The 144,179-nt window shown below is 44.4% G+C and overlaps 10 protein-coding genes and 2 pseudogenes across 11 annotated transcripts in view; 2 read left to right on the top strand and 10 right to left on the bottom strand.

Moving 5' to 3' along the window:
- Positions 1-3,020: 3,020 nt before the first annotated feature.
- On the bottom strand, positions 3,021-28,697 carry LOC115534281 (E3 ubiquitin-protein ligase TRIM39-like; annotated as a pseudogene).
- LOC115534832 (uncharacterized) lies at positions 3,572-14,598 on the bottom strand. The gene is made up of 4 exons (XM_030346114.1): positions 14,468-14,598; positions 12,729-14,359; positions 5,313-5,430; positions 3,572-5,205 (listed from the first exon to the last, which is right to left on the bottom strand). Exons 2-4 carry the CDS (start codon positions 14,355-14,357, stop codon positions 3,572-3,574), a joined length of 3,381 nt encoding a protein of 1,126 aa, XP_030201974.1. The 5' UTR covers positions 14,358-14,359; positions 14,468-14,598.
- Positions 28,698-30,512: 1,815 nt separating the features above from the next.
- On the top strand, positions 30,513-43,176 carry LOC115534340 (filamin-A-interacting protein 1-like). Its single transcript, XM_030345254.1, has 2 exons — positions 30,513-30,700; positions 42,413-43,176. Exons 1-2 carry the CDS (start codon positions 30,638-30,640, stop codon positions 42,587-42,589), a joined length of 240 nt encoding a protein of 79 aa, XP_030201114.1. The 5' UTR covers positions 30,513-30,637; the 3' UTR covers positions 42,590-43,176.
- On the bottom strand, positions 32,329-34,564 carry LOC115534282 (E3 ubiquitin-protein ligase TRIM39-like). Its single transcript, XM_030345160.1, has 2 exons — positions 34,434-34,564; positions 32,329-34,325 (listed from the first exon to the last, which is right to left on the bottom strand). The coding sequence occupies exon 2, from the start codon at positions 34,322-34,324 to the stop codon at positions 32,699-32,701; it is 1,626 nt and encodes a 541-aa protein (XP_030201020.1). The 5' UTR covers position 34,325; positions 34,434-34,564; the 3' UTR covers positions 32,329-32,698.
- A 1,275-nt stretch (positions 43,177-44,451) lies between the features above and the next one.
- Positions 44,452-46,869, bottom strand: LOC115534279 (E3 ubiquitin-protein ligase TRIM39-like). Of its 2 annotated transcripts, none has more exons than XM_030345156.1 (2): positions 46,744-46,869; positions 44,452-46,636 (listed from the first exon to the last, which is right to left on the bottom strand). In XM_030345156.1, the coding sequence occupies exon 2, from the start codon at positions 46,632-46,634 to the stop codon at positions 45,003-45,005; it is 1,632 nt and encodes a 543-aa protein (XP_030201016.1). In that variant the 5' UTR covers positions 46,635-46,636; positions 46,744-46,869; the 3' UTR covers positions 44,452-45,002. The 2 variants fall into 2 exon arrangements, with proteins under 2 accessions (XP_030201016.1, XP_030201018.1); XM_030345158.1 differs by having other exon boundaries at positions 44,452-46,420; positions 46,744-46,854.
- Positions 46,870-61,778: 14,909 nt separating this feature from the next.
- Positions 61,779-63,902, bottom strand: LOC115534284 (E3 ubiquitin-protein ligase TRIM39-like; annotated as a pseudogene).
- A 9,813-nt stretch (positions 63,903-73,715) lies between these two features.
- On the bottom strand, positions 73,716-76,127 carry LOC115534286 (E3 ubiquitin-protein ligase TRIM39-like). Its single transcript, XM_030345165.1, has 3 exons — positions 76,064-76,127; positions 75,993-76,022; positions 73,716-75,884 (listed from the first exon to the last, which is right to left on the bottom strand). The coding sequence occupies exon 3, from the start codon at positions 75,880-75,882 to the stop codon at positions 74,260-74,262; it is 1,623 nt and encodes a 540-aa protein (XP_030201025.1). The 5' UTR covers positions 75,883-75,884; positions 75,993-76,022; positions 76,064-76,127; the 3' UTR covers positions 73,716-74,259.
- A 6,019-nt stretch (positions 76,128-82,146) lies between these two features.
- The window catches only part of LOC115534283 (E3 ubiquitin-protein ligase TRIM39-like), an 84,380-nt gene continuing 22,347 nt past the window's right edge, over positions 82,147-144,179 (bottom strand). Inside the window, exons 2-3 of the mRNA XM_030345161.1 lie at positions 84,279-84,512; positions 82,147-84,170 (exon numbers count right to left, since the gene is read on the bottom strand). Of these exons, the coding sequence (XP_030201021.1) occupies positions 82,543-84,168 (1,626 nt within the window). The 5' untranslated portion in view covers positions 84,169-84,170; positions 84,279-84,512 and the 3' untranslated portion in view covers positions 82,147-82,542. The remainder of the gene's footprint in view (positions 84,171-84,278; positions 84,513-144,179) is intronic.
- Positions 88,155-106,325, bottom strand: LOC115534400 (uncharacterized). The gene is made up of 6 exons (XM_030345375.1): positions 106,215-106,325; positions 105,448-105,890; positions 104,484-105,381; positions 97,101-98,764; positions 89,894-90,011; positions 88,155-89,782 (listed from the first exon to the last, which is right to left on the bottom strand). The coding sequence occupies exons 2-6, from the start codon at positions 105,886-105,888 to the stop codon at positions 88,155-88,157; spliced, it is 4,749 nt and encodes a 1,582-aa protein (XP_030201235.1). The 5' UTR covers positions 105,889-105,890; positions 106,215-106,325.
- LOC115534828 (translation initiation factor IF-2-like) lies at positions 125,869-128,094 on the top strand. The gene is made up of 3 exons (XM_030346110.1): positions 125,869-125,960; positions 125,992-126,517; positions 127,682-128,094. Exons 1-3 carry the CDS (start codon positions 125,869-125,871, stop codon positions 127,856-127,858), a joined length of 795 nt encoding a protein of 264 aa, XP_030201970.1. The 3' UTR covers positions 127,859-128,094.
- LOC115534285 (E3 ubiquitin-protein ligase TRIM39-like) lies at positions 129,837-133,535 on the bottom strand. The gene is made up of 2 exons (XM_030345164.1): positions 131,978-133,535; positions 129,837-131,866 (listed from the first exon to the last, which is right to left on the bottom strand). Exon 2 carries the CDS (start codon positions 131,862-131,864, stop codon positions 130,239-130,241), a length of 1,626 nt encoding a protein of 541 aa, XP_030201024.1. The 5' UTR covers positions 131,865-131,866; positions 131,978-133,535; the 3' UTR covers positions 129,837-130,238.
- LOC115534274 (E3 ubiquitin-protein ligase TRIM39-like) lies at positions 138,486-140,733 on the bottom strand. The gene is made up of 2 exons (XM_030345149.1): positions 140,615-140,733; positions 138,486-140,506 (listed from the first exon to the last, which is right to left on the bottom strand). The coding sequence occupies exon 2, from the start codon at positions 140,502-140,504 to the stop codon at positions 138,879-138,881; it is 1,626 nt and encodes a 541-aa protein (XP_030201009.1). The 5' UTR covers positions 140,505-140,506; positions 140,615-140,733; the 3' UTR covers positions 138,486-138,878.

Raw genomic sequence — 144,179 nt, forward strand, 5'->3', positions numbered from 1 at the left:
GTAAAACAATAAATCTCTGTCGGTACAATAAGGGTGCACTCACACTAGGCCATCTGGCCGTGGCCGTTTTAGCACCTAACCGTGCTCAAATCTGCCAGTGTGGCCAATTTGGCCACTTGGGAGAGAGAGGTGTGCTGCTACGGCACGGGCCGCTACGGTACAAATGCTAATGAGCCGACACGCGCACACGCATGGCTACGCAACCTGAGCTGGATGACTTATAGTCGATGCGACGACCACGGACATAATAAAGGCGACGAGCCTTCTTTCCCATTAAACGGTAAACATCGCGTCAAGCGGTTCAACTGTTGGTGTGTTCTCTGTGTTGTTATCCATTGTTGTTAAAACTCTGACTGGCGGCAGACTTTATTATGGTCCATGCAGCGGACGCTTGGTGATGACGTGTTACGACGTGATGACGTATGTACAAGAGCCTTCCGTGACCAGGCCACAGCTGCGACAGCCAACGGCCACGGCCAGATGGCCTAGTGTGAGTGCAGGCCAGAGAACAATGGGGCCATTTGAGCACGGTTAGGTGTGAAAACGGCCACACGGCTGCGGCCAGATGGCCTAGTGTGAGTGCACCCTAAGGATGTTCATAATACCAAGTGCCAATCACCAAAAATCACTAGGTTAACCCGTTCCCTGTATTCAACAGAGATAGCTAGGATAAGCTGCTACATAACTAAGTACTATAGCTCAATACAACACACAATAAGTGTGTACATTAAGTGCCAGGATGTACAACATACAATCAGTCGGAGGGGAGGGGCTTGAGACCTCTCTGCACAGCCAGCCCTGCTGGGCGGAGTCTAGGAGTTCACCTGCAAAGTCCAGGTGACCTCTGACCAGGTGAGTCTTGGGTCTCGTTCAGCCGGCGAGGGACTCTGCGGTCCTCACATCGGACAGTGGTCGTCTGAACGCGGTCCTGAGCGGTGAACAGGCCCCGCCCCCAGGCCCCTCCCCCTGACCACACTGCCTGTCAGTCACCCTCCTGACCGTCCGTCGGTGTCGTGTGTTCGATCCCCAGCCCGGCGCCGCGTCCCGGATCCCGATGTCCAGGGGCCTGAAGACCTCCGCCAAGGTGGGCGCGGCCTTCGCCACGGTAACCAGGATGGAGTCGCGCTCCGAGGGTCAGCTGATGAAGATCGAGCTGAGGAGGTCGGCCGGGTGTGGCCTCGCCTCCTCGTCGGGCGGGAAGAGCTGAGCGTCTCCGTGGCGACGGCGTCTGGTCACGCGAACGACAAGATGGCCGCCGGACCCCTCGGGCTAGTGGGCGGGGCTTAGAGCCAACCGCATTTAGTGGAATAAAAACCTGGTTATTTTATGGATATTATTGTTGAATGATGATTTCTATCGATGTTATTTTATTTAGCAGGCGAAGATGTCGACTCATTTGCATGGTTTAAGAGGACTCAAAGCACTGGTTATTCTGAACTACACGTGCCTTGACTGTAATGCCTTCTCGTTGGGGACGGCCAGCTAGAGTATATTTTAATATAACTCACATTTATACCATGTGTTTATTTATCTGCTGCTTCCCGAGGATTCTAATCACTGAATGATCGTGTGTGGAGAGACTGATGTACACTCTCTCATGTTTCTGTCCATAATAAACAATATTTATCTCTACAGTAACACTTTCTAGACATTACTTGGAATTATTCGATTTTAGAACACCTCAATAAAAGATCAAATATAGTATTCTGTAAGATTAACAATTTCTGCCATTTATTGATATGAGCCAACCGTCACAACAGTCGTGCAATAAGTAATCTCTTTCCGTTTACTAATTTTTGCAAAATATTTAATAATCACAGCTCTGCATGCACATATGCATATCTTTAATTCTACATTTTGGGCTTGCCATGGCAATGAAATGCTTCCCATTCCAAAGCCCCTTTGGAGAGAGAGAGAGCGAGAGAGAGAGAGAGACCTACTCTACCTAACAGGAGGTTCAGAAGGCCGTTATCATCTGCCCTTAAACTGGAAGTCATATATATGTGTGTGTATATATAAGTACGACAATTCAAAACACATATGTAGAAAAATGTAAAGTTATATTTATCTATATTTTTGTTATAAAGACTGAAATCAACCAGTCGAGGGAGACGTGAATGGGAGTACACCTCCGGCTTTTTCAGGGATTTTCTTTTGTAAAGTTTGCATCTTTTGAAGATAACCCCTGGCGGTTAAAGTGGGACACACACCCACACCCACACCCACACCCACACACACACACACACACACACGAGGCTGCTGAGACCAGCCACCAGCAGAACACACTCCCACTATATTATACTGAGAATGTACCTATTCCACTGAGTACATATTGTACTGAGAATGTACCTATTCCACTGAATACATATTATACTGAGATTGTACCTATTCCACTGAATACATACTGAGAACCACTCCACTGAAATACATATTGTACTGAGAATGTACCTATTCCACTGAATACATTTTGTACTGAGAATGTACATATTCCACTGAATACATATTGTACTAAGGATGTCATCATCATCATCATCATAATTTTTTTCCCGCTGGGCGCCTATCTGGCCTTGGGGCGCTACTGCTGGAGAGTTGGAAGTCTCTGTTCCAGCAGCAGCTGTCGAGGACAGACAGGATGTCTGTCTTCGACATCACAACATCAGTCAGGGGTAGGTACCTTGTCAAGGACACCTCGACACTCAGCTAGGAGAAGCCGGGGATCGAACCAGGTTACCAGCCAACCCGCTCTGCCTCCTGAGCTACTGCTGCCTCAAATACTGAAAATGTACCTATTCCACTGAGTACATACTGAGAATGTACCTATTCCAATGAACGCATATTATTCTGATAATGTACATATTCTACTGAATACATTTTGTACTGATAATGTACCTATACCACTGAATATATATTGAACTGAGAATGTACCTATTCCACTGAATATATATTGAACTGAGAATGTACCTATTCCCCTGAATATATATTGTACCGAGAATGTAACTATCACACAGAAAATGTATCCATTCTACTTTTAGTACATTTTTATTCAAATCTCAAAAGTTTACAAACATTGTATTGTGTTGTCAAACATGATACATGAGTTTATTGTTCATCTTATATGGTATATCATTTAATATTGTGTTTCTTTCTGTAAGCTACTGGACAATCAATTTCCTTGAGGGAGTCATCCCAAAAGGATCAATAAAGCCTAATATAATCTAATCTAATGATTCAAAAAATAATAAACAAATATTACTATTTGGTTAAATCAACTTATGATAATGTAATCAAAATCAATGTTTCACCTTATCTGATACATTTCTTTTTTCATTAATTAAAAATATAAAAAAAAATCAGATAAAAGACATTGAACATTATAGTGTAGCCTTATAGGTTATAATGGGTTAGATTTGTTATAGTACAGTGTTCGTGGCTTAATGAATTTCTCCTTAGATGACAGTGAAAAGTAAGATATGAATACAGTTCTCTCAGACCACACATAGTAGAGATTCTAATTCAGGAAACAACATTAGTTGTTTTGGTCGTTTGATTATTTTATTACCAAACAAAGGTCCTAGTCTGTTTGATTGACAGGTGAGAGGATCAGGGGGGCAGTGTTGTCACCTTTATGTTCAAGGGGACCTGGGTTGAGGAGTGGACAGAGAGGCTCACTGAAGGTGCAGCCAGTAGCAGAGTAGAGATGAACCCTGGCCTCCACATCATAGAAGGAGACCAGACCCTCATCATAATCAACAAACACCCCCACCTTCTGGAGCTCAGCTCGCAGAGGGAGAGGGACAGAAGGGTTATCTCTAAATATCAACCAATCCTTGTAGTAGAAAAGAGTCCAGTAACCGTTCTCAGGGATCAACGGTATCTGACCTTTTCTGGCGATGGACTCTCTGGCCACTCCTACAAACCATATAGTCTTGTCTTTAACCTGGACCTCAAAGTAAAATCTCCCTGAGGAGAAGCTCTGCCTCGTGAGAACACATGTCAATTGTGTAAATCTCTTAGGGTTGTCTCGGAGTCTCTTCTTCATCTTTACACCTCCATAATGTACTAGTTTCCCATCCACAGACAGGGTAAGCCAGGGATGAGCTGTATCAGGATCCAGAGTCACATCTACTTCATACTGCTGGACCCTCTTCAGTTCAGCATCAAGCAGCTTCTTCATCTCCATGTTCAGTGTCCCCTCCAGCTGATCCAGGGATCTCCTCAAGGTCCCTGCGTATGACGGAGGACGGACCTCCACCGTGGTCCAGTCCCTGGTGGGTGGAGGATCCTTCAGGGATCTGAAGGCCTGGAGGAAGTGGAGGTGGTCTTTAGTGTGTGAGAGCTGCTTCACCTCTGAGCTTCTATTGGTCAGATCTTTTATTTCCTGCTCCAGCCCTTTTATGAGGTCTTCAGCTTGTTTCTCTGTGGATTTCAGTTTCTCTTTAACCATTTGGTTGAGATCATCCTGGCACTTTTCAATGCGGCGCATCAGAGCAGTGAGGACCTGCACACCATCAGCTATCTCTCTGTCTGCGTCTGCTTTGCTGCGTTTAACTGTGTCTTTAATCTCCTGAATATTTTTTTGTCTCTCCTGGATCAACTGCTTAACTTCAGCCTCTATCTTCCCCAGCTGGGCCGTCTTCTCTTCATATTCCTCCTTCAGAGGTATAACAGGATGTGACTTGTGGTCCGTCTCTGTGCACAACAGACACACACACACCTGTTCAGTCTTGCAGAAGAGCTCCAGAAGTCGGTCGTGTTTCTTACACATCCTGTCGTCCAGACGGTCCATAGGCTCGACCAGCCGATGTTTCTTCAGGCCTGCGACTCTATGGTGTGGCTCCAGGTGGGTTTGGCAGTAAGAGGTAAGACACATTAGGCAGGACTTCACGGCCTTCAGCTGGGTCCCATTACAGACGTCACAGGGAACTTCTGCTGGTTCAACACAAGGCTGCTCTTTTACTCGTAGGGACGTTCCAAACCGATCAACCATCTCTGAAAAGAGGACATTGACCCGTAAATCAGGTCTTGTGTTGAAAAGCTTGTTGCAAACGGGACATTTGTACTTGACTTGTTCATCCCAGAACTTAGTAATACAGGTTCTGCAGAAGTTGTGTCCACATGGTGTGGAAACTGGGCTGCTGAACACATCCAGACAGATGGAACATGAAAAGTTCTCTTCAGACCAGGAAGTGTTAGCAGAGGCCATTCCTAGACACAGATGACAAGGTTTATGTATTGAGCAACCCATTATTATAGTGTTTTTAACACTATAAAAAAGTGTTTTTAACTTCTCAAAATTGTGCTTCTTTACTCACCTTGATGTTGTTTCAGTCCGTCAGCGTATTTCAAAATGCATTTTATTTTTCTCCTGACCGGGAGAACTGCTTTCACGTCGGGTGCTTTGGTTGATCTGAACCTTAAGTTTCGTTTACTCTACCTGACGTCCTCTCCCCTCCTCTCCTAACCCCTGGCTCCTCCCCTAACCCCTGGCTCCGCCCACACGATACATGGCTGCACTGCATTCATGCACTTTGCTAACTTCCTAAACAAGTTCTTCAACCGGTTTGACACCCAGGACTACACCGCCTCCTGTGGAGGCGCTGGTAGAACCCCAGCACCCACCCTTCACTCAGGAGGGTGTACAGCCACAGCTGGCCAGGTGCAAAATTGGCAAGGCCCCGGGGCCGAATGGCATCCCGGCAAGGGTGCTAAAGCTCTGTGCCACGGAGCTCTGCCCAGTCTTCCACTCCGTCTTGTTGGATTCATACAGAACAGCTAAAGGTCCCGACCTATGGAGGACCTCAACCATTGCACCAATACCCCCAAAACCCCGCCAGTCAGAGCCCAACCACCTCCGTCCGGTTACACTCACGCCCATCATAACGAAGTGCATGGAGAAGATAATGCTTCACCTCATCCTGTCAACCGTCGGACCACAGCTGGACCCTCACCAGTTTGCATACAGGCCGAAACGTGGGACGGAGGACGCAGTGGCGTGCCTCCTCCACCCCCTCCTCCACCATCTCCAGACACCAAACCACTTAGCATCAGTCCTGTGGGTCGACACCACCTCTGCATTCAACACAATCCAGCGGCACCAGGTCATCGAGACGCTCAAACATCTGGACATTATTCCACTCCACACTCACTGGATATACAATTTCCTCGGCAACAGACCGCATGCAGTGAAAGTAGGTACAGCAACATCATCAACCCTCATCACCAACACCGGAGCACCTCAGGGCTGCGTCCTCAGTCCATTTCTGTGTACCCTCCACACAAATGACTGCAGCAGCCCAGCCCCCATCACCACGTACTATAAAGATGCAGACGACACAGCCATAATAGGTCTACTCAGTGACAACAATTCCACCACAGCATACCAACAGTCAACCACACAGTTTTCACAGAGGTGCACAGACAACTATCTCCAGTTAAACAATGACAAAACAAAGGAAAAGGTCATACACACAGCCAAGACACCTCCCACATTCAATCACACATTCATCAGAGGACAACCAGTTGAACTAGTCAACAGTTTCAAATACCTAGGGCTCACCATAGATGACAAACTCAACTCCAACCAACATGTCATTAACCCTATCCACGGCTTTATGTCATACGCAAACTGAAATCACTGTCTGTGGCCCCCCACCTCCTCTTACTCCTCTACAAAAGCATCATCCAACCCATCCTAGTGTACTGTTCCCCCTGCTGCTTCACCCTGCTCACTGTCACCAGCAAAAACAGACTCCTCAAAACCCCACACATAGCATCCAAGATAATCACCCCCCCACCCCTAGCCTGTCAGAGGCAAATGAGCTCGCTGTAGCACCCCTGGCTCGTGCAATAGTCAGCGTCCCTGACCATTCCCTTAGCCCATTCTTCAAATTACTCCCATCTGGCCGCAGATATAGGGTAATGAACCGGAGAAAAGCCCAATAAAAAAAAAGTGAACAAAAACATGTAGATTTTTCATCACTGTATATGGTTCATGTCATGATTATTTCTGTCTACTTGTTGTTCTGTGGAATTGTGGGAAGAGGGTTTATCTGTTGTATATGTGGGGAAATAATTTATTTGATATCTGTGTGCTACAGTGTTGCTACACTGTGTTCTGTCTCTTCAAATGTATACTGCCCTGAGACCAACTTGACTTGACTGTGTGAGAACAATTATCCCCTTGGGGACAATAAAGAACCTAACTTACTAAATGACTACCTGTGTTGGCCTCTTCAAATGCGTTGATGCGTGTTCTTCTTTCTGGAGTTAAAAGAGAGCGGGTGCAAAACAAGCCACGTCCTGCTAACCGGTCCAACACCCCCATCTAGCGGCCGCTTGGCGCCACTGGTCCTCACTCTCTCAACACCTGTCTGCATTCTGCAATCGCCGTTCCCTACTTCAGCCAGGGTCTCCAATCAGCCGGCGCCAGTTCTTCTTTTACTATCCCCTACTGTCAGTATCGGTCCTACCAGCGTTAAACTAATTCCAGTCCGTTTTCCCTGTCCTCCAGTAACCCTTTTCCCTCTTCTGTAGTTCTCCGTCCGTCACCCTGTTTACCCGTTGCCGAATCCTCGCCTGCATGACTACACGCCTACCGCCGAGCCCCTGCCTGCCTGACTGGCCGTCTGTTACTGAACTCGCCTGCCTGACCACCGCTTGCCTAGCCCCGGCTCGTTACCCCTTGTTCCAATAAACACCATTTCCTTTCCAACCCGTCAGCCTCCCTGTCAAGCGTTTGGGTCCTCTCGTCCTGTCCCCATAACAACAAAAAGAGACAGCGGGTAAAAGTTAGCAGCAGGTTGGATATTCGCCGGATATTCAGTTTTGCAATCGGATCAATCGGCTTAATCAACAAAATTGCACTATATTACGGGTTTAGTATGTTGAGGACAGTATAGGACAGCGTACTGACAAAAAACCACACCGAAATTAGTTGTTGCTATCGATATCTGTGCAAGAACAGCGCTGTAATTACGGTCCGGCTGCAATCTGTTTTAGGGACCGTCCACAAATTACACCCCACGGACTGGTGACATAGACGTTACCATGGAATTGTTTCAGGAAAGAAATCACCAATAATCAATAAAAACACATATTCTCATTCCGATTGCTGTAGTACTTGCCAGTAGGGGGTCTTTTATTTACTACAGGTCATTATTTGTTGACATTTTGCATTATAGCGAATGAGGATGCAATTAATAGTTTCCAATATTCACCAAAAATCAATAGAAATACATTTTCTCATTCTGTTTGCTGTAGTACTTGCCAATGGTGGGCTTTTACTTACTACGGGTCAGTATTTGTTCATATTTTACATAATAGTGAAACAGGATGCAATTAATAGTTTTAAATATTCACCAAAAATCAATAAAACTACATTTTTTCATTCTGATTGCTGTAGTACTTGCCAATGGTTGGCTTTTACTTACTACGGGTCATTATTTGTTGACATTTTGCATTATAGCGAATGAGGATGGCATTAATAGTTTCAAATATTCACCAAAAATCAATGGAAATACATTTTCGCATTCTGATTGCTGTAGTACTTGCCGATGGTTGGCTTTTACTTACTACGGGTCATTATTTGTTGAAATTTTGCATTATAGCGAATGAGGATGCAATTAATAGTTTCAAATATTCACCAAAAATCAATGGAAATACGTTTTCGCATTCTGATTGCTGTAGTACTTGCCAATGGTTGTCTTTTACTTACTACGGGTCATTATTTGTTGAAATTTTGCATTATAGCGAATGAGGATGTAATTAATAGTTTCAAATATTCACCAAAAATCAATAAAACTACATTTTTTCATTCTGATTGCTGTAGTACTTGCCAATGGTTGGCTTTTACTTTGACTTTATTTGAAACTATTAATTACCTCCTCATTCGCTATAATGCAAAATTTCAACAAATAATGACCCGTAGTAAGTAAAAGCCAACCATTGGCAAGTACTACAGCAATCAGAATGAAAAAAAATAGTTTTATTGATTTTTGGTGAATATTTGAAACTATTAATTGCATCCTCATTCGCTATAATGCAAAATCTCAACAAATAATGACCCGTAGTAAGTAAAAGCCAACCATTGGCAAGTACTACAGCAATCAGAATGAAAAAAATTACTTTTATTGATTTTTGGTGAATATTTTAGCTATTAATTTCATCCTGTTCCACTATTATGCAAAATATCAACAAATAATGACCCGTAGTAAGTAAAAGCCCACCATTGGCAAGTACTAAATAAACTAGGAACTTTGGCTTTGACTCCCTTAAGAACATGAACCACGACATGGAGGAGAAAGGGATTGTTTGCGGCGAATGTCTCCCGCTTGAGCCCCGCTGAGGGACCACCGCCGGAGGCGGAGGTGCCTAAGCGCTGCCCGGCAAAGATCCCTTTCTCCACCTTGTCGTGGTTCATGATCTTGACTTGAGGGAGTCGAAGCCAAAGTTCTTTCCCCCCAATTCATTCTCAACCTTGGCTGAGATAACCCCCAATACGAGTCTCGTTGTAGAAATACCAGAGACGAGAGTCCGACGTGTTATGCGCCATCACACCAACAGCCGAACGGTTATCCAAATAACAAGGAAGTGTACAACACTTGCGTTACAGTCCTGGAGCTCTATATCTAAATAATATCATATAATACATAGATATCTATATCATATAATATATTGTGTGCGCCTCCAGACGATATTATGAATCACAAACGACTTTGTCGGGTTCTGCGACGTCTCTAGTTCTTCCACTTTCACATCAACCTGAAGTCGACTGAACCGCGCGCTGCCTGCTGCCAGCTGCCCGCTGCAGGGCGATGGTGCCTCGCGGCAACCGGCGGCATGTCGCAGTTCATGTACTTCAGCGAGTCAAACCAAAGTTCCTTTCCCCCAATTCCTTCTCAAACATGGCTCAGATAACCCCCACGACAGTCTCGTTGTGGAAATACAAGACACGTCAAAGAACCGACAAGAAACACTTGCGTTACAGTGTGTGTATTCACACACACACATGTGGCGCTCGCACGGTCGAGTCTCATTGGCGGGCCAACGTCTCTGGGCGGGCCAGGCAGAGTAAGGGGAGGAGCCGAGATTCCTCATGACGTCATGAGCACAGACATTCCAAATCAGCGCGCTTGAGCCTCCGTTTTTTCAAAGGCGAGCAGAACAGCTAGTGCTCGTTTTACACCAAACGCAAGTTTTAGCCACTGGGGGACCATAGGCAGGCTAGGGGAACTCATATTTATGTTAGAAAACCTCACAAAGTGAGATTTTCATGTCATGGGACCTTTAATAAATGTTACACACCCTCCACCAGCCCCTTCACCTTCACTCCTGTCTCTTCTTATACCTACATATCCATAAATAACTCAATCTAACACTGGTTTCAAAAACGTTTCTTGAATGCATATTACTTGTGGTTTTCCTTTCATTTCTCTTAAAAAATATTTAACCTCCCGGCCATTTGCCACCCAGCTCCTAGCATTCCACTGTAGGGTTCTCACCATGGTTATGATGTCTTCTCACCGGCTCCTGACTACTCTGTGTATTTATCTCGCCTACCAAAGCCTCCCATTTTAACCCTTCCATCCCCAAATAACCCTTGGCTGCCTTAGCTATCGTCTGTATGCTCGTTGTCTTTGATGTGGAGTCTCTAGTGGAGTTCATCACTGCTGCCACAAACATCCCCACCTGCTTCTTATCTCCCCACACTTTGTTCCATCGTGCTGCTCTCCCATCGACTCCCTCGTCACTTCCCTTCCACCCCCCAGGCTGCTACCATTCCCTGACTCTTAGCACCGTGCCTCTGTTGTTTCACCACCTTCACTGCTTCTGCATAAGTCACTTTGTCCAACACTTTCACCTTCTGAACTGCAACTTCCTCTTTCATTATTTCACAGCCTCCAAAAGTGACGACATGTTCACCCCCACAACTACAACACTTTAACTTTGTCCCCTCACACTTCCCATACTCATGATCCCCTGAGCGTTTCACACACCTCCTCTTTTCCTTACAGATTTTAGCGATGTGCCCAAATCTTTGACACTGAAAGCACCTCATTGTGGTGTGACCACGCCCTAAACGGCTGGTTTAACCTGTGAGCACTGATTACTCAATGAGCAACAGGTGTGTCCCTCACCAAGCCCCAGAGTCCAATCAGACTCAGCAGGTGAGGCTGCTTCAACCAGCCGTCCTCCACACACACTCCCACGCTGACATGTACTGAACAATATTTGACTAAACAAATCTAAATATGCTTACCGTTGCAGTTTGAACACGCATCATTTTAATGCGTAACAATGATAAACACAATCCTGGATGAGCTAGAGAGGAGAGGAGAGATAGGAGAGAGGAGGAAGAGAAGAGAGAGGAAGGAGAGAGGAGAAACTAAGAGGAGAGGATGGAGAGGAGAGCTGACAAGACAAAGTCAAGATACTCACACACATTGGGGGAATCTTTACGTATAGTCACTGTGAGCTTTGTATCGGTGTGTTACACTTGTTGGGTTGTTGTAAGGTGGACATTAAAACTAATTTACTGGCTCATCAGCTACAAACGTGTGCAGTTATTATGGGATTTTAATCTTTCCTTGAATCCCATCATGTGTAAAAGGGTTTTTATGCAACGTAGTTGTTTTTGTTTTATCCCAATGATAAAGTACCTATTCTATTGAATACACTTTTTACTGAGATTGTACCTAATCCTCTGAGAATGTACCTATTCCACTGAATACATATTGTACTGAGAATGTACCTATTCAACTGAATACATATTGTACTGAGAATGTATCTATTCCACTGAATACATATTGTAGCCTACCAAGGATGCACCCATTCTACTGAAAATGTACAGATTCCACTGAGTACATACTGAGAATGTACCTATTTCACTGAGTACATACCGAAAATGTACCTATTCCACTGAATACATATTATACTGAGTTTGTACCTATTCCACTGGATACATACTGAGAATGTAGCTACTCCACTGAATACATATTGTACTGATAGTGTCTCTATTCTACTGAATACATATTGTACTGATAATGTACCTACTCCACTGAATACATATTGTTCTGATAATGTATATATTCTACTGAATACATTTTGTACTGATAATGTGCCTTTTCCACTGAACATATATTGTACTGAGAATGTACCTATTCCACTGAATACATACTGAGAATGTACCTTTTCTACTGAATACATATTGTACTGAAAATGTACCTATTCCACTGAATACATTTTGTACTGAGAATGTACCTATTCCACTGAATACATATTGTACTGAGGATGTAACTATTCCACAGAAGAGGTCCTCATTCTACTTTTAGTAACTTTTTATTCAAATCTCAAAAGTTTACAAACATTGCATTGTGTTGTCAAACATGATTAAAAGAATGAACAAATATTACTATTTGGTGAAATCAACTAATGATAATGTTATTAAAATCAAGTTTTCACCTTATCTAATACATTTATTTTGTCATTAATTAAAAATATAAAAAAAACATAAGATAAAAGACATTGAAAATTAGTCTTATAGGTTATAATGGGTTATTTTTTTTATAGTACAGTGTTAATGGCTTAATGAATTACTTATTGTTAAATGACAGTGAAAAGTAAGATATGAATACAGTTCTCTTAGATCTCATACAATAGAGATTCTAATTCAGGAAACAACATTAGTTGTTTTGGTCGTTTGATTATTTTATTACCAATCAAAGGTCCTAGTCTGTTTGATTGACAGGTGAGATGATGAGGGGGGCAGAGTTTTTACCTCCATAATCACGGGGACCTGGGTAGAGGATTGGATAGAGAGGCTCACTGAAGGTGCAGCCAGTAGCAGAGTAGAGATGAACCCTGGCTTCCACATCATAGAAGGAGACCAGACCCTCATCATAATCAACAAACACCCCCACCTTCTGGAGCCCAGCTCTCCGAGGGAGACCAACAGAAGGTTCATCTTTAAATATCAAAACATCCTTGTAGCAGAGAAGAGTCCAGCAACCGTTCTCAGGGGTCCACCTGTTCAGAACTTTTCTGTTGACGGACTCTCTGACCACTCCTAACCACCAATAAATCTTGTCTTTAACCTGGACCTCAAAGTAAAATCTCCCTGAGGAGAAGCTCTGCCTCGTGAGTACACATGGACGCTTTGTAAATCTCTTAGGGTTGTCTGGGAGTCTCTTCTTAATCTGTACACCTCCATAATGTACTCGTTTCCCATCCACGGACAGGATAAACCAGGGATGAGCTGTATCAGGATCCAGAGTCACATCTACTTCATACTGCTGGACCCTCTTCAGTTCAGCATCACGCAGCTTCTCCATCTCCATGTTCAGTGTCTCCTCCAGCTGATCCAGGGATCTCCTCAAGGTCCCTACGTATGATGGAGGACGGACCTCCACCGTGGTCCAGTCCCTGGTGGGTGGAGGATCCTTCAGGGATCTGAAGGCCTGGAGGAAGTGGAGGTGGTCTTTAGTCTGTGAGAGCTGCTTCACCTCTGAGCTTCTATTGGTCAGATCTTCTATTTCCTGCTCCAGCTCTTTGATGAGGTCTTCAGCTTGTTTCTCTGTGGATTTCAGTTTCTCTTTCACCATTTGGTTGAGATCATCCTGGCACTTTTCAATGCGGCGCATCAGAGCAGTGAGGACCTGCACACCATCAGCTATCTCTCTGTCTGCGTCTGCTTTGCTGCGTTTAACTGTGTCTTTAATCTCCTGAATATTCTTTTGTCTCGCCAGGATCAACTGCTTAACTTCAGCCTCTATCTTCCCCAGCTGGGCCGTCTTCACATCATATTCCTCCTGTAGAGGTATAACAGGATGGGACTTGTGGTCCGTCTCTGTGCACAACAGACACACACAGACCTGTTCAGTCTGGCAGAAGAGCTCCAGAAGTCGGTCGTGTTTCTTACACATCCTGTCGTCCAGACGGTCCATAGGCTTGACCAGCCAATGTTTCTTCAGGCCTGCGACTCTCTGATGTGGCTCCAGGTGGGTTTGGCAGTAAGAGGTAAGACACATTAGGCAGGACTTCACGGCCTTCAGCTGGGTCCCAGTACAGACGTCACAGGGAACTTCTGCTGGTTCAACACAAGGCTGCTCTTTTACTCGTACCAACGTTCCAAACCGATCAACCATCTCTGAAATTAGGATATTGACCCGTAAATCAGGTCTTGTGTTGAAAAGCTCATTGCAAACGGGACATTTGTACCTGACTTGTTCATCCCAGAACTTGGTAATACAGGTTCTGCAGAAGTTGTGTCCACATGGTGTGGAAACTGGGCTGCTGAACACATCCAGACAGATGGAACATGAAAAGTTCTCTTCAGGCCAGGAGGGGTTAGCAGAGGCCATTCCTAGACACAGACGACAAGGTTTATGTATTGAGCAAACCCATTATTATGTTTTTAATTCCATAACGGCAGTGTTTTTAACTTCTCTCAAAGTTGTTCTTCTTTACTCACCTTGATGTTGTTTCTGTCCGTCAGCGTGTTTCAAAATGCGTTTTATTTTTCTCCTGACCGAGAGAACTGCTTCCACGTCGGGTGCTTTGGTTGATCTGAACCTTAAGTTTCGCTTCCTCTACCTGACGTCCTCTCTCCTCCTCTCCTAACCCCTGGCTCCTCCCCTAACCCCTGGCTCCGCCCACACGACACATGGCTGCACTGCGTTCATGCACTGCTAACTCCCTGAACAGGTTCTTCAACCGGTTTGACACCCAGGACTACGCCGCCTCCTGTGAAGGCGCTGGTAGAACCCCAGCACCCACCCTTCACTCAGGAGGGTGTCCAGCCACAGCTGGCCAGGTGCATAATTGGCAAGGCCCCGGGGCCGGATGGCATCCCGGCCAGACTGCTAAAGCTCTGTGCCACGGAGCTCTGCCCAGTCTTCCACTCCGTCTTCTGGGATTCATACAGAACAGCTAAAGTTTCCGACCTATGGAAGACCTCAACCATTGCACCAATACCCCCAAAACCCCGCCAGTCAGAGCCCAACCACCTCCGTCCAGTTGCACTCACGCCCATCATAACGAAGTGCATGGAGAAGATAATGCTTCACCTCATCCTGTCAACCGTCGGACCACAGCTGGACCCTCACCAGTTTGCATACAGGCTGAAACGTGGGACGGAGGACGCAGTGGCGTGCCTCCTCCACTCCCTCCTCCACCCTCTCCAGACACCAAACCACTTTGCATCAGTCCTGTGCCTCGACACCACCTCTGCATTCAACACAATCCAGCGGCACCAGGTCATCGAGACGCTCAAACATCTGGACATTATTCCACTCCACCTCCACTGGATATACAACTTCCTCAGCAACAGACCGCATGCAGTGAAAGTAGGTACAGCAACATCATCAACCCTCATCACCAACACCGGAGCACCTCAGGGCTGCGTCCTCAGTCCATTTCTGTGTACCCTCTACACAAATGACTGCAGCAGCCCAGCCCCCATCACCACGTACTATAAAGATGCAGACGACACGGCCATAATAGGTCTACTCAGTGACAACAATTCCACCACAGCATACCAACAGTCAACCACACAGTTTTCACAGTGGTGCACAGACAACTATCTCCAGTTAAACGATGACAAAACAAAGGAAAAGTTCATACACACAGCCAAGACACCTCCTACATTCAATCGCACATTCATCAGAGGACAACCAGTTGAACTAGTCAACAGTTTCAAATACCTAGGGCTCACCATAGATGACAAACTCGACTCCAACCAACATGTCATTAACCCTATCCACGGCTTTATGTCATACGCAAACTGAGATCGCTGTCTGTGGCCCCCCACCTCCTCTTACTCCTCTACAAAAGCATCATCCAACCCATCCTAGTGTACTGTTCCCCCTGCTGCTTCACCCTGCTCACTGTCACCAGCAAAAACAGACTCCTCAAAACCCCACACATAGCATCCAAGATAATCACCCTCCCCCACCCCCAGGCTTCTCCAATGCCTTCTTCGCCATCTTATCGGCTTTCTCATTTCCCTTCACCCCTACATGAGCTGGAACCCATAAAAAATGTATTTGCCTCCCCTGCTGAACGATTCTCGTAATTGACTGTAGAACTTCATATAACAACCCTTGGCGACTACTTGAGTAAAACGACCTCATACTTGCCAAAACTGATGCTGAATCTGTACAGATCACAATTTTTTCCACTGTACTTGATTCCACCCATTTTAAAGCGACCGGCACTCCCAACATCTCCACTGTATACACGCTTAAATTATCCGATGTTCTTCTATTAAACTCTATTCTTTTTGATGGAACAGCTACTCCAAACCCTGTCTCTCCTGTTTCAGGTTGTTTGGCACCATCTGTAAAAACATGAACATACTCACTGTACTCTATAAGAAGATGAATATTAAAAACACTAGCCAGATGACAAACTCGACTCCAACCAACATGTCATTAACCCTATCCACGGCTTTATGTCATACGCAAACTGAGATCACTGTCTGTGGCCCCCCACCTCCTCTTACTCCTCTACAAAAGCATCATCCCACCCATCCTAGTGTACTGTTCCCCCTGCTGCTTCACCCTGCTCACTGTCACCAGCAAAAACAGACTCCTCAAAACTCCACACATAGCATCCAAGATAACCACCCTCCCCCCCCCAGCCTGTCAGAGGCAAATGAGCTCGCTGTAGCACCCCTGGCACGTGCAATAGTCAGCGTCCCTGACCATTCCCTTAGCCAATTCTTCAAATTACCCCCATCTGGCCGCAGATATAGAGTAATGAACTGGAGAAAAGCCCAAAAAAAAAAAGTTTAGTCCCCTCAGCTATCACAGCAGTGAACAAAAATATGTAGATTTTTCGTCACTGTATATGGTTCATGTCATGTTTATTTCTGTCTACATGTTTTTCTGTGGAATTTGTGGGAAGAGGGTTTATCTGTTGTATATGTGGGGAAATAATTTATTTGATATCTGTGTGCTACAGTGTTGCTACACTGTGTTCTGTCTCTTCAAATGTATGCTGCCCTGAAACCAACTTGACTTGACTGTGTGAGAACAATTATCCCCTTGGGGACAATAAAGAACCGGTCCTACTAAATGACTACCTGAGTTGGCCTCTTCAAATGCGTTGATGTGTGTTGTTCTTCTTCTTCTTCTTGGGGTTTTACGGCGGTTGGTATTGTGGTAGAAATTAACCTTACATTCTATGTTAAACTATGATTATTATTAGGCCTACATATCATATAGATACTTTAATAGTGGAAAAGAGCTGATCACCTTTAGCCTAGATGTTATGTGCCATGTGGTACCAGTGAGTAGGTCCAGTCCATTCCCACCTGATGTGCCATGTGACACCAGTGAGTGGGTCCAGTCTATTCCCATCTGATGTATTCTCTGAAGACAATGCTTACATTCACACGTGTGCATCATCTCTGTTTGTATAAGGATAATATATGTTCTAAGGTGACATTGGGATCCAGAAGACATGAGAATATGCTGACATCCACACAGTATGACCCTGATGGGAAATTCTATATTTGATGAAAGTCCAACTTTGTATTGTGTAAGAATTGGGGATATAAGGAGCTGTCCGGGATTCAATCAGTAGTGTGTATTCGAGGATACCATTCGGCTTTGTAGTCTCTCGTTTGCAGGTGGCAATAAACTCTCCATCTATACTTGACCAGAGGGGTGTTCCACGAACGGAGGTTTAACAAACACTAAGTTAACGCTGAACTCTAGGTTGATTGACCCTGTGCCGACCAACCCAGAGTTTTCGGTTCCACAGCAGCGGTTATGCATTAGTTCAATCAACTCGGGGTTGGTTAACACAGGGTTGTGCGCGTCCACGCCAAACTTAAAAAGACGTGATGTATGGATCATGGAAACCCTGATCGATATGGCGAAACAGGCCGCTTATTTCAATGAAATGGAACTCCGGGTTCTCCTGGAGAGCTATGACGAGGAGAAGGACATTATCACAAGAAAAGGGAACGCTAAAACCTCTGGAACCCGGAGAACCAAAGCCTGGCAGCGGATCGCTGACCGCGTAAATGCGTTAGTTACACGTCAAAAGCATGATCCTTAATATTTGAGCCATGAATATATAAATATCCCAGTTAAGCATTCTTAAAGATCCTACCACATAACCCCTTTCTTCTAAAAAAATATGTACTCCGATGGCTTCCAAGCGGTCAGAGGATCAAGTATAAAAATGAAGTATAAAAAACATAGGCCTACAAACTGGTAAGCTTTTCCCACCATCGTATTGGTATAAATTTAAATAAGCCATTTTTTTAAGCCAATCGTGAAAAGGCCGACAGTCGGCAGACTGGATCTGGCCCTCAAATGGTCTTGACCCCGGTGGAGGAGCTGTTAATAAACATAAATTCAGGGCGCCCTGGCATGGAGGGGGTACCCGGAGGTACCTAGGCCTACCACCTCAGAGAGTCATGGGCCATACCCCACACTGGTTGAATGTAGGTTTTTGTGTTTTCTCGATTTTTTTTGCCTTCGAAGTAACACATGCAAACCGTGTGCTTGCCACAGCGCATACTATTCCAAATGTTTCTTTTTTTGGTAACTGGGTAGACAACCTAAAAGTGACAATTCATCAACTTCACAGATCAAGATGGATCAGTGCTTGTAATGAAGCCGCCGGCTACGATCGAACATTCTCCAGTGGATGCAAGTCCGTTAGGACTATTTTATACTTTATGTTGTAAATGCCTCTCGGCATAGTAGGCTACTCAGACAATAGCCTATTGCTCTTTGTATGATAGGAGGCCGATACAAATCTTGGATGGGTCATCTGAAACGACTGTGATGTGCTCAGCATCTCCAGGATTATAGCCTAGATAAAACTACCATTTGAAAAAAACGGAGGGCTACGCAAATAGTCTGGAGTGAACTGAGGCCAGGTCCTCGATTGGTAGTGTTGGCTATGTAAGGCTATTTAAATATATTAAAGATTTGCGCGAGAATCTATATCTCTCCACTCCAGCAAAAAGTCATCCAATAGCCTATGCCAAGATGTCGAGCCGTGGTCTTATCAATCGCTCCCGGTGGATTGCACGTATAATTTGCGCTCTGATATCAGCAGTTCTCTCATCAAAAGGGCATGCCATTGTGAACCCATGAAATCTGCGGTGAACGCCGGTTGAAATACCCAAAACCGGGTTATGTTTCAAACTTAACCTGCGCAAAACCTGGTCCGACCAGGTTTGATTCAGAGCATATGTTGCTATAGCAACTAACATACCGTGATCCTTTTGGAACGGAAAACCTAGGGTTACCGAAAACCCTGGGTTAACTTACCCGGTTATGTGATAAAACCGGCTTTGTGGAACACCCCACTGGACTCCCCGATTCCTCTTTGCTTATAGCTAGTTGAAGTGAATTAGATAAGTTGTTATTATTAATGCTACAACAGTATCCACAACTTGGTGCATTACCGCCCTCTTCTGGTCCAGTTAATGAATCAAAACAAAAATATCCAAACACTCATTCACACCTTCTTTCTACTCTATATCCTATCATATAACCCTGTTTCTCTCAAAAAGCCAAACAATACTTTTATACAATTCCTCTTCATTAATCTTAAAATATTTTCCAAAGTATACTCCTGCATACCCAATTCTCTCAGTTGATTTTTCATACTTTCCCTCTCCATCCCATAACCACTACAGTTCATTAAAACATGTTCCACTGTCTCCTCTACCTGGCACCCCTCACATAATCCAGTGGGGTGTTTTCCTATCAATTTCATTGTTTTATTTAGTGCACTGTGCCCCAACCTTAACCTTATCAAAATGTGTTCATCCTTCCTCTGACCACTATACCTTATTTTAACATTAACACTTTTTTGAATATTATATAAATATCTCCCTTTCTCCTCACTGTCCCATTTGTCTTGCCACATTTTGTTAACTTTTTCCCATATCAACTTCTGCCTTACTTAAACTGATATTCATTTCTACTTTTTCCTTCTCCAATGCCTTCTTCACCATCTTATCGGCTTTCTCATTTCCCTTCACCCCTACATGAGCTGGAACCCATAAAAAATGTATTTGCCTCCCCTGCTGAACGATTCTCGTAATTGACTGTAGAACTTCATATAACAAACCTTGGCGACTACTTGAGTAAAACGACCTCATACTTGCCAAAACTGATGCTGAATCTGTACAGATCACAATTTTTTCCTCTGTACTTGATTCCACCCATTTTAAAGCGACAGCACCCCCAACATCTCCACTGTGTACACGCTTAAATTATCCGATGTTCTTCTATTAAACTCTATTCTTTCTGATGGAACAGCTGCTCCAAGCCCTGTCACTCCTGTCTCAGGTTGTTTGGCACCATCTGTAAAAACATGAACATACTCACTGTACTCTACAAGAAGATGAATATTAAAAACACTAGCCAGGTCTATCTGTTCTCTCTCTCTCTCTCCTTTATATCCAACACACACCAGTCCACCTCTGGCCACACCATCCTCCATGGCGGCATTATTGGATATACCACTGTTGGACTAAGCTTCAATTCACCCACGCCAAACTCTTTCCCTATATCATTCCCCACCCGACCAAAAGGATTCCTCTCACACTTCCCCTAAAACCCAGCACTCTTTCAACACTCCTTTTGTGGGCTGAGACTCACTGTGCCCCCGCAGATTAGCCCAATAGTTTCCCATCAATTGTTTCCTTCTCAACTCCAGTGGCATGTCCCCCATGTCTACCTGCAGAGCAGGCACTGGTGATGGTTTAAAGCCCCGCTGCATACCCCCAATGCCTTGGCCTGAATCACGTCCACTGGTGATGGTTTAAAGCCCCACTGCATACCCTTATTGCCTTGGCCTGAATCACGTCCAGCTTTCTCAAGAGAGACACTGTGGCTGAGCCATACTCTATACACCCATCATCAAACACAGATCTAATCAAAGCTACATATATGGTCTTTAAAGCTGAACTGCTCGCTCCCCAATCCCTACCAGTCAAACATCTCATCACATTTATTACCTCAATTTCATCCCATCCTCAATTCTTTTCCTGGCGAAAAATACAGTTTGAGTTTCCTCTACTGAAAATCTGCACCCCCAGTCAAATCCCCACTCTGTCACCCCATCAATTGCAGACTGGACTTTACTAATAATATGCATCACATTTCTTCCCCTTTTCCACAAAGCCCATCGTCTGCAAACAGTGAACTTCCTATATCCTCTGGTACCTTTGAAAAAACATAATTTATCATGATTATAAACAATAAAGGACTAATTACACTTCCTTGGGGAGAGCCATTCCCCACCATATACTTATTTGACATTTCAGACCCTATCCGGACTTGTATTTTATCTGTCAAACAAAAAATTCTTTATCCAGTTAAAAACCCTTCCACCTACCCCCATCTTTTACAACTTAATTAACAAACCTTCCTTCCACATCATGTCATATGCTTTTTCGATATCAAAAAACACTACCACCACTGACTCTTTGTTTGCCTGTGCTTTCCGTGTCTCATTTTCAAGCCTTACCACTGCATCCATTGTATGTCTCCCTTTTCTGAAACCACTTTGACAACTTGTCAACAACCCTTTCTTCTCAAGCTCACACGTTAACCTTTCAGTCACCAATCTCTCCATTATTTTACATATGTTAGACGTTAACGCTATTGGCCTATAACTAGAAGGTTTACCTGGATCTTTCCCTGGTTTCCTAATCTGAATCACCACCGCTTCCTTCCATACACTTGGTGACTTTCCCTCCACCCATACTCTATTATATAGTTCTAACAATTTTACCATTCCTCTTTCTCCTAGATGTTTTAACATTACATAGCTCACCTGATCCCCCCCTGGAGCTGAGGGCTTTGCTTTTTTAATTGCTCTCACAAGCTCTGCCATTGTAACTCCATCATCTATTTCCTCCCTAGTATCTACTCTCCTAACTAGCACATCAGGATAATTACTCAAAGTAACTTCTCTTCTCCTTCTCCTTCCACTGTCAACTGATCAACACTATGCACCTCAGCAAAAGATTTGGCCATCAAATCAGTCTTATCTTTATCACATATTGCAGTTTGCTCCTCTAATGTAATCACTGGGTACTCCCACTCTCTTCTATCTCCTCCCATCTTCCTCATCATTCCCCACACTTCTCCTACCGGTGTAGTTCTTCCTATCTTACCACTAAACTGTCTCCAGCTTACCCTCTGTGTTCTCTTTGTAACTCTCTCTACCAGGGCCTGTGCCCTCTGATACTCCAGACTTTGTATTATGCTCTCTCTTAACTTTCTTAAATGCTTTGTTTCGGGCTTTAACTGCCTTGGAACACTCCTCTTTCCACCAAGGAACTAACTTCCTATTCCTTCTATTTTTACTTCTTGGAATGGATTTACTTGCTGCAGCAACAATTGCTGATGTAACACTGTTATTTACTGTATCTATATCTCCACTAGTATCAACTGAAACCATTACTTCTTCACTTACCAACTTAAATGTACCCCATTCTGCTTTACTATACACCCATTTCTGAATTCCACTTCCAACATTCACTTCTCCTCCCAGTTACTGATCCCTGCCAAACTTACTGACACCAACGTCAGATCTAACACTGACTCATTACTTGTTCTTATATCCATCCTTGTCCCCCTCCCATCATTCAAACAAACAAGATTCTTGTCCTCCATTAACTCTTCAATCACTTTTCCATTCGTGTCTGTGTGATTCCCTCCCCACATTGTGTTATGAGCATTGAAGTCTGCACACCATATTATCGTGTGTCTTTCTATACCTTTAATCCTAACTATTTTATCATTCTCTAACCTTTGACATGGATTATAGTAATTAACAACAACAAGCTCCTCCCCCCTCCCATACCTCCACCACTCTACACTCTTGTTCCGTTCCTATTTCTAATACCCTGTATGATATACCTCGCTTAATAAATGTTACACACCCTCCACCAGCCCCTTCACCTTCACTCCTGTCTCTTCTTATACCTACATATCCATAAATAACTAAATCTAACACTGGTTTCAAAAACGTTTCTTGAATGCATATTACTTGTGGTTTTCCTTTCATTTCTCCTAAAACATATTTAACCTCCCATTTGCCACCCAGCTCCTAGCATTCCACTGTAGGGTTCTCACCATGGTTATGATGTCTTCTCACCGGCTCCTGACTACTCTGTGTATTTATCTCGGCTACCAAAGCCTCCCATTTTAACCCTTCCATCCCCAAATAACCTTTGGCTGCCTTAGCCATCGTCTGTATGCTCGTTGTCTTTGATGTGGAGTCTCTAGTGGAGTTTATCACTGCTGCCACAAACATCCCCACCTGCTTCTTATCTCCCCACACTTTGTTCCATCGTGCTGCTCTCCCATCGACTCCCTCGTCACTTCCCTTCCGCCCCCCAGGCTGCTACCATCCCCTGACTCTTAGCACCTTGCCTCTGTTTTACCGCCTTCACTGCTCCTGCATAGGTCCCTTTGTCCAACACTTTCACCTTCTGAACTGCAACTTCCTCTTTCATTATTTCACAGCCTCCAAAAGTGACGACATGTTCACCCCCACAACTACAACACTTTAACTCTGCCCCCTCACACTTCCCATACTCATGATCCCCTGAGCATTTCACACACCTCCTCTTTTCCATACAGATTTTAGCGATGTGCCCAAATCTTTGACACTGAAAGCACCTCATTGTGGTGTGACCACGCCCTAAACGGCTGGTTTAACCTGTGAGCACTGATTACTCAATGAGCAACAGGTGTGTCCCTCACCAAGCCCCAGAGTCCAATCAGACTCAGCAGGTGAGGCTGCTTCAACCAGCCGTCCTCCACACACACTCCCACGCTGACATGTACTGAACAATATTTGACTAAACAAATCTAAGTATGCTTACCGTTGCAGTTTGAACACACATCATTCTGATGCGTAACAATGATAAACACAATCCTGGATGAGCTAGAAAGGAGAGGAGAAATAGGAGAGAGGAGGAAGAGAAGAGAGAGGAAGGAGAGAGGAGAAACTAAGAGGAGAAGATGGAGAGGAGAGCTGACAAGACAAAGTCACGGTGCTCACACACATTGGGGGAATCTTTACGTATAGTCACTGTGAGCTTTGTATCGGTGTGTTACACTTGTTGGGTTGTTGTAAGGTGGACATTAAAAGTCATTTACTGGCTCATCAGCTACAAACGTGTGCAGTTATTATGTAAGGGATAATGTATAGAACGTCGGTCATTATCGAGAAAATAAGCACCGACAGGGAGAACAGGGCACCGACGCGCAGCGGAGGTGTCTTGCTTCGCCATGAAGGGGCTTATTTTACGATAACGACCGGCAAAGTTCTATACATTATCCCGCTTATTACACGGCTACTTCCCAAAACGAAACAATTTATTTACAATGTATTTGTTACCAGCATTCATAGTGTTGATCAGCAGAGAAATAGTCCGCCCAAGACGTTGACGTCGTCGCATAGCAACCGACAGCGCTTGGGTTGATACATATCCCCCTTGTTACATTGACAAGTTACCGGACTACGTGCGGAGTGATACCAAAGGCAAAAAGTCCTTTTGTTTACCTTGACAGCGGTCATTATTCATCCGTTGCCAATGAATTATGTAAGGAATAATCACCGAGAGGCCGGGCAATAAACAGTTTGATATGCCCGGCTCGTGGACGGCTTACCGGTAACCTTCCGCGAGCCGGGCATATCAAACTGTTTATTGCCCTGCCTTGAGGTGATTATTCTGTTTATTCTACTTCGCGCCGACCAACATAATAAAACAATTCAAATACTTTAATAATTACCCTTTTTCTTATTCGTATTGCATGCTTATCAAATGTATACTCTGTTTAAGTTCATCTCCCTCGAAAAGTAGTTCCCTTTAGAACTACGGTGAATAACGTTAGCTCAGCTGTAGGTAACTCGTTTCTATAGCAACCCACACAAGGCTGGATCTGATCACTAGTTTAATAACGTAGTTGCTACATTCGTATCAAGTCATCTTTAATGACGATCGATCAAACAAGCATTCCTTGGTTTATTTTTACTATGGACCTCATGTTGGAAATGTATGTGATAGAAAACGATACAAGCGGCGTATTGATCTACTGTGCTCAGTCAGCAGCAAGTAGAACCGACAAGTCAGCGGGCAATATGCCGGATTAATGCACCCCTCCAGGCCAATCAGAATCGAGCATTCTTAAATGAAGTAGAATAATTAAGCAATAGATCACGCCAGGCTGTGGTATGTGCTCATTATACCACTGTTAAGGGAAGTTGTCCGGCCCCGACGCGCAGCGGAGGGCCGGCGACCCCCTTCACAGTGGTATAATGAGCACATGCCACTGACTGAAGTGATCTATTGCTTTTATACAACGGTTACTGTTATGGCGAAACGAAAGTCATAGACACACTACATTTAAAAAGAAACCAAGAAAGTCAAAGTAGCCGTTTTATTAAAGAATACAAAAAAGTAGTCCCTCCTGGCTGCCGCTATGCATCGACGGTCGCTATGCAACACACTTTAGCGTCCCTCCGAGGGAAGGCTCCGATAGAGCGGTTCACCGGCAATTTATCCTATTGAGCAGTTCACTCGCCGTGTGCCTAAGCTTTCGTTAGTCTCTCCATCGCCTTGCTCACTCCCGGAGTAACAACATTTACACCCTCTCCATCATCCAACATATGTTTTACTTTGTAACTGTTTCTACTTACAGGCGCGGAGTGATATGCAAACGTTCACAAAATGATCGGGCGTCATAGCAGTTATGTATACGCTCATTATACAACAGTTGGGAACCAATCAGATCGCTGGATTTAGGTCCCCCGTTGTATGAGGGATTTTAATCTTTCCTTGAATCCCATCATGTGTAAAAGGGTTTCTTATGCAACGTAGTTGTTTTTGTTTTATCCCAATGATAAAGTACCTATTCTATTGAATACACATTTTACTGAGATTGTACCTAATCCTCTGAGAATGTACCTATTCCACTGAATACATATTGTACGGAGAATGTACCTATTCAACTGAATACATATTGTACCAAGGATGTACCCATTCTACTGAAAATGTACCTATTCCACTGAGTACATACTGAGAATGTACTTATTCCACTGAGCACATACTGAGAATGTACCTAATCCACTGAATACATATTGTACTGAGTTTGTACCTATTCCACTGAATACATACTGAGAATGTACCTACTCCACTGAATACATATTGTAATGATAATGTACCTATTCCAAGGAATACATATTGTTCTGATAATGTATCTATTCTACTGAACACATTTTGTACTGATAATGTACCTATTCCACTGAATATATATTGTACTGAGAATGTACCTATTCCACTGAATACATACTGAGAATATACATTTTCTACTGAATACATATTGTACTGAGAATGTACCTATTCCACTGAATACATACTGAGAATGTACCTTTTCTAATGAATACATATTGTACTGAGAATGTACCTATTCCACTGAATACATATTGTACTGAGAATGTACCTATTCCACTGAATACATATTGTACTGAGAATGTACGTATTCCACTGAATACATATTGTATTGAGAATGTACCTATTCCACTGAATACATATTGCACTGAGAATGAAACTATTCCACAGAAGATGTCCCCATTCTACTTTTAGTACATTTTTATTCAAATCTCAAAAGTTTACAAACATTGTACTGTGTTGTCAAACATGATTCAAATAATAAAGTAATATTACTATTTGCTTAAATCAACTAATGATAATGTTATCAAAATCAATGTTTCATCTTATCTAATACATTTCCTTTTTCATTAATTGAAAATATTAAACATTCAGATAAAAGTCATTGATCATTATAGTGTAGTCTTATAGGTTATAATGGGTTATATATTTTTATAGAACAGTGTTAATGGCTTAATGAATTAGTTATTATAGTTATAGTTATTATTAGTTATATAGTAATTGCTTTGATTATTTTATCACCAAACAGAGGTCCTAGTCTGTTTGATTGACAGGTGAGATGATGAGGGGGGCAGAGTTGTTATTACCATGACCAACAGGGAGACTTGGGCTGAGGAGTGGATAGAGAGGCTCACTGAAGGTGCAGCCAGTAGCAGAGTAGAGATGAACCCTGGCTTCCACATCATAGAAGGAGACCAGACCCTCATCATAATCAACAAACACCCCCACCTTCTGGAGCCCAGCTCTCAGAGGGAGACGGACATCAGGGTTATCACCAAATACCAACATATCATTGATGTAGTGAAGAGTCCAGTAACCCGTCTCAGGGGTCCACCTGGGCCAACGATTTCTGTCGATGGACTCTCTGACCACTCCTAAAGACCATAGAGTCTTGTCTTTAACCTGGACCTCAAAGTAAAATCTCCCTGAGGAGAAGCTCTGTCTCGTGAGAACACCTCCCCACAGTGTAAATCTCTTAGGGTTGTCTGGGAGTCTGTTCCTCACACCTCTATCATGTACTTGTTTCCCATCCTCAGACAGGATGAGCCTTCGATGAGCTGTATCAGGATCCAGAGTCACATCTACTTCATACTGCTGGACCCTCTTCAGTTCATCATCAGGCAGCTTCTTCTTCTCCATGTTCAGTGTCTCCTCCAGCTGATCCAGGGATCTCCTCAAGGTCCCTACGTATGACGGAGGACGGACCTCCACCGTGGTCCAGTCCCTGGTGGGTGGAGGATCCTTCAGGGATCTGAAGGTCTGGAGGAAGTGGAGGTGGTCTTAAGTGTGTGAGAGCTGCTTCACCTCTGAGCTTCTATTGGTCAGATCTTCTATTTCCTGCTCCAGCTCTTTGATGAGGTCTTCAGCTTGTTTCTCTGTGGATTTCAGTTTCTCTTTCACCATTTGGTTGAGATCATCCTGGCACTTTTCAATGCGGCGCATCAGAGCAGTGAGGACCAGCACACCATCAGCTATCTCTCTGTCTGCGTCTGCTTTGCTGCGTTCAACTGTGTCTTTAATCTCCTGAATATTCTTTTGTCTCTCCTGGATCAACTGCTTAACTTCAGCCTCTTTCTTCCCCAGCTGGGCCGTCTTCACTTCATATTCCTCCTTTAGAGGTATAACAGGATGTGACTTGTGGTCCGTCTCTGTGCATAACTGACACACACACACCTGTTCAGTCTTGCAGAAGAGCTCCAGAAGTCGGTCGTGTTTCTTACACATCCTGTCGTCCAGACGGTCCATAGGCTCGACCAGCCGATGTTTCTTCAGGCCTGCGACTCTATGGTGTGGCTCCAGGTGGGTTTGGCAGTAAGAGGTAAAACACATTAGGCAGGACTTCACAGCCTTCTGCTGGGTCCCAGTACAGACGTCACAGGGAACTTCTGCTGGTTCAACACAAGGCTGCTCTTTTACTCGTAGGGACGTTCCAAACCGATCAACCATCTCTGAAATTAGGATATTGACCGGTAAATCAGGTCTTGTGTTGAAAAGCTCGTTGCAAACGGGACATTTGTACTTGACTTGTTCATCCCAGAACTTAGTAATACAGGCTCTGCAGAAGTTGTGTCCACATGGTGTGGAAACTGGGCTGCTGAACACATCCAGACAGATGGAACATGAAAAGTTCACTTCAGGCCAGGAGGTGTTAGCAGAGGCCATTCCTAGAAACAGATGACAAGGTTTATGTATTGAGCAATACCATTATTGTTGTCATTCCATTACGGGAAGAGAGGTTTAAACTTCCCTCAAAGTTGTCCTTCTTTACTGACCTTGATGCTGTTTCTGTCCATCAGCGTGTTTCAAAATGCGTTTTATTTTTCTACTGAACGAGCGCACTGTCCCAGGTCGGTTGCTTCGGTTGATTCTGAACCTTCAGTTTCGTTTCGTCAACATGACGTCCTCTCCCCTCCTCCCCTAACCCCTGGCTCCTCCCCTAACCCCTGGCTCCTCCCCTAACCCTTGGCTCCTCCCCTAACCCTTGGCTCCTCCCCTAACCCTTGGCTCCGCGCCCACGACACTTGGCTGCAATGCATTCATGCGCTGCGTTGGCCTCTTCAAATGTGTTGATGTGTGTTCTCTTCTTTCTCTTCTTTCTGGAGTTAAGTGACCCGGGTTTCCGGGGCTTTCCCGAATACTTTCTATCCAACCCCGATACAATTTTCAAAAAACACAGACAAACCCAGCAAAAAGCTGTTTATTGGCGCTACGCTGCTGTAGGAACTCTCCCCGATGTGCACACGCACAATCACATGAAAGAAGGAGTTAATGAATAACTAATAGTCTCGTCCAAAGTAACATTCTAACAGTTAACGAGGTTTAAACCCCGGATTAAGTTTCTTTTTTCCCGCTAATGATTGATCAGGTGTCGCGTCACTCATCAGTCAGCTGTCAATCACCTTGTCACTCACATGACCACGAGGACACCAGCTCAGCCAATCAGACTCCCTCTCCCGGACACAGAAACAATAACAAAATGTACCAATGGCGTCACCATCAAATAATATAACAACGCCGTATAAAAAGTCATAAATGCAGGCTACCTCATGATATGTATCGCATTATGGGGCATAATTATCTTTGTGTCATGTTGTGTGTCAGTCTGTAACCTGAAGCATATGGGGTTAGAACAGAGAAGGCATACCCATCCTTGTTCTGAATCTTCTTCTGCTGGACCGAATACGTCTTGAAAGGTAACCAGTGAAAGCTGAGGAGGAGTCGGGGTCCAGACCGGGACCGGGACCGGGTCCTGGGAGGGGAGCAGCGCTTATTATTATGGGATGTGAGGAGATGAAAGCCCAGCACATGACAGACTGAAGGCCTGAGACAGAGATGCAGACGGACGAGGAGGAGGAGGAAGAGGAGGAGGGGGAGGGGGAGGAAGAGGAAGAGGAAGAGGAAGAGGAGACGCCCGCCGGCTTCGTCAGGAACTCGGTGCTGGAGGAGAACCACCTCATGAGCAACCTCCGCCAGCAGGGGCTGAAGCAGCCCGCCGTGCCGGAGCGCTAGCCCCCCGCGGCGGCGTCGGAGCCGGGGGCCGCCAGGAGGTCCTGGATCCCCTGGATGAAGAAGAAGGAGGCGGGCGGGCCGCCGGACAAGGCCCCGCCCCGGGTCGACGGGGGGCCGCTGTTCCACGGGGCGGAGCTCACCATGTCCCAGAAGGCGGGCCAGCCGCTGCACATCCGCGTGACGCCGGACCCCCGGAACAGCACGGCCACCCTGGAGATCAGCGGCCCGCGGGCCGAGGACTTCTACTCCACCACCACCGTCATCCCCACGCCGGGCCTGCAGAGACCCCGCATCACCATCGTGCCGCGGCCCCCCTCCGGCCTCCCGGGGCCCGGGGCCGCCGGGGGCCTGAGCGGCAAGTCCCCGGTCACCATAACGACCGTCTCCAGGGCCTCGTCCCCGGACCGGAGCCCCGGGGCCCGCTCCCCGGTCTCCGTCCTCTCCGTCTGCAGGAAGTCCAACATCACCACCACCGAGGACAACCGGATCCACATCCACCTGGGCCCCGCGGGGCCGCGCTCGGGGGAGGGGCCGCGCCCGGGGGAGGGGCCGCGCCCGGGGGAGGGGCCCGGGGGGGCGGGGCTGAGCGTCCGGACGCTGGGCGTGGCCGAGGGGAGGGAGACCTCCACGTGGACGGTCCTCCGGTCCCCTCGCCAGGCCGGCGCCACGGCGACAGGGAAGATGACGAGCAGCATCACCATCACACCCATCACCTCGGCAACCTGCCGGCCCACGCAGCCGCCGGTGAGTACCCCCCGTGACCTGTGACCCCCGCTCGGTGACCTCTGACCCCCACTCGGTGACCTGTGACCTGCCTGGGTCCTTCTGGTCTCCGATTGGACGGTTTCTTCCTCAGTTTGTAGAGAGGCTCTTGTTGAGGAATAAGTTGAGTTTCAAAGAGAACATTCCCCTGAACAGTGTTTAAAGGTGACATGTTACACCACCAGGTGTGAGGGTGATTAGCCGTTACCAGCCGTTGTGAAAAGATGCCTCTTCTAACAGCACAGGTGGGCGCGTCCGCCTAGATGTACGACGGACAGATGAGCAACGTTGGCTACAGTCCACTGGGTGGACTGGTACTGATCTATCCAGCACACATCTAGGTGGACACGCCTACTAGTGATGTCAGAAGAGGCACACTACTCATGTTGACATGCGTTCATGCACGACGTTAAATTCTATTTCGTTTTATTTGTATCCCCCTTCATCCCAGGTACAGCCTCAGAGTGCTGAACAGGCCGTGTGTTTATGAACCGTATTGAACGGCCGTTGAGTCCTCGCTGTAGATCAGATGAATGAGTGACTGCCACTCGCTCCCCTGACAGAGCTTCACTGGGCACGCTGTTACGTCATTTACCTTAAGGGCATTTAGCCGACGCTTTCATCCAGAGCGACTTACAATAAGTGTTATACCAAGTGCCAATCACCAACAATCACTAGGTTAACCCGTTCCGCGTACTCAACAGAGATAGCTAGGATAAGCTGCTACATGACTAAGTACTATAGCTCAATACAACACACAATAAGTGCGTACATTAAGAGCCAGGATGTACAACATACAACCAGTCGGAGGGGAGGGGCTTGAGACCTCTCTGCACAGCCAGCCCTGCTGGGCGGAGTCTAGGAGTTCACCTGCAGAGTCCAGGTGACCTCTGACCAGGTGAGTCTCGGGTCTCGTTCAGCCGGTGAGGGACTCTGCGGTCCTCACATCGGACAGTGGTCGTCTGAACGCGGTCCTGAGTGGTGAACAGGCCCCGCCCCCAGGCCCCGCCCCCAGGCCCCGCCCCCTGACCACACTGCCTGTCACCCTCCTGACCGTCGGCCGGTGTCGTGTGTTCGATCCCCGGCGCAGAGAGAGAGAGAGAGAGAGAGAGAGAGAGAGAGAGAGAGAGAGGGAGAGGGAGAGAGAGAGGGAGAGGGAGAGGGAGAGGGAGAGGGAGAGAGAGAGAGAGAGAGAGAGAGAGAGAGAGAGAGAGGGAGAGAGACCAACTCTCCCTAACAGGAGGTTCAGAAGGCCGTTATCATCTGCCCTTAAACTGGAAGTCATAAATATATGTGTGTATATATAAGTACGACAATTCAAAACACGTATGTCGAAAAATGTAGTTATATATCTCTATATTTTTGTTATAAAGACTGAAATAAACCAGTCGAGGGAAACGTGAATGGGAGTACGCCTCCGGCTTTTTCAGGGATTTTCTTTTGTAAAGTTTGCATCGTTTGAAGAACAAGAGTACCCCTTGGCAGTTAAAGTGGGACACCCACACCCACACACACACACACACACACACACACACTGTACTGAGAATGTAACGATTCCACTGAATACATATTGTACTGAGAATGTAACCATTCCACAGAAGATGTCCTCATTCTACTTTTAGAACATTTTTATTCAAATCTCAAAAGTTTACAAACATTGTATTGTGTTGTCAAACATGATTCAAAAATAATAAAGGAATATAACTATCTGGTTAAAACAACTAATGATAATGTTATCAAAATCAATGTTTCACATTATCTGATTACAATTTTTTCATTAATTAAAAATATAAAAAAACAATCAGATAAAAATCATTGAACATTATAGTGTAGTCTTATATCGGGTTATATCTTTTTATAGTACAGTGAAAAGTAAGATATGAATAAAGTTCTCTCAGACCTCACATAGTAGAGATTCTAATTCAGGAAACAACATTAGTTGTTTTGGTTATTTTATTATTTTATTACCAAACAAAGGTCCTAGTCAATTTGATTGACAGGTGAGATGATGAGGGGGGCAGAGTTGTTACCTTCATAAACACGGGGACCTGGGCTGAGGAGTGGATAGAGAGGCTCACTGAAGCTACAGCCAGTAGCAGAGTAGAGATGAACCCTGGCTTCCACATCATAGAAGGAGACCACACCCTCATCATAATCAACAAAAACCCCCACCTTCTGGAGCTCAGCTCTCAGAGGGAGACGGACACAAGGGTCATCTCTAAATAACAACACATCCTTGTTGTAGTGAAGAGTCCAGTAACCGTTCTCAGGGGTCCGCTCTGTCAGAACTTTTCTGTTGATGGACTCTCTGACCACTCCTAACCACCATAGAGTCTTGTCTTTAACCTGGACCTCAAAGTAAAATCTCCCTGAAGAGAAGCTCTGCCTCAGGAGAACATATATACACCATGTCAATCTCTTAGGGTTGTCTGGGAGTACCTTCCTCAAACCTCCATCATGTACCTGTTTCCCATCCTCAGACAGGATGAGCCAGGGATGAGCTGTATCAGGATCCAGAGTCACATCTACTTCATACTTCTGGACCCTCTTCAGTTCATTATCACGCTGTTTCTTCATCTCCATGTTCAGTGTCTCCTCCAGCTGATCCAGGGATCTCCTCAAGGTCCCTACGTATGACGGAGGACGGACCTCCACCGTGGCCCAGTCCCTGGTGGGTGGAGGATCCTTCAGGGATCTGAAGGCCTGGAGGAAGTGGAGGTGGTCTTTAGTCTGTGAGAGCTGCTTCACCTCTGAGCTTCTATTGGTCAGGTCTTCTATTTCCTGCTCCAGCCCTTTGATGAGGTCTTCAGCTTGTTTCACTGTGGATTTCAGTTTCTCTTTCACCATTTGGTTGAGATCATCCTGGCACTTTTCAATGCGGCGCATCAGAGCATTGAGGACCTGCACACCATCAGCTATCTCTCTGTCTGCGTCTACTTTGATGCGTTTAACTGTGTCTTTAATCTCCAGAATATTTTTTTGTCTCTCCTGGATCAACTGCTTAACTTCAGCCTCTATCTTCCCCAGCTGGGCCGTCTTCATTTCATATTCCTCCTTTAGAGGTATAACAGGATGTGACTTGTGGTCCGTCTCTGTGCAGAACTGACACACACACACCTGTTCAGTCTGGCAGAAGAGCTCCAGAAGTCGGTCGTGTTTCTTACACATCCTGTCGTCCAGACGGTCCATAGGCTCGACCAGCCGATGTTTCTTCAGGCCTGCGACTCTATGGTGTGGCTCCAGGTGGGTTTGGCAGTAAGAGGTAAGACACATTAGGCAGGACTTCACGGCCTTCTGCTGGGTCCCAGTACAGACATCACAGGGAACTTCTCCTGGTTCAACACAAGGCTGCTCTTTTACTCGTAGGGACGTTCCAATCCGATCAACCATCTCTGAAAAGAGGATATTGACCCGTAAATCAGGTCTTGTGTTGAAAAGCTCGTTGCAAACGGGACATTTGTACTTGACTTGTTCATCCCAGAACTTAGTAATACAGGTTCTGCAGAAGTTGTGTCCACATGGTGTGGAAACTGGGCTGCTGAACACATCCAGACAGATGGAACATGAAAAGTTCTCTTCAGACCAGGAGGTGTTAGCAGAGGCCATCCTAGACACAGACGACAAGGTTTATGTATTGAGCAATACCATTATTCTTGTCATTCCATTACGGGAGGAGAGGTTTTAACTTCCCTCAAAGTTGATCTTCTTTACTGACCTTGATGCTGTTTCTGTCCGTCAGCGTGTTTCAAAATGCGTTTTATTTTTCTCCTGAACGAGCATAAAACTTCCAGGTCGGTTGCTTCGTTTGATTTGAACCTTCAGTTTCGTTTCGTCAACATGACTTCCTCTCCCCTCCGCCCCTAACCCCTGGGTCCTCCCCTAACCCCTGGCTCCGCCCCCAAGACACTTGGCTGCAATGCATTCATGCGCTGCATTGGCCGATTCAAATGCGTTGATGTGTGTTCTCTTCTTTCTCTTCTATCTGGAGTTAAAGGGATACTTCACCCATTTAGAACCGGCGTTCTATCATTATAAAATCGCTATTGAGATAAATATATAAATAAATATAAGTCTAAACCAGTGTCCCCTTGGCCCATCTTTTCTCATCTAATTTTTTTCCCGAAATGGCGTCAAATGACGCGTTTGACGTCATTTCGGGAGAAACCTCTTGTCCCGCTAGAAGGGCCGAGGACTGCAACACACTATTGGCGGCAAATTTTTCCACCAATAATGAATGAGAGGGGGCGGGAGCTCGCGTACGGGAGACCGACAGGTGGGCGGGGCAGCGAGCGCAATGCACTGTGGTAGTTGGAGGTTTTCTTACTTTGAGCCAGAGAGACCATGAAAACACTCTTTCTGCCTTTTTTCAGGCTAGGATGAACCGATTTCAATTTTTTTTTCACATTTATAATAAATTGAATTATTTAATTCATAAAACCTTCATATTCCCACCGGTGAAGTATCTCGGGTTTCCGGGGCTTCCCCGAATACTTTCTTCCCGAATACTTTCTATCCAACCCCGATACAATTTTCAACAAACAAAGACAGAGAGCAAAAAGCTGCTTATTGGCGCTACGCTGCTGTAGGAACTCTCCCCGATGTGCACGCGCGCAATCACATGAAAGAAGAAGAAGGGGTTAATGAATAAACTAATTGTCTCGTCCAAAGTAACATTCTAACAGTTGACGAGGTTTAAACCCCGGATTAAGTTTCTTTCTTCCCGCTAATGATTGATCAGGTGTCGCATCACTCATCAGTCAGCTGTCAATCACCTTGTCACTCACATGACCACGAGGACACCAGCTCAGCCAATCAGACTCCCTCTCCCGGACACAGAAACAATAACAAAACGTACCAATGGCGTCACCATCAAATAAAATAACAACGCAGTATAAAAAGTCATAAATGCAGGCTACTTCATGATATGTAGGCCTATAACATTATGGGGCATAATTATCTTTGTGTCATGTTGTCTGTCAGTAGTCTGTAACCTGAAGCATATGTGGTTAGAACAGAGAAGGCATACCCATCCATGTTCTGAATCTTCTTCTGCTGGACCGAATACGTCTTGAAAGGTAACCAGTGAAAGCTGAGGAGGAGTCGGGGTCCAGACCGGGACCGGGACCGGGTCCTGGGAGGGGAGCAGCGCTTATTATTATGGGATGTGAGGAGATGAAAGCCCAGCACATCACAGACTGAAGGCCTGAGACGGAGATGCAGACGGACGCCGTGGCGCTACACGGAGGAAGAGGAGGAAGAGGAAGAGGAAGAGGAAGAGGAGGGGGAGGAGGAGGAGGGGGAGGAGGGGGGGAGGAAGAGGAGGGGGGAGGAGGGGGGGAGGAAGAGGAGGGGGAGGGGGAGGAAGAGGAGGAGGAGAAGAAAGAGGAGGAGGAGGAGGAGGAGGAGACGCCCGCCGGCTTCATCAGGAACTCGGTGCTGGAGGAGAACCACCTCATGAGCAACCTCCGCCAGCAGGGGCTGAAGCAGCCCGCCGTGCCGGAGCGCTACCCCCCCGCGGCGGCGGCCGAGCCGGGGGCCGCCAGGAGGTCCTGGATCCCCTGGATGAAGAAGAAGGAGGCGGGCGGGCCGCCGGACAAGGCCCCGCCCCGGGTCGACGGGGGGCCGCTGTTCCCCGGTCACCATAACGACCGTCTCCAGGGCCTCGTCCCCGGACCGGAGCCCCGGGGCCCGCTCCCCGGTCTCCGTCCTCTCCGTCAGCAGGAAGTCCAACATCACCACCACCGAGGACAACCGGATCCACATCCACCTGGGCCCCGGGGGGCCGCGCCCGGGGGAGGGGCCCTGGGGGGCGGGGCTGAGCGTCCGGACGCTGGGCGTGGCCGAGGGGAGGGAGACCTCGCCAGGCCGGCGCCACGGTGACGGGGAAGATGACGAGCAGCATCAACATCACTCCCATCACCTCGGCAACCTGCCGGCCCACGCAGCCGCCGGTGAGTACCCCCCGTGACCTGTGACCCCCGCTGTGTGACCCGTGACCCCCGCTGGGTGACCCGTGACCCCCGCTGGGTGACCCGTGACCCCTGCTGTGTGACCTGTGACCCCCGCTGGGTGACCTGTGACCAGGGGTGGACTGGCGATCTGGCATACCGGGCATCGTCCCGGTGTGCCGTTGACCAAATGTGGGCCGGTCCGCTGTTTTTTTTTTTTCTCTCTCTCTAAATTCGGCCAATGGGCAACAGAGGGCTAGCAGTGTGTGGCCAGCATCGACACATATTATTGCTCCATGTTTGTCATTGTCAATCAATCATGGGCTGACAGGCTCAGAGAGCCCAGACAGTGCTGTCAATCACAACACAAAACAGGGTGGGCGGGACCTCATGGCGCGGGCCGGAGTCGTGTCGTGGGAGTCGGGACGGAGCTGAAAATGGATAAGCGTAAGAAACGCCCGGGTGGCGCTGAAAAACTGCGACTCTCTGGGGGTGGAAGCTGCTATATGTTCAAAATGTACAGACCTATTTGGTGCCGGGGTCAACACCCCAGCTGGTGCTGCTGCGCCGGTAGACGAGCGAGTGGAGGCATATATGCTAAGTAACGTTTGCCTGTGGCTAGCTTGGCTACATTTTGAGACATGTCCAAAACAAAACGTTTTTACATTGAATGTGATTCAATTCAATTCAATTCAAAGTGTTTATTGTCATATGCACAAAAGAGATGTTCTCAGTTGTACAATGAAATTAGGTGATGTGATGTGACCTCATTAACTGCATACTTGTGACAACATATTAGCCCAGAGTTGAAGGGCTGTGACCGTTGGTAGTTGTGGTGGATTTTGTTTAAATATGCCGAATTGTGATATTATGGGTTATTATTGTTCAGATGATTTAGCTAAGTTCGCTAACAGCTTCTAACGTCAGCAGTCTCTTGTTGCCATAGCATCAGTAAACATTGACATGGACTAATGAGCTGTAAATAGAGATGCAGAATCATGCTGTATTGTAAATACAGATGAGATACTTTCAATTTTAGCACAAAATACAAGTAAACCTATAAGAAATAATTCGTTTAATTTGCAATATTTGCCATTTAATTTATTGTTATCTTTCAATTCATTTATTGTTTACTGAGGTGATGACTTTCATGTGGTGAGAGGAATGCAATATGTGTATGTTTAAAGGTTTATATAAAGAAACATACTATATGTGTGATAAAATGACAATTGGTAATTCATAAATGTCTCATTATATTCTCTGCTACCATCATCTCCTGTCAAACAGGTTTTCCTGACCTCATAGAAGTTCTTCTATGATGAGAGAGAGATTCGTCTTGACTTTGCGAGATTACTATACAACTTGTTTCGTCTCAGATTGAAACACAGGTTTATTTCCTGGTTGAAGATTTTCATATTGATGATTTTAATTTCAAACATCTGCATTTCTTTTAAGTTCAATTAACAGTTATGCAGGTAGGCCTTAGGGCTCTTTTAAGACTTAAGTCATCCTTCATGACAGATAAATTTGTTCACTTATGCCGCTTTTCCACCGCACATGTAGCTCGACTCGACACGACACGACTCGACGCGGTAGCAGCACGGGTCCTTTTCCACCGCAAATAGTACCTCCTGGACGTGGGCGGGGTCGGCTGCGCGAAAGGGCTGTGACGTATTTTTGTACGCGACGCAAACAACACCTACGCAACCCACACATGGACAGAACCCACATAACAACAATGGAGGACATCGATGCGATGGTATTCGTGTTCGTATTATTAGCTGGCATGTTGAAGAAGTTGAAGAAGTGGAATATGTTGGCTGCGGCGCTGCTATTGGCTGTTACCAGCATGGTTGCCATGTCGCTCTCGTGACTTCGTCACACTCTCTGGCCAATCAGTGGCCGGCCGTCTGCCGACGTCACCTTTTAGCATCGGCTCAGCTCGCTTGGAACCTAGAGCGAGGCGGTACTAGAAAAAGCAGCCACTTCAGGTACCAGATACCATGTTTTCGCGGTGGAAACGCAAAAAATGCGAGCTGAGTCGAGTCGTGTCGAGCTGGTACCATGCAGTGGAAAAGCGGCATAAGTGTCACTACGTCACAAAAAGTCTACATGGCTACATATACTTGTCACTCAGTACACAGATACTGAGTACAAGTTCTGTTTGCTGTTTCTTGCAGGTCATGAATTTGGTGAGGAGTGTAGCTGGCTGGCTGGGGACGAGGAAGTAGGGCAATATATATATTGCCCTAATTATAACCATAAATAGAGAATTGATATTTTTTGTTTTTATCTATGGCTGTGTGAAAAAGTCTAATGTCTAATATGAGAATGCATATCTGTTTAGACCTGTAATTCATGTCAGACTTTTTCTCACAGCTACAGATAAAAAAAAATTTGATTCTCTATTTATGTTTTCACAATGACTGAGTCACAGTTTAAACAAATGAGTTTCAGCTCTAATGCTGCTACTCTCTGTAATATGTTTCTATTTAGATTTTTGTCATGATATTTTGTTATTATTGTCTTAGTCTGGTTTTAACTAATGCTGGGCTTACACCAAAAGATTTTCACATTCACAGACTAAAAACTGCAAGAGAGAATTTAGCGTTGGATCAAGTGTGATATATAACAAGGGTTATGTAGACATGTAGGTATGGGGGTTGGAGATGCAGCGACCGCAGGATGTCTGTTAACTTCCTGTTCAGGTTTCACACCTTTCTTGACAGCAGCACAAGAGACACAAACTTGAAATACAAAAACAAAAAAAAGCAACAACTGCTATTTTCAGTGCTGTACTATTATTCGGATGTATGTACTTGATTAAATTGTTTTAATAAAGTACATACAGGGTTCTCCCCGTTCGTCTCGTCCCACCCCTAGTGCTGATAATGTAGTATATTTCTTAATTTCGTCTCAGATTGAAACACAGGTTTATTTCCTGGTTGAAGATTTTCATATTGATTTTTAATTTCAAACATCTGCATTTCTTTTAAGTTCAATTAACAGTTATGCAGGTAGGCCTTAGGGCTCTTTTAAGACTAAAGTCATCCTTCATGACGGATCAATTTGTTCACTAAGTGTCACTACGTCACAAAAGGTCTACATGGCTACATATACTTGTCACTCAGTACACAGATTCTTTCTTTATTCTTTCTTTATTTCAAGGATAGCTGAGTACAAGTTCTGTTTGCTGTTTCTTGCAGTTCATGAATTTGGTGAGGAGTGTAGCTGGCTGGCTGGGGACGAGGAAGTAGGGCAATATATATATTGCCCTAATTATAACCATAAATAGAGAATTTATATTTTTTGTTTTTATCTATGGCTGTGTGAAAAAGTCTAATGTCTAATATGAGAATGCATATCTGTTTAGACCTGTAATTCATGTCATAGACTTTTTCTCGCAGCTACAGATAAAAAAAATTTGATTCTCTATTTATGTTTTCACAATGACTGAGTCACAGTTTAAACAAATGAGTTTCAGCTCTAATGCTGCTACTCTCTGTAATATGTTTCTATTTAGATTTCTGTCATGATATTTTGTTATTATTGTCCGAGTCTGGTTTTAACTAATGCTGGGCTTACACCAAAAGATTTTCACATTCACAGACTAAAAACTGCAAGAGAGAATTTAGCGTTGGATCAAGTGTGATATATAACAAGGGTTTTGTAGATATGTAGGTATGGGGGTTGGAGATGCAGCGACCGCAGGATGTCTGTTAACTTCCTGTTCAGGTTTCACACCTTTCTTGACAGCAGCACAAGAGACACAAACTTGAAATACAAAAACAAAAAAAAACTGCTATTTTCAGTGCTGTACTATTATTCGGATGTATCTACTTGATTAAATTGTTTTAATAAAGTACATACAGGGTGCTGATAATGTAGTGGGCTGGTCTGGACAGAAAATGCCAGAGCTGAATTTTTGTCCCAGTCCACCCCTGCCTGTGACCCACGCTGGGTGACATGTGACCCCCGCTTGGTGACCTCTGACCCCTGCTCGGTGACCTGTGACCCCCGCCTGGGTCCTTCTGGTCTCTGATTGGACGGTTTCTTCCTCAGTTTGTAGAGAGGCTCTTGTTGAGGAATAAGTTGAGTTTCAAAGAGAACATTCCTCTAAACAGTGTTTAAAGGTGACATGTTATACCACCAGGTGTGAGGGTGATTAGCCGTTACAAGCCGTTGTGAAAAGACCCCTCTTCTTACATCACAGGTGGGCGCGTCCGCCTATTCTGTGTGGACACGCTCACTAGTGATGTCAGAAGAGGCATCTTTTTAAAACGGCTTGTAACGGCTAATCACACCCACACCCGGTCGTATAGTTTTTCACCTTTAATGGCAGTTGGGTCTGAAAGGTTTTTAATGATATCAAGGGAGGTGTGTTTCCCCCTAGAGCAGCTGACCACATCACACTATTCATGTTGACATGCGTTCATGCATGACGTTAAATTCTATTTCGTTTTATTTGTATCCCCCTTCATCCCAGGTACAGCCTCAGTGCTGAACAGGCCGTGTGTTTATGAACCGTATTGAACGGCCGTTGAGTGCTCGCTGTAGATCAGATGAATGAGTGACTGCCACTCGCTTCCCTGACAGAGCTTCACTGGGCACACCGTTACGTCTTTTACATTTAGGGCATTTAGCCGACGCTTTCATCCAAAGCAACTTGCAATAAGTGTTTTCGTCTTAAGAAAGTAAAACAATAAATCTCTGTCGGTACAATAAGGGTGCACTCACACTAGGCCATCTGGCCGTGGCCGTTTTAGCACCTAACCGTGCTCAAATCTGCCAGTGTGGCCAATTTGGCCGCTTGGGAGAGGTGTGCTGCTACGGCACGGGCCGCTACGGTACAAATGCTAATGAGCCGACACGCGCACATGCACGGCTACGCAACCTGAGCTGGATGACTTATAGTCGATGCGACGACCACGGACATAATAAAGGCGACGAGCCTTCTTTCCCATTAAACGGTAAACATCGCGTCAAGCGGTTCAACTGTTGGTGTGTTCTCTGTGTTGTTATCCATTGTTGTTAAAACTCTGACTGGCGGCAGACTTTATTATGGTCCATGCAGCGGACGCTTGGTGATGACGTGTTACGACGTGATGACGTATGTACAAGAGCCTTCCGTGGCCAGGCCACAGCTGCGACAGCCAACGGCCACGGCCAGATGGCCTAGTGTGAGTGCAGGCCAGAGAACAATGGGGCCATTTGAGCACGGTTAGGTGTGAAAACGGCCACACGGCTGCGGCCAGATGGCCTAGTGTGAGTGCACCCTAAGGATGTTCATAATACCAAGTGCCAATCACCAAAAATCACTAGGTTAACCCGTTCCCTGTATTCAACAGAGATAGCTAGGATAAGCTGCTACATAACTAAGTACTATAGCTCAATACAACACACAATAAGTGTGTACATTAAGTGCCAGGATGTACAACATACAATCAGTCGGAGGGGAGGGGCTTGAGACCTCTCTGCACAGCCAGCCCTGCTGGGCGGAGTCTAGGAGTTCACCTGCAAAGTCCAGGTGACCTCTGACCAGGTGAGTCTTGGGTCTCGTTCAGCCGGCGAGGGACTCTGCGGTCCTCACATCGGACAGTGGTCGTCTGAACGCGGTCCTGAGCGGTGAACAGGCCCCGCCCCCAGGCCCCGCCCCCAGGCCCCGCCCCCAGGCCCCTCCCCCTGACCACACTGCCTGTCAGTCACCCTCCTGACCGTCCGTCGGTGTCGTGTGTTCGATCCCCAGCCCGGCGCCGCGTCCCGGATCCCGATGTCCAGGGGCCTGAAGACCTCCGCCAAGGTGGGCGCGGCCTTCGCCACGGTAACCAGGATGGAGTCGCGCTCCGAGGGTCAGCTGATGAAGATCGAGCTGAGGAGGTCGGCCGGGTGTGGCCTCGCCTCCTCGTCGGGCGGGAAGAGCTGAGCGTCTCCGTGGCGACGGCGTCTGGTCACGCGAACGACAAGATGACCGCCGGACCCCTCGGGCTAGTGGGCGGGGCTTAGAGCCAACCGCATTTAGTGGAATAAAAACCTGGTTATTTTATGGATATTATTGTTGAATGATGATTTTTATCGATGTTATTTTATTTAGCAGGCGAAGATGTCGACTCATTTGCATGGTTTAAGAGGACTCAAAGCACTGGTTATTCTGAACTACACGAGCCTTGACTGTAATGCCTTCTCGTTGGGGACGGCCAGCTAGAGTATATTTTAATATAACTCACATTTATACCATGTGTTTATTTATCTGCTGCTTCCCGAGGATTCTAATCACTGAATGATCGTGTGTGGAGAGACTGTGATGTACACTCTCTCATGTTTCTGTCCATAATAAACAATATTTATCTCTACAGTAACACTTTCTAGACATTACTTGGAATTATTCGATTTTAGAACACCTCAATAAAAGATCAAATATAGTATTCTGTAAGATTAACAATTTCTGCCATTTATTGATATGAGCCAACCGTCACAACAGTCGTGCAATAAGTAATCTCTTTCCGTTTACTAATTTTTGCAAAATATTTAATAATCACAGCTCTGCATGCACATATGCATATCTTTAATTCTACATTTTGGGCTTGCCATGGCAATGAAATGCTTCCCATTCCAAAGCCCCTTTGGAGAGAGAGAGAGCGAGAGAGAGAGAGACCTACTCTACCTAACAGGAGGTTCAGAAGGCCGTTATCATCTGCCCTTAAACTGGAAGTCATATATATGTGTGTGTATATATAAGTACGACAATTCAAAACACATATGTAGAAAAATGTAAAGTTATATTTATCTATATTTTTGTTATAAAGACTGAAATCAACCAGTCGAGGGAGACGTGAATGGGAGTACACCTCCGGCTTTTTCAGGGATTTTCTTTTGTAAAGTTTGCATCTTTTGAAGATACCCCCTGGCGGTTAAAGTGGGACACACACACACACACACACACACACACACACACACACACACACACACACACACACACACACACACACACACACACACACACACACACACACACACACACACGAGGCTGCTGAGACCAGCCACCAGCAGAACACACTCCCACTATATTATACTGAGAATGTACCTATTCCACTGAGTACATATTGTACTGAGAATGTACCTATTCCACTGAATACATATTATACTGAGATTGTACCTATTCCACTGAATACATACTGAGAACCACTCCACTGAAATACATATTGTACTGAGAATGTACCTATTCCACTGAATACATTTTGTACTGAGAATGTACATATTCCACTGAATACATATTGTACTAAGGATGTCATCATCATCATCATAATTTTTTTCCCGCTGGGCGCATATCTGGCCTTGGGGCGCTACTGCTGGAGAGTTGGAAGTCTCTGTTCCAGCAGCAGCTGTCGAGGACAGACAGGATGTCTGTCTTCGACATCACAACATCAGTCAGGGGTAGGTACCTTGTCAAGGACACCTCGACACTCAGCTAGGAGAAGCCGGGGATCGAACCAGGTTACCAGCCAACCCGCTCTGCCTCCTGAGCTACTGCTGCCTCAAATACTGAAAATGTACCTATTCCACTGAGTACATACTGAGAATGTACCTATTCCAATGAACACATATTATTCTGATAATGTACATATTCTACTGAATACATTTTGTACTGATAATGTACCTATACCACTGAATATATATTGAACTGAGAATGTATCTATTCCACTGAATATATATTGAACTGAGAATGTACCTATTCCCCTGAATATATATTGTACCGAGAATGTAACTATCACACAGAAAATGTATCCATTCTACTTTTAGTACATTGTTATTCAAATCTCAAAAGTTTACAAACATTGTATTGTGTTGTCAAACATGATACATGAGTTTATTGTTTATCTTATATGGTATATCATTTAATATTGTGTTTCTTTCTGTAAGCTACTGGACAATCAATTTCCTTGAGGGAGTCATCCCAAAAGGATCAATAAAGCCTAATATAATATAATCTAATGATTCAAAAAATAATAAACAAATATTACTATTTGGTTAAATCAACTTATGATAATGTAATCAAAATCAATGTTTCACCTTATCTCATACATTTCTTTTTTCATTAATTAAAAATATAAAAAAAATTCAGATAAAAGACATTGAACATTATAGTGTAGTCTTATAGGTTATCATGGGTTAGATTTGTTATAGTACAGTGTTCGTGGCTTAATGAATTACTCCTTAGATGACAGTGAAAAGTAAGATATGAATACAGTTCTCTCAGACCACACATAGTAGAGATTCTAATTCAGGAAACAACATTAGTTGATTTGGTCGTTTGATTATTTTATTACCAAACAAAGGTCCTAGTCTGTTTGATTGACAGGTGAGAGGATCAGGGGGGCAGTGTTGTCACCTTTATGTTCAAGGGGACCTGGGTTGAGGAGTGGACAGAGAGGCTCAGTGAAGGTGCAGCCAGTAGCAGAGTAGAGATGAACCCTGGCTTCCACATCATAGAAGGAGACCAGACCCTCATCATAATCAACAAACACCCCCACCTTCTGGAGCTCAGCTCGCAGAGGGAGAGGGACAGAAGGGTTATCTCTAAATATCAACCAATCCTTGTAGTAGAAAAGAGTCCAGTAACCGTTCTCAGGGATCAACGGTATCTGACCTTTTCTGGCGATGGACTCTCTGGCCACTCCTACAAACCATATAGTCTTGTCTTTAACCTGGACCTCAAAGTAAAATCTCCCTGAGGAGAAGCTCTGCCTCGTGAGAACACATGTCAATTGTGTAAATCTCTTAGGGTTGTCTCGGAGTCTCTTCTTAATCTTTACACCTCCATAATGTACTAGTTTCCCATCCACAGACAGGGTAAGCCAGGGATGAGCTGTATCAGGATCCAGAGTCACATCTACTTCATACTGCTGGACCCTCTTCAGTTCAGCATCAAGCAGCTTCTTCATCTCCATGTTCAGTGTCCCCTCCAGCTGATCCAGGGATCTCCTCAAGGTCCCTGCGTATGACGGAGGACGGACCTCCACCGTGGTCCAGTCCCTGGTGGGTGGAGGATCCTTCAGGGATCTGAAGGCCTGGAGGAAGTGGAGGTGGTCTTTAGTGTGTGAGAGCTGCTTCACCTCTGAGCTTCTATTGGTCAGATCTTCTATTTCCTGCTCCAGCCCTTTTATGAGGTCTTCAGCTTGTTTCTCTGTGGATTTCAGTTTCTCTTTAACCATTTGGTTGAGATCATCCTGGCACTTTTCAATGCGGCGCATCAGAGCAGTGAGGATCTGCACACCATCAGCTATCTCTCTGTCTGCGTCTGCTTTGCTGCGTTTAACTGTGTCTTTAATCTCCTGAATATTTTTTTGTCTCTCCTGGATCAACTGCTTAACTTCAGCCTTTATCTTCCCCAGCTGGGCCGTCTTCTCTTCATATTCCTCCTTCAGAGGTATAACAGGATGTGACTTGTGGTCCGTCTCTGTGCACAACAGACACACACACACCTGTTCAGTCTTGCAGAAGAGCTCCAGAAGTCGGTCGTGTTTCTTACACATCCTGTCGTCCAGACGGTCCATAGGCTCGACCAGCCGATGTTTCTTCAGGCCTGCGACTCTATGGTGTGGCTCCAGGTGGGTTTGGCAGTAAGAGGTAAGACACATTAGGCAGGACTTCACGGCCTTCAGCAGGGTCCCAGTACAGACGTCACAGGGAACTTCTGCTGGTTCAACACAAGGCTGCTCTTTTACTCGTAGGGACGTTCCAAACCGATCAACCATCTCTGAAAAGAGGACATTGACCCGTAAATCAGGTCTTGTGTTGAAAAGCTCGTTGCAAACGGGACATTTGTACTTGACTTGTTCATCCCAGAACTTAGTAATACAGGTTCTGCAGAAGTTGTGTCCACATGGTGTGGAAACTGGGCTGCTGAACACATCCAGACAGATGGAACATGAAAAGTTCTCTTTAGACCAGGAAGTGTTAGCAGAGGCCATTCCTAGACACAGACGACAAGGTTTATGTATTGAGCAACCCATTATTATAGTGTTTTTAACACTATAAAAAAGTGTTTTTAACTTCTCAAAATTGTGCTTCTTTACTCACCTTGATGTTGTTTCAGTCCGTCAGCGTATTTCAAAATGCGTTTTATTTTTCTCCTGACCGAGAGAACTGCTTTCACGTCGGGTGCTTTGGTTGATCTGAACCTTAAGTTTCGTTTACTCTACCTGACGTCCTGTCCCCTCCTCTCCTAACCCCTGGCTCCTCCCCTAACCCCTGGCTCCGCCCACACGACACATGGCTGCACTGCGTTCATGCACTTTGCTAACTCCCTGAACCGGTTCTTTAACCGGTTTGACACCCAGGACTACACCGCCTCCTGTGAAGGCGCTGGTAGAACCCCAGCACCCACCCTTCACTCAGGAGGATGTACAGCCACAGCTGGCCAGGTGCAAAATTGGCAAGGCCCCGGGGCCGGTATGGATTCATACAGAACAGCTAAAGTTCCCGACCTATGGAAGACCTCAACCGTTGCACCAATACCCCCAAAACCCCGCCAGTCAGAGCCCAACCACTTCCGTCCGGTTGCACTCACGCCCATCATAACGAAGTGCATGGAGAAGATAATGCTTCACCTCATCCTGTCAACCGTGGGACCACAGCTGGACCCTCACCAGTTTGCACACAGGCCGAAACGTGGGACGGAGGACGCCCCCCTCTCCAGACACCAAACCACTTAGCATCAGTCCTGTGCGTCGACAACATCTCTGCATTCAACACTATCCAGCGGCACCAGGTCATCGAGACGCTCAAACATCTGGACATTATTCCCCTCCACCTTCACTGGATATACAATATCCTCAGCAACAGACCGCATGCAGTGAAAGTAGGTACAGCAACATCATCAACCCTCATCACCAACACCGGAGCACCTCAGGGCTGCGTCCTCAGTCCATTTCTGTGTACCCTCCACACAAATGACTGCAGCAGCCCAGCCCCCATCACCACGTACCATAAAGATGCAGACGACACGGCCATAATAGGTCTACTCAGTGACAACAATTCCACCACAGCATACCAACAGTCAACCACACAGTTTTCACCGTGGTGCACAGACAACTATCTCCAGTTAAACGATGACAAAACAAAGGAAAAGGTCATGCACACAGCCAAGACACCTCCTACATTCAATCACACATTCATCAGAGGACAACCAGTTGAACTAGTCAACAGTTTCAAATACCTAGGGCTCACCATAGATAACAAACTCAACTCCGACCAACATGTCCTTAACCCTATCCACGGCTTTATGTCATACGCAAACTGAGATCACTGTCTGTGGCCCCCCACCTCCTCTTACTCCTCTACAAAAGCATCATCCAACCCATCCTAGTGTACTGTTCCCCCTGCTGCTTCACCCTGCTCACTGTCACCAGCAAAAACAGACTCCTCAAAACCCCACACATAGCATCCAAGATAACCACCCTCCCACCCCCAGGCTGTCAGAGGCAAATGAGCTCGCTGTAGCACCCCTGGCTCGTGTAAAAGTCAGCGTCCCTGACCATTCCCTTAGCCAATTCTTCCAATTACTCCCATCTGGCCGCAGTTATAGGGTAATGAACCGGAGAAAAGCCCAATAAAAAAAAAAGTTTAGTCCCCTCAGCTATCAAAATATGTAGATTTTTCATCACTGTATATGGTTCATGTCATGATTATTTCTGTGGAATTGTGGGAATAGGGTTTATCTGTTGTATGTGTGGGGAAATAATTTATTTGATATCTGTGTGCTACAGTGTTGCTACACTGTGTTCCGTCTCTTCAAATGTATGCTGCCCTGAAACCAACTTGACTTGACTGTGTGAGAACAATAAAGAGCCTGACTTACTAAATGACTACCTGTGTTGGCCTCTTCAAATGCGTGAGTTCTCTTCTTTCTGGAGTTAAAAGAGAGCAGGTGCAAAACAAGCCACGTCCTGCTACACGGTCCAACACCCCCATCTAGTGGCCGCTTGGCGCCACTGGTCCACACTCTCTCAACACCAGTGTTGTATAGTAGCGAAGTAGAAATACTTCGTTACTGTACTTAAGTAGTTTTTTTGGATATTTGTACTTTACTTTACTACTTATATTTCTCTGTACTTTTACTTCGCTACATTTTGCGAAGAAAACGGATACTTTTACTCCACTACATTTCCCTTGAAACCTTCGTTACTTGTTACAAAATCAACTCATCTTTAGAAAAAAAAGAAAGAATCATGAGAGATATGAGAATAACGTTGGGGACTGTGGTAGAACACAGACTGCGAGCCTGTTTGGCGAATCAGCTGTCCCAGCGCACGTTCGCAAAGCCCCCTTGCTTAGTTACTGTTGCTACGTCGATCAAAACTCCTACGACTGTCAACACACAAATGCATGGCTAGGACGAGGGCAAGGGCTATCAAAATTCTACTATTTGTATCAGGTTGGTTTGTACACGCAGTATTACAACACTATCTTATACACTTCAATACGCTGTATATGTGCCATTTTTGTTACAAAGCTAATTTAAATACCCTTTTTGGGCAGGGACTTAAGTTTTCCGAAAATCCGCGATCCTGGATGACACCAAAATCAATATTAAGTAACGTGTACCAGCGCACACACACACACGTACACGCACGCACACACGCACGCACACACACGCACAGACACACACACACACACACACACACACACACACTTTCGGTGCTGTTTTAATAATGATAAATAATTAATTTAATTTGTATAGCACACTTTAACAATGCAAGGAGGTTTGAGTGTCCTTGATTTAAAATGAGCGGTGAGGAGGTCCTGGAGGTAGGTTGGACCGGAAGTGTTTATGGCCTTGTGGAGTTTTGCCTATTGTGTTTGTGTTAGTTGAAATAAACTCCATTATTCTCAAAATTCTGACCCTTTGCTTTTTTATTAACAGCAGTTACTTGTACTTTTACTTTCAGTACTTAAGTACATTTAATATCAGAAAAGTACTTTTGATACTTAAGTACAGTAAAGATCAGATACTTTAATACTTTTACTTAAAGCTATACTGTACGATGTGAGAGAGCTAGCATGATTTGAAATTAGCTTCTCTTCGGAGTTCCGTTTAACTCCTCCCCCACCCTTCACGACTGCCCCAACCCCTCGACACAGCCGTGCACGAGCGCTAATGCTGCTTACGGCTTACTTCAACGGCAACCATTGCGTCACTTTTCAGGCCATTCAACTCCCTCAGCTGTCGCCATCGCTGAAAAGCGAATCCAATATTTATTCTCGTTTTTCCTCGAGCATTCTCTTACTTTTTTTTTGTTGCTGCCTTTTCATTTGTCTTTCTTTTTCTTGCCTTTTTAAAAGGATGAACCGGGGCAAGTAACGGTGGCAGTGGTAACTTCTGTTTTTTTTCTTCCATCGTGTTAACGTTGTAGGCTCACTAGGTCTAGTCCACTGTCATGAACTACTATGACAACAACGCTTTCTTTGCCCTCCGTGAACGCGCTCAGGCCGGCTCAGGCTCGTACACAGAGGGGAGAGAATGCGCAGGCTTGTGATTGGTTCTTTATATTCGGGTACAATGTCTCCGATTGGTAAGCATTTTAACAGGTTTATAGCAGATACAGAATTCGTTTTTTTTTCGCTTCTTTTTCATTGCCCATAAGTTATTTATTGCTGTCAGGATGTAAAAAACAATTTCAACAACATATTAAAAAGTGCATATCACTGAAAATCGTACAATATGCCTTTAAGTACTATTCTAAAAGGTGACTTTTACTTTTACTTAAGTAATTTTCCAGTAAGGTATCTGTACTTTTACTTAAGTATGGCTTTTGAGTACTTTATACACCACTGCTCAACACACCTGTCTGCAATCTACATTCACCAATCCCTACTTCAGCCGGGGATCTCCATTCAGCCCGCGCCAGTTCGTCGTTTACTACACCTCAGTCAGTATCGGACCAACCAGCGTTAAACTAAATCCAGTCAGTTTTCCCTGTCCTCCAGTAACCCTTTTCCCTCTTCCGTAGTTCTAAGTCCGTCACCCTGTTTACCCGTTGCCGAATCCTCGCCTGTCTGACTACACGCCTACCGCCGAGCCCCTGCCTGCCCGTCTGTTACTGAACCCTCGCCTGCCTGACCACCGCTTGCCTAGCCCCGGCTTGTCGTTACCCCTTGTTCCAATAAACCATTTTCATACTTTCCCTCTCCATCCCATAACCACTACAGTTCATTAAAACCACTGTTCCACTGTCTCCTCTACCTGGCACCCCTCACATAATCCAGTGGGGTGTTTTCCTATCAAATTCATTGTTTTATTTAGTGCACTCCGCCCCAACCTTAACCTTATCAAAATGTGTTCATCCTTCCTCTGACCACTATACCTTATTTGGTAACCCTTCCTTTTACAGTCCCCTATTTACTAGGTATTTACCCGGTACATACATGGTAAATTATAGTGTATTACTGGGTAATTACCACTGGTAATAAGAAGGTAAATACAGAGGTAGTTACCCGGTAAATACATGGTAAATCATAGTGTATTACTGGGTAATTACCACTGGTAATAAGAAGGTAAATACAGAGGAATTATCCGGTAAATTATAGTGTATTACTGTGTAATTACCACTGGTAATTAGAGGGTAAATACAGAGGAATTACAGCTGATGTACCAAGTAAAACCTTCACTATTACCCATCAACTCAACTAAGTAGCGTGTAGATGTAACTGTTTTAGGTTGGTAATAACTCCGATATTGTGTACTTCCTACGAAATTAGGCAACCAATTCTTAGAAACACCTATTATCCAAGGTTTATGTTGGCAACAGCCCAAATGTAATGATGTACAATCTAGAAATTAGCATAGTACTTTACAATAAAATACTTTTTCTTAGTTATTATTCATAGCTACACCCATCTAGAAAGGGTTTATTCGATTTACCACTATGGAATTACTTACCTGGTAACAACCTCTGCAGGAATCTGTTTTCCTCTAGTGTCATGGTACATCTTCTTAAATACTGGGTACGAAGCCGTTTGTTTCCATTGTATTACCAGGTTCTTACCATATAATTCATAATAGATACATTCCATTAGCCATGCAGTCAACACAAACTTGTACCATGTACGTTCTGCGACGTTACCAAGTAAAACATGACAATTTACCCAGTAATTAAGCTGAAACTGTACTGTAAAAGGAAGCCTTGTTTGTTTCCATGGTATTACCAGGTTCTTACCATATAATTTGTAATACATTATTCCCTTTTCCATGCAATCAACACAAACTTGTACCATGTACGTTCTGCGACGTTACCAAGTAAAACACGACAATTTACCCAGTAATTAAGCTGAAACTGTACTGTAAAAGGAAGCCTCGTTTGTTTCCATGGTATTACCAGGTTCTTACCATATAATTTGTGAGACATTATTCCCTTTTCCATGCAGTCAACAAACTTGTACCATGTACGTTCTGCGACGTTACCAAGTAAAACACAACAATTTACCCAGTAATTAAGCTGAAACTGTACTGTAAAAGGAAGCCTCGTTTGTTTCCATGGTATTACCAGGTTCTTACCATATAATTTGTAATACATTATTCTCTTTTCCATGCAATCAACAAACTTGTACCATGTACGTTCTGCGACGTTACCAAGTAAAACACGACAAATTACCCAGTAATTAAGCTGAAACTGTACTGTAAAAGGAAGCCTCGTTTGTTTCCATGGTATTACCAGGTTCTTACCATATAATTTGTAACACATTATTCCCTTTTCCATGCAGTCAACACAAACTTGTACCATGTACGTTCTGCGACGTTACCAAGTAAAACACGACAAATTACCCAGTAATTAAGCTGAAACTGTACTGTAAAAGGAAGCCTCGTTTGTTTCCATGGTATTACCAGGTTCTTACCATATAATTTGTAACACATTATTCCCTTTTCCATGCAGTCAACACAAACTTGTACCATGTACGTTCTGCGACGTTACCAAGTAAAACACGTCAATTTACCCAGTAATTAAGCTGAAACTGTACTGTAAAAGGAAGCCTCGTTTGTTTCCATGGTATTACCAGGTTCTTACCAGATAATTTGTAATACATTATTCCCTTTTCCATGCAGTCAACACAAACTTGTACCATGTACGTTCTGCGACGTTACCAAGTAAAACACGTCAATTTACCCAGTAATTAAGCTGAAACTGTACTGTAAAAGGAAGCCTCGTTTGTTTCCATGGTATTACCAGGTTCTTACCATATAATTTGTAATACATTATTCCCTTTTCTATGCAGTCAACACAAACTTGTACCATGTACGTTCTGCGACGTTACCAAGTAAAACACGACAATTTACCCAGTAATTAAGCTGAAACTGTACTGTAAAAGGAAGCCTCGTTTATTTCCTTGGTATTACCAGGTTCTTACCATATAATTTGTAATACATTATTCCCTTTTACATGCAGTCAACACAGACTTGTACCATGTACGTTCTGCGACGTTACCAAGTAAAACACGACAATTAACCAGTAATTAAGCTGAAGCTGTACTGTAAAAGGAAGCCTAGTTTGTTTCCATGGTATTACCAGGCTCTTACCATATAAGTTGTAACTGGTTATTCCCTTTTCCATGCAATCAACACAAACTATATATGTTCTGCAACATCGTTCACCAGTAGTTAAGCACTTTAATTGTTGTTATAAAACCCCAAACCACTGTTGATGAAAGGCATATTAAAATTAAACAAAATCAAAGGCTTATCTTTCAAACAATGCATATCTCAGAAAAACAGGCACTGAACACTGAAGAAATCGGACAAAAAAAAGAGCCGTCCACATTAACTCAATTTAAATGTTACTGATGGTGTTTTCATAAAACACATGACATTGTTATGGCAAGTGACCACAAGGAAGACTGCTTCAACCTCTTCAATTTGAATAAGCGGTGCATGCCATGCAGCAATCTGCCTATGGGAGCATCTTTGTGGTAATTCGCAAACCAATGAGTCCACTCGATGAATGAGAGATGACTCTTTAGTGTCTTCTCTGTGAGGTATCCCTGCAGTCTCCACATCTGGGATTTGAAGGCTGACCAAGACCTGACCAGGTACCTCCAAATCTCCCCTTCCATACTGCAATAAAGAATCAGAAGACAAGAAAATAAACATTAGGACTGTCAATTAATGAACATTTCTAGAACATGTAGAACTCAAAGATTATTTTGTTTATTAGTTAAAAAAGGACGCTGGTCCTCTGGCCATTGTGTTTGGTCATATTGAAAAGAGAAAAAGGCATAGCCATAAATACAGTTAATAGGACGGGAGGGGACAGGCTGTTAGCTCCGGTTAGCACTTTAGCATCGAGCTAGCGGAGCTTCTGTCATTCAAATAACTCGGACATGTTGTTTAAAACCTATAACACCAAATTTATTAAAATATCCGGATTTAATCGGGCTCTCTCCCATAAGTACAGTTAATAGGACGGGAAGAGACTCTGTTAGCCCCGGTTAGCGCGATGCTAAAGAGCAGCTCTACCGGAGCATGCCACCTCAACAGGTGCAAGTTAGCCTCCGGTTTCATATTCGCCAGATATTCGGTTTACCACCCAATCGGATTCATCAACATAAGTGCAATACATTACGGGCTTAGTATGTTGAGGACGGTGCTTCGCGAAAATCACAAACACATGTTGTCGCCATCGATGTCTGTGCAACAACGTCATTTACGTTCTGGCTGCTACCTGTTTTAGGGACCGTCAACAAGTTACACATACCGACTGGTGGCAGAGACGTTACCATGGAATTGTTTCTGGAAATAAATCATATAAAATAATATAAAAATCACTAAAAAATACATTTTGTCACCTGATTGTAGTAGTAGTTGCCAATGGTGGTCTACTACTTACTGCAGGTAACTTTGCTAATATATTGCATTATTGTTAAACGGAATGCAATTAATAATTTCAAATATAGTTTAGTCGATTTTTTTTCGAATATTAAACTATTAACTGCATTATGATTAATTATATTGCAACATATTTGTGTGATTAATTTCCTGAAACAATTCCATGGTAACGTCTCAAATTACACTCACCTATTGGTGAGTGTAATTTGTTGACGGTCCCTAAAACAGGTAGCAGCCAGAACGTAAATGACGTTGTTGCACAGACATTGATGGCGCCAACATGTGTTTGTGATTTTTCGCGATACGGTGTCCTAAACCGTCCTCAGCATACTAAGCCCGTAATGTATTGCACTTATGTTGATGAATCCGATTGGGTGGTAAACCGAGTATCAAACCGGAGGCTAACTTGCACCTGTTGAGGTGGCATGCTCCTGTAGAGCTGCTCTTTAGCATCGCGCTAACCGGGGCTAACAGAGCCTGTCTCTTCCCGTCCTATTAACTGTACTTATGGGAGAGAGCCCGATTAAATCCGGATATTTTAATAAATTCGATGTTATAGTTTTTAAACAACATGTCCGAGTTATTTGAATGACAGAAGCTCCGCTAGCTCGATGCTAAATGGCTAACCGGAGCTAACAGCCTGTCCCCTCCCGTCCTATTAACTGTATTTATGGCTATACCTTTTTCTCTTTTCAATATGACCAAACACAATGGCCAGAGGACCAGCATCCTTTCTTAACTGATGAACAAAATAATCTTTGAGTATTTTCTTGTCTTCTGATTCTTTATTACAGTATGGAAGGGGAGATTTGGAGGTACCTGGTCAGGTCTTGGTCAGCCTTCAAATCCCAGATGTGGAGACTGCAGGGATACCTCACAGAGAAGACACTAAAGAGTCATCTCTCATTCATCGAGTGGACTCATTGGTTTGCGAATGACCACAAAGATGCTCCCATAGGCAGATTGCTGCATGGCATTCACCACTTATTCAAATTGTAGAGGTTGAAGCAGTCTTCCTTGTGGTCACTTGCCATAACACTGTCATGTGTTTTATGAAAACACCATCAGTAACATTTAAATTGAGTTGATGCAGACGGCTCTTTTTTTTGTCTGATTTCTTCAGTGTTCAGTGCTTGTTTGTGAGATATGCATTGTTTGAAAGATAAGCCTTTGATTTTGTTTAATTTTAATATGCCTTTCATCAACAGTGGATTGGGGTTTTATAACAACAATTAAAGTGCTTAACTACTGGTGAACGATGTTGCAGAACATATATGGTTTGTGTTGATTGCATGGAGAAGGGAATAACCTGTTACAACTTGTATGGTAAGAGCCTGGTAATACAATGGAAACAAACGAGGCTTCCTTTTACAGTACAGTTTCAGCTAACTTACTGGGTAAATTGTCGTGTTTTACTTGGTAACGTCGCAGAACGTACATGGTACAAGTTTGTGTTGACTGCATGGAAAAGGGAATAATGTATTACAAATTATATGGTAAGAACCTGGTAATACCATGGAAACAAACAAGGCTTCCTTTTACAGTACAGTTTCAGCTTAATTACTGGGTAAATTGTCGTGTTTTACTTGGTAACGTCGCAGAACGTACATGGTATGGCAAACCAGGCAAAATTACCATTTAATTCCACAAACAACATATGTGTAATCCAGGGCATATAAAGACTGGGACCAGAAAATAATTATTTTCTCTCCATTGACACCCATTCATATTTTTCGATCTCATAGGTCCCATGAGACCTACCGGAAGGGGCGTGACTTCGCCACTCTATACCGCCCTCGTCTGATCCAATTAATAAATCAAAACAAAAATATCCATACACTCACTCATTCAAGCCTTCTTTCTACTCTATATCGTATCATATAACCCTGTTTCTCTCAAAAAACCAACCAATACTTTTATACAATTCCTCTTCATTAATCTTAAAATATTTTCCAAAGTAGGCCTATACTCCTGCATACCCAATTCTCTCAATTGATTTTTCATACTTTCCCTCTCCATCCCATAACCACTACAGTTCATTAAAACATGTTCCACTGTCTCCTCTACCTGGCACCCCTCACATAATCCAGTGGGGTGTTTTCCTATCAAATTCATTGTTTTATTTAGTGCACTGTGCCCCAACCTTAACCTTATCAAAATGTGTTCATCCTGCCTCTGACCACTATACCTTATTTTAACATTAACACTTTTTTGAATATTATATAAATATCTCCCTTTCTCCTCACTGTCCCATTTGTCTTGCCACATTTTGTTAACTTTTTCCCATATCAGGCTTTTAACATCTGCCTTACTTAAACTGATATTCATTTCTATTTTTTCCTTCTCCAATGCCTTCTTCGCCATCTTATCGGCTTTTTCGTTTCCCTTCACCCCTACATGAGCTGGAACCCATAAACATTGTATTTGCCTCCCCTGCTGAACGATTCTCGTAATAGACTGTAGAACTTCATGTAACAAACCTTGGCGACTACTAGTAAAACGACCTCATACTTGCCAAAACTGATGCTGAATCTGTACAGATCACAGATCACCACCCATTTTAAAGCGACCGGCACCCCCAACATCTCCACTGTATAAACGCTTAAATTATCCGATGATCTTCTATTAACCTCTATTCTTTCTGATGGAACAGCTACTCCAAACCCTGTCACTCCTGTTTCAGGTTGTTTGGCACCATCTGTAAAAACATGAACATACTCTCTGTACTCTATAAGAAGATGTATATTAAAAACACTAGCCAGGTCTATCTGTTCTCTCTCTCTCTTCTTTATATCCAACACAAACCAGTCCACCTCTGGCCACACCATCCTCCATGGCGGCATTATTGGATATACCACTGTTGGACTAAGCTTCAATTCACCCACACCAAACTCTTTCGCTATATCATTCCCCACCCGACCAAAATGATTCCTCTCACACTTCCCATAAACCCAGCACTCTTTCAACACTCCTTTTGTGGGGTGAGACTCACTGTGCACTCGCAGATTAGCCCAATAGTTCCCCATCAATTGTTTCCTTCTCAACTCCAGTGGCACGTCCCCCATGTCTACCTGCAGAGCAGGCACTGGTGATGGTTTAAAGCCCCGCTGCATACCCTTAATGCCTTGGCCTGAATCACGTCCACTGGTGATGGTTAAAGCCCCGCTGCATACCCTTAATGCCTTGGCCTGAATCACGTCCAGCTATCTCAAGAGAGACACTGCGGCTGAACCATACACTATACACCCATCATCAAACACAGATCTAATCATAGCTACATATATGGTCTTTAAAGCTGAACAGCTCGCTCCCCAATCCCTACCAGTCAAACCTCTCATCACATTCATTACCTTTTTGCATTTATCCTCTATCTTCCTAATATGGTCTGCCCATGTTACCCTAGAATTAAAAATAACTCCCAAATACTTAAATGATCCAACTCTTTCCCATACATCCTCAATTTCATCCCATCCTCAATTCTTTTCCTGGTAAAAAAATACAGTTTGAGTTTTCTCTACTGAAAATCTGCACCCCAGTCAAATCCCCACTCTGTCACCCCATCAACTGCAGACTGGACTTTACTAATAATATGCATCACATTTCTTCCCCTTTTCCACAAAGCCCCATCGTCTGCAAACAGTGAACTTCCTATATCCTCTGGTACCTTTGAAAAAACATCATTTATCATGATTATAAACAATAAAGGACTAATTACACTTCCTTGGGGAGTGCCATTCCCCACCATATACTTATTTGACATTTCAGACCCAATCCGGACTTGTATTTTTCTGTCAAACAAAAAAATCTTTATCCAGTTAAAACCCTTCCACCTGCCCCCATCTTGAACAACTTAATTAACAAACCTTCCTTCCACATCATGTCATATGCTTTTTCGATATCAAAAAACACTACCACCACTGTCTCTTTGTTTGCCTGTGCTTTCCGTGTCTCATTTTCCAGCCTTACCACTGCATCCATTGTATGTCTCCCTTTTCTGAAACCACTTTGACAACTTGTCAACAACCCTTTCTTCTCAAGCTCACACGTTAACCTTTCTGTCACCAATCTCTCCATTATTTCACATACATTAGACGTTAACGCTATTGGCCTATAACTAGAAGGTGTACCTGGATCTTTCCCTGGTCTCCTAATCTGAATCACCACCGCTTCCTTCCATACACTTGGTGACTTTCCCTCCATCCATACTCCATTATAAAGTTCTAACAATTTTACCATTCCTCTTTCTCCTAGATGTTTTAACATTACATAGCTCACCTGATCTCCCCCTGGAGCTGAGGGCTTAGCTTTTTTAATTGCTCTCACAAGCTCTGCCATTGTAACTCCATCATCTATTTCCTCCCTTGTATCTACTCTCCTAACGAGCACATCAGGATAATTACTCAAAGTAACTTCTCTTCTCCTTCTTCCTTCCACTGTCAACTGATCAACACTATGCACCTCAGCAAAAGGTTTGGCCATCAAATCAGCCTTATCTTTATCCCATATTGCAGTTTGCTCCTCTAATGTAATCACTGGGTACTCCCACTCTCTTCTATCTCCTCCCATCTTCCTTATCATTCCCCACACTTCTCCTACCGGTGTTGTTCTTCCTATCTTACCACAAAACGGTCTCCAGCTTACCCTCTGTGTTCTCTTTGTAACTCTCTTTACCAGTGCCTGTGCCCTCTGATACTCAACCACACTTTGTGTATTATGCCCTCTTTTAACTTTCTTAAATGCTTTGTTTCGGGCTTTAACTGCCTTGGAACACTCCTCTGTCCACCAAGGAACTAACTTCCTATTCCTTCTATTTTTACTTCTTGGAATGGATTTACTTGCTGCAGCAATAATTGCTGATGTAACACTGTTATTTACTGTATCTATATCTCCACTAGTATCAACCGAAACCATTACTTCTTTACTGACCAACTTAAATGTATCCCAATCTGCTTTACTATACACCCATTTCTGAATTCCACTTCCAACATTCACTTCTCCTCTTCCTCCTACTGAACAAACTAACACATAGTGGTCACTACCTAAAGATTTACCTGTCAAAACCTCCCAGTTACTGATCCCTGCCAAACTTACTGACACCAACGTCAGATCCAACACGGACTCATTACTTGTTCTTATATCCATCCTTGTCCCCCTCCCATCATTCAAACAAACAAGATTCTTGTCCTCCATTAACTCTTCAATCACTTTTCCATTCGTGTCTGTGAGATTCCCTCCCCACATTGTGTTATGAGCATTGAAGTCTGCACACCATATTATCTTGTGTCTTTCTATACCTTTAATCCTAACTAGTTTATCATTCTCTAACCTTTGACATGGATTATAGTAATTAACACCAACAAACTCCTCTCCCCCTCCCATACCTCCACCACTCTGCACTCTTGTTCCGTTCCTATTTCTAATACCCTGTATGATATACCTCGCTTAATAAATGTTACACACCCTCCACCAGCCCCTTCACCTTCACTCCTGTCTCTTCTTATACCTACATATCCATAAATAACTAAATCTAACTCTGGTTTCAAAAACGTTTCTTGAATGCATATTACTTGTGGTTTTCCTTTCATTTCTCTTAAAACATATTTAACCTCCCATTTGCCACCCAGCTCCTAGCATTCCACTGTAGGGTTCTCACCATGGTTATGATGTCTTCTCACCGGCTCCTGACTACTCTGTGTATTTATCTCGGCTACCAAAGCCTCCCATTTGAACCCATCCCCAAATAATCTTTGGCTGCCTTAGCTATCGTCTGTATGCTCGTTGTCTTTGATGTGGAGTCTCTAGTGGAGTTTATCACTGCTGCCACAAACATCCCCACCTGCTTCTTATCTCCCCACACTTTGTTCCATCGTGCTTCTCTCCCATCGACTCCCTCGTCACTTCCCTTCCGCCCCCCAGGCTGCTACCATTCCCTGACTCTTAGCACCGTGCCTCTGTTTTACCACCTTCACTGCTCCTGCATAGGTCCCTTTGTCCAACACTTTCACCTTCTGAACTGCAACTTCCTCTTTCATTATTTCACAGCCTCCAAAAGTGACGACATGTTCACCCCCACAACTACAACACTTTAACTTTGCCCCCTCACACTTCCCATACTCATGATCCCCTGAGCGTTTCACACACCTCCTCTTTTCCTTACAGATTTTAGCGATGTGCCCAAATCTTTGACACTGAAAGCACCTCATTGTGGTGTGACTGCGCCCTAAACGGCTGATTTAACCTGTGAGCACTGATTACTCAATGAGCAACAGGTGTGTCCCTCACCAAGCCCCAGAGTCCAATCAGACTCAGCAGGTGAGGCTGCTTCAACCCGCCGTCCTCCACACACTCCCACGCTGACATGTACTGAACAATATTTGACCAAACAAATCTAAATATGCTTACCGTTGCAGTTTGAACACACATCATTTTGATGCGTAACAATGATAAACACAATCCTGGATGAGCTAGAAAGGAGAGGAGAAATAGGAGAGAGGAGGAAGAGAGGAAGGAGAGAGGAGAAACTAAGAGGAGAGTATGGAGAGGGGAGCTGACAAGACAAAGTCACGGTACTCACACACATTGGGGGAATCTTTACGTATAGTAACTGTGAGCTTTGTATCGGTTTGTTACACTTGTTGGGTTGTTGTAAGCTCAGCTACAAACGTGTGCAGTTATTATGGGATTTTAATCTTTCCTTGAATCCCATCATGTGTAAAAGGGTTTTTATGCAACGTAGTTGTTTTTGTTTTATCCCAATGATAAAGTACCTATTCTATTGAATACACATTTTACTGAGATTGTACCTATTCCACTGAATACATATTGTACTGAGAATGTACCGATTCCACTGAATACATATTGTACTAAGGATGTACCCATTCTACTGAAAATGTACCTATTCCACTGAGTACAAACTGAGAATGTACCTATTCCACTGAATACATATTATACTGAGTTTGTACCTACTCCACTGAATACATATTGTACTGATAATGTACCTATTCCAATGAACACATATTGTGCTGATAATGTATCTATTCTACTGAATACATTTTGTACTGAGAATGTACCTATTCCACTGAATATATATTGTACTGAGAATGAAACTATTCCACAGAAGATGTCCCCATTCTACTATTAGTACATTTTTATTCAATTCTCAAGTTTACAAACATTGTATTGTGTTGGAAAACATGATTAAAAAAATAAACGAATATTACCATTTGGTTAAATAAACTTATGATAAGGTTATCAAAATCAATGTTTCACCTTATCTAATACATTTATTTTTTCATTAATTCAAAATATAAAAAAACGTTCAGATAAAAGACATTGAACTTTATAGTGTAGTCTTATAGGTTATAATGGGTTATATTTGTTATAGTACATTGTTAGTGGCTTAATGATTTATTCCTTAGATGACAGTGAAAAGTAAGATATGAATACAGTTCTCTCAGATCTCACATAGTAGAGATTCTAATTCAGGAAACAACATTAGTTGTTTTGGTTGTTTGATTATTTTATTACCAAACAAAGGTCCTAGTCTGTTTGATTGACAGGTGAGATGATCAGGGGGGCAGAGTTGTTACCTTCATAATCATGGCGACTTGGGCTGAGGAATGGATAGAAAGGCTCACTGAAGGTGCAGCCAGTAGCAGAGTAGAGATGAACCCTGGCTTCCACATCATAGAAGGAGACCACACCCTCATCATAATCAACAAACACCCCCACCTTCTGGAGCTCAGCTCTCAGAGGGAGACGGACAGAAGGGTTATCTCTAAATACCAACACATCCTGGTAGTAGTAAAGAGTCCAGTAACCCGTCTCAGGGGTCCGCTCTGTCTGACCTATTCTGTCGATGGACTCTCTCGCCACTCCTAAACGCCATCCAGACTTGTCTTTAACCTGGACCTCAAAGTAAAATCTCCCTGAGGAGAAGCTCTGCCTCGTGAGAACATATAGAAACCGTGTAAATCTCTTGGGGTTGTCTGGGAGTTTCTTCTCTACACCTCCATGATGTACTCGTTTCCCATCCTCAGACAGGATGAGCTTGGGATGAGCTGTATCAGGATCCAGAGTCACATCTACTTCATACTGCTGGACCCTCTTCAGTTCAGCATCACGCAGCTTCTTCATCTCCATGTTCAGTGTCTCCTCCGGCTGATCCAGGGATCTCCTCAAGGTCCCTGCGTATGACGGAGGACGGACCTCCACCGTGGTCCAGTCCCTGGGGGGTGGAGGATCCTTCAGGGATCTGAAGGCCTGGAGGAAGTGGAGGTGGTCTTTAGTCTGTGAGAGCTGCTTCACCTCTGAGCTTCTATTGGTCAGATCTTCTATTTCCTGCTCCAGCTCTTTGATGAGGTCTTCAGCTTGTTTCTCTGTGGATTTCAGTTTCTCTTTCACCATTTGGTTGAGATCATCCTGGCACTTTTCAATGCGGCGCATCAGAGCAGTGAGGACCTGCACACCGTCAGCTATCTCTCTGTCTGCGTCTGCTTTGATGCGTTTAACTGTGTCTTTAATCTCCTGAATATTTTTTTTTCTCTCCTGGATCAACTGCTTAACTTCAGCCTCTATCTTCCCCAGCTGGGCCGTCTTCTCTTCATATTCCTCCTTTAGAGGTATAACAGGATGTGACTTGTGGTCCGTCTCTGTGCAGAACTGACACACACATCTGTTCAGTCTTGCAGAAGAGCTCCAGAAGTCGGTCGTGTTTCTTACATATCCTGTCGTCCAGACGGTCCATAGGCTCGACCAGCCGATGTTTCTTCAGGCCTGCGACTCTATGGTGTGGCTCCAGGTGGGTTTGGCAGTAAGAGGTAAGACACATTAGGCAGGACTTCACGGCCTTCAGCTGGGTCCCAGTACAGACGTCACAGGGAACTTCTGCTGGTTCAACACAAGGCTGCTCTTTTACTCGTACAGACGTTCCTAACCGATCAACCATCTCTGAAAAGAGGATATTGACCCGTAAATCAGGTCTTGTGTTGAAAAGCTCGTTGCAAACGGGACATTTGTACTTGACTTGTCCATCCCAGAACTTAGTAATACAGGTTCTGCAGAAGTTGTGTCCACATGGTGTGGAAACTGGGCTGCTGAACACATCCAGACAGATGGAACATGGAAAGTTCTCTTCAGGCCAGGAAGTGTTAGCAGAGGCCATTCCTAGACACAGACAACAAGGTTTAAGGATTGAGCATTCCCATTATTCTTGTCATTCCATTACGGGAAGAGAGGTTTAAACTTCCCTCAAAGTTGTTCTTTACTGACCTTGATGCTGTTTCTGTCCGTCAGCGTGTTTCAAAATGCGTTTTATGTTTCTCCTGAACGAGCGCACTGCTTCCAGGTCGGTTGCTTCGGTCGATCTCCACCTTGAGTTTCATTTCGTCAACATGACGTCCACTCCCCTCCTCTTCAACGCCTGGCTCCTCCCCCAACCCCTGGCTCCGCCCACACGACACATGGCTGCACTGCATGCATGCACTTTGCTAACTCCCTGAACAGGTTCTTCAACCGGTTTGACACCCAGGACTACACCGCCTCCTGTGAAGGCGCTGGCAGAACCCCAGCACCCACCCTTCACTCAGGAGGATGTACAGCCACAGCTGGCCAGGTGCAAAATTGGCAAGGCCCCGGGGCCGGATGGCATCCTGGCAAGGGTGCTAAAGCTCTGTGCCACGGAGCTCTGCCCAGTCTTCCACTCCGTCTTGTTGGATTCATACAGAACAGCTAAAGTTCCCGACCTATGGAAGACCTCAACCATTGCACCAACACCCCCTAAACCCCGCCAGTCAGAGCCCAACCACTTCCGTCCGGTTGCACTCACGCCCATCATAACGAAGTGCATGGAGAAGATAATGCTTCACCTCATCCTGTCAACCGTGGGACCACAGCTGGACCCTCACCAGTTTGCATACCGGCCGAAACGTGGGACGGAGGACGCAGTGGCGTGCCTCCTCCACTCCCTCCTCCACCATCTCCAGACGCCAAACAACTTTGCATCAGTCCTGTGCGTCGACACCACCTCTGCATTCAACACAATCCAGCGGCACCAGGTCATCGAGACGCTCAAACATCTGGACATTATTCCACTCCACCTTCACTGGATATACAATATCCTCAGCCACAGACCGCATGCAGTGAAAGTAGGTACAGCAACATCATCAACCCTCATCACCAACACCGGAGCACCTCAGGGCTGCGTCCTCAGTCCATTTCTGTGTACCCTCCACACAAATGACTGCAGCAGCCCAGCCCCCATCACCACGTACTATAAAGATGCAGACGACACGGCCAGAATAGGTCTACTCAGTGACAACAATTCCACCACAGCATACCAACAGTCAACCACACAGTTCTCACAGTGGTGCACAGACAACTATCTCCAGTTAAACAATGACAAAACAAAGGAAAAGGTCACACACACAGCCAAGACGCCTCCTACATTCAATCGCACATTCATCAGAGGACAACCAGTTGAACTAGTCAACAGTTTCAAATACCTAGGGCTCACCATAGATAACAAACTCAACTCCAACCAACATGTCATTAACCCTATCCACGGCTTTATGTCATACGCAAACTGAGATCACTGTCTGTGGCCCCCCCACCTCCTCTTACTCCTCTACAAAAGCATCATCCCACCCATCCTAGTGTACTGTTCCCCCTGCTGCTTCACCCTGCTCACTGTCACCAGCAAAAACAGACTCCTCAAAACCCCACACATAGCATCCAAGATAATCACCCTCCCCCCCCCAGCCTGTCAGAGGCAAATGAGCTCGCTGTAGCACCCCTGGCACGTGTAATAGTCAGCGTCCCTGACCATTCCCTTTTCCAATGTTTCAAATTACTCCCATCTGGCCGCAGATATAGGGTAATGAACCGGAGAAAAGCCCCAAAAAATAAAGTTTAAGTTTAAGTTTATAAAATAATTTATTTGATATCTGTGTGCTACAGTGTTGCTACACTGTGTTCTGTCTCTTCAAATGTATGCTGCCCTGAAACCAACTTGACTTGACTGTGTGAGAACAATTATCCCCTTGGGGACAATAAAGGATCTGACTTACTAAATGACTACCTGTGTTGGCCTCTTCAAATGCGTTGATGTGAGTTCTCTTCTTTCTGGAGTTAAAAGAGAGCAGGTGCAAAACAAGCCACGTCCTGCTACACGGTCGAACACCCCCATCTAGTGGCCGCTTGGCGCCACTGGTCCTCACTCTCTCAACACTACCTGTCTGCATTCTGCAATCGCCGTTCCCTACTTCAGCCGGGGTCTCCATTCAGCCGGCGCCAGTTCTTCGTTTACTACACCTCAGTCAGTATCGGTCCTACCAGCGTTAAACTAAATGTCCCTGTCCTCCAGTAGGCCTAACCCTTTTCCCTCTTCTGTAGTTCTCCGTCCGTCAACCTGTTTACCCGTTGCCGAATCCTCGCCTGCCTGACTACACGCCGACCGCCGAGCCCCTGCCTGTCTCACTGCCCGTCTGTTACTGAACCCTCGCCTGCCTGACCACCGCTTGCCTAGCCCCGGCTTGTCGTTACCCCTTGTTCCAATAAACCCCCTTTCCCATCCTTTTCACCCCGTCTCTGCCTCCCTGTCAAGCGTTTGGGTCCTCTCGTCCTGTCCCCATAACAACAAGAGACATTGTGGTGATTTAGTGGTGACTTGCGACTGGAACTTGGATTCATCGGTGTTGATCGACCCGGGTTTCTGGTGCTTCCCCAAATACTTTCAACCCTGATCCGATTATCAACAAACACAGACAGAGAGCAAAAAGCTGATTACTGGCGCTACGCTGCTGTAGGAACTCTCCCAGATGTGCACGCCCACAATCACATGAAAGAGGAAGAGGGAGTTAATGAATAACTAATTGTCTCGTCCAAAGTAACATTCCAACAGTTGACGAGGTTTAAACCCCGGATTCATTTCTTCTTCTTCTTCTTGGAGTTTTACGGCGGTTGGCATCCACAACTTGGTGCATTACCGCCCTCTTCTGATCCAGTAAATGAATCAAAACAAAAATATCCAAACGCTCACTCATTCACACTGTCTTTCTACTCTATATCCTACCATATAACCCTGTATCTCTCAAAAAGCCAAACAATACTTTTATACAATTCTTCTTCATTAAACTTTAAATATTTTCCAAAGTATACTCCTGCATACCCAATACTCTCAGTTGATTTTTCATACTTTCCCTCTCCATCCCATAACCACTACAGTTCATTAAAACATGTTCCACTGTCTCCTCTACCTGGCACCCCTCACATAATCCAGTGGGGTGTTTTCCTATCAAATTCATTGTTTTATTTAGTGCACTGTGCCCCAACCTTAACCTTATCAAAATGTGTTCATCCTTCCTCTGACCACTATACCTTATTTTAACATTAACACTTTTTTGAATATTATATAAATATCTCCCTTTCTCCTCACTGTCCCATTTGTCTTGCCACATTTTGTTAACTTTTTCCCATATCAACTTCTGCCTTACTTAAACTGATATTCATTTCTACTTTTTCCTTCTCCAATGCCTTCTTCACCATCTTATCGGCTTTCTCATTTCCCTTCACCCGTACATGAGCTGGAACCCATAAAAAATGTATTTGCCTCCCCTGCTGAACGATTCTCGTAATTGACTGTAGAACTTCATATAACAAACCTTGGCGACTACTTGAGTAAAACGACCTCATACTTGCCAAAACTGATGCTGAATCTGTACAGATCACAATTTCTTCCTCTGTACTTGATTCCACCCATTTTAAAGCGACCAGCACCCCCAACATCTCCACTGTATACACGCTTAAATTATCTGATGTTCTTCCATTAACCTCTATTCTTTCTGATGGAACAGCTGCTCCAAACCCTGTCACTCCTGTTTCAGGTTGTTTGGCACCATCTGTAAAAACATGAACATACTCACTGTACTCTATAAGAAGATGTATATTAAAAACACTAGCCAGGTCTATCTGTTCTCTCTCTCTCCTCTTTATATCCAACACAAACCAGTCCACCTCTGGCCACACCATCCTCCATGGCGGCATTATTGGATATACCACTGTTGGACGGCACTGGTGATGGTTTAAAGCCCCGCTGCATACCCTTAATGCCTTGGCCTGAATCACGTCCAGCTTTCTCAAGAGAGACACTGTGGCTGACCCATACACTATACACCCATAATCAAACACAGATCTAATCATAGCTACATATATGGTCTTTAAAGCTGAACAGCTCGCTCCCCAATCCCTACCAGTCAAACATCTCATCACATTCATTACCTTTTTGCATTTATCCTCTATCTTCCTAATATGGTCTGCCCATGTTACCCTAGAATCAAAAATAACTCCCAAATATTTAAATGATCCAACTCTTTCCCATACATCCTCAATTTCATCCCATCCTCAATTCTTTTCCTTGTGAGAAATACAGTTTGAGTTTTCTCTACTGAAAATCTGCACCCCAGTCAAATCCCCACTCTGTCACCCCATTAATTGCAGACTGGACTTTACTAATAAAATGCATCACATTTCATCCCCTTTTCCACAAAGCCCATCGTCTGCAAACAGAGAACTTCCTATATCCTCTGGTACCTTTGAAAAAACATCATTTATCATGATTATAAACAATAAAGGACTAATTACACTTCCTTGTGGAGTGCCATTCCCCACCACATACTTATTTGACATTTCAGACCCAATCCGGACTTGTATTTTTCTGTCAAACAAAATATTCTTTATCCAGTTAAAAACCCTTCCACCTACTCCCATCTTGTACAACTTAATTAACAAACCTTCCTTCCACATCATGTCATATGCTTTTTCGATATCAAAAAACACTATCACTGACTCTTTGTTTGCCTGTGCTTTCCGTGTCTCATTTTCAAGCCTTTCCACTGCATCTGAATTACCTGTCAAAACCTCCCAGTTACTGATCCCTGCCAAACTTACTGACACCAACGTCAGATCCAACACTGACTCATTACTTGTTCTTATATCCATCCTTGTCCCCCTCCCATCATTCAAACAAACAAGATTCTCATTAACTCTTCACTTTTCCATTCGTGTTTGTGTGATTCCCTCCCCACATTGTGTTATGAGCATTGAAGTCTGCACACCATATTATCGTGTGTCTTTCTATACCTTTAATCCTAACTATCTTATCATTCTCTAACCTTTGACATGGATTATAGTAATTAACAACAACAAACTCCTCTCCCCCTACCATACCTCCACCACTCTACTCTCTTGTTCCGATCCTATTTCTAATACCCTGTATGATATACCTCGCTTAATAAATGTTACACACCCTCCACCAGCCCCTTCACCTTCACTCCTGTCTCTTCTTATATATAGGATTGTCACCATGGTTATGATGTTTTCTCACCGGCTCCTGACTACTCTGTGTATTTATCTCGGCTACCAAACCCTCCCATTTTAACCCTTCCATTCCCAAATAATCCTAGGCTGCCTTAGCTATCGTCTGTATGCTCGTTGTCTTTGATGTGGAGTCTCTAGTGGAGTTTATCACTGCTGCCATAAACATCCATCACCATCATCATCACATTTCCCTCTTGGCGCATTTAATGGCCTTGGGCCGCTCATGCTAGCACTCTGTCTAGCACTCGCTGAAGTTCGCTTTTATTCATCATCGTCCTCCTAATCTGTTGGGCGTCTATCCCCAGAGTCCTTTCTGTCTTATTCCAAACTGTCTTGGACGCTCTGCGATCGAGGAGCACCTGTTTTTGCAATGCCGAGTTATCCATGCGGCAGACATGGCCCATATACTTCACTTGTTGGGTGAAACAGAAGTCACGTATTGGACGCGTCTTGGTAATTTGACGCAATCTTTCGTTCGATAACTTGAAGCTCCAGTCCAGAGATGTTTCATCGTGATTTTGGGAGTCTGTTTCTGCTGATCGTCGACTGTGACTAGGTGCATTCTTCCTCTGAAATCCCCCTATCACCATCTTCCTGAGGAAACCATGCCAGATGACTTCAACTTTTTTCAGTTCACCTTCCAAAAGATGCCATGCTTGTATGCTATACAAAAGACGCGATCGTACGCACATTGTTAGAAATCGTATCCGAGTGTCCAGTTGTATTCGCTTGTCCATGAGGATGTGTTTGAGTTCATTCCATTTCTCGAAGGCGGAGCTCATTCTTGCGTGAAGGAAGGAACTGGTGTTATCTGAATTTGTGATAGTATATCCGAGGTATTTAAATTTCCTGACATTCTTCTTGATCTTCTTATCTCCCAAAGACACTATGCTTTCCTTTTCCATCAAAGCTACATCAGCATTAAACACCATTGTTTCGGTCTTGTCATAGAACATCTGTAGCCCAAAGCGCTTGAACGTTTTATCATAGATGGTCAATATCTGCTGCAGTTCATCAACAGAATTTGCAAATATACCCTGGTCATCGGCATACAGTAGCTCAGTGATGTTGCTGTTTCCATGGGCTGGTGCTTTGCTCCGCAGCTCCCTTGGTGATACTTCATTTGGAATTTTATACTCTATATGGAAGCCTGTTTCCGGGATAGTTGTTTGTTCTTCTTTCCGTGCAGCTCTTACCACAAAGTCCATATAGATGTTAAATAATGGCGGGGACTCAAGGGCCCCTTGACGACATCCAACAACAGTTTCAAAGAAATCCTTTCCACCTTTAATACATGCCTTTGTGCCTGTGTAGAGGGCTCGGAGTATAGCTGTTAGTTTAGGACATCTTAAACGGATGTCAAGGCAGCGAAATAAAGCATCTCGCGGAATCCAGTCGTACGCAGCTTTGAGGTCTATAAACGCCACAAACACGGGAGCTTTTGATTTCTTTGAGAGTTCAAGAATACGTCGTAGAATAAATACGGCGTCAGAGGTTGATCTGTTGGCCCGAAATCCATATTGCGTTGGTAGAAGGATTTTCTCGTATGTCTCCCTGATCCTATTAATGACGACACCAGATATCACCTTTGACAGAGTCGCAGTTATGCTTAATCCTCTGTAGTTTTCAGGTAACGATCTCAGCCCTCTCTTGTATAAACAAGTTATGGATGCTTCCAACCATTTCTTAGGGACCATTAAACACGACCAAATCTTACGCAGTAGAAGTGTGATGTACTTAAACAATGATTCTGATGTTGTGTATTTCAGTTGTTCAGAGTGTATATTGTCGGTCCCTTGGCACCTGCCATTCTTCAATTTTGCTATATTAGCCTTGATTTCTGAGCAGTCTGGCGGGCTGTCGTTGATGACAGGAAGGCCATCAGGTGGTAGCAGATGAGGATAATCATCAGGCTGTTCTAGTTCCGGCTGTGGGTTGTAAGAGCGGGCTCCAAAGTGTTCAGAGAAGTGTCCCTCCAATTTTTTGGTCGGTATCATCGGTCTTTTCACTCGTGATAGTGATGTATATCTTTTCATTAGCCTAAACTCCTCCTCTGTGTCACGCTGTTCACTAGCATAATTAAGTTGATTAGCCTTGGATGTAAAATAGTCATTTTTCAGCTTGGTGCGAGCTTTCCTGACATCGTAAGACAATGCCTTCTTCTTCACTGGATCTTTCTCTTTATGGTATTGCTTCAACAGATCCTGGTACTCTTTATTCGCCCATGGTTTTATCAGCTCATTTCTTGCCCTCATTGGAATGGTTTCTGTTGACGCCTGTTGTATTACACTTGTTAGCAGTTCTTCAGCTTCGTCAGGCGTCTGAGGACTTTGATTAGGCAGTAGCATAGAGTCAAGTGCGCCACTATACAAGTCCTGTATGGATGGATCATCTCTCAATCGGCGCAGATCAGGATGTTTTTTATCCGGCTGTGTTTTGCAAGAGGTCTTCTTTAATGTTTTCCTCGTACGGAACAATGCGTCCATTACTACAATGCAATGATCTGACTCAAATGGCAGACTTTGCATGGGGTATGATCTGCAGTTGGTAGTTGCATGTTTCACATACCATTCATTAGCAATGATGTAGTCCAGCCTGCGTTTATAACCAAGATTTGAATGAAAGGACCATCTGTGCTCGTCAGTTCTTGTCGGGAACATGGTATTCAGGATAGATAGCGAGTTCTCTTCTGCTATTTCAATGAGCTTGGTTCCATTGAAGCTCGTTGGATTCTCATCATGATGAGGACCAATGCTTTTCCAGTTCTCGGGTTCACAGTCATAGCCAATAGTTGCATTAAAGTCTCCAGCAACAATAATCTTAAAGGAAGGATGGGTTTTCTTCATATCTTGTATTGCTTTGTTAAGCCTGCGATAGAAGTTTTCCTTTGTACTGGTGGCATGCTCTTCAGTGGGACAATAGCAACTATAGATTGCAAGTTTTATTCCATGGACTTTTACTCTTACTATCGTGAGTCTTCCTACGATGATATGCTGGATGTCTAGCAACATGACATGTGGCGCTAGGACGACAGCAACACCAGCTTGTGCAGTCTTCATGCCATTATACACAAGGTTCCATCCCTTTAATATGTCGTCATCAAAACTTATTTCACCCTCTCCTCTCTGTCGTACTTCCTGCATACAAGTTATGTCATGACCTAACCGTTTGCAGTGTGTGACACAATCAGCCAATTTGCTTTCGCACCTGCACGTTCTAACATTGATCGTACCAAGACGAAATTTGTGATACTTCTGTTCCATATTGTAACTATAAATACGATATAAATATTAAGTACTACAATGATAAAGCTATCTAAATTCTCATTCCAGAGTCAATCTATTCATATATACATGTATCTAGCGAGGTATGGAAGTTAGACTGGCAGTTAGACTGAGAGTTGTCATGAAGCGAACTTTTATGCCTTTTATGAGATCTTCTATAACCACATAGAAAGAGGCTACTTCACTTCTGTGGCGCCATTGCTCCGTTGGCTCGCCTAACCGCAAGGTAGGCTACCCAGGGTGCACCTGTCCTAATGACGGAGGTGGAGCTGGCTTGAGTGTGAGAGGCGTTTAGACAAATAAGGACTTACAAATGCCATATGAGCCTAGCAGTTAGACTGAGAGTTGCGCATCAACAAACCATACACTCCCCACCTGCTTCTTATCTCCCCACACTTTGTTCCATCGTGCTGCTCTCCCATCGACTCCCTCGTCACTTCCCTTCCGCCCCCCAGGCTGCTACCATTCCCTGACTCTTAGCACCTTGCCTCTGTTTGACCTCCTTCACTGCTTCTGCATAGGTCACTTTGTCCAACACTTTAACCTTCTGAACTGCAACTTCCTCTTTCATTATTTCACAGCCTCAAAAGTGACGACATGTTCACCCCCACAACTACAACACTTTAACTTGGCCCCCTCACACTTCCCATACTCATGATCCCCTGAGCATTTCACACACCTCCTCTTTTCCTTACAGATTTCAGCGATGTGCCCAAATCTTTGACACTGAAAGCACCTCATTGTGGTGTGACCACGCCCTAAACGGCTGGTTTAACCTGTGCGCACTGATTACTCAATGAGCAACAGGTGTGTCCCTCACCAAGCCCCAGAGTCCAATCAAACTCAGCAGGTTAGGCTGCTTCAACCAGCCGTCCTCCACACACACTCCCACGCTGACATGTACTGAACAATATTTGACTCAACAAATCAACATATGCTTACCGTTGCAGTTTGAACACACATCATTTTGATGCGTAACAATGATAAACACAATCCTGGATGAGCTAGAAAGGAGAGGAGAGATAGGAGAGAGGAGGAAGAGAAGAGAGAGGAGAAACTAAGAGGAGAGGATGGAGAGGAGAGCCGACAAGACAAAGTCAAGACACTCACACATATCTTTACGTATAGTCACTGTGAGCTTTGTATCGGTGTGTTACACTTGTTGGGTTGTTGTAAGGCGGACATTAAAAGTAATTTACTGGCCCATCAGCTACAAACGTGTGCAGTTATTATGGGATTTTAATCTTTCCTTGAATCCCATCATGTGTAAAAGGGTTTTTTATGCAACATAGTTGTTTTTGTTTTATCCCAATGATAAAGTACCTATTCTATTGAATACACATTTCACTGAGATTGTACCTATTCCTCTGAGAATGTACCTATTCCACTGAATATATATATTGTACTGAGAACGTACCTATTCCACTGAATATATATATTGTACTGAGAATGTACCTATTCCACTGAATACATATTGTACTGAGAATGTAACTATCACACAGAAGATGTCCCCATTCTACTTTTAGTACATTTTTATTCAAATCTCAAAAGTTTACAAACGTTGTATTGTGTTTTCAAACATGATACATGAGTTTATTGTTTATCTTACATGGTATATAATTTAATATTGTGATTCTTCCTGTAAGCTACTGGACAATCAATTTCCCTGAGGGAGTCATCCCCAAAGGATCAATAAAGACTCATCTAATCTAATGATTCAAAAAATAATAATCGAATATTACTATTTGGTTAAATCAACTAATGATAATGTTATCAAAATCAATGTTTCACCTTATCTAATACATTTCTTTTTTCATTAATTAAAAATTTAAAAAAACATTCAGATAAAAGACATTGAACATTATAGCGTAGTCTTATAGGTTATAATGGGTTATATTTTTTATAGTACAGTGTTAATGTCTTAATGAATTACTCCTTAGATTACAGTGAAAAGTAAGATATGAATACAGTTCTCTCAGACCTCACATAGTAGAGATTGTAATTCAGGAAACAACATTAGTTGTTTTGGTTGTTTGATTATTTTATTACCAAACAAAGGTCCTAGTCTGTTTGATTGACAGGTGAGATGATGAGGGGGGCAGAGTTGTTACCTTCATAAACACGGGAACCTGGGCTGAGGAGTGGATAGAGAGGCTCAGTGAAGGTGCAGCCAGTAGCAGAGTAGAGATGAACCCTGGCTTCCACATCATAGAAGGAGACCACACCCTCATCATAATCAACAAACACCCCCACCTTCTGGAGCTCAGCTCTCAGAGGGAGACGGACATCAGGGTTATCTTTAAACACCAACCCATCCTTGGTGTAGAGAAGAGTCCAGTAACCCGTCTCAGGGGTCCACCTGGTCCCACCTTTTCTGTCGATGGACTCTCTGGCCACTCCTAACCACCATACAGTCTTGTCTTTAACCTGGACCTCAAAGTAAAATCTCCCTGAGGAGAAGCTCTGCCTCGGGAGTACAAATGCACACTGTGTAAATCTCTTAGGGTTGTCTGGGAGTCTCTTCTTTACACCTCCATCATGTACTCGTTTCCCATCCTCAGACAGGATGAGACGGGGATGAGCTGTATCAGGATCCAGAGTCACATCTACTTCATACTGCTGGACCCTCTTCAGTTCAGCATCACACTTCTTCATCTCAATGTTCAGTGTCTCCTCCAGCTGATCCAGGGATCTCCTCAAGGTCCCTATGTATGACGGAGGACGGACCTCCACCATGGTCCAGTCCCTGGTGGGTGGAGGATCCTTCAGGGATCTGAAGGCCTGGAGGAAGTGGAGGTGGTCTTTAGTCTGTGAGAGCCGCTTCACCTCTGAGCTTCTATTGGTCAGATCTTCTATTTCCTGCTCCAGCTCTTTGATGAGGTCTTCAGCTTGTTTCTCTGTGGATTTCAGTTTCTCTTTAACCATTTGGTTGAGATCATCCCGGCACTTTTCAATGCAGCGCATCAGAGCAGTGAGCACCTGCACACCATCAGCTATCTCTTTGTCTGCGTCTGCTTTGCTGCGTTTAACTGTGTCTTTAATCTCCTGAATGATTTTTTGTCTCTCCTGGATCAACTGCTTAACTTCAGCCTCTATCTTCCCCAGCTGGGCCGTCTTCACTTCATATTCCTCCTTTAGAGGTATAACAGGATGTGACTTGTGGTCCGTCACTGTGCACAACAGACACACACACACCTGTTCAGTCTGGCAGAAGAGCTCCAGAAGTCGGTCGTGTTTCTTACACATCCTGTCGTCCAGACGGTCCATAGGCTCGACCAGCCGATGTTTCTTCAGGCCTGCGACTCTATGGTGTGGCTCCAGGTGGGTTTGGCAGTAAGAGGTAAGACACATTAGGCAGGACTTCACGGCCTTCAGCTGGGTCCCAGTACAGACGTCACAGGGAACTTCTGCTGGTTCAACACAAGGCTGCTCTTTTACTCGTACGGACGTTCCAAACCGATCAACCATCTCTGAAAAGAGGATATTGACCCGTAAATCAGGTCTTGTGTTGAATAGCTCGTTGCAAACGGGACATTTGAACTTGACTTGTTCATCCCAGAACTTAGTAATGCAGGTTCTGCAGAAGTTGTGTCCACATGGTGTGGTAACTGGGCTGCTGAACACATCCAGACAGATGGAACATGAAAAGTTCTCTTCAGACCACGAAGTGTTAGCAGAGGCCATTCCTAGACACAGACGACAAGGTTTATGTATTGAGCAATACCTTTATTCTTTTCATTCCATAATGGGAAGAGAGGTTTTAACTTGTCTGAACGTTGTGCTGTTTTACTCACCTTGTCGTTGTTCCTTTCTGCCAGACAATCGGTTCCGAAATGGGTGTTATTTTTCTCCTGAACGAGAATACTGCTTCCACGTCAGGTGGGTTTGGTTTCTCTGAACGTTTTGTTTCCTCAACATGACGTCCTCTCCTCTAACCCTCCCTAACCCTAACCCTCCTCCCCCAACACCTGGCTCCTCCCCTAACTCCTGGCTCCGCCCCCACAGACAAAGTTCACTGACATACCGTTTCAACTTTCCCACTGTGACCTCGGCTGAATTCATGCGCTGCGTTAGGTTCTTCAAATGACTTGATGTATGTTTTCCTCTTCTGTGTTGACCTAAAAGAGACCCTGAGGAACACGTCATACATTGTGGTGATTTAGTGGTGATTTGCGACTGTGACCGGGATTCATCTGTGTTGATCTATCTGGGTTCACGGGGCTTCCCCGAATACTTTTTATCCAACCCCGATCAAATTAAACAGAAACAGACAGAAACCAACCGAGAGCAAAGTGAGAGTGTGTGTGTGTGTGTGTGTGTGTGTGTGTGTGTACACACTGTAACGCTTGTTCACAGAAGAAACACTTGCACACATAACCAAGAAGTGATGTACACTTCTTTTTTATTTGGATAACCGTTATGCTGTTGGTGTTATGGCGCATAACACGTCGGGTTCTCTGACGTCTCCTGTATTTCCACAAAGAGACTCGTAGTGGGGGTTATCTCAGCCATGGTTGAGAAGGAATTGACGGAAAGGTACTTTGGATTTGACTCTCTGAAGCACATGAAGCGCGACATGGAGGAGAAAGGGATTGTTGTAGGCGATTGTCTCCAGCCGGAGACAATTGCCTGCAACAATCCCTTTCTCCTCCATGTCGCGGTTCAGTCTACTTCAGATTGATGTGGCAGTGGATATAGATATCTATGTATCGTATGATATCATTTAGATATAGAGCTCCAGGACTCAGAGTGTTCTAGAATATTCACAGAACACGGCAAAAGGCTGTGTGCGCCTCGCCATTGCGATACATCCACTGTAAACAGAGCGCATGGTACCGTGGCTGCAAGCTGCTCAGGGCCACACCCCCACCCTCCTCCTTGACCCGCCTCTAATAAACGGCACGTGGGTGGAAAGCTCGTTGTGGGACTGGCCCGTGGTGGCTGTAATTCTGCACCACGGTTGAATTTCTTGAACATCTTGTATTAGGGGCCAAGTAACAGCTATATAAAAGCATTAATAAATTAGCATTCCATGGGAACTTTAAAGTATAGGAAGAGTTTGTTTGCGTCAACGAAGGTAGGGTATTACAATAAATATTTGCTGTTCACGTCGGGGGTCCCATCAGGAATCTTGTGCTCATTAATACTTTCATTAACGTTGTGTATGCTAAGAGTTACATGAGCAGCACTGCTGCCTGGGTTTCCACTGTTTGCCGCTGGCAATGGCCTTGCAGTAATACTTGTGTATAAAGGGTGTTCTGTTACATGTATGTTTCCCCTGTGTAATTCAGTCTTTTGTTTATTGATGGTCCTGTGATGCCATCTACTGGCGAACTTTGGTATTGTTCTGAAACACGTTCTGATATGTATGCCTTGGACTCCTTTACACGACATTCACTTGATCGGAAAGCATGGTGCTCGCACTCACGCATCTTAATAATGATATGTTAAGATGATTTGATGTATGAGATTAAGGAAACTTTGTAAACAAATTAGATGGATGGATATTCTTACGTTAGCAAGCTAACTTAGTAGCTAAGCTAATTTTACAGCATTCTGTTATACTCATACTGAAATGTTGCACTTTGATTTCTCAGTTTTACCCTACTTCACCTCACCATAAAGAGTGAACTGCAACTTTTCGTCTGCGTGGTTTGTTGGAGAGGAGTTTATACTATCTGTCGACCCTGGCAAGGCGCTGGGGGTAGAGGGCAGAACAAAGGGTTCTTTAAGGGCGTATTCACACCTGCCTTGTTTGGTTCGAACCAAACCAAAACAATCGCTGGTGCCGAGCTTTTGGGCTGGTGTGAATACAAACCATCGAACTCTGGAGCGGACCAACCAGCCGGTAAGAGACCCAGCCCGAGAGGTGGTCTCGGTTCGCTTCCAAACGAACCCTGGTGCTGATTACTCAATGAGCAACAGGTGTGTCCCTCACCAAGCCCCAGAGTCTAATCAGACTCACGCAAACTAAAATCACTGTCTGTTGCCCCCCCACCTCCTCTTACTCCTCTACAAAAGCATCATCCAACCCATCCTAGTGTACTGTTCCCCCTGCTGCTTCACCCTGCTCACTGTCACCAGCAAAAACAGACTCCTCAAAACCCCACACATAGCATCCAAGATAATCACCCTCCCCCCCCCCCAGCCTGTCAGAGGCAAATGGGCTCGCTGTAGCACCCCTGGCACGTGCAATAGTCAGCGTCCCTGACCATTCCCTTAGCCAATTCCTCAAATTACTCCCATCTGGCCGCAGATATAGAGTAATGAACTGGAGAAAAGCCCCAAAAAGAAAAGTTTAGTCCCCTCAGCTATCATAGCAGTGAACAAAAATATGTAGATTTTTCGTCACTGTATATGGTTCATGTCATGTTTATTTCTGTCTACATGTTTTTCTGTGGAATTTGTGGGAAGAGGGTTTATCTGTTGTATATGTGGGGAAATAATTTATTTGATCTGCGTGCTAGTGTTGCTTACACTGTGTTCTGTCTCTTCAAATGTATGCTGCCCTGAAACCAACTTGACTTGACTTTGTGAGAACAATTATCCCCTTGGGGACAATAAAGAACCTGACTTACTAAATGACTACCTGTGTTGGCCTCTTCAAATGCGTTGATGTGTGTTCTCTTCTTTCTGGAGTTAAAAGAGAGCGGGTGCAAACAAGCCAACGTCCTGCTACACGGTCCAACACCCCCATCTAGCGGCCGCTTGGCGCCACTGGTCCTCACTCTCTCAACACACCTGTCTGCATTCTGCAATCGCCGTTCCCTACTTCAGCCGACGCCAGTTCTTCTTCTACTATCCCCTCAGTCAGTATCGGTCCTACCAGCGTTAAACTAAATCCAGTCCGTTTTTTCCCTGTCCTCCAGTAACCCTTTTCCCTCTTCTGAAGTTCTCCGTCCGTCACCCTGTTTACCCGTTGCCGAATCCTCGCCTTCCTGAGTGCCTGACCACCGCTTGTCCACCCCGTCTCTGCCTCCCTGTGTCAAGCGTTTGGGTCCTCTCGACCTGTCCCCATAACAACAAGAGACATTATGGTGATTTAGTTGTGACTTGCGACTGGAACTGGGATGGACCCGGTATTGATCGACCCGGTGTTTCCCCAAATACTTTCAACCCTGATCCGATTATCAACAAACACGAGAGCAAAAAGCTGTTTATTGGCGCTACGCTGCTGTAGGAACTCTCCCAGATGTGCACGCCCACAATCACATGAAAGAGGAAGACGAGGGAGTTAATGAATAAAGTGTCTCGTCCAAAGTAACATTCTAACTGTTGACGAGGTTTAAACCCCGGATTCAGTTTATTCTTCTGATTCTTCTTCTTCTTCTTCTTCTTCTTCTTCTTCTTCTTCGGGTTTTACGGCGGTTGGCATCCACAACTTGGTGCATTACCGCCCTCTTCTGATCCAGTTAATGAATCAAAACAAAAACATCCAAACACTCACTCATTCACACCTTCTTTCTACTCTATATCCTATCATATAACCTTGTTTCTCTCAAAAAGCCAAACAATACTTTTATACAATTCCTCTTCACTAATCTTAAAATAATTTCCAAAGTATACTCCTGCATACCCAATTCTCTCAATTGATTTTTCAAACTTTCCCTCTCCATCCCATAACCACTACAGTTCATTAAAACATGTTCCACTGTCTCCTCTACCTGGCACCCCTCACATAATCCAGTGGGCTGTTTTCCTATCAAATTCATTGTTTTATTTAGTGCACTGTGCCCCAACCTTAACCTTATCAAAATGTGTTCATTCTTCCTCTGACCAATATACCTTATTTTAACATTAACACTTTTTGGTTATATAAATATCTCCCTTTCTCCTCACTGTCCCATTTGTCTTGCCACATTTTGTTAACTTTTTCCCATATCAGGCTTATAACTTCTGCCTTACTTAAACTGATATTCATTTCTACTTTTTCCTTCTCCAATGCCTTCTTCGCCATCTCCCCTCCCAACATTCAAACAAACAAGATTCTTGTCCTCCATTAACTCTTCAATCACTTTTCCATTCGTGTCTGTGTGATTCCCTCCCCACATTGTGTTATGAGCATTGAAGTCTGCACACCATATTATCCTGTGTCTTTCTATACCTTTAATCCTAACTATCTTATTCTCTAACCTTCGACATGGATTATAGTAATTAACAACAACAAACTCCTCTCCCCCTCCCATACCTCCACCACTACACACTCTTGTTCCGTTCCTATTTCTAATACCCTGTATGATATACCTTGCTTGATAAATGTTACCCACCCTCCACCAGCCCCTTCACCTTCACTCCTGTCTCTTCTTATACCTACATATCCATAAATAACTAAATCTAACACTGGTTTCAAAAACGTTTCTTGAATGCAAATTACTTGTAGTTTTCCTTTCATTTCTCTTAAAAAATATTTAACCTCCCGGCCATTTGCCACCCAGCTCCTAGCATTCCACTGTAGGGTTCTCACCATGGTTATGATGTCTTCTCACCGGCTCCTGAGTCTGTATTTATCTCGGCTACCAAAGCCTCCCATTTTAACCCTTCCATCCCCAAACAATCCTTGGCTGCCTTAGCTATCGTCTGTATGCTCGTTGTCTTTGATGTGGAGTCTCTAGTGGAGTTTATCACTGCTGCCACAAACATCCCCACCTGCTTCTTATCTCCCCACACTTTGTTCCATCGTGCTTCTCTCCCATCGACTCCCTCGTCACTTCCCTTCCGCCCCCCAGGCTGCTACCATTCCCTGACTCTTAGCACCTTGCCTCTGTTTTACCACCTTCACTGCTCGTGCATAGGTCACTTTGTCCAACACTTTAACCTTCTGAACTGCAACTTCCTCTTTCATAATTTCACAGCCTCCAAAAGTGACGACATGTTCACCCCCACAACTACAACACTTTAACTTTGCCCCCTCACACTTGCCATACTCATGATCCCCTGAGCGTTTCACACACCTCCTCTTTTCCTTACAGATTTTAGCGATGTGCCCAAATCTTTGACACTGAAAGCACCTCATTGTGGTGTGACCACGCCCTAAACGGCTGGTTTAACCTGTGAGCACTGATTACTCAATGAGCAACAGGTGTGTCCCTCACCAAGCCCCAGAGTCCAATCAGACTCAGCAGGTGAGGCTGCTTCAACCGGCCGTCCTCCACACACACTCCCACGCTGACATGTACTGAACAATATTTGACTAAACAAATCTAAATATGCTTACCGTTGCAGTTTGAACACACATCATTGGGATGCGTAACAATGATAAACACAATCCTGGATGAGCTAGAGAGGAGAGGAGAGATAGGAGAGAGGAGGAAGAGTAGAGAGAGGAAGGAGAGAGGAGAAACTAAGAGGAGAGGATGGAGAGGAGAGCTGACAAGACAAAGTCACGGTGCTCGCACACATTGGGGGAATCTTTACGTATACTCACTGTGAGCTTTGTATCGGTGTGTTACACTTGTTGGGTTGTTGTAAGGTGGACATTGTAAGTCATTTACTGGCTCATCAGCTACAAACGTGTGCAGTTATTATGGGACTTTCCTTGAATCCCATCACGTGTAAAAGGGTTTTTAGGCAACGTAGTTGTTTTTGTTTTATCCCAATGATAAAGTACCTATTCTATTGAATACACATTTTACTGAGATTGTACCTATTCCTCTGAGAATGTACCTATTCCACTGAATACATATTGTACTGAGAATGTATCTATTCCACTGAATACATATTGTACAAAGGATGTACCCATTCTACTGAAAATGTACCTATTCCACTGAGTACATACTGAGAATGTACCTATTCCACTGAGTACATACTGATAATGTACCTACTCCACTGAATACATATTGTTCTGATAATGTATATATTTTACTGAAAACATTTTGTACTGATAATGTGCCTATTCCACTGAATATATATTGTACTGAGAATGTACCTATTCCACAGAAGATGTCCTCATTCTACTTTTAGTACATTTTTATTCAAATCTCAAAAGTTTACAAACATTGTATTGTGTTGTCAAACATGATTCAAAAATAATAAAGGAATATTACTATTTGGTTAAAACAACTAATGATAATGTTATCAAAATCAACGTTTCACATTATCTTATTACATTTCTTTCATTTATTAAAAATATAAAAAAACATTCATATAAAAGACATTGAACATTATAATCTAGTCATATAGGTTATAATGGGTTATATTTTTTTTATAGTACACTTAATGAATTACTCCTTGTTAAATGAAGTGTGAAAAATGAAGTGTGGAAAATCTCATGCAATAGAGATTCTAATTCAGGAAACAACATTAGTTGTTTTGGTCGTTTGATTATTTTATTACCAAACAAAGGTCCTAGTCTGTTTGATTGACAGGTGAGATGATCAGGGGGGCGGAGTTGTTACCTCTGTAATCATGGCGACTTGGGCTGAGGAATGGATAGAGAGGCTCACTGAAGATGCAGCCAGTAGCAGAGTAGAGATGAACCCTGGCTTCCACATCATAGAAGGAGACCAGACCCTCATCATAATCAACAAACACCCCCACCTTCTGGAGCTCAGCTCTCAGAGGGAGACGGACATCAGGGTTATCTCTAAATACCAACACATCCTGGTAGTAGAGAAGAGTCCAGTAACCCGTCTCAGGGGTCCGATCTGTCCAATCTTTTCTGTCGATGGACTCTCTGGCCACTCCTAAAGACCAGAGAGTCTTGTCTTTAACCTGGACCTCAAAGTAAAATCTCCCTGAGGAGAAGCTCTGCCTTGTGAGTACAGATATACACTGTGTAAACCTCTTAGGGTTGTCTGGGAGTTCCTTCTTTACACCTCCATCATGTACCTGTTTCCCATCCTCAGACAGGATGAGCTTGGGATGAGCTGTATCAGGATCCAGACTCACATCTACTTCATACTGCTGGACCCTCTTCAGTTCAGCATCATGCAGCTTCTCCATCTCCATGTTCAGTGTCTCCTCCAGCTGATCCAGGGATCTCCTCAAGGTCCCTGCGTATGACGGAGGACGGACCTCCACCGTGGTCCAGTCCCTGGGGGGTGGAGGATCCTTCAGGGATCTGAAGGCCTGGAGGAAGTGGAGGTGGTCTTTAGTCTGTGAGAGCTGCTTCACCTCTGAGCTTCTATTGGTCAGATCTTCTATTTCCTGCTCCAGCTCCTTGATGAGGTCTTCAGCTTGTTTCTCTGTGGATTTAAGTTTCTCTTTAACCATTTGGTTGAGATCATCCTGGCACTTTTCAATGCAGCGTATCAGAGCAGTGAGGACCTGCACACCATCAGCTATCTCTCTGTCTGCGTCTGCTTTGATGCGTTTAACTGTGTCTTTAATCTCCTGAATATTTTTTTGTCTCTCCTGGATCAACTGCTTAACTTCAGCCTCCAGCTTCCCCAGCTGGGCCGTCTTCACTTCATATTCCTCCTTCAGAGGTATAACAGGATGTGACTTGTGGTACGTCTCTGTGCAGAACTGACACACACACACCTGTTCAGTCTTGCAGAAGAGTTCCAGAAGTCGGTCGTGTTTCTTACACATCCTGTCGTCCAGACGGTCCATAGGCTCGACCAGCCGATGTTTCTTCAGGCCTGCGACTCTCTGATGTGGCTCCAGGTGGGTTTGGCAGTAAGAGGTAAGACACATTAGGCAGGACTTCACGGCCTTCAGCTGGGTCCCAGTACAGACGTCACAGGGAACTTCTGCTGGTTCAACACAAGGCTGCTCTTTTACTCGTAGGGACGTTCCAAACCGATCAACCATCTCTGAAATTAGGATATTGACCCGTAAATCAGGTCTTGTGTTGAAAATCTCGTTGCAAACGGGACATTTGTACTTGACTTGTTCATCCCAGAACTTAGTAAGGCAGGTTCTGCAAAAGTTGTGTCCACATGGTGTGGAAACTGGGATGCTGAACACATCCAGACAGATGGAACATGAAAAGTTCTCTTCAGGCCAGGAGGTGTTAGCAGAGGCCATTCCTAGACACAGACGACAAGGTTTATGTATTGAGCAATACCATTATTATTGTCATTCCATTACGGGAAGAGAGGTTTTAACTTGTCTGAACGTTGTGCTGTTTTACTCACCTTGTCATTGTTCCTTTCTGCCAGACAATCTGTTCCGAAATGGATCTTATTTTTCTCCTGAACGAGAATACTGCTTCCACGTCAGGTGGGTTTGGTTTCTCTGAACGTTTTGTTTCCTCAACATGACGTCCTCTCCTCTCCTCCCCTAACACCTGGCTCCTCCCCTAACTCCTGGCTCCGCCCCCAAATGCCTTGATGTATGTTCTCCTCTTCTGTGTTGACCTAAAAGAGACCCTGAGGAACACGTCATACATTGTGGTGATTTAGTGGTGAGGTGCGACTGTGACCGGGATTCATCAGTGTTGATCTATCTGGGTTCACGGGGGTTCCCCGAATACTTTTTATCCAACCCCGATCAAATTAAACAGAAACAGACGGAAACAAACAGAGAGAAAAGTGAGAGAGTGTGTGTGTGTGTGTGGTTTAACAGTCAGTGAAATAAACCAGTCCACGGAGTGTGTAAAGATATTCGACACACTTTTGTAGTTTCGCTTCCAGAGTTGGCGTGACCCTTGACAACGGGCCAAATAGATTATGAAACTGAGCCCCACCCGTCATGGCCACAGGCTGATAACAACCAAACGTTGGACCCCCCCCCCCCCCTCCCCTCCTGTAGTGATAGGAGTCCTGAATATTACTGAGACGTACAAATGATATAACACATAACTCATTTGCGTAATCTGCTGAGCCCAGGGTTGCCTACGTCGAGACCTTGCGCCTTAACCAAAGGTCAAACAGTTACAGGCCGGATCCCACGACACAGTTTACATTCAGGGCATTTAGCAGACTCTTTTATCCAAAGCGACTTACAATAAGTACATTTGTCATGAGAAGTGCAACAATATATCACCGTCGGTACAGAGAGGAGGTACTATAACTACACAGTTAGGTACTATAATACAATACAACACAACACAGAGGCCCGGCCTGCTGGGACACGCAGAACATCACCAAGATATCATTATCGTCATCGTACCACCAGATGGGGCAGACCGCTCTCAGTCCAAGCTGTGGACACACAGCTCCTACCAGAGGAGGACCCCCTGATGAACACGCACACACTCCCTCCATCGGGGGACCACTGGAGCGGCTCACCAGACCAGGGTTGAATCTCCCGGTGCAGAGAGCTACACCCCCTGTAGCTGCTTTCTACCTGACTTGAAGAAACGGTAACCTCAACTGAAGCCTCAACCTTGAAAAGATCACGGCAAGTGAACGGGAAATATACCCCTGCCACTTTGTTTCAGAGGTCCCATGGCATGAACATTTCACTTTAAGAGGTTTCTAACATTAATATGAGTTCCTCTAGCCTGCCTATGGGCCCCCAGTGGCTAGGAACGACGTTCAGTGTAAAACGAGCTCTAGGTATCCTGCTCTGCCTTTGAGAAATGAAGACTCAGACGCTCCGATTTCGAATTTGGCCCCATATGTCGTCATAAGGGGCCAAGTTACCTCCCGCCGGAGACAATCGCCTGCAACAATCCCTTTCTCCTCCATGTTGCAGTTCAGTCTACTTCAGATTGATGTGGCAGTGCATATAGATATCCATGTATCGTATGATATTATTTAGATATAGAGTTCCAGGACTCACGGAGTGTTCTAGAATATTCACAGAACCCGGCAAAAGGCTGTGTGCGCCTCGCCATTGCGGTACATCCACGGTAAACAGAGCACATGATGGTACCATGGCTGCGGTGCTCAGGGCCACACCCCCACCCTCCTCCTTGAACCGCCTCTAATAAACGGCACGTTTGTGGAAAGCTCGTTGTGGGACTGGCCCATGGTGGCTATAATTCTGCACCATGATTGAATTTCTTGAACGTCTTTAAGTACTGTATTAGGGGCCCACTAACAGCTATATAAAAGCATTCATAAATTAGCATTCCATGGTAACTTTAAAGTATAGGAAGAGTTTGTTTGCGTCAACGAAGGTACTACAATAAATATTTGTTGTTCACGTCGGGGGTCCCATCAGGAATCTTGTGCTTAAATTAATACACTTTCATTAACGTTGTGTATGCTAAGAGTTACATGAGCAGCACTGCTGACTGGGTTTCCACTGTTTGCCACTGGCCATGGCCTTGCAGTAATACTTGTGTATAAAGAGTGTTCTTTTACATGTATGTTTCCCCTGTGTAATTCAGTCTTTTATGTTTATGGATGGTCCTGTGATGCCATCTACTGGCGAACTTTGGTATTGTTCTGAAATACGTTCTGATATGTATGCCTTGGACTCCATTACACTACATTCACTTGATCGGAAAGCATGGTGCTCGCACTCACACATCTTAACAATGATATGTTAAGATGATTTGATGTATAATGAGATTAAGGAAACTTTGTAAACAAAGTAGATGGATGGATACTCTTACGTTAGCAAGCTAACTTAGTAGCTAAGCTAATTTTACAGCATTCTGTTATTCTCATACTGAAATGCTGTATTTTCATTTCTCAGTTTTACCCTACTTCACCTCCCCATAAAGAGTGAACTGCAACTTTTCGTCTGCGTGGTTTGTTGGAGAGGAGTTTATACTATCTGTCGACCCTGGCAAGGCGCTGGGGGTAGAGGGCAGAACAAAGGGTTCTTTGAGGGCGTATTCACACCTGCCTTGTTTGGTTCGAACCAAACCAAAACAATCGCTGGTGCGGAGCTTTCGGGCTGGTGGGAATACAAACCATCGAACTCTGGGGCGGACCAACCAGCCGGTCCGAGACCCAGCCCGAGAGGTGGTCTCGGTTCGCTTCCAAACGAACCCTGGTGCTGATTACTCAATGAGCAACAGGTGTGTCCCTCACCAAGCCCCAGAGTCCAATCAGACTCAGCAGGTGAGGCTGCTTCAACCGGCCGTCCTCCACACACACTCCCACGCTGACATGTGCTGAACAATATTTGACTAAACAAATCTAAATATGCTTACCGTTGCAGTTTGAACACACATCATTGTGATGCGTAACAATGACAACCACAATCCTGGATGAGCTAGAAAGGAGAGGAGAGATGGGAGAGAGGAGGAAGAGTAGAGAGAGGAAGGAGAGAGGAGAAACTAAGAGGAGAGGATGGAGAGGGGAGCTGACTAGACAAAGTCACGGTACTCACACACATCGGGGTAATCTTTACGTATAGTCACTGAGCTTTGTATCGGTATGTTGCACTTGTTGGGTTGTTGTAAGGTGGACATTAAAAGTCATTGACTGCCTCATCAGCTACAAACGTGTGCAGTTATTATGGGATTTTAATCTTTCCTTGAATCCCATCATGGGTAAAAGGGTTTTTATGCCACGTAGTCGTTTTTGTTTTTATCCCAATGATAAAGTACCTATTCTATTGAATACACATTTCACATTGTACCTATTCCCCTGAGAATGTACCTATTCCACTGAATACATATTGTACTGAGAAGGTACCTATTCAACTGAATACATATATTTTACAAAGGATGTACCCATTCTACTGACAATGTACCTATTCTACTTTTAGTACATTTTTATTCAAATCTCAAAAGTTTACAAACATTGTATTGTGTTGTCAAACATGATTCAAAAATAATAAACGAATATTACTATTTGGTTAAATCAACTAATGATAATGTTATCAAAATCAATGTTTCACCTTATCTTATACATTTCCTTTTTCATTAATTAAAAATATAAGTCATTCAGATAAAAGACATTGAACATTATAGTGCAGTCTTATAGGTTATAATGGGTTATATCTTTTATAGTACATTGTAAGTGGCTTAAAAAATTACTCCTTGGATGACAGTGAAGAGTAAGATATGAATACAGTTCTCTCAGACCTCCATAGTAGAGATTGTAATTCAGGAAACAACATTAGTTGTTTTGGTCGTTTGATTATTTTATTACCAAACAAAGGTCCTAGTCTGTTTGATTGACAGGTGAGATGATGAGGGGGGCGGAGTTGTTACCTTTATAATCACGGAGGCATGGGTTGAGGAATGGATAGAGAGGCTCACTGAAGGTGCAGCCAGTAGCAGAGTAGAGATGAACCCTGGCTTCCACATCATAGAAGGAGACCAGACCCTCATCATAATCAACAAACACCCCCACCTTCTGGAGCCCAGCTCTCAGAGGGAGACGGACAGAAGGGTCATCTCTGAATACCAACCCATTATTGTAGCACCAAAGAGTCCAGCAACCCGTCTCAGGGGTCCACACTGTCCCACCTTTTCTGTTGATGGACTCTCTGGCCACTCCTAACCACCATGCAGACTTATCTTTAACCTGGACCTCAAAGTAAAATCTCCCTGAGGAGAAGCTCTGCCTCGTGAGAACACATGAATACAGTTTAAATCTCTTAGGGTTGTCTGGGAGTTCCTTCCACACACCTCCATCATGTACTTGTTTCCCATCCTCAGACAGGATGAGACAGGGATAAGCTGTATCAGGATCCAGAGTCACATCTACTTCATACTTCTGGACCCTCTTCAGTTCAGCATCATGCAGCTTCTTCATCTCCATGTTCAGTGTCTCCTCCAGCTGATCCAGGGATCTCCTCAAGGTCCCTACGTATGACGGAGGACGGACCTCCACCGTGGTCCAGTCCCTGGTGGGTGGAGGATCCTTCAGGGATCTGAAGGCCTGGAGGAAGTGGAGGTGGTCTTTAGTGTGTGAGAGCTGCTTCACCTCTGAGCTTCTATTGGTCAGATCTTCTATTTCCTGCTCCAACTCTTTGATGAGGTCTTCAGCTTGTTTCACTGTGGATTTCAGTTTCTCTTTCACCATTTGGTTGAGATCATCCTGCCACTTTTCAATGCGGCGCATCAGAGCAGTGAGTACCTGCACACCGTCAGCTATCTCTCTGTCTGCGTCTACTTTGATGCGTTTAACTGTGTCTTTAATCTCCTGAATATTCTTTTGTCTCTCCTGGATCAACTGCTTAACTTCAGCCTCTATCTTCCCCAGCTGGGCCGTCTTCACTTCATATTCCTCCTTCAGAGGAATAACAGGATGTGACTTGTGGTCCGTCTCTGTGCAGAACTGACACACACAAACCTGTTCAGTCTTGCAGAAGAGCTCCAGAAGTCGGTCGTGTTTCTTACACATCCTGTCGTCCAGACGGTCCATAGGCTCGACCAGCCGATGTTTCTTCAGGCCTGCGACTCTATGGTGTGGCTCCAGGTGGGTTTGGCAGTAAGAGGTAAGACACATTAGGCAGGACTTCACGGCTTTCAGCTGGGTCCCAGTACAGACGTCACAGGGAACTTCTGCTGGTTCAACACAAGGCTGCTCTTTTACTCGTAGGGACGTTCCAAACCGATCAACCATCTCTGAAAAGAGGATATTGACCCGTAAATCAGGTCTTGTGTAAAAAAGCTCATTGCAAACGGGACATTTGTACTTGACTTGTCCATCCCAGAACTTAGTAATACAGGCTCTGCAGAAGTTGTGTCCACATGGTGTGGAAACTGGGCTGCTGAACACATCCAGACAGATGGAACATGAAAAGTTCTCTTCAGGCCAGGAGGTGTTAGCAGAGGCCATTCCTAGACACAGACGACAAGGTTTATGTATTGAGCAATCCCATTATAATTTTTTTTATTCCATAACGGCAAAAGTGTTTTTAACTTCTCTCCGAATTGTGCTTCTTTACTCACCTTGATGTTGTTTCAGTCCGTCAGCGTGTTTCAAAATGCGTTTTATTTTTCTCCTGACCGAGAGAACTGCTTCCACGTCGGGTGCTTTGGTTGATCTGAACCTTAAGTTTCGTTTCCTCTACCTGACGTCCTCTCCCCTCCTCTCCTAACCCCTGGCGCCGCCCACACGACACATGGCTGCACTGCGTTCATGCACTTTGCTAACTCCCTGAACAGGTTCTTCAACCGGTTTGACACCCAGGACTACACCGCCTCCTGTGAAGGCGCTGGTAGAACCCCAGCACCCACCCTTCACTCAGGAGGGTGTACAGCCACAGCTGGCCAGGTGCAAAATTGGCAAGGCCCCGGGGCCGAATGGCATCCCGGTAAGGGTGCTAAAGCTCTGTGCCACGGAGCTCTGCCCAGTCTTCCACTCCGTCTTGTTGGATTCACACAGAACAGCTAAAGGTCCCGACCTATGGAGGACCTCAACCATTGCACCAATACCCCCAAAACCCCGCCAGTCAGAGCCCAACCACTTCCGTCCGGTTGCACTCACGCCCATCATAACGAAGTGCATGGAGAAGATAATGCTTCACCTCATCCTGTCAACCGTCGGACCACAGCTGGACCCTCACCAGTTTGCACACAGGCCGAAACGTGGGACGGAGGACGCAGTGGCATGCCTCCTCCACCCCCTCCTCCACCATCTCCAGACACCAAACCACTTAGCATCAGTCCTGTGGGTCGACACCACCTCTGCATTCAACACAATCCAGCGGCACCAGGTCATCGAGACGCTCAAACATCTGGACATTATTCCACTCCACACTCACTGGATATACAATTTCCTCGGCAACAGACCGCATGCAGTGAAAGTAGGTACAGCAACATCATCAACCCTCATCACCAACACCGGAGCACCTCAGGGCTGCGTCCTCAGTCCATTTCTGTGTACCCTCCACACAAATGACTGCAGCAGCCCAGCCCCCATCACCACGTACTATAAAGATGCAGACGACACGGCCATAGTAGGTCTACTCAGTGACAACAATTCCACCACAGCATACCAACAGTCAACCACACAGTTTTCACAGAGGTGCACAGACAACTATCTCCAGTTAAACAATGACAAAACAAAGGAAAAGGTCATACACACAGCCAAGACACCTCCCACATTCAATCACACATTCATCAGAGGACAACCAGTTGAACTAGTCAACAGTTTCAAATACCTAGGGCTCACCATAGATGACAAACTCAACTCCAACCAACATGTCATTAACCCTATCCACGGCTTTATGTCATACGCAAACTGAAATCACTGTCTGTGGCCCCCCACCTCCTCTTACTCCTCTACAAAAGCATCATCCAACCCATCCTAGTGTACTGTTCCCCCTGCTGCTTCACCCTGCTCACTGTCACCAGCAAAAACAGACTCCTCAAAACCCCACACATAGCATCCAAGATAATCACCCCCCCACCCCTAGCCTGTCAGAGGCAAATGAGCTCGCTGTAGCACCCCTGGCTCGTGCAATAGTCAGCGTCCCTGACCATTCCCTTAGCCCATTCTTCAAATTACTCCCATCTGGCCGCAGATATAGGGTAATGAAGCGGAGAAAAGCCCAATAAAAAAAGTGAACAAAAACATGTAGATTTTTCATCACTGTATATGGTTCATGTCATGATTATTTCTGTCTACTTGTTGTTCTGTGGAATTGTGGGAAGAGGGTTTATCTGTTGTATATGTGGGGAAATAATTTATTTGATATCTGTGTGCTACAGTGTTGCTACACTGTGTTCTGTCTCTTCAAATGTATACTGCCCTGAGACCAACTTGACTTGACTGTGTGAGAACAATTATCCCCTTGGGGACAATAAAGAACCTAACTTACTAAATGACTACCTGTGTTGGCCTCTTCAAATGCGTTGATGCGTGTTCTTCTTTCTGGAGTTAAAAGAGAGCGGGTGCAAAACAAGCCACGTCCTGCTAACCGGTCCAACACCCCCATCTAGCGGCCGCTTGGCGCCACTGGTCCTCACTCTCTCAACAGCTGTCTGCATTCTGCAATCGCCGTTCCCTACTTCAGCCAGGGTCTCCAATCAGCCGGCGCCAGTTCTTCTTTTACTATCCCCTACTGTCAGTATCGGTCCTACCAGCGTTAAACTAATTCCAGTCCGTTTTCCCTGTCCTCCAGTAACCCTTTTCCCTCTTCTGTAGTTCTCCGTCCGTCACCCTGTTTACCCGTTGCCGAATCCTCGCCTGCATGACTACACGCCTACCGCCGAGCCCCTGCCTGCCTGACTGGCCGTCTGTTACTGAACTCGCCTGCCTGACCACCGCTTGCCTAGCCCCGGCTCGTTACCCCTTGTTCCAATAAACACCATTTCCTTTCCAACCCGTCAGCCTCCCTGTCAAGCGTTTGGGTCCTCTCGTCCTGTCCCCATAACAACAAAAAGAGACAGCGGGTAAAAGTTAGCAGCAGGTTGGATATTCGCCGGATATTCAGTTTTGCAATCGGATCAATCGGCTTAATCAACAAAATTGCACTATATTACGGGTTTAGTATGTTGAGGACAGTATAGGACAGCGTACTGACAAAAAATCACACCGAAATTAGTTGTTGCTATCGATATCTGTGCAAGAACAGCGCTGTAATTACGGTCCGGCTGCAATCTGTTTTAGGGACCGTCCACAAATTACACCGCACGGACTGGTGACATAGACGTTACCATGGAATTGTTTCAGGAAAGAAATCACCAATAATCAATAAAAACACATATTCTCATTCCGATTGCTGTAGTACTTGCCAGTAGGGGGTCTTTTATTTACTACAGGTCATTATTTGTTGACATTTTGCATTATAGCGAATGAGGATGCAATTAATAGTTTCCAATATTCACCAAAAATCAATAGAAATACATTTTCTCATTCTGTTTGCTGTAGTACTTGCCAATGGTGGGCTTTTACTTACTACGGGTCAGTATTTGTTCATATTTTACATAATAGTGAAACAGGATGCAATTAATAGTTTTAAATATTCACCAAAAATCAATAAAACTACATTTTTTCATTCTGATTGCTGTAGTACTTGCCAATGGTTGGCTTTTACTTACTACGGGTCATTATTTGTTGACATTTTGCATTATAGCGAATGAGGATGGCATTAATAGTTTCAAATATTCACCAAAAATCAATGGAAATACATTTTCGCATTCTGATTGCTGTAGTACTTGCCGATGGTTGGCTTTTACTTACTACGGGTCATTATTTGTTGAAATTTTGCATTATAGTGAATGAGGATGCAATTAATAGTTTCAAATATTCACCAAAAATCAATGGAAATACGTTTTCGCATTCTGATTGCTGTAGTACTTGCCAATGGTTGTCTTTTACTTACTACGGGTCATTATTTGTTGAAATTTTGCATTATAGCGAATGAGGATGTAATTAATAGTTTCAAATATTCACCAAAAATCAATAAAACTACATTTTTTCATTCTGATTGCTGTAGTACTTGCCAATGGTTGGCTTTTACTTTGACTTTATTTGAAACTATTAATTACCTCCTCATTCGCTATAATGCAAAATTTCAACAAATAATGACCCGTAGTAAGTAAAAGCCAACCATTGGCAAGTACTACAGCAATCAGAATGAAAAAAAATAGTTTTATTGATTTTTGGTGAATATTTGAAACTATTAATTGCATCCTCATTCGCTATAATGCAAAATCTCAACAAATAATGACCCGTAGCAAGTAAAAGCCAACCATTGGCAAGTACTACAGCAATCAGAATGAAAAAATTTACTTTTATTGATTTTTGGTGAATATTTTAGCTATTAATTTCATCCTGTTCCACTATTATGCAAAATATCAACAAATAATGACCCGTAGTAAGTAAAAGCCCACCATTGGCAAGTACTAAATAAACTAGGAACTTTGGCTTTGACTCCCTTAAGAACATGAACCACGACATGGAGGAGAAAGGGATTGTTTGCGGCGAATGTCTCCCGCTTGAGCCCCGCTGAGGGACCACCGCCGGAGGCGGAGGTGCCTAAGCGCTGCCCGGCAAAGATCCCTTTCTCCACCTTGTCGTGGTTCATGATCTTGACTTGAGGGAGTCGAAGCCAAAGTTCTTTCCCCCCAATTCATTCTCAACCTTGGCTGAGATAACCCCCAATACGAGTCTCGTTGTAGAAATACCAGAGACGAGAGTCCGACGTGTTATGCGCCATCACACCAACAGCCGAACGGTTATCCAAATAACAAGGAAGTGTACAACACTTGCGTTACAGTCCTGGAGCTCTATATCTAAATAATATCATATAATACATAGATATCTATATCATATAATATATTGTGTGCGCCTCCAGACGATATTATGAATCACAAACGACTTTGTCGGGTTCTGCGACGTCTCTAGTTCTTCCACTTTCACATCAACCTGAAGTCGACTGAACCGCGCGCTGCCTGCTGCCAGCTGCCCGCTGCAGGGCGATGGTGCCTCGCGGCAACCGGCGGCATGTCGCAGTTCATGTACTTCAGCGAGTCAAACCAAAGTTCCTTTCCCCCAATTCCTTCTCAAACATGGCTCAGATAACCCCCACGACAGTCTCGTTGTGGAAATACAAGACACGTCAAAGAACCGACAAGAAACACTTGCGTTACAGTGTGTGTATTCACACACACACATGTGGCGCTCGCACGGTCGAGTCTCATTGGCGGGCCAACGTCTCTGGGCGGGCCAGGCAGAGTAAGGGGAGGAGCCGAGATTCCTCATGACGTCATGAGCACAGACATTCCAAATCAGCGCGCTTGAGCCTCCGTTTTTTCAAAGGCGAGCAGAACAGCTAGTGCTCGTTTTACACCAAACGCAAGTTTTAGCCACTGGGGGACCATAGGCAGGCTAGGGGAACTCATATTTATGTTAGAAAACCTCACAAAGTGAGATTTTCATGTCATGGGACCTTTAATAAATGTTACACACCCTCCACCAGCCCCTTCACCTTCACTCCTGTCTCTTCTTATACCTACATATCCATAAATAACTCAATCTAACACTGGTTTCAAAAACGTTTCTTGAATGCATATTACTTGTGGTTTTCCTTTCATTTCTCTTAAAAAATATTTAACCTCCCGGCCATTTGCCACCCAGCTCCTAGCATTCCACTGTAGGGTTCTCACCATGGTTATGATGTCTTCTCACCGGCTCCTGACTACTCTGTGTATTTATCTCGCCTACCAAAGCCTCCCATTTTAACCCTTCCATCCCCAAATAACCCTTGGCTGCCTTAGCTATCGTCTGTATGCTCGTTGTCTTTGATGTGGAGTCTCTAGTGGAGTTCATCACTGCTGCAACAAACATCCCCACCTGCTTCTTATCTCCCCACACTTTGTTCCATCGTGCTGCTCTCCCATCGACTCCCTCGTCACTTCCCTTCCCCCCCCCAGGCTGCTACCATTCCCTGACTCTTAGCACCGTGCCTCTGTTTTACCGCCTTCACTGCTCCTGCATAGGTCCCTTTGTCCAACACTTTCACCTTCTGAACTGCAACTTCCTCTTTCATTATTTCACAGCCTCCAAAAGTGACAACATGTTCACCCCCACAACTACAACACTTTAACTTCGCCCCCTCACACTTCCCATGCTCATGATCCCCTGAGCATTTCACACACCTCCTCTTTTCCTTACAGATTTTAGCGATGTGCCCAAATCTTTGACACTGAAAGCACCTCATTGTGGTGTGACCACGCCCTAAACGGCTGGTTTAACCTGTGAGCACTGATTACTCAATGAGCAACAGGTGTGTCCCTCACCAAGCCCCAGAGTCCAATCAGACTCAGCAGGTGAGGCTGCTTCAACCGGCCGTCCTCCACACACACTCCCACGCTGACATGTGCTGAACAATATTTGACTAAACAAATCAACATATGCTTACCGTTGCAGTTTGAACACACATCATTTTAATGCGTAACAATGATAAACACAATCCTGGATGAGCTAGAGAGGAGAGGAGAGATAGGAGAGAGGAGGAAGAGAAGAGAGAGGAAGGAGAGAGGAGAAATTAAGAGGAGAGGATGGAGAGGAGAGCTGACAAGACAAAGTCACGGTGCTCACACATATCGGAGGAGTCTTTACATATAGTCCCAGTGAGCTTTGTATCGGTGTGTTACACTTGTTGGGTTATGTAAGGTGGACATTAAAAGTCATTGACTGGCTCATCAGCTACAAACGTGTGCAGTTATTATGGGATTTTAATCTTTCCTTGAATCCCATCATGGGTAAAAGGGTTTTTAGGCAACGTAGTTGTTTTTGTTTTATCCCAATGATAAAGTACCTATTCTATTGAATACACATTTTACTGAGATTGTACCTAATCCTCTGAGAATGTACCTATTCCACTGAATACATATTGTACTGAGAATGTAACTATTCAACTGAATATATATTGTACTAAGGATGTACCCATTCTACTGAAAATGTACCTATTCCACTGAGCACATACTGAGAATGTACCTATTCCACAGATTACATATTATACTGAGTTTGTACCTATTCCACTGAATACATACTGAGAATGTACCTACTCCACTGAATACATATTATACTGATAATGTACCTATTACAATGAACACATATTGTTCTGATAATGTATCTATTCTACTGAACACATTTTGTACTGAGAATGTACCTAGTCCACTGAATATATATTGTACAGAGAATGTACCTATTCCACTGAATAGATACTGAGAATGTACCTTTTCTACTGAATACATATTGTACTGAGAATGTACCTAGTCCACTGAATATATATTGTACAGAGAATGTACCTATTCCACTGAATATATATTGTACTGAGAATTAAACTATTCCACAGAAGATGTCCCCATTCTACTTTTAGTACATTTTTCTTCAAATCTCAGAAGTTTACAAACATTGTATTGTGTTGTCAAACATGATTAAAAAAATAAATGAATATTACTATTTGGTTAAATCAACTAGTGATAATGTTATCCAAATCAATGTTTCACCTTATCTAATACATTTCTTTTTTCATTATTTAAAAATATAAAGAACATTCAGATAAAAGACATTGAACATTATAGTGTAGTCTTATAGGTTATAATGGGTTATATTTTGCTAGTACACAGTGTTAATGGCTTAATGAATTTGTCCTTTTTAAATGACAGCGAAAAGCAAGATATGAATACAGTTCTCTCAGACCTCCAATAGTAGAGATTCTAATTCAGGAAACAACATTAGTTGTTTTGGTTTGACAGGTGAGATGATGAGGGGGGCGGAGTTGTTACCTCCGAAATCATGGGGACCTGGGTCGAGGATTGGATAGAGAGGCTCACTGAAGGTGCAGCCAGTAGCAGAGTAGAGATGAACCCTGGCTTCCACATCATAGAAGGAGACCAGACCCTCATCATAATCAACAAACACCCCCACCTTCTGGAGCTCAGCTCTCAGAGGGAGACGGACAGCAGGGTCATCTCTAAATACCAACCCATCCTGGTAGTAGTAAAGAGTCCAGTAACCCGTCTCAGGGGTCCACGTGGTCCAACCTTTTCTGTTGATGGACTCTCTGGCCACTCCTAACCACCATAGAGTCTTGTCTTTAACCTGGACCTCAAAGTAAAATCTCCCTGAGGAGAAGCTCTGCCTCGTGAGAACAAATGTACACGGTGTAAATCTCTTAGGGTTGTCTGGGAGTCTCTTCCTCACACCTCCATCATGTACGTGTTTCCCATCCTCAGACAGGGTGAGCCAGGGATAAGCTGTATCAGGATCCAGAGTCACATCTACTTCATACTGCTGGACCCTCTTCAGTTCAGCATCACGCAGCTTCTTCATCTCCATGTTCAGTGTCTCCTCCAGCTGATCCAGGGATCTCCTCAAGGTCCCTACGTATGACAGAGGACGGACCTCGACTGTCGTCCAGTCCCTGGGGGGTGGAGGATCCTTCAGGGATCTGAAGGCCTGGAGGAAGTGGAGGTGGTCTTTAGTGTGTGAGAGCTGCTTCACCTCTGAGCTTCTATTGGTCAGATCTTCTATTTCCCTTTCCAGCCCTTTGATGAGGTCTTCAGCTTGTTTCACTGTGGATTTCAGTTTCTCTTCCACCATTTGGTTGAGATCATCCCGGCACTTTTCAATGCAGCGCATCAGAGCAGTGAGGACCTGCACACCATCAGTTATCTCTCTGTCTGCATCTGCTTTGCTGCGTTTAACTGTGTCTTTAATGTCCTGAATATTTTTTTGTCTCTCCTTGATCAACTGTTTAACTCCAGCCTCTATCTTCCCCAGCTGGGCCGTCTTCACTTCATATTCCTCCTTTAGAGGTATAACAGGATGTGACTTGTGGTCCGTCACTGTGCACAACCGACACACACACACCTGTTCAGTCTTGCAGAAGAGCTCCAGAAGTCGGTCGTGTTCCTTACACATCCTGTCGTCCAGACGGTCCATAGGCTCGACCAGCCGATGTTTCTTCAGGCCTGCGACTCTCTGATGTGGCTTCAGGTGGCTTTGGCAGTAAGAGGTAAGACACACTAGGCAGGACTTCACGGCCTTCAGCTGGGTCCCATTACAGACGTCACAGGGAACTTCTGCTCGTTCAACCCAAGGCTGCTCTTTTACTCGTAGGGACGTTCCAAACCGATCAACTATCTCTGAAATTAGGATATTGACCCGTAAATCAGGTCTTGTGTTGAAAAGCTCGTTGCAAACGGGACATTTGTACCTGACTTGTTTATCCCAGAACTTAGTAATACAGGTTCTGCAGAAGTTGTGTCCGCATGGTGTGGAAACTGGGCTGCTGAACACATCCAGACATATGGAACATGAAAAGTTCTCTTCAGGCCAGGAGGTGTTTGCAGAGGCCATTCCTAGACACAGACGACAATGTATTGAGCAATACCAATATTCTTGTCATTCCATCACGGGAAGAGAGGTTTTAACTTGTCTGAACGTTGTGCTGTTTCACTCACCTTGTCGTTGTTTCTTTCTGCCAGACAATCGGTTGCGAAATGTGTCTTATTTTTCTCCTGAACGAGAATACTGCTTCCACGTGGGTTGGGTTTGGTTTCTCTGAACGTTTTGTTTCCTCAACATGACGTCCTCTCCTCTCCTCCCCCAACTCCTGGCTCCTCCCCTAACTCCTGGCTCCGCCCTCACGGACAAAGTTCACTGACATACCGTTTCAACTTTCCCACTGTGACCTCCGCTGAATTCATGCACTGCGTGAGGTTCTTCAAATGCCTTGATATATGTTCTCCTCTTCTTTGTTGACCTAAAAGAGACCCTGAGGAACACGTCATACTGTACATTGTGTTGATTTAGTGGTTTAGTGCGACTGTGACCGGGATTCATCGGTGTTGATCTGTCTGGGTTCCCGAGGCTTCCCCGAATAGTTTTTATCCAACCCCGATCAAATTAAACAGACAGAAATAAACAGAGCAAAGTGAGAGAGAGAGAGAGAGAGAGAGAGAGAGAGAGAGAGAGAGAGAGAGAGAGAGAGAGAGAGAGAGAGAGAGAGAGAATACACACACTGTAACGCTTGTACGCAGAAGAAACGCTTGTACACATAACCAAGAAGTGATGTACACTTATTTTTTATTTGGATAACCGTTCTGCTGATGGTGTTATGGCGCATAACACTTCGGGTTCTCTGACGTCTCTGGTATTTCAACAAAGAGACTCATAGTGGGGGTTATCTCAGCCATGGTTGAGAAGGAATTGACGGAAAGGAACTTTGGCTTTGACTCACTGAAGCACATGAACCGCAACATGGAGGAGAAAGGGATTGTTGCAGGCGATTGTCTCCCGCCTGCAACAATCGCCTGCAACAATCCCTTTCTCCTCCATGTCGCGGTTCAGTCTACTTCAGATTGATGTGGCATTGGATATAGATATCTATGTATAGCATGATATTATTTAGATATAGAGCTACAGGACTCACGGAGTGTTCTAGAATGTTTACAGAACACGGCTAAAGGCTGTGTGCGCCTCGCCATTGCGGTACATCCACTGTAAACAGAGCGCATGGTACCGTGGCTGCAAGCTGCTCAGGGCCACACCCCCACCCTCCTCCTTGACCCGCCTCTAATAAACGGCACGTTTGTGGAAAGCTCATTGTGGGACTGGCCCATGGTGGCTGTAATTCTGCACCACGGCTGAATTTCTTGAACGTCTTCAAGTACTGTATTAGGGGCCCACTAACAGCTACATAAGAACATTCATAAATTAGCATTCCATGGGAACTTTAAAGTATAGGAAGAGTTTACAGGGCTCTCAAGTTTTGAACTGAGTTCAGAGTGAGAATTTAGCGCGGGGGGGGGGGGGTATATTAACACGTGACTGCTTACAAATGTGTCCACAGACATTGTGACTAATGAATGATAGTAAGCATTATTGGCCCTTAACACTAATATTCAGAAACAACACTCCCTCAAAAGGCTATTGTTTTAAGCAACACCAGAAGAGGCATATACTTTCCCCTGAACTTTTAAACGTTGCAAACCTGCAAAAACATAAGTAGCCTATATATTAATGTGGCATTCATTCCAATGCTTAAAATATATCTGTTGCATTCAGTAGGCCAATGCTGTGGTAAAGTGTGTAAAGTATGACCAAGTGTTTCTTTCTTTTCAATAGATAGAACTTTATCAATCCCCTGTAGGAGAAATTTGTAAATGTTTGTCCGTATAAAACAATAATGGTAAAAAACATAATTACAAAACATGACGGTAACTCAGTCAAACCGTCCAATCTGAAGGCTCTTCTTAACCACTCCCCCTTTCTCACTTCCACCAATGCAAAGCGAACAGAACTGAGTAGGGGAGGGCATAGCCTAAAGTTTATGAACGACCCAGGGAAACGCAACGCAAATTCAATGTGAACATGTATGAGGCTTTAATAAAATCCCCTACGATTTTTTTAGAGTCCCATCAGGAATCTTGTGCTTAAATTAATACACTTTCATTAACGTTGTGTATGCTAAGAGTTACATGAGCAGCACTGCTGCCTGGGTTTCCACTGTTTTCCGCTGGCCATGGCCTTGCAGTAATACTTGTGTGTAAAGGGCGTTCTGTTACATGTATGTTTCCCCAGTGTAATTCAGTCTCTTATGTTTATTGATGGTCCTGTGATGCCATCTACTGGCGAACTTTGGTATTGTTCTGAAATACGTTCTGATATGTAGGCCTATGCCTTGGACTCCATTACGCTACATTCACTTGATCGGAAAGCATGGTGCTCGCACTCACACATCTTAACAATGATATGTTAAGATGATTTGATGTATAATGAGATTAAGGAAACTTTGTAAACAAATTAGATGGATGGATATTCTTACATTAGCAAGCTAATTTAGTAGCCAAGCTAATTTTACAGCATTCTGTTATTCTCATACTGAAATGTGGTACTTTCATTTCTCAGTTTTACCCTACTTCACCTCACCATAAAGAGTGACCAGCAACTTTTCGTCTGCGTGGTTTGTTGGAGAGGAGTCTATACTATCTGTCGACCCTGGCAAGGCGCTGGGGGTAGAGGGCAGAACAAAGGGTTCTTTAAGGGCGTATTCACACCTGCCTTGTTTGGTTCGAACCAAAACAATCGCTGGTGCGGACCTTTTGGGCTGGTGGGAATACAAACCATCGAACTCTGGTGCGGACCAACCAGCCGGTCCGAGACCCAGCCCGAGAGGTGGTCTCGGTTCGCTTCCAAACCAACCCTGGTGCGGTTCACTTGAGATGTGAAAGCGACCGCGCTCGGTCCGACCCAGTTCTAAAAACAATGTGCCTTATTGGACGCAACAGAAATCAACGTTGTGCCAAACGCCTCTGATGCTCCAAAAGTAATAATAATAATAATAAATGAAATTTATATAGCGCTTAATATGGTACTCTAAGACGCTTAGACGCAAAGTACTGCAAATGTTTGTAACTGCATGAAACCAATCAGGGTGTCCCCCAGCACTAGGGCCCCGCCTTGACTACCAATGTATTGAAAAAAAAAAAAAAAAAAAAAAGTTGAAAAAAAAAAGAAAAAAAAAAGGCATTCGTAATACTCAGGTAATACTGTTTACAACATTAGTCGTGCCAATAAAGTTTTTTGAGTGTAATTGAGACGGCGACATCTGGTGGTTGAATATATTGTTGCATAGTCTATCATAGTCACCTGTCAATCTACCGCCAGTGACGTGCGGTGAGGTCAGTGAGTGGGCAGGCACTGAGTTCTGAAAGCCAGATTTCTCTAAACCTATATATTGTTAAATCAAAAACAATAAACAACAAACAGGCACGCACGGCCGATTTCAAATAAGTTCCTCCCTCTCACTCACACACACACACACACACACACACACACACACAAACACACACACACACACACACACACACACACACACACACACACACACACACACACACACACACACACACACACACACACACACACACACACACACACAGGACGTATATGAAATGTCACGACGGTGACTTCAGGTTTGCCCGTAGCCTGTAGTTTGGACTAAATGATTAAACATCGCATCCATCGACTTAACGGACCCCTCCCTCACACCGAGGCCTGAAAAAACGTAAGGCAACAAGTCAAACCTTTGCCGATTCAAACTACCGGTACTACTTCTATTCAACTTAAAAATAAAAGACAGCATTCATCATTATGTAGGACTACAGCATAACTGATGGCAACTCCACTCCATAAACTTTATCTTAATAGATAAAGTGATGATGCCTCTTGTCAGCTGTGCCGCAAATAAGATCCAAAAAAGGAACTGTAAATAGTTGAATTTGCATACAAAAGTTAAGTGTATTGTCCATTATTTGTATTTAATTTGCACTTTTCTTTAATTTTATTTTGTAGTGTCTGCATGTTTGCACAACATTTGTACCTACTGTTGTTTATTTATATGGAAATAAACAGTCGTTTATTTCATTCATGCGTACTGGCATCTTTGAGCAAAATACCCCCAAAATTTTTCAGCACGGCGCTTTGCGCCGCGCCAACAACGCCACCGACTGCTTACCACCTTGACAGACATTTACTGGGGGAAACACTGCCAATCATCAGTATAAGCACAACGAGGGCAGCACGCTGAATCTCCATAGTTTGTTTACTTCTTTTTTTTATGCGTTACCCCACCCCCGACCGTCTTGTCCAATGAACCAAAAAATTAAAATTGCGTTTCGGTCCGGACCAAAAAGATCGAACTTCAGACTTTTCTGGTGTGAATACACCCTAGACGGCTGGTTTAACCTGTGCGCACTGATTACTCAATGAGCAGCAGGTGTGTCCCTCACCAAGCCCCAGAGTCCAATCAGACTCAGCAGGTGAGGCTGCTTCAACCAGCCGTCCTCCACACACACTCCCACGCTGACATGGACTGAACAATATTTGACTAAACAAATCTAAATATGTTTACCGTTGCAGTTTGAACACACACCATTTTGATGCGTAACAATGATAAACACAATCCTGGATGAGCTGGAAAGGAGAGGAGAGATAGGAGAGAGGAGGAAGAGAAGAGAGAGGAAGGAGAGAGGAGAGACTAAGAGGAGAGGATGGAGAGGAGAGCTGACAAGACAAAGTCAAGATACTCACACATATTGAGGGAATCTTTACATATTGTCACTCTGAGCTTTGTATCGGTGTGTTGCACTTGTTGGGTTATTGTAAGGTGGACATTAAAAGTCATTTACTGGCTCATCAGCTACAAACGTGGGCAGTTATGGGATTTTAATCCTTCCTTGAATCCCATCATGTGTAAAAGGGTTTTTATGCAACGTAGTTGTTTTTGTTTTATCCCAATGATATAGTACCTATTCTATTGAATACACATTTTACTGAGATTGTACCCATTCCTCTGAGAATGTACCTATTCCACTGAGTACATACTGAGAATGTACCTATTCCACTGAATACATATTATACTGAGTTTGTTCCTATTCCAGTGAATAGGCCTACATACTGAGAATGTACCTATGTACCACTGAATACATATTGTACTGATAATGTCTCTATTCTACTGAATACATATTGTACTGATAATGTACCTACTCCACTGAATACATATTGTTCTGATAATGTATATATTCTACTGAATACATTTTGTACTGATAATGTGCCTATTCCACTGAATATATATTGTACTGAGAATGTACCAATTCCACAGCAGATGCCCTCATTCTACTTTTAGTACATTTTTATTCAAATCTCAAAAGTTTACCAACATTGTATTGTGTTGTCAAACATGATTAAAAAATAATAAAGGAATATTACTATTTGGTTAAAACAACTAATGATAATTTTATCAAAATCAACGTTTCACATTATCTTATTAATTTTTTTTCATTAATTAAAAATATAAAAAAACATTCAGATAAAAGACATTGAACATTATAATGTAGTCTTATAGGTTATAATTGGTTGTATTTTTTTTTTATAGTACACAGTGTAAGTGGCTTAATGAATTACTCCTTGTTAAAAGAAGTGTGGAAAATCTCATACAATAGGGATTCTAATTCAGGGAACAACATTAGTTGTTTTGGTCGTTTGATTATTTTATCACCAATGAAAGGTCCTAGTCTGTTTGATTGACAGGTGAGATGATCAGGGGGGCGGAGTTGTTACCTCTGTAATCATGGCGACTTGGGCTGAGGAATGGATAGAGAGGCTCACTGAAGGTGCAGCCAGTAGCAGAGTAGAGATGAACCCTGGCTTCCACATCATAGAAGGAGACCACACCCTCATCATAATCAACAAACACCCCCACCTTCTGGAGCTCAGCTCTCAGAGGGAGACGGACATCAGGGTTATCTCTAAATACCAACACATCCTGGTAGTAGAGAAGAGTCCAGTAACCCGTCTCAGGGGTCCGATCTGTCCAATCTTTTCTGTCGATGGACTCTCTGGCCACTCCTAAAGACCAGAGAGTCTTGTCTTTAACCTGGACCTCAAAGTAAAATCTCCCTGAGGAGAAGCTCTGCCTTGTGAGTAAAGATATACACTGTGTAAATCTCTTAGGGTTGTCTGGGAGTTCCTTCTTTACACCTCCATCATGTACTCGTTTCCCATCCTCAGACAGGATGAGCTTGGGATGAGCTGTATCAGGATCCAGAGTCACATCTACTTCATACTGCTGGACCCCCTTCAGTTCAGCATCACTCAGCTTCTCCATCTCCATGTTCAGTGTCTCCTCCAGCTGATCCAGGGATCTCCTCAAGGTCCCTGCGTATGACGGAGGACGGACCTCCACCGTGGTCCAGTCCCTGGTGGGTGGAGGATCCTTCAGGGATCTGAAGGTCTGGAGGAAGTGGAGGTGGTCTTTAGTCTGTGAGAGCTCCTTCATCTCTGAGCTTCTATTGGTCAGATCTTCTATTTCCTGCTCCAGCCCTTTGATGAGGTCTTCAGCTTGTTTCTCTGTGGATTTCAGTTTCTCTTTAACCATTTGGTTGAGATCATCCTGGCACTTTTCAATGCAGCGTATCAGAGCAGTGAGGACCTGCACACCATCAGCTATCTCTCTGTCTGCGTCTGCTTTGATGCGTTAAACTGTGTCTTTAATCGCCAGAATATTTTTTTGTCTCTCCAGGATCAACTGTTTAACTTCAGCCTCTATCTTCCCCAGCTGGGCCGTCTTCACTTCATATTCCTCCTTTAGAGGTATAACAGGATGTGACTTGTGGTCCGTCTCTGTGCAGAACTGACACACACACACCTGTTCAGTCTTGCAGAAGAGCTCCAGAAGTCGGTCGTGTTTCTTACACATCCTGTCGTCCAGACGGTCCATAGGCTCGACCAGCCGATGTTTCTTCAGGCCTGCGACTCTCTGGTGTGGCTCCAGATGGGTTTGGCAGTAAGAGATAAGACACATTAGGCAGGACTTCACGGCCTTCAGCTGGGTCCCAGTACAGACGTCACAGGGAACTTCTGCTGGTTCAACACAAGGCTGCTCTTTTACTCGTAGGGACGTTCCAAACCGATCAACCATCTCTGAAAAGAGGATATTGACCCGTAAATCAGGTCTTGTCTTGAAAAGCTCGTTGCAAACGGGACATTTGTACTTGACTTGTTCATCCCAGAACTTAGTAATACAGGCTCTGCAAAAGTTGTGTCCACATGGTGTGGAAACTGGGCTGCTGAACACATCCAGACAGATGGAACATGAAAAGTTCTCTTCAGGCCAGGAGGTGTCAGCAGAGGCCATTCCTAGACACAGACGACAAGGTTCATGTATTGAGCAATCCCATTATTCTTGTCATTCCATTACGGGAAGAGAGGTTTAAACTTCCCTCAAAGTTGTTCTTCTTTACTGACCTTGATGCTGTTTCTGTCCGTCAGCGTGTTTCAAAGTGCGTTTTATGTTTCTCCTGAACGAGCGCACTGCTTCCAGGTCGGTTGCTTCGGTTCTTCTTCTTCTTCTATTTGTTTTTATTGGCGGTTGGCAAACAAACATGCGCATTACCGCCACCTACTGGTTTCTTTATGCATCTTTATTTACTATTGTAACCCTGAGTTACCCGGATTTCATATTTTCTTTATCAAATTTGTTTCTTTTAAACATCCAAATACGTGCCTATAGCATCTATCTCCTGACATTTTCCTTAATATATTCTCTAACTCATAATTTTCTTTAATTTCTGCCAAATTATCCTGCATTTGTCGTCTCTCTACTTCATACTTTCTACAAATGTTCATTACATGATCTACAGTTTCCTGCTCCTCACAATGATCACACCTCCCTGTGTCATGTTTTCCAACCATAAACAACGATGCATTTAGCCCTGTATGTCCAAATCTTAACCGTGATATTACGGTTTCTTCCCTTCTGCTCCTTCCTGTTCCCCTGGCCTCTCCTACTTTCCTCTGAATTTTATAAAACCACCTTCCCTTCCTCTCCTCCTCCCACCTCTTCTGCCATTTCTCCTTCATTTTCCTTTTAATTATGTTTTTACCCTCCATCTTGCTGATATTTATGCGTAATTCAATTTCTTCACATTTTGTTGCCTCTTTTGCCACCTTATCTACCACCTCATTCCCTCTCACTCCAATATGTGCCGGTACCCACACAAACACCACTGTTATACCCATCATCTCTATTCTATATAAAATCTGTTTTATCTCTATTAAAATGTCCGGCCTGCTATCTGACTTACTGCTCTGTAGACTGGTTAAAACTGAACTTGAGTCCGAAGATATTATTACACTTACTGGTCTAGTTTCCTCTACCCAATGTATTGCCAATAATATTGCAATCATTTCTGCTGTATACACCGATACTTCATCATTGACCCTTTTACCCACCCGCACCTGAAATTCTGGGACCCAAAATGCTACTCCTACTTTACTTTCTGCACTCTTTGATCCATCTGTATATATCTTTACATAACCATAGAATTTATCAATATACTCTTGCACACTTATGGCATTACAAACAAACTCTCTGTCTTTATTTTTCCTTTCTAGAATTGTCAGATCTACTGTAGCATCTGGAAGAATCCAGGGTGGGAGTGCTGATATTGGTACTGTTGGACTAAACTGTATCTTTTCAATTCCAATTTATTTTGCCCTCTGCACTGCTGTCCAACCAAAATTCCTAACTTCCTTTTTCTCTTTTTCCCAACTAGGTTTTAACGTGTCTTGCGCTGGATGGTCCTTGCTATGTCCTTGTAAATGCACCCAGTATGTCAGTGACAATTGCAGCCTTCTCAAATCAATAGGCATGACCCCCATTTCTACCTGCAGCGCAGCTATAGGTGTTGTTTTAAAACCGCCTGTACATAAACGCAATGCCTGATTCTGTATACCTTCCAGTTTCTTCATGTGTCTCTGCTGCTGCCCCATATACCACACTCCCATAATCTATAAATGCTCTAATTAAACCATCATATTTACCCTTTAGTGCCACTCTATCCGCCCCCCACTCTTTTCCAACTAGACACCTCATTATATTTATAACCTTTTTCCATTCGTCCACAACCTTCTGAATGTGTATATTCCATGTTAACCTTTCATCAAACCACATTCCTAATAACTTAGTGTTTTACTCTTTTTAGGTCTTGTTTATAAAGTTTTAATCTAATCTCCCACTCTTTTCCTGGTGAAAAACATTATGTTTGTCTTCCCTACCGAAAACTTAAAACCCCATTTATAAAGACCATTCCTCCACTCTATTGATTGCCTCCTGTAATTTTTTAACAATGAATTTCATATTTTTCCCCCTCTTCCATATTGCCCCATCATCTGCAAATAATGAAAAACCCATACCACTCTCTATTTCTTCAAAAACTTCATTTATCATAATGGAAAATAATAGTGGCCTAATTATGCTCCCCTGTGGTGTTCCATCCTCTATTTTAAATTTCCCTGACAAGCTTTTTCCTACTCTCACCTGTATTGATCTCTCAGTTAAAAAATCTTCAATCCATCTGTATATTCTCCCTTTAACTCCCAACTTCCTTAATCTAACTAATAATCCTTCTACCCACATCATGTCATATGCCTTCTCAATATCAAAAAACCCAGCTACAACACTTTCCTTATTTATCTGTGCCTTTCTGATCTCATGTTCTAGACATATGGTCGGATCCATAGTGTTCCTCCCCTTTCTGAACCCACTCTGATACTTTGACATAAATCCTTTACTCTCCATATAGTATGTTAATCTTTCATTTATCATTTTCTCCATTATTTTACATATATTCGATGTTAAGGCAATTGGCCTATAGTTCTCTGGGTTGGAACTGTCCTTCCCTGGTTTAGGTATTGGTACAATAACTGCCTCCTTCCAACTTTCTGGTAATTTACCTTCCTTCCAAACTCTATTGTATAACTCCAATAATATTCCATTTGCTGCTTCACTTAAATTACTTGTCATTATATAACGAACCTGATCCTTTCCTGGTGCGGTCATCTTTGTTTTCCTTAATGCACGATTCATTTCTATCATTGTGAAAGTCTTATTAAGCAAATCTTCATTTTCTTCCTCATCTTGCATCAACACTTCATACTCCACTAAAGTAGCCTCCCTCCCTCTCCCTCCCTCTTCACTAATATTTTCTGAACTATGAACTTTCACAAAAGCCTTTGCTAAAATCTCCCCCTTTTCTTCTTCCTTCATTGCTATTGTTTCCCCTACCTTCAAAACTGGATATCCATATTCTCTCTTAACCCCATTCATCTTTTTAATCATGCCCCAAATCTGTCCCAATTCCGTTTCCCGTCCCACCGAATTGCAAAAATTTGTCCAACAAGTTTTCCTTGCATTTTTAATAGTTCTCCTTACATTTGCTTGACTTCTTTTATATTCAATAAGGTTCTCAAACCTATGGTTTCCCTTTAGCCTTCTAAATTCTTTATTTCTGCTCTTGATTGCTTTACTACATTCTTTGTTCCACCATGGTACCATCCTCTTTTTCCCTTTTCCTTCTTTCCTCTTAATTGTTCTCTCAACAGCCTCTAATATAACTCTGCACACATTCGTATTTAGCTGGTCAACATCTTCACCTATCTCAATTTCTAACATTTCTTTCTCACTTATTTCCTTAAATAGTTCCCACTCTGCATTGTGAAAGTCCCAATTCATCACTCTTTCTAGATTGCACTCTTCAATTGTCAATTCTACTCCAATGATTATAGGATAGTGATCACTTCCAACAGTCGTTTCTTTCCTTACTTCCCATGAACATACTCCTGCCAGTGTATCTGTTACTAGTGTAAGATCTAACGCTGACTCCACTCCATTGCTTACATTTATTCTTGTCCCCTCCCCATTATTTAAACAAACTATTCCCTTGTTGTCCATTAATTCCTCTATCACATTCCCATTATCATCATCTTTCCTTCCTCCCCATAACATGCTGTGTGCATTAAAATCTCTACACCATATAGCATTTTGCCTTTGTCCTACCCTCTCCAATTCCTCCAACTTCATTTTCTTACATGGATTGTACAAATTGATTATAGTCATTTTCCTTTTATTAACCCAGATTTCAATAACAATTATCTCTAGACTAGTTTCATAATTCATTGGTACTCTTTCATACAATACTCCTTCCTTAATAAACGTTGCACATCCCCCTGCCTGCCGCTCATTCCTATCCAGTCTAACTGAGTTGTATCCTACAATTTTAAAATCCAAGTGTGATTTCATCCATGTTTCTTGTATACAAATGATTTCTGGTTTAACGTCTAATTTCTCTATATATCTCTTAAATTCTTGCCCATTCGATATCAGGCTTCTGGCATTCCACTGCAGAATAAGGAACCCCATAATTATACTACTTAGTAACCCCTTCATTTCTATTGATCTCATCCTGTACCATCTCTCCCGTTACATCCTTTATGTCTAAGTATTCCCTTGCTGCCTCCACAACAATCTTTATCCGATCTGACCTTGTATTTTTGTCCTGCATAGCTAGATTTATGACCTTCGCCATGAAGAATACAAAGTTAGCCTTATCCACAATCAAAGTGTCCTTATTCACATCACATTGCAAACCTACTGGCTTTAAAGCTTGCGGTGAATACTGAGAGGGTTCAACAACACCCACACTTGCACCACCTTGTGGTCCTTTTACTTGTTTGATTGCCTCTGCATATGTTACTTTATTCTGGACTTTATATTTCTGAACTTCTTTTGCTTTAATCTGTGCTTCGCATCCTTGATATGCCGCACTGTGATCCCCTCCACAATTGCAGCATTTAGCTTTAGCCTCTGCCTCGCATTGACCGTATTCATGTTCCCCTGCACATTTGGCACATCTTGGCTTTGCCCTACATTGTCCTGCTATATGCCCAAACCTCTGGCATTTAAAGCACCGCAATGGCCTGGGAACAAATTCTCTAACCGGGTAACTCAGGTATCCAATCGTAACCTTATCCTTTATTGCCCCTTCAAACTGAATAAGCACAGACAAACTGTCCACTATTTTCCCCTGGTATCTAGTGGACAACCTTTTTTCAACAGTCACTTTGGCTCCCTTGATTTCTTTCTGCAGTTCTTCAATACTTAAGTCTATTGGCACTCCGGTTATCACTCCACGTATCTTACGATTTATACCAGGGATTTGACTTTTGATTCTCACTTCGTTCAGTGTACTCATTTTCAAAATCTTTTCTTGCTGATCTTTGTTAACAGTTTCTATTAACATCCTTCCTTTGCTCAAGAACCTTGCCTGTTTGACTTAACCAATCTCATTCCTCATAGCTTTCGACAGTTTGACTGGGTGTAGCTTGCTACTAGCTATCTCTTCAAACTCCACAATCACTTTCCACACTTCTCCTTCCTCCTTCCTCCTTGCTTTTTTCGACTCATTCTGCTTTTCTCCGTCACTGTCATTCATCTCAGAACACCTTCTTGTTCTTCTTCTATTCTTTTTCCTACTGGTCACGGGATTCCAAATTTCTGCATCTGAATCATCATACTCCATATCATCACTAACGATACCAGACTTCGCCATCCTCCTTCTCTCTCAACTGTTGCACTGTCCAGTCTCCAACTCTCCTAGCATCCAAACTCTAGCCTCCGAGCGTCCTTCTGTACATAGTCAGTCGCCAAAGCCTCGTTGAGGAGGATCTCTTTCCCCCAGCCCCTATCGTGCTGCTCTCCCATCGACTCCCTCGTCACTTCCCTTCCGCCCCCCAGGCTGCTACCATTCCCTGACTCTTAGCACCTAGCCTCTGTTTCACCGCCTTCACTGCTTCTGCATAGGTCCCTTTGTCCAACACTTTCACCTTCTGAACTGCAACTTCCTCTTTCATTATTTCACAGCCTCCAAAATTGACCACATGTTCACCCCCACAACTACAACCTTTTAACTTGGCCCCCTCACACTTCCCATACTCATGATCCCCTGAGCATTTCGCACACCCCCTCTTTTCCTTACAGATTTTAGAAATGTGCCCAAATCTTTGACACTGAAAGCACCTCATTGTGGTGTGACCACGCCCTAAACGGCTGGTTCAACCAGTGCGCACCGATTACTCAATGAGCAACAGGTGTGTCCCTCACCAAGCCCCAGAGTCCAATCAGACTCAGCAGGTGAGGCTGCTTCAACCAGCCGTCCTCCACACACACTCCCACGCTGACATGTACTGAACAATATTTGACTCAACAAATCAACTTATGCTTACCGTTGCAGTTTGAACACACATCATTTTGATGCGTAACAATGATAAACACAATCCTGGATGAGCTAGAGAGGAGAGGAGACATAGGAGAGAGGAGGAAGAGAAGAGAGAGGAAGGAGAGAGGAGAAACTAAGAGGAGAGGATGGAGAGGAGAGCCGACAAGACAAAGTCAAGACACTCGCACATATCTTTACACATAGTCACTGTGAGCTTTGTATCGGTGGGTTAGACTTGTTGGGTTATTGTAAGGTGGACATTAAAAGTAATTTACTGCTACAAAGCTACACACGTGTGCAGTTATTATGGGATTTTAATCTTTCCTTGAATCCCATCATGTGTAAAAGGGTTTTTTATGTGTAACGGGTATAAGAAATACTCTGATTATTTTATTGAAATCCCTGCAAAAATATGTATATCGCCTGTATATTGCCTTGTAATGAGGGGTTCAATTGCGCCATCTGCTGGTACCTGGAAGTCTACATATATGACCGCAACCCGAGTGCTCTTAGTAGTCTTGTAGTTCTCTGCTAGGGTAAGTCACGTTCCGATGTTGCTTTGAAAAGTGTTATGAAAAGTGAAAAGTGTTATGTATTATTATTATCGAAGCTAACGTGAGATTTATTCATGTTATCATTTTCGTTTTACATTGATTGTTGCTCACGTTGGTAGTGATATTGTTTCGCACTGAGGTCAATGTTATTTCCCCCGTAGACTAAACCAGTGGAGGTGCTAAACTACAAATTGTGTATATGTGTGTCTACCACTCATTACAGGTAATAATTGTGTTGTAATTGTGTGTTTAAAGTGTCAGGACGTTTGCGTTTCGGGTTTTGTCGGCCAGCATGTTGTCCGCCATGTTTGAAAAAGGGACAACGTGGCCTTTGTGATTTGATGGTCACCACTAGTGGGTGCTGTTACAGTTTAATCATTTATTTGATGTTGCGTCTTGCATTTAGTATTTTTCTATTGATGATTTCATAAATATATAAAAAAGAATGATGTTTGTTAAAAAACTCATTCAGAATATATTGGATTGAATTCATTGTAAAAGCAGTAACGTTAAAACCCAGTTAAAACCACTATACGATCACATGTTAAAAAGTATTCTGCTAAAAAACATTTTAAGTCACATCTTAAAATGTATTTGTCATGTATGTCATGTAATTGTAAAAAGATGTAATGTACTTTAGTAGTCTTGTAGTTCTCTGCTAGGACTAAACCAGTGGAGGTGCTAAACTACAAATTGTGTATATGTGTGTCTACCACTCATTACAGCTCAGCTATAAAGGATCACATCATCCTATCCAGCCTGTGTGTGGGTTCTTGGCGGGGCGGGTACACATCAGTTACATTGGTGCCGTGACCTGAGAACTTCTATCAAGCTCGTCGAACCGCTGACCGTCCTGCCTACCACATCGTTCCATGAAGCAACCAGTTCACAGTATTTGCAGGTTCACAGTTTACAAGGGTAGCAAATATTGCAGTGAAGCTCATTACTATACACTGTACAGTGTGTCACAGTGGCACGTATAATTTTATGTGGCATAGCAGTAACTGTCACACAGATTGCTGATTTATTCTACCGTTTTGATTCATTTGCTATTTTCCTATTGATGATTTCATATATTGGGGTGGACTGTACTGTTTTGTGCCAGACATTTTGAAACATGTCATTTCAGAGTAATCAGCTTTTCCCACGGTTTGGCACACCCATTCATGTTGGCAGAGGCAGGGGTATGCCTACTCCTATCCCCTTTTCTGTTGATAGTTTTACCCCAGGTGTTAAATTGCCCCCATTAGAGGCAGTTTCCAATACTAGCGTCCATGATGCAGCTGACCAGCACACTAGCTCCCATTTGCCTCAAGTCACGTCTACGCCAAATCCTATTAGTGACAACTCTGAGGGTGTAGCTGACCAGATGAGGACTGTCATTCAGGAGATAGGTCATCAATTAGCTGACAGCATCATGTCGCATATGCAGTCACACAACACAGTAGCTCCTGATTTAACTGTCACACAGAATGTGACGAGCACACTGAGTCAGCCTAGCCGTGTGTCTGATGTATCTCAGGTTCAGGTTGTCACACAGAGGAAGGTTAAGGAACCACCATCATTTGTAGGAGATGGGTCAGATTCAATCAAGGTGCATGAATGGGAAGATCTGATGAGAGCATTCATAAAAAAGAGTAATGTGAGAGTCGAAGAGCAGGCTGAGGAAATCCTTGTGCATTTGAGGGGGAAAGCTAAAGATGTAGTGAAGTTTGGCATTAGGAACAGTAACATTGATATGCATGCTCAGCCCGACATGATTTATGGTCTCCTCAGAAAACACTTTAGCTGTACTAGGTACTCTGCTGTCCCTTTAGCTGACTTTTACTCGACTTTGCCTAAAGACCAGGAAGACCCCTATGACTACTGGCTGAGACTAAACAGAGCAGCTGACCTCGCCGTTGACTGTCTGAGAGAGCAGGGCAAGACGCTGGACAACCCTGAAACGGAGGTGACTCGCATGTTTATTAGAAACTGTCCCTGCAAAGACCTGGCCCTCACTTTCAGGTCCAAGACCATCGAGAAGTGGTCAGCATGTGAACTACTGGAGGTGCTGAACGAGTACCATGCCGAGATGAGCTGCAAAGCAACTCCCCCGGTACATGCTGTGAAGAGGATGGACGTTGCAGTACACACAGCTGAGGTGAGCCATAGCCCGGCCCCTGGCCAGAGTAGTCACGTGCCACCTCAGGCCCAGAGCCCTCAGTATGTCCCCCTAGCGGAAGTGATGGCTATGTTGGAGAAGGTTCTACTGCGTGGGACCTCTGACCAGTCACAAATGAGGAGGCGAGCTCCACCCAAGCGTCCTGAGGACAGAGTTGACGGGTTCACTGACGTGCCATGCATTATTTGCAAAGATGATGGTCACAGTGCTTTCTCTCATTGCCGGGAGAAGAGGCTCTGCTTCAAGTGTTATGCTCCAGGCCATTCGCGCCGTTACTGTCCAGCAAGGAGGACCACTCCACAGCCTCAGGAAAACTGACCAGTCTGCACACCAGGGAGGACTGTGCAGACCGGCTAATTGAACCTCCCACCAGTTATGAGGAACCCGACATGCTGGATATTAAATCCCTCTATGAGTCACATAGCAGTTATATTGGCAGTACAGTAATCTCATCCAAGAAACTGATCTTTCAGGGATCCCAGAGGATAGCAGAGACTGACAGCTTGTTCTACACACCTGTACTTGTGAAGAATGGCCCCACTTTCAAAGCGCTGTTGGACAGCGGGTCGATGGCCTGTACAATAAGTGAATCTGCTGTTGAGTCCTTGCTGCAGCAATACCCTGACATGAAAAGAGACACAGCTGATGATTATGTCATTGTAGGTTGCGGAGGTCACCGCGTTTCCCCCAAAGACATGTATGACCTTGATGTCACCGTTTACGGATGCAGGATGATCGTTCCAGTAATGGTCGTTCCTGGCCAGACAGAACAAATGATCCTTGGCAGCAATGCTATCAAGCATATTCTAACTCAACTGAAGAACACTGACGGCTACTGGAGGCTAGTTTCCTCACCCGACAATGGTCAGACTGATGACCACTGCCAATTCCTGTCGCTGCTTTCCAATACAGAGAGATGGAGAGGTGAATGCATTCCAGATAAGGTGGGAACAGTGAAAGTCAAGAGTTGTGTGACACTGAAACCACAGAGCGAGCACCTTGTCTGGGGCAAGTTACCTGAGTCGGCTGTGATGTCAGTAGGTAGTACTGTGGTCGTTGAACCGACCCAGTCTAAAGCCAGACCCAAACAAATCCTTGTTGGAAGAGTTATTACTCCACTTTGGGGAGATCGATGGGTGCCTGTTAAAGTTATTAATCCTACAGACAGAACTGTGGTGCTGAGAAGGAACGCCAAGATCGCAGATGTGTCCCCCTGTATAGCAGTAGAGGACCTGCCTAAAGCAGAGGAGGTCAAGTGCAACATGCAGTGTGTGCAGAGCGAAGATGTGCATTTGAGGTCAGAAGAGGACATGGTGCATGCCATGGAGGCTCTGGGACTGCAAGACGTTGATCTGAAGTCATGCGAAGTGTCACTGCAGTGGAAAGACAAACTTGTTCACATCATTGAACAGTATGAGTCAATCTTCTCCAGACACAAGATGGACTGCGGAGAGGCTAAAGAGTTTGTGCATCGCATCCACCTCGTTGACGACAAGCCGTTCCGACTACCTTACCGACGCATACCACCAAGCCAGTATGAGAAACTGAGAACGACTCTGAATGAGATGGAAGAAAAAGGCATTATTCAGAAGTCGAGCAGTGAATATGCATCTGCACTTGTTCTCGTATGGAAGCGGAATGGAGACCTCAGAGTATGCACTGACTTCAGATGGCTCAACGCAAGAACTGTGAAGGATGCCTATCCACTGCCGCAACAAGCAGATGCTCTAGCCGCACTTGGTGGAAATGCTCTATTCTCTACGATGGACCTGACATCAGGCTTCTATAACGTCCCCTTGCACCCTGATGATAGGAAGTATACAGCATTCTCATCGCCCTTTGGACTTCATGAATATAACCGTCTCCCTCAAGGACTTTGCAACAGTCCGGCTACCTTCATGAGGATGATGATGTCCATATTCGGTGACGAGAATTTCACAAGCCTGTTGTGTTACCTCGACGACCTGATGGTATTTGCGCCTACAGAGGAAGTTGCACTCAGACGCCTAGAGATGGTGTTTGCTCGCCTCAAGGAGCACAACCTTAAACTCGCACCCAAGAAATGCTTCTTCCTCAGAAGGACTGTGAAGTTTCTTGGGCACGTCATCAGTGAAGATGGGGTTCAAACAAACCCTGAAAAAGTGAGAGCCATAAATGATCTACAAGTCACAGGACTCATGGAGTCCGATGGGAAAACGCCTTGCCCTAGTAAAATCAGATCGTTTCTAGGCATGGTGATGTACTATCAGAGTTTCATCGAGGCATGTTCTGCGAAGGCTAAGCCGCTGTTCAGACTCACAGTTGAACCTGGTGCTCAGCGCAAGCACAAGAGAGGTCGCAAACCTGTGAAGAAAGGAGGTCCTGTGAAACTGACTCCTGCTGACTGGTCCGACGCATGCCAGAATGCGTTCGAGACACTGAAACACGACCTCATGACAAGTGTCACCCTAGCCCACCCGGATTTCAATGCCCCGTTCATTCTGGCTGTCGACGCATCCTTTGATGGGATTGGAGCTGTCCTGTCCCAACTGCCACCTGGTGGAAAAGTAGCCAGACCTGTTGCCTTTGCGAGTAGAACGCTTTCTCGTTCCCAGCTGAACTACCCTGCACACCGCCTTGAATTTCTTGCCTTGAAATGGGCGGTATGTGACAAATTCAGCCACTGGTTGAAAGGCAGGCACTTCACCACATGGACTGACAATAACCCCTTGACATATATTCTAACCAAACCCAAACTTGACGCGTGTGAGCAGCGGTGGGTGGCGAAGCTCGCTGCTTACGACTTTGACTTGAAGTACATTCCCGGCCCAAAGAACATCGTAGCCGACGCCTTGAGCCGTGAGCCGTTTGTCCAGTCGTGCGTGGGTCATCGCCTTGTCACCGAGCCTTATGCCTCACTGTTGGACCTGGTCAACGGTGTGACTGACAGAACCGTACAAGAGGTGTTCAGAGTGTCCAACAACTGTCAGGCTGTTGTGGACGACGGTGGTGAAGCATCGGACGAGCCAGTGCGGGGGGCAGTTACACCCGACACCAGAGGCTCAGTCGCATCAGAGGAAGTTGCTGCCATCCTCAATGCTCAGTCCACTGGCGGTGTGAGTCACGTGATTGGGACAGATGCTGCCTTCAGTCTTCTGCAGAAGGAAGACCAGTCTGCTGCACTCCCTCAGAGCCAGCTCGTTGGTCAACAAGAGCAAGACAGCACGATAAGCAGGGTCATGTACTTTGTACAGAGACACAAGAGACCTACCAAACGTGAGAGAGCTGTTGAGTCACGTAGCGTGATCAAGCTGCTGAAGCATTGGAGTAGACTAACCATACAGAATGGCATGCTGTACAAGATAAGGAAAGATCCCCAGGTGAACAAGAAGATCTTCCAGTTCATAGTACCTGACTCATTGAAACGGAAAGTCCTCCAAGGTCTCCATGACTCAGCAGGTCACCAAGGCCAGCATCGTACCTTGTCTCTGGTGAGGCAACGATTCTTCTGGAGTGGCATGGAACGTGATGTTGTGAACTATGTTCAGTCCTGCCAGCGCTGCATAGTAGGGAAGACACCTGAGCCACACAGCCGTGCGCCACTCAAGAACATTGTCACCTCTGAGCCTATGGAGTTGGTCTGCATAGACTTTTGGACTGCTGAGCAAGGGAACAAGTCTGTGGATGTTCTAGTTGTGACTGATCATTTCTCCAAGATGGCACACGCCTTCTTGTGCAAGAATCAGACTGCCAAGCAGGTTGCTCGTCGTCTCTGGAATGACTTCTTTCTAATTTATGGCTTTCCTCGGCGTATCCATTCGGACCAGGGAGCCAATTTTGAGAGCAAGCTGATCAGGGAGCTTCTAGAGATGGCTGGGGTGCAGAAATCCCATACGACTCCGTATCACCCCATGGGAAATGGTGTCACAGAGCGATTTAACAGGACCCTGGGAAGTATGATTAGGTCTCTTCCTCTTCAGTCCAAAGCAAAGTGGCCACAGATGCTGCAGCAACTCACCTTCTGCTACAACTGCACAGAGCATGAGACGACAGGGTTTGCACCCTTCTACCTAGTGTTTGGGAGAATCCCTCGTCTCCCTGTCGACGTCATGTTTCAGCATGCTCTCACCAGTGACACTGTTGTCAGCCACTCGGACTTCGTGTCCCGCCTGAGGAAGGATCTGCATGAAGCTGCTCAGATTGTGTAGAGGAACAGTCTCAAGGAACAGACTCGCCACGCCAAGCTGTACAACCGCAAGGTCAAGGGCTCACCTCTCGTCGTTGGAGACAGAGTGTTGTGCGCCAACAGAGGTGTGCCAGGAAAACGCAAGGTTGCAGACAAGTGGGAGTCGACCCCATATGAAGTCATCTCAGTCAGACCTGAACTCAATGTCTGCAGAGTCAAGGATTGCCTGACAGGCAGAGAGAGAGTCGTTCACCGGAATCTACTACTCTGTGTCAGCTTTCTGCCCTGCGAGAGAGGTGTGGACAGTGGGTCAGAACACTCTGAATGTGACGTAGCTGCGCACAGTAGTGATGCATGTCCTGATGTGCCTGACGTGATGGAGGACAGTGATGTTCGTACAGTGAGCTGGCTGATGCAGACAAGTGAAGAGGAAGTCCATTCAGAAGAGGAGGATGGCTCACTTGACCGGAGGTCTGATGTTGCCCAGTCTGACTCTCTCTCAGTCGCCGCTTCCAGTCAGGACAGTCAACAAATACCTGCAGAAGATGTTGACCATGCTGCTGTCGATGGTGCGGAAGGCCCACCACAGTGCTCTGAAGGCATAGTCCCTGACACAGACGTGACCCCTCCCGAAGCTGTTTGTCCAGATGAGACCCCTTTGGACACTGACGCTGCTGACATGTCCCCTCCTGACAATATCCCCACAGACATTGCTCCTCCTGACAGTAACCCTCCAGACATTGACTCCCCGGACACTAACGCCCCTGAGACAGCCATTCTTGACACTGACTGTCCAGACAATGACATTCCAGGCCCTCTAGCTCAGGTGGTTTGCACACAGCCTGGCCGTTATGATCTCAGGGATCGTAGTTCCATGAAGCTTCCCCAACGCCTTATTTGTCAGATGAATGAGCAAGTAGTAGATGAGGATTCTGTGTCCACAGTATCAGTTAGTACATTGTTTCAGTTCTTTAGAGATGCACTTTCGGTTTGAGTATCAGGGTTAAGCTAGTATTTGACCAGAGATGAGTCTAGGTAGTACTTGAGGCTACAGGGACAATGTTTTGCATTTCAGAGGTGTAGCAGGCATCTCTGAGTCTGTGTTTAGTTAGGAGTTTGATCGCCTCTTTTCTTTCCACACTCCTTTTTGGGAGAGTTTTAGAACTGACATGCACTCTAGCTTTGTTCCTTGTAATGCACTGTTCTTTTTTTTTTTTTTTTTTAGGATTGCACTCCCATATTTAGCAGAATTTCAGGGGGGTGTATGTAACGGGTATAAGAAATACTCTGATTATTTTATTGAAATCCCTGCAAAAATATGTATATCGCCTGTATATTGCCTTGTAATGAGGGGTTCAATTGCGCCATCTGCTGGTACCTGGAAGTCTACATATATGACCGCAACCCGAGTGCTCTTAGTAGTCTTGTAGTTCTCTGCTAGGGTAAGTCACGTTCCGATGTTGCTTTGAAAAGTGTTATGAAAAGTGAAAAGTGTTATGTATTATTATTATCGAAGCTAACGTGAGATTTATTCATGTTATCATTTTCGTTTTACATTGATTGTTGCTCACGTTGGTAGTGATATTGTTTCGCACTGAGGTCAATGTTATTTCCCCCGTAGACTAAACCAGTGGAGGTGCTAAACTACAAATTGTGTATATGTGTGTCTACCACTCATTACAGGTAATAATTGTGTTGTAATTGTGTGTTTAAAGTGTCAGGACGTTTGCGTTTCGGGTTTTGTCGGCCAGCATGTTGTCCGCCATGTTTGAAAAAGGGACAACGTGGCCTTTGTGATTTGATGGTCACCACTAGTGGGTGCTGTTACAGTTTAATCATTTATTTGATGTTGCGTCTTGCATTTAGTATTTTTCTATTGATGATTTCATAAATATATAAAAAAGAATGATGTTTGTTAAAAAACTCATTCAGAATATATTGGATTGAATTCATTGTAAAAGCAGTAACGTTAAAACCCAGTTAAAACCACTATACGATCACATGTTAAAAAGTATTCTGTTAAAAACCATTTTAAGTCACATCTTAAAATGTATTTGTCATGTATGTCATGTAATTGTAAAAAGATGTAATGTACTTTAGTAGTCTTGTAGTTCTCTGCTAGGACTAAACCAGTGGAGGTGCTAAACTACAAATTGTGTATATGTGTGTCTACCACTCATTACAGCTCAGCTATAAAGGATCACATCATCCTATCCAGCCTGTGTGTGGGTTCTTGGCGGGGCGGGTACACATCAGTTACATATGCACCATAGTTGTTTTTGTTTTATCCCAATGATAAAGTACCGATTCTATTGAATACACATTTTACTGAGATTGTACCTATTTCCACTGAATGCATGTTGTACTGAGAATGTACCTATTCCACTGAATACATATTGTACTGAGAATGTACCTATTCCACTGAATACATATTGTACTAAGGATGTACCCATTCTACTGAAAATGTACCTATTCCACTGAGTACATACTGCGTTTGTACCTATTCCACTGAGTACATACTGAGAATGTACCTATTCCACTGAATACATATTGTACTGAGAATGTACCTATTCCAATGAACATGTAGGAGATCGCAATGAAATGGAGACGGAGACTTGATTGCCGGTGAAAAACACGAGAAGGATTTATTTCCCAAAACACAGAACCCGCACAGCCAGAGGTGCGTTCCTTAAGACCTGCGTTGTAACACCAGGTGGGTGCCATGCCCCCTTCCCTTAAAGGGGGCACGCACCATACAACATACACAGTGAATATGATACCGCTACAGACGCCCCCCCCAGAATTCACACTTCCGAACAGTCAAGGCCAACGGGAAGGAGCCCTGAGCACCCGCCCGAAACGACTCAGCGGAACCGGTGCGGGGAGGTTGCGTGTTCAGATCACGTCAGGGTCACAAATGTAGGAGATCGCAATGAAATGGAGACGGAGACTTGATTGCCGGTGAAAAACACGAGAAGGATTTATTTCCCAAAACACAGAACCCGCACAGCCAGAGGTGCGTTCCTTAAGACCTGCGTTGTAACACCAGGTGGGTGCCATGCCCCCTTCCCTTAAAGGGGGCACGCACCATACAACATACACAGTGAATATGATACCGCTACAAACACATATTATTCTGATAATGTATCTATTCTACTGAATACATTTTGTACTGATAATGTACCTATTCCACTGAATATATACCTATTCCACTGAATAGATACTGAGAATGTACCTTTACTATACTGAATACATATTGTACTGAGAATGTACCTATTCCACTGAATATATATATTGTACTGAGAATGTACCTATTCCACTGAATACATATTGTACTGAGAATGTACCTATTCCACTGAATATATATTGTACTGAGAATGTAACTATCACACAGAAGATGTTCTACTTTTAGTACATTTTTATTCAAATCTCAAAAGTTTACAAACATTGTATTGTGTTGTCAAACATGATACATGAGTTTATTGTTTATCTTATATGGTATATAATTTAATATTGTGTTTCTTTCTGTAAGCTACTGGACAATCAATTTCCTTGAGGGAGTCATCCCAAAAGGATCAATAAAGCCTAATCTAATCTAATCTAATGATTCAGAAAATAAACGAATATTACTATTTGGTTAAATCAACTAATGATAATGTTATCAAAATCAATGTTTCACCTTATCTAATACATTTCTTTTTTCATTAATTAAAAATATAAAAAAACATTCAGATAAAAGACATTGAACATTATAGTGTAGTCTTATAGGTTATAATGGGTTATATTTGTTATAGCACAGTGTTAGTGGCTTAATGAATTACTCCTTAGATGACAGTGAAAAGCAAGATAAGAATACAGTACTCTGAGACCTCACATAGTAGAGATTCTAATTCAGGAAACAACATCAGTTGTTTTGGTTGTTTGATTATTTTATTACCAAACAAAGGTCCTAGTCTGTTTGATTGACAGGTGAGATGATGAGGGGGGCAGAGTTGTTGCTTTCATAAACACGGGAACCTGGGCCGAGGAATGGATAGAGAGGCTCACTGAAGGTGCAGCCAGTAGCAGAGTAGAGATGAACCCTGGCTTCCACATCATAGAAGGAGACCAGACCCTCATCATAATCAACAAACACCCCCACCTTCTGGAGCCCAGCTCTCAGAGGGAGACGGACAGCAGGGTCATCTCTAAATACCAACTCATCCTGGTAGTAGAGAAGAGTCCAGTAACCGTTCTCAGGGGTCCGCATGGTCCCACCTCTTCTGTCTATGGACTCTCTGGCCACTCCTAACCACCAATAAGTCTTGTCTTTAACCTGGACCTCAAAGTAAAATCTCCCTGAGGAGAAGCTCTGCCTCGTGACAACAACTCCCAACAGTATAAATCTCTTAGGGTTGTCTGGGAGTCTCTTCCTCACACCTCCATCATGTACTTGTTTCCCATCCTCAGACAGGTTGAGCCTGGAATTAGCTGTATCAGGATCCAGAGTCACATCTACTTCATACTGCTGGACCCTCTTCAGTTCAGCATCACGCAGCTTCTCCATCTCCATGTTCAGTGTCTCCTCCAGCTGATCCAGGGATCTCCTCAAGGTCCCTACGTATGACGGAGGACGGACCTCCACCGTGGTCCAGTCCCTGGGGGGTGGAGGATCCTTCAGGGATCTGAAGGCCTGGAGGAAGTGGAGGTGGTCTTCAGTGTGTGAGAGCTGCTTCACCTCTGAGCTTCTATTGGTCAGATCTTCTATTTCCTGCTCCAGCCCTTTGATGAGGTCTTCAGCTTGTTTCACTGCGGATTTCAGTTTCTCTTTAACCATTTCTTTGAGATCATCCTGGCCCTTTTCAATGCGGCGCATCAGAGCAGTGAGGACCTGCACACCATCAGCTATCTCTCTGTCTGCGTCTACTTTGCTGCGTTTAACCGTGTCTTTAATCGCCAGAATATTTTTTTGTCTCTCCTGGATCAACTGCTTAACTTCAGCCTCTATCTTCCCCAACTGGGCCGTCTTCACATCATATTCCTCCTGTAGAGGTATAACAGGATGGGACTTGTGGTCTGTCTCTGTGCAGAACTGACACACACACATCTGTTCAGTCTGGCAGAAGAGCTCCAGAAGTCGGTCGTGTTTCTTACACATCCTGTCTTCCAGACGGTCCATAGGCTCGACCAGCCGATGTTTCTTCAGGCCTGCGACTCTATGGTGTGGCTCCAGGTGGGTTTGGCAGTAAGAGGTAAGACACATTAGGCAGGACTTCACGGCCTTCTGCTGGGTCCCAGTACAGACGTCACATGGAACTTCTGCTGGTTCAACACAAGGCTGCTCTTTTACTCGTAGGGACGTTCCAAACCGATCAACCATCTCTGAAATTAGGATATTGACCCGTAAATCAGGTCTTGTGTTGAAAAGCTCGTTGCAAACGGGACATTTGTACTTGACTTGTTCATCCCAGAACTTAGTAATACAGGCTCTGCAAAAGTTGTGTCCACATGGTGTGGAAACTGGGCTGCTGAACACATCCAGACAGATGGAACATGAAAAGTTCTCTTCAGGCCAGGAGGTGTTAGCAGAGGCCATTCCTAGACACAGACGACAAGGTTCATGTATTGAGCAATCCCATTATTCTTGTCATTGCATTACGGGAAGAGAGGTTTAAACTTCCCTCAAAGTTGTTATTCTTTACTGACCTTGATGCTGTTTCTGTCCGTCAGCGTGTTTCAAAATGCGTTTTGTTTTTCTCCTGTACGAGCGCACTACTTCCAGGTCGGTTTCTTCGGTTGATCTGAACCTTCAGTTTCGTTTCGTCAACATGACGTCCACTCCCCTCCTCCCCTAACCCCTCCCCTAACCCCTGGCTCCGGCCCCAAGACACTTGGCTGCAATGCATTCATGCGCTGCGTTGGCCGATTCAAATGCGTTGATGCGTGTTCTCTTCTTTCTCTTCTATCTGGAGTTAAGCGACCCGGGTTTCCGGGGCTTCCCCGAATACATTCTATCCAACCCCGACACAATTTTCAACAAACACAGACAGAGAACAAAAAGCTGATTATTGGCGCTACGCTGCTGTAGGAACTCTCCCCGATGTGCACGCGCACAATCAAGTGAAAGAAGAAGAAGAAGAAGGGGTCAATGAATAACTAATTGTCTAGTCCAAAGTAACATTCTAACTGTTGACAAGGTTTAAACCCCGGATGCAGTTTCTTTCTTCCCTGGCGGCCGAAGCGTCGCGTCGCGTAGCCTTTTGGACGCGTATGCGTAGCGATGCGTCGACTATGTAATCTATCTATCTAATGATTGATCAGGTGTCGCGTCACTCATCAGTCAGCTGTCAATCACCTTGTCACTCACATGACCACGAGGACACCAGCTCAGCCAATCAGATTCCCTCCCCCGGACACAGAAACAATAACAAAACGTACCAATGGTGTCGCCATCAAATAAAATAACAAAGCAGTATAAAAAGTCCTAAATGCAGGCTACTTCATGATATGTATCACATTATGGGGCATGATTATCTTTGTGTCATGTTGTGTGTCAGTAGTCTGTAACCTGAAGCATATGGGGTTAGAACAGAGGAGGCATACCCATCCGTGTTCTGAATCTTCTTCTGCTGGACCGAATACGTCTTGAAAGGTAACCAGTGAAAGCTGAGGAGGAGTCGGGGTCCAGACCGGGACCGGGACCGGGTCCTGGGAGGGGAGCAGCGCTTATTATTATGGGATGTGAGGAGATGAAAGCCCAGCACATCACAGACTGAAGGCCGGAGACAGAGATGCAGACGGACGCCGTGGCGCGCTACACGGAGGAGGGGGAGGAGGAAGAGGAAGAGGAAGAGGTGGAGGTGGAGGAGGGGGAGGGTGAAGAGGAAGGAGGAGGAGGAGGGGGAGGGGGAAGAGGAAGGAGGAGGAGGAGGAGACTCCCGCCGGCTTCATCAGGAACTCGGTGCTGGAGGAGAACCACCTCATGAGCAACCTCCGCCAGCAGGGGCTGAAGCAGCCCGCCGTGCCGGAGCGCTACCCCCCCGCGGCGGCGGCCGAGCCGGGGGCCGCCAGGAGGTCCTGGATCCCCTGGATGAAGAAGAAGGAGGCGGGCGGGCGGGCCGCCGGACAAGGCCCCGCCCCGGGTCGACGGGGGGCCGCTGTTCCACGGTCACCATGACGACCGTCTCCAGGGCCTCGTCCCCGGACCGGAGCCCCGGCGCCCGCTCCCCGGTCTCCGTCCTCTCCGTCAGCACCGCCCCGGTGCTGGAGGAGGCGTCGGGACCCCCGGAGCTCCGGGACGGGACCCCCGGCCGCAGCGTCTTCAGGCTGACCCCGGAGAAGCAGCCCGCCCCGGGCAGGAAGTCCAACATCACCACCACCGAGGACAACCGGATCCACATCCACCTGGGCCCGGCGGGGCCGCGCCCGGGGGAGGGGCCCGGGGCCGCGCCCGGGGGAGGGGCCCGGGGCTGAGCGTCCGGACGCTGGGCGTGGCCGAGGGGAGGGAGACCTCCACGGGGACGGTCCTCCGGTCCCCTCGCCAGGCCGGCGCCACGGCGACAGGGAAGATGACGAGCAGCATCACCATCACGCCCATCACCTCGGCAACCTGCCGGCCCACGCAGCCGCCGGTGAGTACCCCCCGTGACCTGTGACCCCCGCTGGGTGACCTGTGACCCCCGCTGGGTGACCTGTGACCCCCGCTTGGTGACCTCTGACCACCGCTCGGTGACCTGTGACCCCCGCCTGGGTCCTTCTGGTCTCCGATTGGACGGTTTCTTCCTCAGTTTGTAGAGAGGCTCTTGTTGAGGAATGAGTTGAGTCTCAAAGAGAACATTCCTCTGAACAGTGTTTAAAGGTGACATGTTACACCACCAGGTGTGAGGGTGATTAGCCGTTACCAGCCGCTCTGAAAAGATGCCTCTTCTAACAACACAGGTGGGCGCGTCCGCCTAGATGTACGACGGATAGATGAGCAACGTTGGCTACAGTCCACTGGGTGGGCTGGTAGACTGATCTATCCAGCACACATCTAGGTGGACACGCCCACTAGTGATGTCAGAAGAGGCATCTTTTTAAAACGGCTTGTAACGGCTAATTACACCCACACCCGGTCGTATAGTTTTTCACCTTTGATGGCAGTTGGGTCTGAAAGGTTTTTAATGATATCAAGGGAGGTGTGTTTCCCCCTAGAGCAGCTGACCACATCACACTACTCATGTTGACATGCGTTCATGCATGACGTTAAATTCTATTTCATTTTATTTGTATCCCCCTTCATCCCAGGTACAGCCTCAGAGTGCTTCACTGAGCACACCGTTACGTCATTTACATGTCGGACTCGGTCATTTAGCATACACTTTCATCCAGAGCGACTTACAATAAGTGTTTTCGTCTTTAGAAAGTAAAACAATAAATCTCTGTCGGTACAATAAGGATGTTCATAGAACCAAGTGCCAATCACCAACAATCACTAGGTTGACCCGTTCCCCGTAGTCCACAGAGATAGCTAGGATAAGCTGCTGCACAACTAAGTACTATAGCTCAATACAACACACAATAAGTGCGTACATTAAGAGCCAGGATGTACAATATACAACAAGTCGGAGGGGAGGGGCTTGAGACCTCTCTGCACAGCCAGCCCTGCTGGGCGGAGTCTAGGAGTTCACCTGCAGAGTCCAGGTGACATCTGACCAGGTGAGTGGTGAACAGGCCCCGCCCCCAGGCCCCTCCCCCTGACCACACCGCCCGTCACCCTCCTGACCGTCGGTCGGTGTCGTGTGTTCGATCCCCAGCCCGGCGCCGCGTCCCGGATCCCGATGTCCAGGGGCCTGAAGACCTCCGCCAAGGCGGGCGCGGCCGTCGCCACGGTAACCAGGATGGAGTCGCGCTCCGAGGGTCAGCTGATGAAGATCGAGCTGAGGAGGTCGGCCGGGTGTGGCCCCTCCTCCTCGTCGGGCGGGAAGAGCTGAGCGTCTCCGTGGCGACGGCGTCTTATCACGCGGACGACAAGATGGCCGCCGGACCCCTCGGGCTAGTGGGCGGGGCTTAGAGCCAACCGCATTAAGTGGAATAAAAACCAGGTTATTTTATGGATATTATTGTTGAATGATGATTTTTATCGATGTTATTTTATTTAGCAGGCGAAGATGTCGACTCATTTGCATGGTTTAAGAGGACTCAAAGCACTGGTTATTCTGAACTACACGAGCCTCGACTGTAATGCCTTCTCGTTGGGGACGGCCAGCTAGAGTATATTTTAATATAACTCACATTTATACCGTGTGTTTATTTATCTGCTGCTTCCGGAGGATTCTAATCACTGAATGATCGTGTGTGGAGAGACTGTGATGTACACTCTGTCATCTTCCTGTCCATAATAAACAATATTTATCTCTACAGTAACACTTTCTAGACATTACTTGGAATTCTTCGATTTTTGAACACCTCAATAAAAGATAAAGTATAGTATTCTGCAAGATTAACAATTTCTGCCATTTATTGAGAAGAGGCAACCGTCACAACAGTCGTCCAATAAGTAATCTCTTTCCGTTTTCTTATTTTTGCTAAATATTTAATAATCACAGCTCTGCATGCACATATGCATATCTTTAATTCTACATTTTGGGCTTGTTGCCATGGCAATGAAATGTTTCCCATTCCAAAGCCACTTAGTATAGAGACAGAGACAGAGACAGAGAGAGACCTACTCTACCTAAAAGGAGGTTCAGAAGGCCGTTATCACCTGCCCTTAAACTGGAAGTCATATATATGTGTGTGTGTGCATATATGTACGACAATTCAAAACATATGAAGAAAAATATAAAATTATATATCTCTATATTTTTGTTATAAAGACTGAAATTTACCAGTCGAGGGAGTGAATGGGAGTACGCCTCCGGCTTTTTCAGGGATTTTCTTTTGTAAAGTTTGCATCGTTTGAAGAACTACAGTACCCCCTGGCGGTTAATGTGGGACACACACACACACACACACACACACACACACACACACACACACACACACACACACTGTGGCATCCCGCCCCTGAAGCCTCGGCCTGAACGGGCCCGCGGAACCGTGAAGGACGGGGTGTACCACCCCCACCCACCAGCCGGCGACGGAGAGCACCGGGTCCTTCCCCCCAATCAGCGGGATGGGGGACACCTGGCGGCGGGGAGGAGAAAGGCCCGGAGCCACTACAAGAGAGGCAGAGACAAGCATGGACGGGAGAGGCAGAGAGACGCGTGGACTGCAGAGGCTTGAGGCTCACGGAGACCCAAGCGCACCCTTATCCTCTTTGTTTATTGAAATAAACGCCGAAAGTCGGCTTAAACCATCCGTTGCCACGTGTTTCACTGAATCCCGGCGCATTCTTCATTCCCGGATACCACAACACACACACACACACACACACACACACACACACACACACACACACACACACACACACACACACACACACACACACACACACACACACACACACACACACACACACACACACGTTGATCCCTCAATGCCCAACAGGTGTGCAGCCCCCCCCCCCCCCCCCCCAGAGTCCACTCAGTCGGACTCGGGCCAGTTGAGGCTGCTGAGACCAGTCACCAGCAGAACACACTCCCACAATATTATACTGAGAATGTACCTATTCCACTGAGTACACATTGTACTGAGAATGTACCTATTCCACTGAGTACACATAGTACTGAGAATGTATATATTCTACTCAATACATATTGTACTGAGAATGTACTGTACCTATTCCACTGAGTACACATTGTACTGATAATGTATATATTCCACTTGTACTGAGAATGTACCTATTCCTCTGAGTACACATTGTACTGAGAATGTACCTATTCCACTGAGTACACATTGTACCAAGAATGTACCTATTCTACTGAATACATATTCTACTGAGAATTTAACTATTCCACAGAAGATGTCCTCATTCTAGTACATTTTTATTCAAATCTCAAAAGTTTACAAACATTATATTGTGTTGTCAAACATGATTCAAAAATAAACGAATATTACTATTTGGTTAAAACAACTAATGATAATCAAAATCAACATTTCACAATATCTGATTACATTTTTTTCATTAATTAAAAATATAAAAAAACACTCCGATAAAAGACGTTGAACATTATAGCGTAGTCTTATAGGTTATAAGGGGTTATATTTTTTATAGTACAGTGTTCGTGGCTTAATGAATTACTCCTTAGAAGACAGTGAAGAGTAAGATATGAATACAGTTCTCTCAGACCTCACATAGTAGAGATTCTAATTCAGGAAACAACATTAGTTGTTTTGGTCATTTGATTATTTTATTACCAAACAAAGGTCCTAGTCTGTTTGATTGACAGGTGAGATGATCAGGGGGGCGGAGTTGTTACCTTTGTGTTCACGGGGACCTGGGTGGAGGATTGGATAGAGAGGCTCACCGAAGGTGCAGCCAGTAGCAGAGTAGAGATGAACCCTGGCTTCCACATCGTAGAAGGAGACCAGACCCTCATCATAATCAACAAACACCCCCACCTTCTGGAGCTCAGCTCTCAGAGGGACACGGACAGAAGGGTCATCTCTAAATACCAACACATCCTTGTAGTAGAGAAGAGTCCAGTAACCCGTCTCAGGGGTCAACAGTATCAGACATTTTCTGTCGATAGACTCTCTGGCCACTCCTAACCACGATTCAGTCTTGTCTTTAACCTGGACCTCAAAGTAAAATCTCCCTGAGGAGAAGCTCTGCCTCGTGAGAACACCTCCCCACCGTGTAAATCTCTTGGGGTTGTCTGGGAGTTCCTTCCACACACCTCCATCATGTACCTGTTTCCCATCCTCAGACAGGATGAGACGGGGATGAGCTGTATCAGGATCCAGAGTCACATCCACTTCATACTGCTGGACCATCTTCAGTTCAGCATCACGCAGCTTCTTCATCTCCATGTTCAGTGTCTCCTCCAGCTGATCCAGGGATCTCCTCAATGTCCCTACGTATGACGGAGGACGGACCTCCACCGTGGTCCAGTCCCTGGGGGGTGGAGGATCCTTCAGAGATCTGAAGGTCTGGAGCAAGTGGAGGTGGTCTTTTGTGTGTGAGAGCAGCTTCACCTCTGAACTTCTATTGGTCAGATCTTCTATTTCCTGCTCCAGCTCTTTGATGAGGTCTTCAGCTTGTTTCACTGTGGATTTCAGTTTCTCTTTAACCATTTGGTTGAGATCATCCTGGCACTTTTCAATGCGGCGCATCAGAGCAGTGAGGACCTGCACACCATCAGCTATCTCTCTGTCTGAGTCTGCTTTGATGCGTTTAACTGCGTCTTTAATCTCCTGAATATTTTTTTGTCTCTCCTGGATCAACTGCTTAACTTCAGCCTCTATCTTCCCCAGCTGGGCCGTCTTCACTTCATATTCCTCCTTTAGAGGTATAACAGGATGGGACTTGTGGTCCGTCTCTGTGCAGAACAGACACACACACACCTGTTCAGTCTTGCAGAAGAGCTCCAGAAGTCTGTCGTGTTTCTTACACATCCTGTCGTCCAGACGGTCCATAGGCTCGACCAGCCGATGTTTCTTCAGACCTGCGACTCTCTGGTGTGGCTCCAGGTGGGTTTGGCAGTAAGAGATTAGACACACTAGGCAGGACTTCACGGCCTTCAGCTGGGTCCCAGTACAGACGTCACAGGGAACTTCTGCTGGTCCAACACAAGGCTGCTCTTTTACTCGTACCGACGTTCCAAACCATTCAACCATCTCTGAAAAGAGGATATTGACCCGTAAATCAGGTCTTGTGTTGAAAAGCTCGTTGCAAACGGGACATTTGTACTTGACTTGTTCATCCCAGAACTTAGTAATACAGGTTCTGCAGAAGTTGTGTCCACATGGTGTGGAAACTGGGCTGCTGAACACATCCAGACAGATGGAACATGAAAAGTTCTCTTCAGGCCAGGAGGTGTTAGCAGAGGCCATTCCTAGACACAGACAACAAGGTTTATGTATTGAGCAATCCCATTATAATTTTTTGAATTCCATAACGGCAGTAGTGTTTTTAACTTCTCTCAAAGTTGTTCTTCTTTACTCACCTTGATGTTGTTTCAGTCCGTCAGCGTGTTTCAAAATGCTTTTTATTTTTCTCCTGACCGAGAGAACTGCTTCCACGTCGGGTGCTTTGGTTGATCTGATCCTTAAGTTTCGTTTCCTCTACCTGACGTACTCTCCCCTCCTCTCCTAACCCCTGGCTCCTCCCCTAACCCCTGGCTCCGCCCACACGACACATGGCTGCACTGCGTTCATGCACTTTGCCAACTCCCTGAACAGGTTCTTCAACCGGTTTGACACCCAGGACTACACCGCCTCCTGTGAAGGCGCTGGTAGAACCCCAGCACCCACCCTTCACTCAGGAGGATGTACAGCCACAGCTGGCCAGGTGCAAAATTGGCAAGGCCCCAGGGCCGGATGGCATCCCGGCAAGGGTGCATCCAAGATAATCACCCTCCCCCTGCCTGTCAGAGGCAAATGAGCTTGCTATAGCACGCCTGGCACGTGCAATAGTCAGCGTCCCTGACCATTCCCTTGGCCAATTCTTCAAATTACTCCCATCTTTCCGCAGATATAGGGGAATGAACTGGAGAAAAGCCCCAAAAAAAAAAGTTTAGTCCCCTCAGCTATCATAGCAGTGAACAAAAATATGTAGATTTTTCATCAGTGTATATGGTTCATGTCATGTTTATTTCTGTCTACATGTTTTTCTTTGGAATTTGTGGGAAGAGGGTTTATTTGTTGTATATGTGGGGAAATAATTTATTTGATATCTGTGTGCTACAGTGTTGCTACACTGTGTTCCGTCTCTTCAAACGTATGCTGCCCTGAAACCAACTTGACTTTACTGTGTGAGTACAATTATCCCCTTGGGGACAACAAAGAACCTGACTTACTAAATGACTACCTGTGTTGGCCTCTTCAAATGCGTTGATGTGTGTTCTCTTCTTTCTGGAGTTAAAAGAGAGCCGGTGCAAAACAAGCCATGTCCTGCTAACCGGTCCAACATCCCCATCTAGTGGCCGCTTGGCGCAACTGGTCCTCACTCTCTCAACACACTTGTCTGCATTCTGCAATCGCCGTCCCCTACTTCAGCCGCCCGGTGCCAGTTCTTCGTTTACTACACCTCAGTCAGTATCGGTCCTACCAGCGTTAAACTAAATCCAGTCCGTTTTCCCTGTCCTCGAGTAACCCTTTTCCCTCTTCTGAAGTTCTCCGTCCGTCACCCTGTTTACCCGTTGCCGAATCCTCGCCTGCCTGACTACACGCCTACCGCCGAGCCCCTTCCTGCCTGACCACCGCTTGCCTAGCCCCGGCTTGTCGTTACCCCTTGTTCCAATAAACCCCCTTTCCTTTCCACCCCGTCTCTGCATCCCTGTCAAGCGTTTGGGTCCTCTCGTCCTGTCCCCATAACAACAACAAGAGACATTGTTGTGATAGTGGCGACTTGCGACTGGAACTTGGATTCATCGGTGTTGATGCTTCCCCAAATACTTTCAACCCTGATCCGATTATCAACAAACACAGGCAGAGAGCAAAAAGCTGTTTATTGCCGCTACGCGGCTGTAGGAACTCTCTCCGATGCGCAAGCACACAATCACATGAAAGAGGAAGGAGTTAATGAATAACTAATTGTCTCGTCAGTTGACGAGGTTTAAACCCCGCCCGGATTCAGTTTCTTCTTCTTCTTGGGGTTTTACGGCGATAAGCATCCACAACTTGGTGCATTACCGCCCTCTTCTGATCCAGTGAATGAATCAAAACAAAAATATCCAAACGCTCACTCATTCACACCTTCTTTCTACTCTGTTATATCCTATCATATAACCCTGTCTCTATCAAAAAGCAAAACAATACTTTTATACAATTCCTCTTCACTAATCTTAAAATATTTTCCATAGTATACTCCTGCATACCCAATTCTCTCAATTGATTTTTCATACTTTCCCTCTCCATCCCATAACCACTACAGTTCATTAAAACATGTTCCACTGTCTCCTCTACCTGGCACCCCTCACATAATCCAGTGGGGTGTTTTCCTATCAAATTCATTGTTTTATTTAGTGCACTGTGCCCCAACCTTAACCTTATCAAAATGTGTTCATCCTTCCTCTGACCACTATACCTTATTTTAACATTAACACTTTTTTGAATATTATATAAATATCTCCCTTTCTCTGTCTTGCCATATTCTGTTAACTTTTTCCCATAGCAGGCTTTTAACTTCTGCCTTACTTAAACTGATATTCATTTATATTTTTTCCTTCTCCAATGCCTTCTTCGCCATCTTATCGGCTTTCTCATTTCCCTTCACCCGTACATGAGCTGGTACCCATAAAAATGTTATTTGCCTCCCCTGCTGAATGATTCTCGTAATTGACTGTAGAACTTCAAATAACAAACCTTGGCGACTACTTGAGTAAAACGACCTCATACTTGCCAAAACTGATGCGGTATCTGTACAGATCAATTCTTTCCTCTGTACTTGATTCCACCCATTTTAAAGCGACCAGCACCCCCAACATCTCCACTGTATACACGCTTAAATTATCTGATGTTCTTCTATTAACCTCTATTCTTTTGGATGGAACAGAACAGCTACTCCAAACCCTGTCACTCCTGTTTCAGGTTGTTTGGCACCATCTGTAAAAACATGAACATACTCACTGTACTCTACAAGAAGATGAAAATTAAAAACACTAGCCAGGTCTATGTGTTCTCTCTCTCTCTTCTTTATATCCAACACACACCAGTCCACCTCTGGCCACACCATCCTCCATGGCGGCATTATTGGATATACCACTGCTGGACTAAGCTTCAATTCACCCACAGCAAACTCTTTCGCTATATCATTCCCCACCCGACCAAAAGGATTCCTCTCACCCTTCCCATAAACCCAGCACTCTTTCAACACTCCTGTGGGGTGAGACTCACTGTGCCCCCGCAGATTAGCCCAATAGTTTCCCATCAACTGTTTCCTTCTCAACTCCAGTGGCATGTCCCCCATTTCTACCTGCAGAGCAGGCACTGGTGATGGTTTAAAGCCCCGCTGCCTACCCTTAATGCCTTGGCCTGGATCACGTCCAGCTCTCTCAAGAGAGACACTGTGGCTGAACCATACACTATACACCCATAATAAAACAGATCTAATCATAGCTACATATGGTCTTTAAAGCTGAACAGCTCGCTCCCCAATCCCTACCAGTCAAACATCTCATCACATTCATTACCTTTTTGCATTTATCCTCCATCTTCCTAATATGGTCTGCCCATGTTACCCTAGAATCAAAAATAACTCCCAAATATTTAAATGATCCAACTCTTTCCCATACATCCTCAATTTCATCCCATCCTCAATTATTTTCCTGGTAAAAAAATACAGTTCGAGTTTTCTCCACTGAAAATCTGCACCCCCAGTCAAATCCCCACTCTGTCACCCCATCAATTGCAGACTGGACTAAAATGCATCACATTTCCTCCCCTTTTCTTCTCACCAGCTCCTGACTACTCTGTGTATTTATCTCGGCTACCAAAGCCTCCCATTTTAACCCTTCCATCCCCAAATAACCTTTGGCTGCCTTAGCCATCGTCTGTATGCTCGTTGTCTTTGATGTGGAGTCTCTAGTGGAGTTCATCACTGCTGCCACAAACATCCCCACCTGCTTCTTATCTCCCCACACTTTGTTCCATCGTGCTTCTCTCCCACCGACTCCCTCGTCACTTCCCTTCCGCTCCCCAGGCTGCTACCATTCCCTGACTCTTAGCACCGTGCCTCTGTTTTACCACCTTCACTGCTCCTGCATAGGTCCCTTTGTCCAACACTTTAACCTTCTGAACTGCAACTTCCTCTTTCATTATTTCACAGCCTCCAAAAGTGACGACATGTTCACCCCCACAACTACAACACTTTAACTTTGCCCCCTCACACTTCCCATACTCATGATCCCCTGAGCATTTCGCACACCTCCTCTTTTCCTTACAGATTTCAGCGATGTGCCCAAATCTTTGACACTGAAAGCACCTCATTGTTGTGTGACCACGCCCTAAACGGCTGGTTTAACCTGTGAGCACTGATTACTCAATGAGCAACAGGTGTGTCCCTCACCAAGCCCCAGAGTCCAATCAGACTCAGCAGGTGAGGCTGCTTCAACCAGCCGTCCTCCACACACACTCCCACGCTGACATGTACTGAACAATATTTGACTAAACAAATCTAAATATGCTTACCGTTGCAGTTTGAACACACATCATTTTAATGCGTAACAATCATAAACTAGAAAGGAGAGGAGAGATGGGAGAGAGGAGGAAGAGAAGAGAGAGGAAGGAGAGAGGAGAAACTAAGAGGAGAGGATGGAGAGGGGAGCTGACTAGACAAAGTCACGGTACTCACACACATTGGGGGAATCTATACTGTACGTATACTCACTGTGAGCTTTGTATCGGTGTGTTGCACTTGTTGGGTTATTGTAAGGTGGACATTGTAAGTCATTTACTGGCTCATCAGCTACAAACGTGTGCAGTTATTATGGGATTTTAATCTTTCCTTGAATCCCATCATGTGTAAAAGGGTTTTTAGGCAACGTAGTTGTTTTTGTTTTATCCCAATGATAAAGTACCTATTCTATTGAATACACATTTTACTGAGGTTGTACCCATTCCTCTGAGAATGTACCTATTCCACTGAGTACATACTGAGAATGTACCTATTCCACTGAGTACATACTGAGAATGTACCTATTCCACTGAATACATATTATACCGAGTTTGTACCTATTCCAGTGAATAGGCCTACATACTGAGAATGTACCTACTCCACTGAATACATATTGTTCTGATAATGTATATATTCTACTGAATACATTTTGTGCTGATAATGTGCCTATTCCACTGAATATACAGGTGCTGGTCAAATTATTAGAATATCATGAAAAAGTTGATTTATTTCAATAATTATATTCAGAACGTGAAACTTACATATTATATCAATTCATTACACACAGAGTGATATATTTGAAATGTTTATTTCTTTTAATTTGGATGATTAGTACTGACAATTACTGAAAATCCCAAATTCAGTATCTCAGAAAATTAGAATATTAGTTACGACTAGTACAAAAAATGATTTTTTAGAAATGTGGGCCAACTGAAAAGTATGAACATGGAAAGTTTCAGCATGTATGGCAATCAATACTTAGTTGCAGCTCCTTTTGCCTGAATTGCTGCAGCAATACGGCGTGGCATGGAGTCGACCAGTCTGTTGCACTCCTCAGGTGTTATGAGAGCCCAGGTTGCTTTAATAGTGGCCTTCAGCTCTTCAGCATTGTTGGGTCTGGCATCTCGCATCTTCCGCTTCACAATACCCAATAGGTTTTCTATGGGGTTAAGGTTCAGGTGAGTTTGCAGGCCAATCAAGAAGAGGGATACCATGGTCCTTAAACCAGGTACTGGTAGATTTGGCACTGTGTGCAGGTGCCAAGTCATGTTGGAAAATGAAATCGTCACCTCCATAAAGTTGGTCCGCGGCAGGCAGCATAAAGTGTTCTAAAACTTCCTGGTAGACTGCTGCATTGACCCTGGACCTCAGGAAACACAGTGGACCAACAGCAGCAGATGACATGGAAACCCAGACCATTACTGACTGTGGAAATTTTACACTGGACTTCAGGCAACGTGGATTCTGTGCCTCTCCTGTCTTCCTCCAGACTCTGGGACCTTGATTTCCAAAGGAGATACAAAATTTACTTTCATCTGAAAACATAACTTTGGACCACTCAGCAGCAGTCCAGTCCTTTTTGTCTTGAGCCCAGGCGAGACGCTTTTGACGTTGTCTCTTATTCAAGAGTGGCTTTACACGAGGAATGCGACAGCTGAAGCCCATATCTTGCATACGTCGGTGTGTGGTGCTTCTTGAAGCACTGACTCCAGCTACAGTCCACTCTTTGTGGATCTCCCCCACATTTTTGAATCGGTTTTGTTTGACAATCCACTCCAGGGCGCGTTTATCCCTCTTGCTTGTACACTCTTTTCTACCACATCTTTTTCTTCCCTTCGCCTCTCTATTAATGTGCTTGGACACAGAGCTCTGGGAACATCCAACCTCTTTGGCAATGACCTTTTGTGTCTTGCCCTCCTTCTTTAAAGTATCAATGGTCATCTTTTGGACAGTTGTCAAGTCAGCAGTCTTCCCCATGATTGTGTGTCATACAGAATCAAAACGAGAGACCATTTAAAGGCTTTTCCAGGTGTTTTGAGTTAGTTAGCTATTTAGAGTGTGGCACCAGGTGTCTTCAATATCTGACCTTTTCACCATATTCTAATTTTCTGAGATGTTGAATTTAGGGTTTTCATTGGTTGTCAGCTATAATCATCTTCTTTTTGGCAAAAAACACTTATAATGTATCAGTCTGTTTGGAATGAATGTATACATTCTACAGGTTTGACTTTCTAAATGGAATTAATGAAATAAATCAACTTTTTCATGATATTCTAATAATATGACCAGCACCTGTATATTGTACTGAGAATGTACCAATTCCCCAACAGATGCCCTCATTCTACTTTTAGTACATGTTTATTCAAATCTCAAAAGTTTACCAACATTGTATTGTGTTGTCAAACATGATTAAAAAATAATAAAGGAATATTACTATTTGGTTAAAACAACTAATGATAATTTTATCAAAATCAACGTTTCACATTATCTTATTACATTTTTTTCATTAATTAAAAATATAAAAAAACATTCAGATAAAAGACATTGAACATTATAATGTAGTCTTATAGGTTATAATTGGTTATATTTTTTTATAGTACACAGTGTTAGTGGCTTGATAAATTACTCCTTGTTAAAAGAAGTGTGGAAAATCTCATACAATAGGGATTCTAATTCAGGGAACAACATTAGTTGTTTTGGTTGTTTGATTATTTTATCACCAATGAAAGGTCCTAGTCTGTTTGATTGACAGGTGAGATGATCAGGGGGGCGGAGTTGTTACCTCTGTAATCATGGCGACTTGGGCTGAGGAATGGATAGAGAGGCTCACTGAAGGTGCAGCCAGTAGCAGAGTAGAGATGAACCCTGGCTTCCACATCATAGAAGGAGACCACACCCTCATCATAATCAACAAACACCCCCACCTTCTGGAGCTCAGCTCTCAGAGGGACACGGACATCAGGGTTATCTCTAAATACCAACACATCCTGGTAGTAGAGAAGAGTCCAGTAACCCGTCTCAGGGGTCCCATCTGTCCAATCTTTTCTGTCGATGGACTCTCTGGCCACTCCTAAAGACCAGAGAGTCTTGTCTTTAACCTGGACCTCAAAGTAAAATCTCCCTAAGGAGAAGCTCTGCCTTGTGAGTAAAGATATACACTGTGTAAATCTCTTAGGGTTGTCTGGGAGTTCCTTCTTTACACCTCCATCATGTACCTGTTTCCCATCCTCAGACAGGATGAGCTTAGGATGAGCTGTATCAGGATCCAGAGTCACATCTACTTCATACTGCTGGACCCTCTTCAGTTCAGCATCATGCAGCTTCTCCATCTCCATGTTCAGTGTCTCCTCCAGCTGATCCAGGGATCTCCTCAAGGTCCCTACGTATGACGGAGGACGGACCTCCACCGTGGTCCAGTCCCTGGTGGGTGGAGGATCCTTCAGGGATCTGAAGGTCTGGAGGAAGTGGAGGTGGTCTTCAGTGTGTGAGAGCAGCTTCACCTCTGAGCTTCTATTGGTCAGATCTTCTATTTCCTGCTCCAGCTCTTTGATGAGGTCTTCAGCTTGTTTCTCTGTGGATTTCAGTTTCTCTTTAACCATTTGGTTGAGATCATCCTGGCACTTTTCAATGCAGCGTATCAGAGCAGTGAGGACCTGCACACCATCAGCTATCTCTCTGTCTGCGTCTGCTTTGATGCGTTTAACTGTGTCTTTAATCGCCAGAATATTTTTTTGTCTCTCCAGGATCAACTGTTTAACTTCAGCCTCTATCTTCCCCAGCTGGGACGTCTTCACCTCATATTCCTCCTTTAGAGGTATAACAGGATGTGACTTGTGGTCCGTCTCTGTGCAGAACTGACACACACACACCTGTTCAGTCTTGCAGAAGAGCTCCAGAAGTCGGTCGTGTTTCTTACACATCCTGTCGTCCAGACGGTCCATAGGCTCGACCAGCCGATGTTTCTTCAGGCCTGCGACTCTCTGGTGTGGCTCCAGGTGGGTTTGGCAGTAAGAGGTAAGACACATTAGGCAGGACTTCACGGCCTTCAGCTGGGTCCCAGTACAGACGTCACAGGGAACTTCTGCTGGTTCAACACAAGGCTGCTCTTTTACTCGTAGGGACGTTCCAAACCGATCAACCATCTCTGAAAAGAGGATATTGACCCGTAAATCAGGTCTTGTCTTGAAAAGCTCGTTGCAAACGGGACATTTGTACTTGACTTGTTCATCCCAGAACTTAGTAATACAGGCTCTGCAAAAGTTGTGTCCACATGGTGTGGAAACTGGGCTGCTGAACACATCCAGACAGATGGAACATGAAAAGTTCTCTTCAGGCCAGGAGGTGTCAGCAGAGGCCATTCCTAGACACAGACGACAAGGTTCATGTATTGAGCAATCCCATTATTCTTGTCATTCCATTACGGGAAGAGAGGTTTAAACTTCCCTCAAAGTTGTTCTTCTTTACTGACCTTGATGCTGTTTCTGTCCGTCAGCGTGTTTCAAAGTGCGTTTTATGTTTCTCCTGAACGAGCGCACTGCTTCCAGGTCGGTTGCTTCGGTTCTTCTTCTTCTTCTTCTTCTATTTGTTTTTATTGGCGGTTGGCAAACAAACATGTGCATTACCGCCACCTACTGGTTTCTTTATGCATCTTTATTTACTATTGTAACCCTGAGTTACCCGGATTTCATATTTTCTTTATCAAATTTGTTTCTTTTAAATATCCAAATACGTGCCTATAGCATCTATCTCCTGACATTTTCCTTAATTTATTCTCTAACTCATAATTTTCTTTAATTTCTGCCAAATTATCCTGCATTTGTCGTCTCTCTACTTCATACTTTCTACAAATGTTCATTACATGATCTACAGTTTCCTGCTCCTCACAATGATCACACCTCCCTGTGTCATGTTTTCCAACCATAAACAACGATGCATTTAGCCCTGTATGTCCAAATCTTAACCGTGATATTACGGTTTCTTCCCTTCTGCTCCTTCCTGTTCCCCTGGCCTCTCCTACTTTCCTCTGAATTTTATAAAACCACCTTCCCTTCCTCTCCTCCTCCCACCTCTTCTGCCATTTCTCCTTCATTTTCCTTTTAATTATGTTTTTACCCTCCATCTTGCTGATATTTATGCGTAATTCAATTTCTTCACATTTTGTTGCCTCTTTTGCCACCTTATCTACCACCTCATTCCCTCTTGCTCCAATATGTGCCGGTACCCACACAAACACCACTGTTATACCCATCATCTCTATTCTATATAAAATCTGTTTTATCTCTATTAAAATGTCCGGCCTGCTATCTGACTTACTGCTCTGTAGACTGGTTAAAACTGAACTTGAGTCCGAACATATTATTACACTTACTGGTCTAGTTTCCTCTACCCAATGTATTGCCAATAATATTGCAATCATTTCTGCTGTATACACCGATACTTCATCATTGACCCTTTTACCCACCCGCACCTGAAATTCTGGGACCCAAAATGCTACTCCTACTTTACTTTCTGCACTCTTTGATCCATCTGTATATATCTTTACATAACCATAGAATTTATCAATATACTCTTGCACACTTATGGCATTACAAACAAACTCTCTATCTTTATTTTTCCTTTCTAGAATTGTCAGATCTACTGTAGCATCTGGAAGAATCCAGGGTGGGAGTGCTGATATTGGTACTGTTGGACTAAACTGTATCTTTTCAATTCCAATTTATTTTGCCCTCTGCACTGCTGTCCAACCAAAATTCCTAACTTCCTTTTTCTCTTTTTCCCAACTAGGTTTTAACGTGTCTTGCGCTGGATGGTCCTTGCTATGTCCTTGTAAATGCACCCAGTATGTCAGTGACAATTGCAGCCTTCTCAAATCAATAGGCATGACCCCCATTTCTACCTGCAGCGCAGCTATAGGTGTTGTTTTAAAACCGCCTGTACATAAACGCAATGCCTGATTCTGTATACCTTCCAGTTTCTTCATGTGTCTCTGCTGCTGCCCCATATACCACACTCCCATAATCTATAAATGCTCTAATTAAACCATCATATTTACCCTTTAGTGCCACTCTATCCGCCCCCCACTCTTTTCCAACTAGACACCTCATTATATTTATAACCTTTTTACATTCGTCCACAACCTTCTGAATGTGTATATTCCATGTTAACCTTTCATCAAACCACATTCCTAATAACTTAGTGTTTTACTCTTTTTAGGTCTTGTTTATAAAGTTTTAATCTAATCTCATCTCCCCCTCTTTTCCTGGTGAAAAACATTATGTTTGTCTTCCCTACCGAAAACTTAAAACCCCATTTATAAAGACCATTCCTCCACTCTATTGATTGCCTCCTGTAATTTTTTAACAATGAATTTCATATTTTTCCCCCTCTTCCATATTGCCCCATCATCTGCAAATAATGAAAAACCCATACCACTCTCTATTTCTTCAAAAACTTCATTTATCATAATGGAAAATAATAGTGGACTAATTATGCTCCCCTGTGGTGTTCCATTCTCTATTTTAAATTTCCCTGGGAAGCTTTTTCCTACTCTCACCTGTATTGATCTCTCAGTTAAAAAATCTTCAATCCATCTGTATATTCTCCCTTTAACTCCCAACTTCCTTAATCTAACTAATAATCCTTCTACCCACATCATGTCATATGCCTTCTCAATATCAAAAAACACAGCTACAACACTTTCCTTATTTATCTGTGCCTTTCTGATCTCATGTTCTAGACATATGGTCGGATCCATAGTGTTCCTCCCCTTTCTGAACCCACTCTGATACTTTGACATAAATCCTTTACTCTCCATATAGTATGTTAATCTTTCATTTATCATTTTCTCCATTATTTTACATATATTCGATGTTAAGGCAATTGGCCTATAGTTCTCTGGGTTGGAACTGTCCTTCCCTGGTTTAGGTATTGGTACAATAACTGCCTCCTTCCAACTTTCTGGTAATTTACCTTCCTTCCAAACTCTATTGTATAACTCCAATAATATTCCTTTTGCTGCTTCACTTAAATTACTTATCATTATATAACAAACCTGATCCTTTCCTGGTGCGGTCATCTTTGTTTTCCTTAATGCACGATTAATTTCTGTCATTGTGAAAGTCTTATTAAGCAAATCTTCATTTTCTTCCTCATCTTGCATCAACACTTCATACTCCACTAAAGTAGCCTCCCTCCCTCTTTTTCCCTCTTCACTAATATTTTCTGAACTATGAACTTTCACAAAAGCCTTTGCTAACATCTCCCCCTTTTCTTCTTCCTTCATTGCTATTGTTTCCCCTACCTTCAAAACTGGATATCCATATTCTCTCTTAACCCCATTCATCTTTTTAATCATGCCCCAAATCTGTCCCAATTCCGTTTCCCGTCCCACCGAATTGCAAAAATTCCTCCAACAAGTTTTCCTTCCATTTTTAATAGTTCTCCTTACATTTGCTTGACTTCTTTTATATTCAATAAGGTTCTCAAACCTATGGTTTCCCTTTAGCCTTCTAAATTCTTTATTTCTACTCTTGATTGCTTTACTACATTCTTTGTTCCACCATGGTACCATCCTCTTTTTCCCTTTTCCTTCTTTCCTCTTAATTGTTCTCTCAACAGCCTCTAATATAACTCTGCACACATTCGTATTTAGCTGGTCAACATCTTCTCCTATCTCAATTTCTAACATTTCTTTCTCACTTATTTCCTTAAATAGTTCCCACTCTGCATTGTGAAAGTCCCAATTCATCACTCTTTCTAGATTGCACTCTCATTACAATTGTCAATTCTACTCCAATGATTATAGGATAGTGATCACTTCCAACAGTCGTCTCTTTCCTTCCTTCCTATGAACATACTCCTGCCAGTGTATCTGTTACTAGTGTAAGATCTAACGCTGACTCCACTCCATTGCTTACATTTATTCTTGTCCCCTCCCCATTATTTAAACAAACTATTCCCTTGTTGTCCATTAATTCCTCTATCACCTTCCCATTATCATCATCTTTCCTTCCTCCCCATAACGTGCTGTGTGC

The sequence above is a fragment of the Gadus morhua genome, chromosome 21 (genome assembly GCF_902167405.1).
Source record: "Gadus morhua chromosome 21, gadMor3.0, whole genome shotgun sequence".
Lineage (NCBI taxonomy): Eukaryota > Metazoa > Chordata > Actinopteri > Gadiformes > Gadidae > Gadus > Gadus morhua.

What these genes read in the sequence shown, in the direction of transcription:
- LOC115534832 (XM_030346114.1), bottom strand. Translation starts at nt 14,357, where the DNA reads ATGGCCTCTGCTAACCCCTCCTGGCCTGAAGAGAACTTTTCATGTTCC. An exon ending in CACCTGTCAATCAAACAGAC is followed by an intron (nt 5,431 to 12,728) that starts TAGGACCTTTGA and finishes GACGTCAGGTAG; the next exon opens with AGTAAACGAAACTTAAGGTT. An exon ending in CGGACTGAAACAACATCAAG is followed by an intron (nt 5,206 to 5,312) that starts GTGAGTAAAGAA and finishes ATCTGTGTCTAG; the next exon opens with GAATGGCCTCTGCTAACACT.
- LOC115534340 (XM_030345254.1), top strand. Translation starts at nt 30,638, where the DNA reads ATGACGAGCAGCATCACCATCACACCCATCACCTCGGCAACCTGCCGG. An exon ending in GCCGGCCCACGCAGCCGCCG is followed by an intron (nt 30,701 to 42,412) that starts GTGAGTACCCCC and finishes TTCGATCCCCAG; the next exon opens with CCCGGCGCCGCGTCCCGGAT.
- LOC115534282 (XM_030345160.1), bottom strand. Translation starts at nt 34,324, where the DNA reads ATGGCCTCTGCTAACACCTCCTGGTCTGAAGAGAACTTTTCATGTTCC.
- LOC115534279 (XM_030345156.1), bottom strand. Translation starts at nt 46,634, where the DNA reads ATGGCCTCTGCTAACACTTCCTGGTCTAAAGAGAACTTTTCATGTTCC.
- LOC115534286 (XM_030345165.1), bottom strand. Translation starts at nt 75,882, where the DNA reads ATGGCCTCTGCTAACACTTCGTGGTCTGAAGAGAACTTTTCATGTTCC.
- LOC115534400 (XM_030345375.1), bottom strand. Translation starts at nt 105,888, where the DNA reads ATGGTTGATCGGTTTGGAACGTCCCTACGAGTAAAAGAGCAGCCTTGT. An exon ending in CTCACCTGTCAATCAAACAG is followed by an intron (nt 98,765 to 104,483) that starts ACTAGGACCTTT and finishes GTCTGTGTCTAG; the next exon opens with GAATGGCCTCTGCAAACACC. An exon ending in TAGAATCTCTACTATTGGAG is followed by an intron (nt 90,012 to 97,100) that starts GTCTGAGAGAAC and finishes GACGTCAGGTAG; the next exon opens with AGGAAACGAAACTTAAGGTT.
- LOC115534828 (XM_030346110.1), top strand. Translation starts at nt 125,869, where the DNA reads ATGAGCAACCTCCGCCAGCAGGGGCTGAAGCAGCCCGCCGTGCCGGAG. An exon ending in GAGCCGGGGGCCGCCAGGAG is followed by an intron (nt 125,961 to 125,991) that starts GTCCTGGATCCC and finishes AAGAAGAAGGAG; the next exon opens with GCGGGCGGGCGGGCCGCCGG. An exon ending in GCCGGCCCACGCAGCCGCCG is followed by an intron (nt 126,518 to 127,681) that starts GTGAGTACCCCC and finishes TTCGATCCCCAG; the next exon opens with CCCGGCGCCGCGTCCCGGAT.
- LOC115534285 (XM_030345164.1), bottom strand. Translation starts at nt 131,864, where the DNA reads ATGGCCTCTGCTAACACCTCCTGGCCTGAAGAGAACTTTTCATGTTCC.
- LOC115534274 (XM_030345149.1), bottom strand. Translation starts at nt 140,504, where the DNA reads ATGGCCTCTGCTGACACCTCCTGGCCTGAAGAGAACTTTTCATGTTCC.